This window comes from Lycium ferocissimum, chromosome 2 (assembly GCF_029784015.1).
Source record: "Lycium ferocissimum isolate CSIRO_LF1 chromosome 2, AGI_CSIRO_Lferr_CH_V1, whole genome shotgun sequence".
NCBI classification, from domain to species: Eukaryota; Viridiplantae; Streptophyta; class Magnoliopsida; order Solanales; family Solanaceae; genus Lycium; species Lycium ferocissimum.
Window position 1 is genome coordinate 42,009,830 of NC_081343.1, and position 144,179 is coordinate 42,154,008.

At 34.4% G+C, this 144,179-nt stretch overlaps 11 protein-coding genes and 1 pseudogene across 17 annotated transcripts in view; 5 read left to right on the forward strand and 7 right to left on the reverse strand.

Annotated features, from left to right (window-relative positions):
• Positions 1-1,655, forward strand: part of LOC132038072 (uncharacterized) — a 5,866-nt gene extending 4,211 nt beyond the window's left edge. Inside the window, exons 2-5 of the mRNA XM_059428800.1 lie at positions 31-67; positions 184-420; positions 559-606; positions 1,007-1,655. Of these exons, the coding sequence (XP_059284783.1) occupies positions 31-67; positions 184-420; positions 559-606; positions 1,007-1,486 (802 nt within the window). The 3' untranslated portion in view covers positions 1,487-1,655. The remainder of the gene's footprint in view (positions 1-30; positions 68-183; positions 421-558; positions 607-1,006) is intronic.
• Positions 1,656-1,734: 79 nt separating this feature from the next.
• On the reverse strand, positions 1,735-5,357 carry LOC132038066 (glycerol-3-phosphate dehydrogenase [NAD(+)]). The gene is made up of 11 exons (XM_059428794.1): positions 5,037-5,357; positions 4,446-4,522; positions 4,277-4,349; positions 3,506-3,723; positions 3,319-3,426; positions 3,158-3,221; positions 3,029-3,066; positions 2,810-2,930; positions 2,675-2,729; positions 2,547-2,595; positions 1,735-2,164 (listed from the first exon to the last, which is right to left on the reverse strand). The coding sequence occupies exons 1-11, from the start codon at positions 5,239-5,241 to the stop codon at positions 1,982-1,984; spliced, it is 1,191 nt and encodes a 396-aa protein (XP_059284777.1). The 5' UTR covers positions 5,242-5,357; the 3' UTR covers positions 1,735-1,981.
• A 20,450-nt stretch (positions 5,358-25,807) lies between these two features.
• Positions 25,808-26,140, forward strand: LOC132047604 (classical arabinogalactan protein 11-like). The gene has a single exon (XM_059438624.1). It carries the CDS (start codon positions 25,808-25,810, stop codon positions 26,138-26,140), a length of 333 nt encoding a protein of 110 aa, XP_059294607.1.
• Positions 26,141-26,822: 682 nt separating this feature from the next.
• LOC132048064 (BAG family molecular chaperone regulator 3-like) lies at positions 26,823-28,328 on the reverse strand. The gene is made up of 2 exons (XM_059439005.1): positions 27,934-28,328; positions 26,823-27,363 (listed from the first exon to the last, which is right to left on the reverse strand). Exons 1-2 carry the CDS (start codon positions 28,172-28,174, stop codon positions 27,152-27,154), a joined length of 453 nt encoding a protein of 150 aa, XP_059294988.1. The 5' UTR covers positions 28,175-28,328; the 3' UTR covers positions 26,823-27,151.
• Positions 28,329-39,672: 11,344 nt separating this feature from the next.
• On the forward strand, positions 39,673-40,370 carry LOC132038088 (uncharacterized). Its single transcript, XM_059428814.1, has 2 exons — positions 39,673-39,755; positions 39,884-40,370. The coding sequence occupies exons 1-2, from the start codon at positions 39,673-39,675 to the stop codon at positions 40,128-40,130; spliced, it is 330 nt and encodes a 109-aa protein (XP_059284797.1). The 3' UTR covers positions 40,131-40,370.
• Positions 40,371-40,484: 114 nt separating this feature from the next.
• On the reverse strand, positions 40,485-45,243 carry LOC132038079 (protein WVD2-like 7; annotated as a pseudogene).
• A 1,236-nt stretch (positions 45,244-46,479) lies between these two features.
• On the reverse strand, positions 46,480-58,235 carry LOC132038094 (uncharacterized). Of its 3 annotated transcripts, none has more exons than XR_009410156.1 (3): positions 57,675-58,234; positions 51,180-51,244; positions 46,480-47,081 (listed from the first exon to the last, which is right to left on the reverse strand). XR_009410156.1 is itself a non-coding variant. In XM_059428822.1 (3 exons), exons 2-3 carry the CDS (start codon positions 56,183-56,185, stop codon positions 54,499-54,501), a joined length of 504 nt encoding a protein of 167 aa, XP_059284805.1. In that variant the 5' UTR covers positions 56,186-56,280; positions 57,675-58,235; the 3' UTR covers positions 54,438-54,498. The 3 variants fall into 3 exon arrangements, 2 of the variants coding, with proteins under 2 accessions (XP_059284805.1, XP_059284801.1); XM_059428822.1 differs by lacking the exons at positions 46,480-47,081; positions 51,180-51,244 and adding exons at positions 54,438-54,989; positions 56,173-56,280 and having other exon boundaries at positions 57,675-58,235; XM_059428818.1 differs by lacking the exons at positions 46,480-47,081; positions 51,180-51,244 and adding an exon at positions 54,438-54,989 and having other exon boundaries at positions 57,675-58,232.
• Positions 58,236-59,470: 1,235 nt separating this feature from the next.
• Positions 59,471-68,341, reverse strand: LOC132038103 (serine/threonine protein phosphatase 2A 57 kDa regulatory subunit B' theta isoform-like). Of its 3 annotated transcripts, none has more exons than XM_059428828.1 (4): positions 68,000-68,337; positions 67,749-67,872; positions 65,973-67,364; positions 59,471-60,316 (listed from the first exon to the last, which is right to left on the reverse strand). In XM_059428828.1, the coding sequence occupies exons 3-4, from the start codon at positions 67,158-67,160 to the stop codon at positions 59,957-59,959; spliced, it is 1,548 nt and encodes a 515-aa protein (XP_059284811.1). In that variant the 5' UTR covers positions 67,161-67,364; positions 67,749-67,872; positions 68,000-68,337; the 3' UTR covers positions 59,471-59,956. The 3 variants fall into 3 exon arrangements, with proteins under 3 accessions (XP_059284811.1, XP_059284818.1, XP_059284820.1); XM_059428837.1 differs by having other exon boundaries at positions 60,133-60,330; positions 68,000-68,341; XM_059428835.1 differs by lacking the exon at positions 67,749-67,872.
• Positions 68,342-72,132: 3,791 nt separating this feature from the next.
• LOC132038116 (AUGMIN subunit 6-like) lies at positions 72,133-79,529 on the reverse strand. Of its 2 annotated transcripts, none has more exons than XM_059428846.1 (13): positions 79,194-79,529; positions 79,047-79,103; positions 78,059-78,153; positions 77,147-77,297; positions 76,590-76,715; positions 76,326-76,482; positions 75,929-75,989; positions 75,552-75,849; positions 74,935-75,060; positions 74,447-74,608; positions 74,119-74,368; positions 73,568-74,038; positions 72,133-72,865 (listed from the first exon to the last, which is right to left on the reverse strand). In XM_059428846.1, exons 1-13 carry the CDS (start codon positions 79,407-79,409, stop codon positions 72,825-72,827), a joined length of 2,211 nt encoding a protein of 736 aa, XP_059284829.1. In that variant the 5' UTR covers positions 79,410-79,529; the 3' UTR covers positions 72,133-72,824. The 2 variants fall into 2 exon arrangements, with proteins under 2 accessions (XP_059284829.1, XP_059284825.1); XM_059428842.1 differs by having other exon boundaries at positions 73,568-74,041.
• Positions 79,530-88,872: 9,343 nt separating this feature from the next.
• On the forward strand, positions 88,873-103,149 carry LOC132038131 (F-box protein SKIP14-like). Of its 2 annotated transcripts, none has more exons than XM_059428855.1 (2): positions 88,873-89,248; positions 102,264-103,149. In XM_059428855.1, exons 1-2 carry the CDS (start codon positions 88,901-88,903, stop codon positions 102,735-102,737), a joined length of 822 nt encoding a protein of 273 aa, XP_059284838.1. In that variant the 5' UTR covers positions 88,873-88,900; the 3' UTR covers positions 102,738-103,149. The 2 variants fall into 2 exon arrangements, with proteins under 2 accessions (XP_059284838.1, XP_059284844.1); XM_059428861.1 differs by lacking the exon at positions 88,873-89,248 and adding an exon at positions 100,588-100,897.
• Positions 103,150-106,575: 3,426 nt separating this feature from the next.
• On the forward strand, positions 106,576-111,707 carry LOC132038145 (F-box protein SKIP14-like). Its single transcript, XM_059428868.1, has 2 exons — positions 106,576-107,395; positions 110,232-111,707. Exons 1-2 carry the CDS (start codon positions 106,628-106,630, stop codon positions 110,790-110,792), a joined length of 1,329 nt encoding a protein of 442 aa, XP_059284851.1. The 5' UTR covers positions 106,576-106,627; the 3' UTR covers positions 110,793-111,707.
• Positions 111,708-115,193: 3,486 nt separating this feature from the next.
• Positions 115,194-116,084, reverse strand: LOC132038151 (TLC domain-containing protein At5g14285). Its single transcript, XM_059428874.1, has one exon. It carries the CDS (start codon positions 116,028-116,030, stop codon positions 115,275-115,277), a length of 756 nt encoding a protein of 251 aa, XP_059284857.1. The 5' UTR covers positions 116,031-116,084; the 3' UTR covers positions 115,194-115,274.
• Positions 116,085-144,179: the final 28,095 nt, after the last annotated feature.

Below are 144,179 nucleotides of genomic sequence, written 5' to 3' on the forward strand. Positions count from 1 at the left end.
TTACTCCTGATACACCTTAATTTTGTGCAGGTATGATTACTCTGGATATGGACAGTCAACTGGTAAGGTATGTAGCTTTAAACATTATTTCATATCTTTGCCTAAATTATACCATATGCTTTGCTTTTCACATATAATAGAAATTGACAATATCTTATATGGTCTTCTATCTTCGATTTGCAGCCCAGCGAGCAGAATACCTACGCAGATATTGAAGCTGCATATAAGTGCCTTGAAGAAAACTATGGTACAAAGCAGGAAGATGTTATTCTTTATGGCCAATCAGTTGGTAGTGGGCCTACTTTGGATCTTGCAGCTCGTCTGCCACGATTAAGAGCAGTCATTCTGCATAGTCCCCTTCTTTCAGGTTTACGAGTTATGTATCCTGTCAAGCGCACATACTGGTTTGACATTTACAAGGTAACATTCATATTTTAGTGTGGCTGTTTCTGCTTGTATATTTACAAATGTATATGCAACTGTATTTATATTTATGGATGTGAGAGGTTGGAGCCCTTCTGCCTCACTAAATGAAATACTTTCTTGATTGTGTTGCAGAATATTGACAAGATCCCTTCGGTTAGTTGTCCGGTGCTCATCATTCATGTAAGTGTGGCATAAATACCTTTCACTAAGCTACACAAATTGTTGAATTGTCCATTTACCAGTCATTCTATAGTCAAATATGGTGCCTGGAATGATTTATATTCTGGGGTAGCCACCTTGTTCATGAATTATGATATGTTATGTGATTCCGTCTAGGGTGTGTGTTTTATAATTCGAAAAGAAATAAAAGATTTTTGCGGGACCAAAATTTTCATGACTAAATTTCTCCTGAAATCTCAGCATGCTTATTGTTTAGCATGTTCTGATTCTAGACAAAAATCAGACACACAAAGCTAACTAGACATGGTATAGGGAACTGAAATTTAGGCTGCATATTTTATGTTCAGTCATCACAAACATTCTACTGCCTGTTTAGCCTACGGTGTTAATTGATATGCAGGGAACTGCAGATGAAGTAGTAGATTTCTCACATGGCAAACAGCTCTGGGAATTATGCAAGGAGAAGTATGAGCCTTTATGGATCAAGGGAGGGAACCATTGTGACTTGGAGCTCTATCCAGAGTATATCAGACACCTAAAGAAGTTTGTTGCAACTATTGAAAGGTCCCCAACGCAGAGGATCAGTTCTAGGAAAAGCACAGACCAGTTTGAGCCACCTAGGAAGAGTACAGATGTTTTTGAAGCTTCAAGGAAAAGCACTGACCGTAGAGAAAAACCGAGACAAAGTACAGACAGGTCTGAGAAGTTAAAGAATCATTCCGGTAATGCTATCACAGACAAACTAGAAAAACTAAGGGTACAAATGGAGAGATCTCGGAGAAGTGTGGATTGCACTGAAAAATCAAGGAAAAGTGTCGATCACTCATTAGAAAGAGCTCGGAAGAGTGTTGATAGAATGGAGAGAATACGAACTGGTTGATACTTGAACCAAAGTGTAAGATTTTCTTCAAAGTTTGATGGTGTGGGGAAAGAGTGAAATGAGTTGGTTATTATTTATGGTTTTCAAGATCTGCATTGGTCTGTAAAAATCCTTTAAAATAATTAGTGCCTGAATCAAAGAGTGAATGTTATAAATTTACTCTTTCCTACTTTTTCTTTTTACTAGATAATTTCTTTGGGTGGTTGACAAGAGATGGAAAACTCAATTAAACAATAGTGATCAGGAAGTGAGGATCAATGCATCTACTCATTTTCCATAACTAAGAGCAAAGCTGGAGAGCAATTAGAGAACATAATGTAATTCAAACCCTATGATTTTGTAGCATCATATTGCTGATGGCTTATGAGGAGGACACCAGCCCCTCAAAATTGTACTATTAATATAAGGGGAAAACAAAAGAAGCAGGGACTGATAGAGAACCAAAATCTGGAGTATCTTAGATATATATATATATTGACTTCATCTCTCTGCATATCAGCTCAAGTGAGCAGGACTTTCCAGCAAGGGCAATCTGGCTGAGTGCTCGGTATATTCAACTATGGCCGAGGGAGCAAGACGACCACTGCAGATCTCATGAACTGTTGCGAAAAGGGGGAATAATTCTAACCATCCTCGATGACGTAGAACCTCGTAAACCTCCTTTGCTGTAGAGACACCCTTCAAGTGAATTTAAAACATAGCAAAGTTATCAACTTGCAGGAGTAACAGATTTGTTAGCTAGTATGGAGAAATTTTAGCCCATATCATATTCTCTGCTTATAAACCATATAATATAGGAGTACTTGATATAGGAGATTTTCAGAACATGTCTAATGTACTTGTTCTCAAAGCTGAACACTCAATAAAGCAGTATAATATCCCACATTTTTGTGCTAGATATTATTGCATGCTTCAGTTCCCATACTGTTAAAAGACATTCTGGAGTACACTGTTAAAAGACATTCTGGAGTAATATCCTTTGTATTTTTGTGGAGCTTTTGAACATGTATATTAAGCATTTTCAACACCTGATAGATAATCAACACTCAAAGTTAAATACCTGCAGTTTTTGGCCTTGCAACATCTCCGCTTCAAGTTCATCAAAAGACCTAAATAGACGAGCAAAAAGATGAATTAGCACACTGTTTTCATTCTATATATATGAGGAAGCTAAGTGAGAGCGAAAACCTTTTTCCTCCATTCCTTGCAAAAGCGTCAGCACATCTCCTGTTTCTTCCTCCCACTGCATATAAAATCATGTATGATTATTTTGTTACCATGAGCAAATGGTATTCATGAGTAGAATGGGAACTGCCAACATACAGCAAGTCGTTATGAGATCTGCTACTCCACAGCTCTCAAAGAATGTATTATCTTTAACAGAAGGGAACAATAGCTTGGAGAAGGCCTTCATCTCTCTCAAGCCAATTCTCATTATTGCAGCCTGTTAGGTCGTTTATAAACAAACAAGACACATTAATCAGGGAACAAATTGCACCTTTTCCTTTAAGCACAGAGATCCAATATCTTTCTGGCCGCTACCTTAGTATTATTTCCCATTTCCATGCCGTCCACAAAGCCTGGAATATCAGAAATTTAAATTCTCTGTTAATCAAAGCTAAAATCAACTAATGATACGATACAGGACTATAAAAGCACAAGTATATAAACCTGCTGCTAGAGCCACAACATTTTTCAGAGTTCCACAAAGTTCGACTCCTTCAACATCTTGAACCTATTTCCATTAGTTTAAATGAAAATGGTTGATCAGTTTACATGTCAAGAAAGCTCAAAACTGGTAATAAATTCAAGTGCAGTTATGCTTTACTCACAGCTGAGACCATAAAGTAAGGAGTATTGAATAGGCGAACCCATTTCTCTGCAATCTCTTTGTTCTCCCTATATCCGACCGTTGCTTCACTGAACTTCTCAACTGCAATCTGTACTTGAAAATCTTAGCCATGTTCATGCTAAGTTAACTAACACTAACATGTAACAATAATTTCCAGGAATATTAACCTCATTAGCAATGTTTGCTCCCATTAGAACACAACAACTGGTCCCAAGAATTTCAGAAATGAGGGTAGAGATCATGCATGGTCCTTCCCTCTTGACCTCCATTCCTTTAATTAAGGAAATTGCTACAGCATCTTTCCTAATTTTTCCAACTAACCTCTTGCAAATGCCCTCCATAAATTGATGAGGAGTCACAAACACTAACATGTTAGCATCCTTCACTGCACAATTTCCCCCATTTATAAAATGTTAAAAGGACTAAAACTCCACACACTACATTCCGAGATATTTTAAGCTCAAGGTATTACTTTCAAATCAACAACCAATCCAAAATCATTAATGACAATAATCACAATAATAATTACTCCCTCTGTCCCAATTTATGTGACACTTTTCCTTTTTAGTCAGTCCCAAAAAGAACAACACTTTTCTATATTTAGTACTCCCTCCGTTTTAATTTGTTTGTCTTACTTTTACTTTCCTTTTTAGTCTGTTTAAAAAAAAATGTCACTTTCTATATTTGGTAACTCTATACACCCAACATCCTACATGGCATATTTAAGACCACACAATTCAAACGGCATTCTGGTACATTACACACATCTTTAGTTTAAGACTACAAGATTAAAAAATCTTCTACTTTCTTATAATACATGCCAAGTCAAACACCTTCACATAAATAGGGACGGAGGGAGTAGTAAAAAAGATAATTAAAATGACAGCATCACCAGCAACAAATGGTACAACAACAATAAGTCCAACAATGTGTAATACCTGCATCTTCGAGGTCGGGGTCCGCAACAACATTTTTAGGTAATTTTATACCAGGAAGATATTTAACATTCTCCTGTAAAAGAACTACCAGTTAAAATGTTGATCTTCAAAATTCAAACATTAAGAAACATAAATTCCTTATTAAAACAAGACTAAACAGGGCAATTACATTGGTTCTGTTGATGACCTCAGAGAGTTTTTCACCAGATGGCAATGTCTCCTCAAAGACCCACATCCTCACTTCATCTAAATTATGCCATAAATTCACATAAAAGAAATTAACCCATGCAAGAAATAACATAAAATTTTAATTAAAAAGTCAGCCTGGTGCACTAAGCTCCCGCTATGCGTGGGGTCCGGGGAAGGCCGGATCACAAGTGTTTATTGTACGCAGCCTTACCCTCGGGGGCGAATTTATGTAGAAATTTTGGAGCACGTGAACCCATGGTCTTTCCGCAAAACTAGATATTTTATGTACATATTTTCTCGAATTGATTTAATATTACCTGGTGGCACCTTGCTACAAAAAAACTTAATGGTGCACTTAGTTAAAAACTTAGTTATTTACCAAGAGGAATAATGATTAATTCCCAATTAATGCATTTTTTCTCCTTTTTTAAGTAGGGCACCTATTCCTAGATTCGCCTCTGCTTATCCTGCATTTCTGCAATAGCTGCAAAGAGGATGTTTTCACGGCTCGAACCCCAGATGTTTTATTTACACATAGATAGGAGAAAAGGTGAAAAGGGTATAAACAAACCATGGAAAGAATTAATCTTGAGGGTGTTAGAAGCAATGAGCTTGGCTGCAACACTACCCCAATTTCCACTACCAACAACGGTGATTCTTGATTTTTGAGGAACCTCATCTGTAAGTGCAACAGGAATGGTATTAACAGATGCATTTCCATTATTAATTGACCCTTCAAGCTGGTCTTGGCCCTGAGATTCCATTGAAGGAGCCATTAACAAGAATGAAAATGGGGGGTGTTAGTTTTGTTGAATAAAACTGAGGAAGGGGAATATGGGCATAAAAAAGGGGAAGTAGAGGTTAAAAATGGGCGGAGAAGGCAAACACGTAACGTGAGTAACAATGCGTGTCATGTTAAATCTGGCGATTTACTCTATGTATGAAATATATGAATGAAGTGAAACTCCACGTGAGCTAGATAGGTGGTTAGGACATATATCCACCCGTTTTTAATTTGTTCTCTTCTCTTTCTTCATTTACTCAGCCAACTAGACGGACCGTCCAAACCTACGCGTCCCACCTCTCAGCCCAAGTCCCAACCAATCGATAATTGCTCCAATTAATTTTGGATTTGTATCACGTGGGGTTCATTAATAAACGATATTCCCTCGTTTCATTTTGTACGAAGGTGTTTAAGAAAGAAATGAAGACTTTAAAAATTTATAGTCGAAAATAAGTCGTAGATATTTATGCCACTGTAAATCATTTCATTAAGTGTAAATGTTAAATTTAAAGTTAAATTATTACTACATATAGAAATGTGTCATTCTTTTTTGGACTGACTAAAAAGAAAAGAGTGTCATATAAATTGAGATGGAGGGAGTAAATAATACACTCTCTGTGTCCTAATTTAAATGTCATACTTTCCGTTTTGATCTGTCCCAAAAAGAATGTCTTTTTTTTCTATATTTAGTATGTTGACAATTCAAACGAGTTCGGAACCTAAATGACCCAATAAAAAAGGAAATGAACCAAAATACCCCAAGAAAAAAATTTGATACCAAAAGTACCCTTAATGCAGAATTTCCGCGTTAAACAAGTCAATATAAAACTAGGGCAGAACCTCCATTTTCCAACACTTCTCCATTCTCTTCCATTTTCGCTCTTTTGCCATACTTACTCTCCCCCCCCCCCCCCCCCCATAAGTCATGTCTCAAAACTCTGAATTATCGTTTCATGCTATAGAACCCCATGTATGTTATTGAGGCATATATTGCCGGCTCAAACTTGCAGTGTCAACTTAGGGAAACTCTAGAAAAAAAATTGAACTTGTGGAGATGTTGCTAAAAGAATCGAAAGAATTTTTTTTTTTTTCAAGGATAATCTTAGAGACTCTCAATGCGAGGCAAATGCTTTGAAAGAGAAGGTGAAATTTTGGAGGACGATTTGTGGTCTCTTGTTGTTGTTTGTAATTTTGAAATGTTGCATTGTCGGTTTGGTTTATTATTTCCTATGTAGTTTGTTTTTACTTTTAGCAGTTTCACTTTTTATGTATTATGATTTTTTTATGATATTTGCAATGTAATTATGCAATCATCACTTTTTATGTAGTAGTTTATTTGTGTTTCCTATAAAAATTTGGATCGTTGCACTTTGTATGTAATTTTATGTATCTAATGTTTGTCAATTCTAACACGCTTACGTAAGTAAATAACAAAATATAAGAAGAAACACAAAAATAAACATACTAATATTCGTCTAATTAATGACATCATCATAAATTAAAAATATAATTAAAATCACAATATTCTCAATCATCAGAATTGAAGTTGTCAATATCGTTCTACGATAAATATCTTGGGTTTCTTAAGACAAATCTTCTTTCTGTAGATGCTAGTTTCCTACCGGTTGATGATGCTTGTTCTTTGACCAACTTGAGCATGTAAAATCTACAACATCGTGCTAGCATTCAATTGTTCTCTTTCCTAATCCTCTTTACCGCAACCTCACAAGAATCTTGATCAGTTCGAGGCATGCTCATTGAGAATCTTGTTGGGATTGGAGTGTTGAGATTTTCCAAGTCATGAACAAGACATTGTGATTCGGCGTACCGATATGTCCATTCGCGACGTAAACCACAATAATATTCACTTGGATTTGAATATTTCAGCTCGCAAAAATCATCATTGCGCTCTATTAAAAGGTGGGGCTTCAAATCGTCGAGCATGAATTCATTGTTATCAGTTGAGAAATCACTGGAATATCTACGGTGATTTGAGCTGTCATCACCACTGCTATTCGGATCCTTTGGAAAGAATACCGACCGATCTACATTTCTACTAATCGACATTGAATTTTTAGTAGTTTACTAAGTAGCTAAAGGCTACTTATATAGGTATCAAACTTAATAGGTTGTGGGATTATGTCTATGACCCCACCTACTTTATTTAAAATAAATATTAATAAGATCATGGGGAATCATCGTCATCGGACATCTCATAGTTCGGGTCCCACTTGGATGTGACGTAACCATTTTGACTATATTCAACCCTAATGCAACGTATTTTCATTCGGTTGTTCTCTTCACGAAAATGATGAAGATCAAAATTCAACTCTTGTGGAGTGCCACGAGGCATTGACATAGCATGACTTTTTGGGCATTTAAGTCCAAATGCCCTCAAGTTTTGTTCCAGTGCTGCAGCCTCCCTAACACACGAATTCCTCTCATCTATCATTGTATTGTTTTAACGTTGATGTATCTCTCATTCGGGTTATTCTAGTATTCAAAATATTCACCCAATTCCTATGTCCTACCCATTGCTTCAAATATGTCTCCTAGAAAGAACGATGCAATACGATTAATATTTTCAAACTAGTTAAAAAATGACATAATAACTCGATTTTGTGTGGTTGCTATTTATTCATCAATTATGTTATATAACACTCGCTAGCAATCATATTGATATATAACGCTGATTTTACATGCATTATGCATGGTGGATTTATGATGTTTCTGAATGACAACTCTGATTGACAACACAACGCACGCGTTTGATCACTTTATATGACACACTTATATAACGCTGATTTTACATGCGTTATGCATGGTGGATTTATGACATTTTTGAATGACAACACTGATTGACAACACAATGCATGTGTTTGACCATTTTATATGACACACCAATATAGTGCTAATTTTAGATGCGTTATGCATGGTGGATTTATGATGTTTCTGAATGACAACCCTGATTGACAACACAATGCACGTGTTTGACCACTTTATGTATGACACACTTGTCTAACGCTGATTTAACATGCGTTATGCATGGTGGATTTATGACGTTTCTGAATGACAACCCTGATTGACAACACAATGCACGCATTTGACCACTTTATTTGACACACTTATATAACGCTGATTTAACATGCATTATGCATGGTGGATTTATAACGTTTCTGAATGACAACTCTGATTGACAACACAATGCACCCGTTTGACCACTTTATATGACACACTTATATAACGCTGATTTAACATGCGTTACGCATGGTGAATTTATGACGTTATAAACACAACGATAATTGTATTCATTGAGGTAAAAAAACAACATTTTCAGAATGCCTAGAAATATACAAAAAGGCGAAGGTAGCTCAAGAAATCCCCGTGGCGGGTATTTAAACAAACACAATTGAATCTTATTTTGAAAAAAAAGATATATTATGATGTTACACAGATTTATCGTATGAAAAATGGTATGGTGTTGTTCGAAATTTCCTTTGAAAATCGACCTCTTTGTATCCATATTGATTTAACAGTTGTTGGACACATCATTGAGGGCGATTACCACTTGCCACATGTGCTTGTTCTTGACATCTCACAAATTGTGTGAATGTTACCTCCACGACCGTGGTGCACACTTGTGTGAGTTCAAATATACGCTGTGCCGGGTTGTACTCAGTCATTAAGTGTTGTTGACACTTAATTTAGTGATACTCGAATAGTTGTGTTGGTTTTGGCATCCATTTTAGACTGCCTGCCATAAATCCTTTGGCCACCTTTGATCTAGTCACTAACCGCTCCACAACTTGCTTAAAAGTCATTCTCAGCCCCATCTACCTATTGTCGGAGGTCAATTGTTGCTCCCTCTCTCGAGATTCCAATTTCTATCGATTCGGGAAGGAATGATTACAATTATGGGTAGTCCCTATGCAGATTTCAATAAACCATTGAATGACTCAGAGCTGTTTGTTTTTAGCATCCCCCATCTCCCACCTTCATCTTTATGTAATGTCCATTTTTCTTTATCGATTTTATTCAACCAATGGTAGGCTTCCTCATCCGCCTGCCTAATCAACTCCATCCGTATATGAAACTTCTTCTCCTGATGCACTGTTGCAGCCGGCCACATCCAATTGTTCAGTGGTGGGCTTCAATATGCCTTCTTCAAATTTGCCTTCAAATGCCTTAAACAATAACAATGGTGGGCAAAGGGCAGTTGCCACCCATGCAAGTCCTACAAATTACTTATTATGCCAGCATTTATGTCTGATATAACACATATATCTATTCGATCCTTAATAACGTGTTACCTCAAGTAGGTCAAAAGCATACCCCATTTCTCTGTGCTCTCATTTGCTGCAATTGCAAAAGCCAAAGGGAATATAGACCCATTCGCATCCATTCCAACTGAAATTAGTAGCTTGATATATGCCCCATACACATGTGTGCTATCTATTGATATTACTGGCCGACAATGAGCAAAACCATCAATGAATGGTTTGAATGCCCAAAACACAAATTGAAAAATATTACCGGCTACACTAAGCTTCAACTTGAGCTTCCATTCAACAACAGTACCAACATTGAAGTGTTGTAGAGCATCCATATATCTCGGAAACATCTTAAAAATCCCTCCCAATTGTCATAAACAATCTCATATGCATGCCTACGCCCAAGATATGCCTTTCGCCTATGCCCAAGATATGTCTTTCGCCTATTTATGATTTTGGGATATACTTTTAGAACGGCTGTTATGTATTCTTTAATTTTGAACCTGGAGAAGTTTAAATATCAACATTTAGCAATGAGGAGCCTCATAGTAACATCAAAATTAAAATAAACTTGAGCGAAGGGGGTACCTTAGGCTTTGTGCAACGTCGCCAACTAGCACAACATCAATCATATTAATATCTAGATTGAAATGATCATCTGGGCATTCACCCATATCAAAAGTGTTCTTTGGGTAGTACTTTAAAATATTCCACATCTTATCATTAGTCTCCTTACCATGGAGCATCCATTGACAAACTTGATATTTTCGCCTGTAGACCAATCGCCAATATTTTTAATTGGAATCATCAACTTTGAACCCCCTCATCTTCTTGATGCAAAAAATCTTAACAACCCTTTGCAATGACTTTTTTGTTACATCCCGATTTTCACACGTTAAAGTCGCATTATGAGTTAGTCGACTTTAGTTCGAAAGAAATTATCTTGAGGTTAAAAGGGATTGAGCTTATTAATATAAATGGTTGTAAGAGTCTATAAATAAGATTAGTAAGTGGTAGAAGGTTTGGAGGGTGAATGAATCAAAGAAGGATGAGTTTCGTCAAAAGCCGGAAAGTTGGAAATACGATAACTTGTACTTTTGGGAGAGATTAGGAGTGCTTCACATGCTAAGAAAGTAATGATATGAAGTAATTGAATCTTATAATGGTCTCTTGTTAATTTTGGAAGTCAAACGAGTTGTAATACGAAAGTCGACAAAGGGCGTTGCAAGTTAAGTTTGTAAATTTCACTAAAATTTGGGTCAGATGTCGTGGAGATTTTCTCTCAATCTAATTGGAGTTATGGGGTGATAAACCTATAAAATTGAAGGTATATGAGTCTAGTTTCCACCGTATTTTACTGTTCATCGATATGACATCGGAGTAGAGATATATTTGCTTTTCCGTCCAAGGGTGCAAACTGTCACACCCCAATTCTGATAGGGCATGATGGGCACCCAACCCTTACTTAGAGCCGAGCGAACCCGCTGGTTCTCGTTATACTCATAATGTTACTAGACTCTTAATCATGAAATGATATGCATAATGAAATCTTTTCAAAACATTCTTTCCGTCTTTCTTAAATCAAGTAAAATCTGTAATAATATGAATCCGTAAAGTAATGCAAAATGATATGTCAGCTTACATAGCCGCTTACAACACTGACATACTGTATACATGACTCTGTCTGCAAAAGTCTCTAATGTAGAACATGATATCAAAACATAATTTGGGACAGGGCCCCAACATACCCATAATGCATCTGACTTAAATCATAAAGAAATACTCTGACTCGGCCATACTCCGAATGAAATGGAGTTTACCAATCCGATTGATAGCCTCGGGAATACCCTGCCCCCGCCCCGTATAATCTTTCCGCAAAACAATCCGGGGCTACGTGGCATGAACACGGCGCCCCAGCAAAAGGGACGTCGATACGAATAATGTCACCGAGTATGTAAGGCATAAGAACATCAAGTATGTATGAATCATGAAACCAGCCTCAATATTTGAATGCATTTGTGGCTAACATCCGAGAATGCTCGCGTAACTCTATATGACCGAAATCGACTCTATGGCATATGATAGGCATAGGTTATAATATAACCGATAGTCGTGGAACGTACGGCCCCGATCCATATATATAATATAACAAATAAGCGAGGAACGTACGGCCTGATCCATAAATATAATATGTTAGTGCCGAGAAACGTACAGCCCGATCCATATATAACATAATATGTTAGTGCCGAGGAACGTACGGCCCGATCTATAAATATAACATGTTAGTGCCGAGAAATGTACGGCCCGATCCATATATAATATAATATATATAAATGCATGTAAGACTCGGAAAAGGATACTCTGAACTCCTCTGGTGACATAAGAAGCTAGTATGATAAGTCTCTGGGAGTTATGGACATAAAACATAGGAGGCCAAGGATACAAATATCTCTACACTATCTAAGAATAGAGTCTTTGGAACTCGCTTGCTCACTGCGTTCGTTCATATGATAAGGATCATGCCAAAATGAAAGAAAGGGATAGCCTTAACATACCTTGTCCGCTTCTTAAGCTAATACAAACTTAAGTCTCGGGCTTCCCAAGATCTACAACAACGTCAGTAGATACCAAACATTAGCTATAGGTACTTAGGAATCCAACCCTAAGCTAGCACGTCATTTATAGAAATTCGGACAACATTTCCTTTATAAATTCAACAAACCCCGAGAATTCAACTCGGCCAAATCATCAACAACAATACCAACAACCATATTAACAACATCAACAATTAATCCCATCGATCCAGCCCCTCAACAATATAAAAATAGTTTCAATAATTCAAACAATAATGCGACGAGCGGCAAGCTCGGCTTGTCAATTAAACAATAGTTTTAACCCCATCTTCATTCTGAAATTTCTCAACAATATTAACAACAACAACACAACAATAACAAGTTCCAAAACAGCCACCAAACAACCCATACGATAATAACAATTTATCCGATTTCTGATATAACTTTCGTATTCGTTTCATCTAGCAATGTAGATACGATTTGGATAACTCAAATATGTCTAGTATAGGAGAATTCTTACCTCATACGCCAAGAAATAATCTTCTTCCACCTTACTTCACTTCGAAGAAATCCCCAATTTTTGCTATTTCCCGGAGATTACCGACGTGGGTATAAACCCTACGTCGTTCCTTGTATTTGCTTCTGCGTAGGGATTTGAATCTTGAGTAGAGCCATATTACTTAACCTTGAAGTGAACGTGAAGCTGCTTCCCACAAATTATTCTTGAGCACATATTTCCTTCATTCTCGTGAATGTAAGTACGTATAAGCCAAAGCTCCTTTTGCACTTTATCAACAATTCCCTTTATTTAAAAGTAGAAATCAAATTCTCATAATTTAAGTCCCTTTCCTAGCCCTCTTAATCATGGCTTCATGTTACAGAAGAGATGATAAATATAAATTATCATTATGGACCATGGGGTCCACCCTCTTTTGACATTCCTTTGGAATTGAACATTTGTCCAATAGGTGTCACTATTATAACCATGTAAAAGTGTACTTGTTGGCTCTTTAATTGCTGCCACGTGGAGAGAAGGGTGGTGTCACTTGCCACTTATCATTTAATGTATTTAATTTCTCTATCTCCACTACAAACCAACATTTAATCACTTACACACGTAATTGATTTCTTGATCTCGGTTCACTCAATATTGATCACTTTTTAACACACTTCATATACTCATTATCATAAGCATGTGACATAGCACTAGTCCATAATCTCATTTGCCACACATAAAATATTATTTGCAATCATCGTCGTCACACTTTTTCGTCCTAAATCATTTCGGGACTTCATTCCTTGTATACACCGAGTTATTTAATTTTCATGCTTGAATATGACCAAATCCTATGGCCTCGGTAAAATTTCTCATGTTGGACGGTTCAATTTCCTGGTCCAAAAATACGGGATGTAACACAACCGCCTTGAATGTACCAAAGATAGTCGGTGGCTTAATTTTTGCCCTTGTATATGTATCACTTTTTTCACGATTTTATCTCCATTTCTTCATCTTCAAAGACCAAGGAAACCCTAATATACTCTCCAAACAAATCCTCCATGAATCCTAACCAATCCAAGTGCAAATCAATCAACTTTAACATGAAGAACAACATGGTGATTACGGAATCGTGATTTCTTCACTATTTTGCTTCTCGGATGAAAACTTCACCTTGAAGTAATTTATAGTTTGAAGTGTTCTACATCACTTGAGGTATGTTTTAACCTTATTTGCATCTCCTTAAACTTTACAAACGTTTAGACCTAGAAAATTGGAGAAAATCCCATAAGAATAAGTCCTGTTAACTCTCATGAATATAGCTTAATTGTTGGGCTATTTTGTATGGTTATGGTGGGTTGTTTGGAGATGTGGTCATATGGATGGTATCGTAATGACGAGGAGGAGCAGAAAAGTGGGATATGGTATCATCTTACGGGAGGATTAAGCTACAAATAAGCCTATTAACTTATGCTCGCCAGTTGCTCAATAAATGTCTAAATGAAGAATTCTATGAGCTATGAACTTGATTTTGATCCCGAATGGTTCGTATTATGTAGGAAATCATTCGTAAAGCGTTCAAGGATTCGGGAAACATATATAACTCCATCGACGAGGTATGTAGGGCTTTCTATTCTCTTTGTGGCATGACTAGATTTCATATGACCTTTCATTAAAAAGCTGTTCCGTTAACTTGGATCGATCGCGTTTCATGATAATTGAGCTAACTCATACTTCATCTATGACTTGTACCAAAGTATGTTCCATGTTCCATATCTCCTTTTGGTTATCGATTAACAGACTTTTCGTTCAACTTGTGTCGATTACGTTCCAAAATGGTTAAGCTTACCCTTTTCTCATGAATAGCTTGTATTGAAGTACCTTTCGCATTTTGTATCCCTCTTGTTTATCTAATGAAGAATGATATTCGTTACGGTACTCTTCACATCAAATTTGAGTTGATTGTACTTCCTTTAATTGAGTTAATCCTTATCTTCTTGTCTATTGCTCAAAGGTGACGAACATCCCGTTGGTATACTTTTTTCGATAAAAGTTGTGTTGATCATATTTCATAAGAGTTTGGCTAACTTCAGCTTCATGTATAATTCATAATAAGATGTTTCCCTGTACTTTTATTTCTTTGGCCTATTGATTAAAGAATGATGAGCGTAGCGACAATAACGATAGTCGGGGGATAATGACGATAGGTCATTCAAGACTCTTTCTATGTTATCTCTTCTGAGGTCGGTCTTGCATTGCACTTATGCATATGTATTTATCTTCATTACTGAGCCGCGCTATAGTCAGCTGGGTAAGCACGTAGATGTGCACCTAGATGGATTTCTTTCTTTATCAAGCAGTGTGGTAGGCGGCTGGGTAAGCACGTAGCTGTGCATTGCCACTGATCAGTTGGGCAGAGATGATGATATGATGATGAGCTTACCCCACAGAGGGATATATATTATTATACGATACGACATATTATAAGCCTCCACCGTGAGGAATGATTTTTACGAGCATACAGTTATATTCACGTTGTGGTTATGATTGCCCTCAGCTGCTTGTGTCAGAGTTCAAGTTGCCTCTATATCTCCCATCTTGTTATTTATATTTCTTAGGCTTACACTTACCGCCCTACATATACAGTACATATTTCGTACTGACGCATTTTTGTGCGCTGTGATCATGCCCATAGGTATAGATAGACAGGTTCGCGTGCCACCCCAGTAGGGTACCAGATGTTCAGCGGTTAGTTGTTGCACTTCATTTCTGCGGAGTCGGTAGTCAGAGTCTTGAGTAGGAATGCATGCATATATATATATATATATAGTATGGCTATGGGTACATCGGCCCCCAGTCCCGACCAGATGATGCATATTAGTGCTCTTAGAGGCTTACAGACTATCAGTCAATGTACAGGTGGTGTGTTTGGCCTAGCCGGCCTTCTGACTAGTTGTCTTTCCTAGTTACGGCCTTGTCGGCCCTAGTTTTGCATATATGTGTTATTGGGCCTTTTCTGCTTGCAATTTGTCATGATATACTTCTTACAATTGTTATTCAGCGGTCATGTCGGCCTATGATTCATGTTACAGAGTTCAGATATCACAGTTGGTTCGCTCGGCCCTTCCGGTGTGTCACGACCCAACCCCGTAGGCGTGCCCGATCTGGGCACCCAAACACTTCCTCAGATAATATCAAACACATCTAGGTATATAACAGAAGCGAGCAAGGTCGTGTTTCAAATTTATATAATTTCGTAAAAATTTCGGCAGAGTTTCCTTTGTTTTACGGACTATCCAAAATAATCTCGCACGCAGAAAATACCAACAAAGGCCACATAGGCTAACGTAGCAACATATATACATATGCGGGCCGACGGTGCCGCCGCGACGAATGGAATCGCGCCCAAACACAACATATACAAACACAACCGTACGAAAGTAGGCACAACCCACAAACATGTCCACAGACCTCTAAACAGACAGACAGAATCAGATGACGGGACAGGGCCCCGCCGTACCCCTGAACGAATATATACAAATGCACGAACAAATATATACCAAAAATATAAGCTCCGGAATGAGAGGATCACTCCAAATAGCAGAAGAGGGTGTCCTAGACAGGTGGATCACCAAACTGTGCGTCTGTACCTGCGGGCATTGCGGCCCCGAAGAAGGGGGTCAGTACGAAATATGTACTGAGTATGCAAAGCGTAGAAAATGTAGCATCCAAATCTGAGTCACAATCGAAATAGAGGTACAGAAAGTAAATGCATTTCCAAAATATCAAAATGTTATTTCAAAATATAAATCATGCATAGGGCACAGGAAATATGGTCGCCCGCCTGTCGATGGCGCCATAACACAGCATAACACCAGAAAGTTTCAAATCTCTGAATCTCCGTCACATATCATACACAACATATCGCCATACACAGCATCACACCAAATATAAGTGGAACCCGGCCCTCGAGCGAGGAACTCGGTGAACCATGAACACAACATAACACCGGAGTACATCATAATGCGCACGACAACAGAACCGGCCCGGGAACCGGCGAACGATATCATAGTAGGCACGAGCGGAGTAGTGAGGAATCATATGCATAAAATCATTGTCATAATCCAAAAGATAAGTAAAATAATCATATTTGAAATCGAATAATAATTACAACATTCTCTTTCAAAAGTTGTCAAAATTTCATAAAGGAACGTCGCGGGACCCACGGACGGGTGTAAACCCGAACTGGGCCCCTATGAAAAACATACTCATTCTATATCATACAAACTCCTACGAAAATTTCAAAGCAATCCGAGCTTTTCCGAGAAAGTTATGGGCGTTTGTAGTTTTAGAATCGTTAAAGAATAGATTCTTTCCAAAAAAATCGTTTTCACATAACCTTTGCAACTTATGAATTCCAAGGATATAAGGATCAATGTTATGGCATATTAGCACAAGAATACCAAGGAAGCAAATGCGAATCATAGACAAGCTCGGATTGCGAGAATAGAGTTTCCTAGAGGCTCGTATCATAGCCTATTTTAACTAAGGCATGCCAAAAGAAAAGGTTACTTTACATACCTCAAACGCGCTCCAATATAATCCGAATTCAAGCTAAATCCAACCTACGATTCGGGCTGCCCAATGTCTACAAACATGTCATAAAATGCCAAACATTAGCTAATGACTTTTTGGCCTTAAATTCCAAATTTGCCCTTAATTCTACAGAAATTTGGGCAGCATTTCCCCTATAAATAGGACACCCCGAGAATTTAACTCGGCCAAAACAATCAACAACAACAACAATAACCAACCTAGCAACATCAACAACCAATCCGAAAGGCAAACAACAATAATAGCTCTCTTTTCCATCATTCAACAATTTTTCATAAATTCAATTCGACGACTTACCTTCAAGCCAAAATCGACGCTTATACATTCACATACTAACCCGAACCCATACCAACAATATTTAAAGACATCCTAAGCAATTCATACAACATTTCCAACAACCCAAATTTTTCTCCAAACCCAAAATGCCCCCTAACCGAGAACCTCACTTCAACTTATTCCTCATTTTCAAACCATGATTTGTATCCACAATTCACATTCTAACAATGCTATTATCATCAATATACAAATTACATTAGAAGTACAAAAATCTCCAAATCAGTCCGCAACAATCACAATATCAATTTGAGCCATTAAACATTCATTTCCAACATAGAATTCATAACGACGACGACTAAAACATTAAGCGATATCAATTCGTTCATTGTCATATAATATGACCCATTTCGACCAACACTACACATATACATATATGGATGATTCTCAATCGTTCTTCACCTTACAATGATCATAATAAACTAACAAGGCATTAATTCATAGTTCCAACACAACACAACAAGCACCCACTCTACACGGCTAACACCACACACGCACAACTCACTTCCAACATTCCATATTTCATGATTTTCCTCCATTATAACATACTATAACAAGCATACAACCTTTATAACATACAAAGCATAATCAAATCTTACCTTTTCTCTTCAATTTCCCAATAGCTTAGGGTTTCCAAATATGAAAATTAGTGGGTTGATCGCTCCAACGATGCTTCCACGCTACTTAAGGACCTCAATATAGTGGGTTTACATCAATGGAATAATTTTGGAAGAGCTAAAAATGGAGGTGGATTTTCCTTGGAGTTGGCCGAGAGCCTCCTTCAATGGAGAGGTCTTCAACTTTTTTTTGTGCAAGTGTTGAAATGAACTAAAGATGACTAGTGGTCATCTTTTAATTCCCCCTTTTTGAGTTGTACAAAATCATGGCCCACATTAATGTGTTGGATCAATTAAAAGATGACACAAAAATTGTGTGGGCCACTCCACATTACACGGCTACACATGGGAATTGGATGACTTTTTCAACTTCCAATTTTATCACTTTTGGTCCCAAATTCTCCTAATTATTCCATACCAACAAATTCATGAACAACTTATGTCTTAAAAAAAATCGAGGGTCAAAAATCTCGACTTTGTATCCCGGAATAGTTTTGTCCTTAACTTAACATAATTAACGGATTGTTCCAATGTACGAAAATACGGGTTCTAACATCGGTGCCGGCCACACCCCCCAAGGTTGGGGTGTGACATTTTTCAAGGTGAATATCACGCCTTTTTTAATATGAACATCCTTTTTTACAAGATCCTTTGGATCTTTCCACAATCTTTGACGAATATGATAATCATCCCTAGCGAAGACAAAGGCATCAGGACGATCTTGAAGACGATCAAGATATGGAATTTCCTTGGAATGCCACTAAATCAGGCTTGCTTCCGGCATCGGTTCTTGCGGCTGAAATTGGCTTTGCAGCATCGACTCTTGCTAGTGAACTGGGTGCTGTGAATTCAATTCTTTCTAGTATGACGGACTTTGCATCATCGGTTCTAACTGTTGTACTTGACATTGAGGATAATATCATCCTCATCCTCACCTTCACTCACTGGAAAAGGGACTTCAACCTCTGATTCCTCCGCATTAGGTATTTCGTCACTATCACTCGATGATGATTCTATATAATTCGGATAATCAGCACCATCCAGTAAACGTCTTTTCCTACATAAAATAAGTAAAATATATTAACTACCAAACATCAAAATATATAGATTATTTAATATAAAAATGATAGACCTACCGATAAGAATTAACATTGCATGGGTTTGAGAAATGAACTGCATTTGTTGCCACGATCTCATTTTGAGTAAACATTTCCTTACACAAGAAAATAGAGTATTTTAACTATTAAACATCAAATGTAATACTATTGATGTTCAAAAGGTACCGATAGTTATCAACTGCACCGAAACGTGAGGAAGGAGCATCATTTTGAATAGTTTGATAGATTGAGGATGTTCCATCCTGACTGAAAGGAATGCCCGATATTATTCATATCAGGTGTATAACCCTTAAAAATTACAATCAACATCACTATTACCATACAAATAATAAACATATGCTATTACACATAATAATAATAATAATAATAATAATAATAATAATAAAAATAATGAATATTTACCATTGGCCATCAAATTGCTGGCTTAAAGCTTCTAGAGACATTTGACCCCTCAAAATGTCTCCATAAGAACTCATGTCAAGATAAGAGTTAACATGAGTAGGCCGCATATCAGCGACTTTAGGCTGAACTTCCTGGTGAATTATAGACGGGGCTTCCCGACCAGTTCTATTTGGGGCTTCCCGAGGAGCTCTAGCCGGGACTTCAAGACGATTTATGGGGACCTTCTCAATATACATCTCAAGGACGTTCAAAGTGATACATTCCCTATAATCATCTGGGGCCTTCAAATAGTCAGTCAAAGAGACATCGTCTACGATAATCCACATTCCATAACTAACTAATCCATGCGGTGAAAAAGATATTGGATATCTCCTTGTTACAGTTAAATCAAATTCTCACCTACTAACTCTAAGTCTACTATACAAGGCTTCGAGTAGTCTTGAATATTTTAGGTCAAACGGAAACCTAACATGATATTTTGGGGGAATATTATAACGCAAACTATTAGACTCATAAATAATCTCTCCGTCCCAAAATAAAGAAACCCTAACAGTTGGAACATCCTCCATTTTTTACCAATTTAAAAGTTAGATGGATTTTTGTGTTTTTCTTTCGTCCAAAATCCGCTTTATATAAGGTTTGAATAAGTTTAAAGGTACCATATAACGCAACACATTATTGCGCCATGCAACTTTACATCAAATCAAGTACGGTTGGGCAGTAGAATCTACTGAAAAATCAGTGGAATTATTGACTTGTTTAACGTAGGAAATTCCTGCGTTATACAAGGCCATATAACGCAGTAATTTCCTATGTTAAAGGACTTAACTGAGCCATTACAATTAAGTCCTTTAACGCAGTAATTTACTGCGTTAAGGGTAGTTTGTTACAACTTTTTTTTTCTTTGGGTATTTTGGTTCACTTCTTCTTTTTTTGGGTTATTTAGGTTCCGGACTCAATTCAAACATCTTACATAGCAAATTTAAAACCACAAGATTCAAAGAATTATTTAGTTCATTACACATATTTAATTTAGGACCACAAGATTCAAAATTCTCATTTTATTCCTTAAACTTTGTGTCCAGTCAAACTAAGACACTTAAAATGGGACGGAGAGAGTAAACTGTTTCTTATCATGAAATTCTTTGTTCTCATGTTCAAATCCAAAATTTCAAATTAAGAGGGGAAAAATCTCATCCATTCCACCATATTCTTTGGCAATACAATATATCTATCTAATTGAATTATGTTTTAGTTAGAGTTTTAAATTTTTTGCATTAATAATATATAAATCTTTTTTATCTCACCAAATTGAGTTGACTTATAATAAAAGCTAACTCTTCAGTAAAAACTAATGTTAAATTAAGTTGATGATATAAAAATCATAATGTCAGTATTGACTTATAAATTTTTGAGAGGACTGTACAAAAGAAATAATTTTTGTATTGACATTTAAATATTGTCCCCGATTAAATATTTGTACGGGACAAGCTGTTTTAAGGTTAGTGAAAAAGAGTTAGAACTAAGATATCCTTAAGCTGAGCGACGTAAATGGTAAAGAAAAGCGGCTTCCGGCAAAGAGGAACCAAAATGAACTATGGTATGCGAGTCATGACAGACCAAGATAGCTTCATCCTATATTAAACTTACCCATCATGTTGAATTACTCGCAAACGACGCTATCCATGTTTCCAACGACACAAACAAAGAAGATAAATATATATATATCATCACAGTGACATGCAAGTCATGACATACTTCATGTTATATTCAATCTACGTATCATGTTGGATTAGTTGTAAAGCATACCGAATCTAATGATTACAAAGTGCAAAACATGAAGAGAGAAGTTTCAGAATAGTGGCATGCATGTAAGTCATGACAAACGGGTATTGTGTTATACTATATTCAACCTAATTAACCTATTGAATTAATTCACAAGTCATGCCAGATCGTCGTAAGTTCTCTATTGACTCGGACTGTAGCTTGTTCCGAAAACTTGCAATACGCCAGCTTCTATTGTTAGGGCGCTATGCTATACAACAACATACACAGTATATTCCCACAAAGTGGGGTCTAGAGAAAATAGAGTGGGCGCAAACCTTACCCTTATATCTTGGAGGTAGGGCGCTAGGCTATATTCAACCGAATTAATATAATGATTAATACGTATTTTAAAAAATAAAGCCGAGCATAGATCACTAAACTTCATTTCCATGAAATAAACCCATCATTAATTAACAGAGTAATTGCACGGTTTGTCCTTCAAATGGACTGGTCTTTAATTTTTGTCCTTCAAATGGGATGGTCTTTAATTTTTATCCTTTAAAATCGAACGTATGTCTATCGGGGCATAAATTCTTTAAGGGCGGTGGCGTAACTTGTGGATATTATGATGTATAACTTATGCCCCTATAGGCATAAGTTCAATTTAGAAAGGAATAAATAAAGACCAGCCCATTTGAAGGCCAAAAATTAAAGACCGGCACAAAATAGGACAAAAGTGCAAATGACCCTTAATTAAATTTTATGGCCAATGCTGGGCCAGGCTAGATGTCTAGTCTTGTCTCAACTAACATAAATACCTACTTTTTATAAGCTCCTAACAATATTTGGGAATTACAAACCGTATCTACATTTTATGTGGTTTCAGTTGTGTTTCATTGTTTTGAAATACAGTGAAACACAAAAAATGTGAAAACAAAGTGGAGTAAAAATAGGCTCTATATTTGGAGCTACCTTTTATTTGGTTTTAGTTGCATTTCATTGTTTTGAAATACAACGAAATACAAAAATCGTGAAAACAAAGTGGAGTAAAAATAGGCTTTATATTTGGAACATTCATTATATTTAGACAAAAAAAAAAAAACAAACAAAAAAACAGATGAATACATTCAATTCCTTTTAAAAAAAAGACACTATATTCAGGTGTATTTGATTATTCAAATACACAATTTCTCCTTCGAAATACAAGCGATTACAAAAGCATACACTCTATACAAAAAAAATACATGCGAAATACAAAATACCACTGTATTTACACCAAAAAAAGATGAATACATTCAAATCCTTTTAAAAAAATACACTGTATTCAGGTGTATTTGACTATTCAGATACACATTTTCTCCTTTGAAATATAAAAATACAAGCGAATACAAAAAAATACACTGACGCATCACTCTATGCCATTGGATGTATGTTGGCGCAAGAAGGGCCGCTTGATCACTCCATCTACAACAAAAGTATACGACTTTCCGCTTGGGAATTATACAACCACCGAACCTTCTTTATCATGATTCGAGCCATACTTCAGACCAGCAGTTAAGAAATTGCAGCCTTCCAAATAAGAACTGGCCAATCCATGGGTATACCATGAAGTTACAAAGGTTGTACCGTGGAACCAACCCTACACAAAAATAGGCACAAGGAAAGAACAATAGACCGGACCAGCCTACAAAAACGAAACGGCAGTTCCCGTTTATACCGGATAAAGCAAATCTTGGTTTTCGTTTTCCTTGTGATGGACTTGGAAGAGGGGGTACATGTCAAGTATCGGCTTGGGATCATGTCTTCTTAGGACTATTCTCGGATGTACAATGCAATTTCGTAGTAATATTCCATTTCGGTTGGAAAATGCGGTCCCGGATGTTTAAAGGAGTGTAAGTGATCAAGGGGTAGTAACTCATATCACGGGAGGAAACTTTGCGTAGAGTTCTATTACTATTAATGGGTGGCTATCTGATTCAGAAGGGAAGAGCTTGCATCAGTATCTCAATTTCAATTCAAACATGAATTTGATCCACACTCCATGTTCTGAAAAAATACACTCTTAAGTATACTAAAAAATGGAGAATACAGTCAAATCCAGTCCTCCCATCGCCGCCGGAGCTCCGTCGACATATAGCATCTTATGAACGGTTTCAAACATAAAATCTATCCATAAAAACAACTCCCAAAGCTTCTGTGGTATTTGTACCAATAATGCGATATATAGCAACATAATATGGTAGTAAAAAAATGGTCGGGATCTGGTCGGATCTCCGGTGAAAATATAAAAAATATATACTCTAAGTATACTAAAAATGGAGAATACAGTCAAATCCGATCGCATCTCCGGTCACAATTTTCCCTAATCAACACTAAACCCTATCTGCATCAACCGGACAAAATAAGCCTATCAGTAGACGACCTCATCAGAACCACTAGCAAACTCGATCCATCAAAGAAACCCGTCTTCCTCACTGAAGCCCAACGTGAAGAACTCGTCCTTAAATGCCCCCACGATGAAATCGCCGAACAAAAACGCCGCTCCGAACAAAATCGTGCTTCCTCCACCGACAACAACAACCACGACAACCACCATGACAGAGATCGTGGGGACCACCATCGAAGAGACCGAGAAAGAGAAAGAGAAAGAGATTCTGAACGGACAGGGGTGAGATTGAGTTCTCACATATCTAGGGGTGAGGAGAGGGAACAGTGAGAGAGAAAGAGAGGGGTAAGGGAGAAGATATATTTGGGAGATGAGAGAAAATCAATTGAAAAGAGAAACTTGTGAAATACAGGGCATTAGTTATGATATGTAATTTAAGAAAATATTTTAACTACAAAAAATAAATAAAATAAAAGATAGTTATTATTCATAAATAGGTCTTAGTAGTAGCTATGACAAGTAAATTTTCCTTTTTGTCTTCCATTTCTCAAACAAAATCGACCAGCATCAACATGGGATGCATTTGTCCATTGGAACTAACAAGATTTTATTGTCGAGTGAAGAATGCTCATCACCAAAATATCTGTTTGGTAACATGTTGAACTTATGTTAGTTTTACTAAAAGAAACAAAAAGTTAATTACTTGGGAGTATGTTTCTTTCAATATAGTCAAATGGGTTAATTAGGGGAATAAACATAATCTCATACGTGTCGCCTCTTTTCACTGAGTGTTCGATTTGATTCAAATTTGATGAATTCAATTCCATCAAACTAATAATTGCAGCTTGGCCTTTGTGTTGCATCTGTAACACAATCATCTTCTTCGCTCGCGATTCTAATTTTGTTATGAGGAAAAAGGCAACTGCAAGTGTAATAAAATACAAGTTTGTGGTAAATATCTACAACTAAAAAATTAGCATGAGTTTGTAGTCAATAGCTATTACTCCACATGTTCCGTTTTATGTAACGCTTTTTTTTAAATCTATTCTAAAAAGAATGACATTTTTTAATTACATAATTGAATATCTTTTTTTTTTTTTTTTTTTTTTTTTCATTTATCCTTAGAGACATGATTTATTAGCCATAAAAAAATAATGATATTTTTATAACTACAAATTTGAAGGCTACTCTTGGTATGTGCTAAAGATTGTCTTTTTTCTTCAACTCTAATCGAATATAAAATGAAATGGAGTGTGGTTGTTCTCGTCTCTTTAGCACCCTGTGGCTCTGTTACCGTGATCTTGGCCAAGCCTCATTACGGATGTATCGGTCCCACACATTTTGACCAGTCCTAGCGGATAGGAGAAATCGAATATTTGAACTCGCAACTTTTGGAGTGGATCATAAATCTATATATAAAAATGTACTAGAATTGGAGCAAATAGTAGGTCTGAACCCATAAGTTTGTTTTAAATATTACAATGTGTTCAATGTTCTCTTTTTTTTTTTTTTTAAAACTCCACGCCAGAATAAATGTAAAATGAAATGGACGGGGGGACGGGAGTAATATTTGAAAGTTAACTCATGATACATGTCAATTAAAGGCGTGACATTTTCTTAATGGTAAGAATTAATCATACGCAAAGTCATGGTTCAGAAAAACCACCTAAAATCTTGTGGTACAAACAAATTAGCATGGTACTCGATCTACCTGTCCTTCATTCTCGAACAAACATGGTCATCAATAGCCCTTCTTTGTTTCTGTTTTACCTGTCAATCATTTTCTCGTCCATTCATCTCCAATATGTCCGGTGCGAAGCCCCTATAAAAGCCACTCTCATCACTCTATTCAATTCATTCTTTAGCAGCGAAGTATTTCTCTAAAGCATAAAGCGAGAAGTACTGCTAAATAAAGAATCTAACTATAAATAAAAAACAAAAAACTCAAAAACAAATCATCAAACCAAACCAAAAAAACAAAATGGCACGTCAAGTAGTTGCATTGGCTCTTCTCTTCGTTGCCCTTGTTGCAGGGCTAACACATGCAGCCGATTCGCCTGCTTCATCACCTGAAGCAAGCGCACCAGCAGCAGACTCAATTTCCATTAGCCCTTCTACTTCACCAGATGCATCAAGCCCTGTTGCATCCGATGTTGAGCCATCATCACCACCTGCACCAGCTAGTGAAGCAAGTGCACCAAATGCAGCTGCACCTAGTCAGTCAACTATTTCTGCAGCACCTGAAGCTGGTGCACCAAATGCTGCTGATGGTCCATCGGGGGTTTCTACTGCTGCCACTGATGACTACTACTGAACCACCTAATTAAGGCTGACGACTTGGATTCATGTTGTTTGATTGATTAGATGATGGGTGTTTCGGATTAGAGTGATGCGTTTTTTTTTTTTTTTAATTTGATTGTGAAATTTCTCAAAGTTTAGTTATACTAATAAAAAGCCTTTTAGATGGATGTTTTTGAATAATTTCAGGATGTGCATGATGATCTTTTCTTTGTCATGAAATTTTAATTAACTAACCTTTTTCTGTTGATTTATTACTGCTCATTATCTAATAGTTCTACCTTGAAAACTTTCGGAGTCCGGATGGATATAACAAATATTTACATAATCAGGTCTTTGAAAAGGTAATTGTAGTCTTTAGGTAAGTATTCTTAATAAGCATTTATCTGTAACCTATAATAAAGTAACAAACCTGTTATAACATAGTAGTACTAAATTATACTAATAATGTTGCATTGTCAATGTATGTAACTTAAATTCATTCCTATTTAGTTCCTCTACCTTGAAAATTCTCTTTTACATTTGAGTTGGAATTTATTACTCCTTCAATTAATAAAGGCTGTTAATACATACTTTGGGCCTGAGCATATAAGAACAAATTTACTTATATACGGACAAGGGCCAAATTAAAAGAAGAGAGAGAGGAGGAGATTCAACAATTTATAGGTTTCATATAACAATTTATGTACACGAGATCAAAAGCTCAAAACATGCATCGATTTTCATTTCTTTACCATTTGGAAGATGAATCCAGAACAAGAGGACAGTAGGACTCTATAAACATGTAACCTAATGACCCGGACGTGCATCAGCTCATACATTTTAATAAGCATATGAACTAAATTGTTACAACGGAGTAACGAGTACCCTACTCTGAACTGGCCAAGTTGAAAAACAAGATTTATCGCCATACTTCATTCGACTATTTTCTTTACCAGGGGTTAGTTTTGGGGGGAAGTAATTAGCTAAGATAGTTACTACAAATGCTACTAATAGTTATATGGAAGTGAATAATATTATTAGGAGTTTAGACACTAATTGTGCGATAAGGAGAGCCGGCTATGACTTGGAGACGCCTCTCTTTGATAGATGGATCTTGGAAGAGAAGCACTTTGTCCTTGTCTTTCACCCCAACCATGTGCAAGTGTTCATAGTCCTCTCTTTCTTTCCCTCTGTATAGCAGCCTCTGCTCTTTTGCTTCCAAACCGGTTACCATTGACAGCATCATCTTCAATTCACCTGAAAACCAACAAAAGGCGCACATCCCATTTTATTTCAATAAGATTGGTAACTGCCTAATCGATTTATTAACCGCAGTTGCCTTTTAGGTAACCAAACAATATAGTAGTAGAAACTCTTTCACACTTTTATAGTGAGTGACAAAAAATTAGAGTATTCAACCCAAAACATTACTAGTGGAGTACTTCAAGACTATTTAAACCTCGTACACACAAATGAGGAATAAGCACTGTAGCATTTTCTAACCCCTTCTAGCACGTTGGATCCGATTTTAGAGTTTACAGGTGTTATTTGGGTGGAGTAATGGCAGTGGCTCTATGGGCCGAAAAGTGAGCAAGAGGGAAAGAGAAGCTCAGAGTAGCGCTTTCGCGGATTGAGTTGAAAGAGAAACTCAAAACGATAAATTATGAAGAGAGAAAGAGTTTGTGACCATCTCATCAAAAAAATTTACTAACAAAATACCATGTAAACTTTGTGACTATCTCATAATGTTTTTTTTTTTTTTTTTAAATTAAACTCATATTGTATTCCTTCCCAAGGCCTAGTGAATTGACAAAACGGGAGGCTTACCAAAAGTAGAAGTGGGTTGGATAGAAATGTCATGGGACTTAGAAACAGTTGAGACTCGAATTGTGATGATTGCTTGATCTCCAACATTCTCACATTCTCTTTTTTGAACTAACATACCTCCTGGACGTAATTCCCATTTAATTTCACTAGCATTACCGTCAATTCCAGCAATACTTTTGCCTACTGAAACAGCCACCTTCGAATTGCTTCTGAAAAACCTCTTTGATCTTAACTTGATCATTCTTTCTTTCACTTTTTAGAGGCTCGAACAAATTAAAAGTAAAGAGTAGGAGAAAGAAAGTGGGTGAATTGGCTTCTTATATAGTAACCTGGGGGACTGTACGAGGACAAAATAGCAAACATAAAGTATTCCGAGAGTTACATGATTAAAATGAATTATATTAATTATATGTTTACAAACATAGTTTAATAAACTTTAGAAATGAAGGGGAAGGTATAACAAAGTGACACATGGAGGAAGTATGGAGGGAAGGTTTCGTATGCTGATGTTATGGGGTACTAAGCCACATGGGTGGGTGGCGGTTTGTGCTTGATTAGCGCGGGCCAATTTTAATACTATCATAAATACAGTCAGATGGTCATCTTTATCAAAATACTAAACTGATTATAGTGAGACTTTTCATGATCAGAAACCAGAGGAATGTTGGCATTTTTGGAGGCTGCATTATTGACGCTACAATTTTCCAAATCTGATGTTAGGCCAAAGAAAATTAATTGCTTTTGATTGGCCATTACTAAGTTTACAATAGATCTGTTGCCTGAGGAGTGTTTCCTTTCCTCCTTTGTCTCTTGGGCATTTTTGGAGAGTGTTAATCTTAGTCAATAATGCCTCTATTCTAATTTTTGTAGCACTATTCTCTTCTTGACTTTAAAAAGTATGACATATATTTTGATATTTAAGAATAATTAACTTTATAATTTTTATTTTACCTTAATATGAGAAGTTTTTATAGCCACGCAAATGTTATTCCATATATAAGGTCACAAGATTCGAACTTTTTATAATCACATAAATGTTACTCCCTCCGGATCAAAAAGAGTATCCACTTAGCCATTTGTTCATCTCTTAAGAAAATACTAACTCCTAGACAAAAATAGGTAATTTGACTAAACTGTCCCTAATTAAATAAGTATTGAGATTTGATCATATAACACTTAATAGGGGCAAATCTGGAAAGATAGGGCTAATCCTTTGTTGATTTAATAAGTGAACACTCTTTTTGACCCAAGACAAAAAAAAGGCTAAGTGGACACTCTTTTTTATCCTGAGGGAGTATGTGATCAAGAAAGCACCGCCCGAAGGGCCTCATACACCGATAGGTTAATAACATCTCAAATGAAATGAAGAAGGTTTGGTACCTCGATGTCGGTTCTTCATCACCTGGAGACGTAGTATCCCCCAAGTACTGTTGGGCTGTTCTCATGTTTAAGATCACAGATTTTAAAAGACTTCATAATTTTAACACATTATTGATTAATTCATACTATGTCACATAAATTGAAATGACAAAAGAAATATTTAAATAACAATACATGCTTCAAGTTCATATACCAGCCTTTAATTTTCCCTTACTTTCATTATATATATATATAGATTTTCTTATCCTTTTTATATGCTAATAGTTCAATTCGTCCAATCTTGATGGAATATAACGTCAATCTACGTACTAATAGTTGGCTACAACCTGTAGGGTGTATGCATTTGGAGTATGTAAATATCTCTCTCTCCGTCCCATATTAGTTCTTACTTTCTCCTTTACACGCCTTTAAAAATCATTAATGAAAGTATCTTTTTACTATATTACCATTATGTCTCTCCAATAAATTGCACTCTAATTAATATTGGTTACTTTGAAAAACAATTAATGTTAAGGATAAAATAGGAAAAAGTTAATTAATTGTATCTTGATTTTGTAAATGGACAAATATTTTGGGATATATATTTTTAGTAATGTGGCCAACTAATATGGAACGGAGGGAGTATATATAGATTGCCAAGAGATTAAGGTAGATAGAAAATAGATCTTGAATATATGGAAGAGTTAAGGTTTATGGATACATTTCTATATATAATAAGTATTAAGTACTTAATTATAACTTAAGCACTTAATTATAACTAATTATAACAAGTTATAATTAATAAACTAATCATATACCCAGTAACTTTCTTTTTAACCTTATTGGGGTATATAACTTAAATACTCCACTAATGCTTGCATAGAAACGGCCACAACCTTTTGTCGTTACTTGGTTACCTTTAATTTCATTCGGTTGTCCAGTTGAAAATGGAAAGGGGTGGGTGGCTCTAACAAATAAAATGCCTTTAATAATTTATTCTTATGTATTACTATTCTTAATTCTTGTTCTATGGAGACGAGTTGATCTCTCTACCATCTTGTCTTGTAAACTTGAGGAAAGTTGATTCTTTATTGATTTTGAACGATTCTCACCTCATTAACTAATTTTTGAGATTGATTTAGTTTTAATTCATTTCCTTATCAAATTAAAGCTCAACATTTTACACCATGACATCATCCTTTTGCGACCGATGTGTGTGGATATGGGCATATTCCCCCTCCTGAATGTGTTCACTTTAAATTTTAATTTACAAGGTAGAGGTCTAAGTTAAACCCGATAAACCAACTTAATTGGAAGAAAAAAAAATCACGGTGATTTAATAATATGCATGAGTATCTTCCCATGTGGGAAAGACAAACGCTTGCAAATTATAAATTGCTCTTTCTAACTGTGTCTCTTCCAACCACCACATGCTTTAATTTTTTCCTTCATCAAAATTCCTTGTTAATGTAAAGAGAACGAGTCTTGGGCATCATACATTGGACATTCCGCATCACTGGAACTTTAACGTATACTAATTTTTAATGCATATGTATTCCATGCTAATCAATATAAAATATTTTTAAATGATGTAAATAATTTTAGACTATCCGATGCATTACACTAAAATTTAAAGGGCAAAAATTCAAGCTCAACCGATGAATAGTGAGCCCACTCTATTGATATTTATTGCCACTTAAAAATAAATTATACCTTTTACTTTTAATAAGGATACATTATATTTCTTAAACTCTATTAAAGAATTTATATAAGAAGGAATTCAATTAAACTTCTAATACTACAAAATTCACCATAACTTTTAATCTCCTATAAATTCTTATAGTACTTTTTTTTCCCACCGATTCTGTACCTCTCAAACATAGTTGAATGTTGTATGCAATTTTCAGGCTTTATAAGGCAGAAGGACAATAATTTTTTTAAAGTAAATAATTTTCCAACATTGAAGAAAACATGACTCTAAATAATTGTTAGAAACTTATATTTTATAGACTAATTAGGAAAATGCCGTGTGAGATCCACTTTGTCTGCAAAATATTATGAATAAAAATTTAAATTAGTTTCCCAAAACATATATCTCTAAATATGAAAGAAAAAAAGAAGAAATTAAGGAAGCACCACAAGAGAGGATGAAAAGACAATAGAAAATTAAAAAGTAATATCTGAGAACTCAGATGAATATTTAAAAAATAAAAATTCATGTATAATTTCATATCAAAATAATCTCCGTCTTATAATCATGCCAATTCGTATATATATTCCTTACCAAACAGAAAAAAATAAGAAAGGAATAAGAGATTAGAAAATCATAATACACATAACACAATATCAATCAATCATATAGTGGCAATTCTAAAATCACTCTTTTAGAGAAACCAACCCCCTCCCTTCCATAGCCTACGAATCTTCGCTAGTTCCACATATGGAGATGATGGTCTTCATCATCCGTGAAATTTGAAGGTGATGGAAGTTGATTCCGGCATCCATCATCCATTAATTTTTCATATCTCTTCATTTCTCATTTTCTGTAAATGTTTTTTTAAAGGAAAAAGAATAAAGAAAACGAAAATGATTTTTTTTTTTTTATAAATATGCTAAACCGAAAAGCACCCTTGAGGAAAATGGATACCATTTCTTGCCTTTATTGTTTATTGATTAATTTTCTTTGAACTTTCCTTTCACATATTTATTAATTGAATAAGCCTATATTTATTTAGTTGATGACTCTTCAAATTCTACAGTTTCTTACTCTTGATAAATACTAATTGCCTAATTAATATCATACAACAATTTAAATGTAATACCTAGTAACTCTTCGGGTGCTGCTATTTGGCACAACTCAAAATGGCACAATTTGGCACAACCCTATTAAAAAGTCTTAATTACCCTTAATGAAGATTTGGCTCCAATAAGTGATATTTCCCTCCAAATTTTTTTCTTCAAGACAAAGCAATTATTACACATAACATGCTTGAGCTTTTCATTCTTTCAATACCTACAACTCATAAATTTATCTCTCTCTAATATTTTTATATAATTTATACATACATAGCATGGACCTAGAAAGCTTTTTGGTAGGCTTCTTAATGACATTTGTTTTTGTTTGTGGTTTTAAGACTCTTTTGTTTTACGTTTCTTTTTGTTTGGTTTCTAATAAAATATCCACTAAGTCCACTTAGTGGTTTGTTTAAAAAAAAAATTATACATACACCTAATTTAGTTATTTGGTCAACCTATATATACGGTCTATCAATACAAACTACAAGTTAATGTACCCTATAAATATCGTTTAAACAATATCAAAAAAAGTCCTAAATTACATACAAAAATTGTCTAATTTTTTGATGAAATTGCACTTATTTTATATAAAAAATGATTGAATTGAATCAAAATTTAGTAAAAATATTTACTCAATCGTATATAATATTTAGCTAAATTGAAGTAATTCAACATTTCAATTAAGATCAATCATAGTGTTGATTGCTTGTTTCATCAGGATTTTTGTCATTTTTTTTAAATTGATTGAATTAAATTAAAACTTGCTAATTGTTCCTCAATTATATCTAATACTTATCTAATTCTTGCTAGAATAAATCTTTAATTCAAAGTCAACAATAATGTGACTACTTGTTAAACCCGCTATTTTTTTATAAAAAAAAATTGATTGAAGTAAATCGAAATTTGCTAATTGTTATTCCTACTTAGATAGATTGAGATAATTCAATGTTTCCATTAAAGTCAACTCGGTGTTGACTAATTGTTACATTCACTATTTTTTTATTTTCTTAAATTAATTTAATTAAATCAGCACTTACAAAATATTTATTCAATCCAATCCTATCTAATGCTCAACAAATTGAGATAATTCAATGTTTTAATTAAAGTCAATCACAATGTCAACTACTTGTTACATTCATTATTTTTTATTTTTTATTTTAAAAGTTGATTGAATTAAATTAAAAGCCGATAACTATTACTCAATCATATCTAATACTTAGCTAATTTGAGATAATTTAATATTTCAATTAGAGTCAACCATAGTGTTGACTTCTTGTTACATCCTTTTAAAAATAATAATGATGGAATTAAATCAAAACTTGCTAATTGGTATTCAAATTTTTCTAACTCTCAGAAAAACTAAGATAATTCAACATTTCAATTAAAGTCAATCATAGCGTTTGACTACTTGTTATATCCACTTATTTTATTAAAAAAAAAAAAGATTGAATTGAATCAACACTTGGGAAAACTTTTACTTAATAATGGTTGATGCTTAGCTAAATTGAGAAAATTCAACTTCAATCAAAGTCAACCATAGCGTTGACTACTTGTTAATGCCTCTTTGTATCATTTCAGCTTTTTTATCGAATGTCTACTGAAGAGACAACACTTGTTACATCGTCTATTTAAAAAAAAAAAATGAATTAAATCAAAACTTGCTAATTGTTATTCAATCCTATCTAACGCTTTACTAAACTAAGATAATTTAATATTGCGGTTAAAGTCAACCATAGTGTTGACTACTTGTTACATCCATATTTAAAAAAAATAATTGACTTAAATCAAAACTTGTTAATTGTTACTCAATCATATCTAATACTTTCCTAAATTGAGATAATTAAATATTCCAATCAAAGTCAACCATTATCATAGTGTTAACTCTCGTAACATCTACTATTTTTGTTTAAATTGAATGAATTAGATATGAACTTGCTAATTGTCACTCAATTCTATTTAATAATTAACTAATTGAGATAATTCATATTTCAATTAAAGTCAACGATAGTATTTACTACTTGTTACATCTACTTTTTTTTTTAATTGATTGAATTAAATCAAAAGTTTCTAATTGTTACTCAATCCTATACTTAGCTAAATTGAAGCAATTCAATGTTTCAATTAAAGTCAACCATAGTGTTGACTACTTGTTTCTTTCACTATTTTATTGATTGAATTAGATCTAAACTTACTAATTGCTAATCAATTCTATCGAACTTAGTTAAATTGAGATAGTTTTTATGTTTTAATTAAAGTTAATTATAGTGTTGACGACTTGTTACATTCATTATTTTTTTAGAGTGATTAAATTAGATCAAAATTTGTCAATTGTTACTCAATTTTATTTAATACTTGACTAATTGAGATAATTCAATTTTTCAATTAAAGTCAAACATATATTGACTACTTGTTGCGTCTACTTTTTATTAAAAAAAATTGATTGAATTAAACCAAGAGTTGCTAATTGTTACTCAATCCTATATAATACTTAGCTAAATTGAAGCAATTCAATATTTCAATTAAAATCAACCATAGTGTTGACTACTTGCTACATCAACATTTTTTGTTTAAATTGATTGAATTAGATCTAAATTTGGTCATTGTTACTCAATTCTATTTTATACTTATCTAATTGAGATAATTCAAAGTTCCAATTAAAGTCCACTATAGTATTGACTATTTGTTACATCTACTTTTTTTTAAAAAAAAATTGATTGAATTAAATTAGAAGTTGCAAATTGTTATTCAATCCTATATAATACTTAGCTAAATTGAAGGAATTCAATGTTTTAACGAAAGTGGACCATAGTGTTGACGACTTGTTACATTCTTTATTTTTGTTTAAATTGATTGATTTAGATCTAAACTTGTTAATTGCTACTCAGTTCTATTTAATACCTAACTAATTGAGATAATTTTATGCTTCAATTAAAGTCAGCCATAGTATTGACTACTTGCTACATCTACTTTTAAAAAAATGATTGAATTAAATCAAAAGTTGCTAATTGTTATTCAATCTTATATAATACTTAGCTAAATTAAAACAATTCAATATTTCAATTAAAGTTAATCATAATATTGACTACTTGTTACATCCACTATTTTATTGATTGAATTAGATATAAACTTACTAATTGCTACTCAATTCTATCTAATACTCAGCTAAATTAAGATAATTCATTATTTCAATTAAAGTCAACCGTAGTGTTGACTATTTTTTTTTACATCCACTCTTTTAAGAAAAATTGATTGAATTAGATCTAAAGTCAAGCTCATTGTTACTTTTTTCCATTTAATACATAACTAATCGAGATAATTCAATGTTTCAGTTAAAGTCAACCATAGTACTAACTACTAATCACATTTTCTTTTTTCTTTTATAATTGATAGAATTAAATCAAAAGCTGCTAATTGTTACTCAATCTTATATAATACTTAGGTGAATTGAAGCAATTCAATGGAGTACTTGTTACATCCACTGTTTTATTGATTAAATTAGATCTAAATTTACTAATTGCTACTTAATTATATCTAATACTTAGCTAAGTTGAGATAATTTAATGTTTCAATTAAAGTCAACCATAATTTTGACAAACTCTTACATCCACTTTTTTTTTTTTTTAATTGATGAAATTGAATCAATAGTTATCAACTTATTTTACGTAATCTTATATAATACTTAGCTAAATTGAATCAATCCTATATTTCAATTAAAGTCAACCATAGTGTTGAACACTTGTTACATCCATTTTTTGTAAAGTTATTGAATTAAATCAAAACTTCGTATTATTACTCAATTATAGCTAATTTTAGCTAAATTGCGATAATTTAATGTTTCAGTTAAAGTCAACTAGCTATGGCAGCAATGGCTACGCCCCCAGGCCTCCGTGTAGAGAGAGAAGAGAACGTTAGGTTTTAGATTAGATTATGTTCTAGTTGATTCATTTTGACGTCCCAACCATAGTGTTGACTACTTGTTACATACATTTTTTTTTTAAATTGACGAAGTTAAATCAACTATTAGCAATTTTTTTTACTCAATCCTAATCTAATCTTGTTTAATTTGCACTAATTCAATTTTGAATCCACCCATAAAACAAAACATGCAAAAACACCAATTTCCAAAAAAAAAAAAAAAATAACAAAGAATTTTAATCATAATAAAAAAAACGAAATCTATACCCTTCTATTATATTGAAAACCATCAGTCTTATTAGCCGGTACAAAGTTAGTGAGAGGCATCTGATCACCACCACGATTATTATAAGAAGGAAGAAAAAATTCCTTAGCCATTGGATTGAGCTTGAATTTTCTCAACATGTCAACAATATGTTGCATATGATAATTATCTGATTTATCCAATGAAGATATTTTTGGAGTCGTATTTAAAAAAAAATTAGGCATGTAAATATGTTTTTTTTTTTTTGATTCCTCTTACTATTTATTACTATAATTATACTATCCATAAGAAATATGGAAAATAAAAAACTACTCCACTGTTGTGGGCTTCAACAATTTATTGTTTTAATTTGCTTCACAATGAAGCAATAGTTGGTAAATGGATGTACTTGGAATAGGTGTATTGCACGTTTTTTCTTGTCGAATGTTATTGGGAAGAAAAAGTAATTATGGTCTTGAAGAAAGAGAGAGTAAAATTTGAATTATTTTGACTTTTCCTCTAACTTTTCAGGAAGGATATCAATGGAATAGAAAAAAGAGAAATTTACTGGTACACCCTCAAAGGCCATGTGAAATTACATTAATACCCCTAAAAAGGTGGAATTGTGCCAAGTTGTGCCATTTGTGGTTGTGCCAAATATATTTACCCTAACTTTTCACCTTCTGTTCGTTATTCTTGGCCTTCAGATATCAAGTTTTGTTTCCGCAAGACCACAACAAACACGGTCATTGATCCTTTCATTTGGCACAAAGAATTAAGTTGGCTATTAATTTAGAATCCTATTAAATCTAATGTAAACAATATGATTAATGAACATTACTTATCCAAAAGTGTTTTTGACTGGAAGTAAATTTGCTAGTGATTTCCTATTAAAGATGCACTATCTTTCATTTTGCCTGATGCTATTTATTTTTATTTAATTTTATGTTTTTATCATCAATCATGTTTAAGTGAAGGGTAAAATGGTCTTTCAATTTTAAACTCGGGAGCTTTCCACTTTTTGGCACAAAGAATGAAGTTGGCTATTAACTAGAATCCTATTAAATCAAATTAATGGCTAAAGTGACTGTTACTATAACAAAATACAATGTACTCCCTCCGTTCACTTTTAATTGTCCACTTTGGACTTTTCACGCTGTTTAAGAAATAATAAATGGAGTACATAATTTACCAATGTTCCCATATTAATTAATTTATATTTTTATTGGATTTGAAAAATGATTTGAAGTGAGTAATTAATACTATGGGTAAAATAGGAAAAAATAAATTGTGTTCTCTTGATATGCTAAAAGTGACAAGTAAAAGTGAAAATTTATTTTTAGAATACTGGACAAGTAAAGTGAATGGAGGAAGTAAACAATATGATTTCTGAACGTTACTTATCCAAAAGTGTTTTGACCGGAAGTAAATTTGCCATTGATGTCCTATTAAAGATGCACGATCTTTCATTTTGCCTGATGCTATTTATTTTTATTTAATTTTATGTTTTCATCATAAATCATGTTTTAAGTGAAAGGTAAAATGGTCTTTCAACTTTAAACTTAGGAGCTTCCCACTTTTAGTATTATATATATATATATATATATATATATATATATTAATTTACTTGATAATGATAGCGATATCAATGATATCGCTAGGAACAACTAGCCAGCTAAAAATGTATTTATATACGAAATTTACAATCATTATTTGACTTATATTGGACGTGACAGTGCAAAAGTATATCATCAAATTAATATGATTGAAATAGAGGAAGTACTTAATATAGAAATGCTTCATTTACGTCAAATATGCACTGTTACTAGATTATAATTGTACAATATGTCAAAATTTGAGAAATTCATTGATAAATAATGTGAACTCATGGAGTTCTAGCTATCTCATTCAAAGGCTTTAAATTTTTAGTGATACTGTCACAATTATTTGATTAAGAGTTCACTTTTGATTGAATCTATTTTACCTGTTTCCTTTTACCCGGCAATATGACTATCATAGGATAAAGGGACTAGTTTTACCTCTAATTAATATAAGCATTTTGTGGTGCTACACTTTCCTTTCCATGCATACCACCTTAGCTATACCTCGAGGCAACCTAAAACTTTTATTCAGAACTACGAGAAATGAGTATAGGTATTTAATTAGTCTCATAATTAACTTGAGTATTAAGAAATCTTTATTAAGATTTGGCACGTACTATTGAAATGTGTAGTGAATCTGAATAGAAAACTCAACCCAGCAAGGGCATCGAGATTTTGGTTGAGATCGTACTTGGGATATGATTCCTTTTCCAAATCCCCTTACAAGATTTTCATTGTTGTGTGAGTAGATATTAAGTACATTGGAACTCAAACAACATGTGAGATCGAAAGAATAGTATCACTTGAAGATTTTGGATCTGTCTTATTAGTGTTACTGGCTAGACTAGGTCGTTGATGTTGGCGTGGAACACAAAGATTGGGAAAGAGAAAAAGAACTGATATTGCTTATGCACACCAAGCATACATATACTGGTTATAAAAAAAGATTATGCACGCTAATAGAGTAAATAACGTTTTATACTATCAGTGTATTACTGTATTTTAATAGGTTTTAACATGTTAACAATTTTATTCGTCGTTTTACTAATTTCATTTATTAATTATAATTTTATAGTTTTATATTTTAGATACGAAAATAAAAATGATATTGTTATTGTTCCCCATACAAACTCATCAAGATAGAGACGTTATTTTTGGTCCGTCTTCACAAAAAATGAAGAAAGTAGCGTGAATTGATTTGTAACTTATACTACAATGATTCTCAAGTTTTTTAGTTTGTGTGTGTGTGGTGTGGGGGGGTGGTTGGGAAGTCCATCAGGAACGGATCCACTGTATGATATGTGGGTTCATGGGAATTCAGTAATTTTCGTCTTAGACAATGTATGTGTACTAAGAAATTTACTGAATATTTATAAATATTTGACGCTGAGTCTGGTTATTATTATGTTAACTCGAGATCGTTGTAGCCTGTAGGAACCCATAAACTTCAAATCCTGAATCGCTTCTAAAGTCACTAATTGACAACTGCTTAATTAAGCTTAGTTTAATGAGTAAAGCGGAAGTATCTATGAATAGCAAAATCTGTGTGACGATGTCAAAAGAATAGTTCTTTAGAGTACCAAATGAGCTGTACTCGTTGGCTGTACATTTCTTATAGACTTGCAAAGCACGTACGAGACTACTAATTAATTAACCAATATGCAGAAGTTGACTAAAGAATACACCCTTGCCTTGCTCCTCAAGTACATATCAGTCGTCCTCCAAATCCAAATGCGTCTAAATTCTACTCCTATATATAAACCATAGTTAATCAATCTTTTCTTAATCTAATCAACTCTCTAAGCTCACAAAAACATAGCAAGGATGAAGAGAGAGGGTCGACAACATGGTCTTGTTCGGACCCATCCCATCATACCCTCCCCTTGGAACCCCAAGCCCAACTCCAGGTACTGTTTTCAGCTCGAACTATGTATACATACGGTACTAAAAGATTTAAATGTAAATATATAATAAGATCATCACATATCATCCTAAATTGATAGACTAACTTTATATTCTGGATTCGCCTATGCAGGTACGTTAACAAGTTGAATTCCCCTCCCACGGCTGGGTTGTTCACCAAAGCGTCACCAAAGCCCTCGAACCATTCCAAGTTCACAGGCAAGTGTGGCAGGTCCAAATGCACATGTTGTCACATACACCCTGCTGGAAAGGCTAAGGACAAGGCCAAGGGGACACAAAAGCTGAGAGGTTGTGACATTGTTTCTAGGCCCGGGTTGACCTTTTATGGGTTCTCAGCTATTAGCATATTGGACCATTGACTGGTGATTACATGGATCTCGATTCTTGATGATGATGGATTTTACCATACATGATGCTGATAAGGTTGTTGATTCCAACTGCTCGCTACTTACAGTAGAAATTGAGGAGATAGATAACTTTGATAATGAAAGCAAGAGTTTGTAACAAGGGAGTTGTGTGGGAAAGGAAAGAAGATGGAGATTGGTGTTTGATGGAAGAAATGTGATTTAGTCCGTTGACTTGGAATGTATTTAGTTACTAGCGGATAAATTGTTGTACTTACTGCGATATAAGTTTGATATTTATTTGAATAAATTGTTGTAATGCATAGTGCAATACATAAAGACAAATTTGGAAGGCTATTTGCTGCGATATAAGTTTGATAAATTGTTGAATGTCACCCTGAAACTTGTAAAGTTTTACTTTATGATGTACAAAGGCAGATACCATATGGAACAATGCTCACAGTGGAAAACCTAGCCTAAACTTTAGTTTTCAACTTCATAAAACAAGTAACAATGGTCCTCGCGTATAGATAGCTTCAACAATCAACACAACATCTACGAGTTGCATCTCTTTGATGGTATGATGGAAGACATCATAAATCTCTGAACATTCGATTGGGCGAGACTCCAAATTGATGTTGTATATTTGGGGATGCGTTCTGATCATTAGACGGTACTGTTGGCAAGGTATGAACATTTATATGTTTTGGGCTATTCTTCTTTCCTGAATTCTCGTAAGAGCCATTCTTGGTCGAATATGTAGAAGTTGGCTGCGACATCAAGTCTTGCATTGTGCTGTTACTGGAATTTCTTCCAAGTTTTGGTGACAGAAGACGTTTTAATGGGGTCTGCATCAAACTAAACCATATGAACCACTTCCCCCAAGGGGAGAGCATGAACAAAACCAGCATGGACAAAACCAGAACTATTCAAAGTATGTAAAAGAATGTACTCGTGGAGAAAAATGATCATCAGTCGGTTCATTGTTTTGACAGTAGACTATTAGAAATGAAAAAACCATAAGTTGATAGTGAAAACTCGTCATGGCCATATACCATGAGTCCATGACATATTTTGACAATGGGATCAAAAGTGGTTTATTAGGAATATCTGGATTGGAGTTGCAAGAAATCATGGTAGTACCTTTTTTGTGTGATTTTTTGTTGTTTCTCTTTCCTTGTAGAACTTAGGCAGGGGACGAGCTCTGAAACAACAGCTTTGTCGAAGTTTCCTAAGCTCCAATTCAGCTTTCTCCTGCAAGCAAAAGGGTATCCCTTCTTATCAAATTTATTTGCTTATTGCTTGCAATGTCAAGGCATTAAGCAGTTAAGTTGTTGGAGAGACAATAAAGAAAGTCAGAAAAATTGGACAAGCCAATAAGGAAGCTCAGGAAGAACCTTTAGTTTTGTTTGTAGCTGAACTTTCTGTACCTCCTTTGCATTGAATTTCTCCTCAAGCTTCTGAATTGTAGTTACAGGTGTAAGATGGGATTGGACCTAAGAAATGCAGAGATAATCTTATTGAAGATGCCAATAGACATTAAAAAGAAGGCCTTACCTGTTTCCTTCTTGCAGCTCTTTCTTCTGTCCTCAGTAGAAATGGAGTGGATAAAGAGGGTGATTGTAGTTTGTTACGGCAGGCTGTTAAAGACTTGGAACAACTGAAGAACAGTACTAAGGTAAGAGAAATCCAGTGGCACAACAAAATGATAGAATCCTATAATCTGCATAGTGCAACTTGGATTCATGCCAATATAGGGCACACCTTGTGTATGATTGATTTATGCACCATTTCTTATTTTTATGATCCTGACTGACGTATCGATTCCATGCACATAAGACAATAATTTTACTATGTAGTTTTGTTTTCAATTCGCTTATTAAGAAGACTATGCCTGTCTGAACATAGAACTATATTCTACCAGTAGAATCAACTGCTCCTTAACTCAAACTTTTAAGGGAAAAGGGTCAAAAATACCCCTCTACTTTGGAAAAAGGGCTAAAAATATCCTCCGAAGTCAAAAATACCCCTCCCATCCTTAAAGTTTTCAAATATACCCCTGTCTTGACGGAAATTATCCCTCAAAATAACCCGAAATTAGTTTTTAAACCCGCTCCATCATTTAAACCCGACCCAACTAAATAATAACCCATAATTTCGGGTTTAAAAACTAATTTCGGGTTATTTTGGGGGATAATTTCCGTCAAGACAGGGGTATATTTGAAAACTTTAAGGATGGGAGGGGTATTTTTGACCCAAAATAAGTTTGGAGGATATTTTTAGCCCTTTTTCCAAAGTAGAGGGGTATTTTTGACCCTTTTCCCAACTTTTAATATAGAGAGTTTCTCAGATATTCTTTATATGTTAGCTTATGTTAGCCTTCATCCAACTTGAATTTAAAATGAAAGGAACCCTGTAATGGTAAAGCTCGTCTATGTTTGCTGTAATGTCATATTAGCAGTTTTACATGTTAACTCAATGCCCTTCTACCAAGATGTTGCCGTCTTAATGTACATGCAGTAATCTACTCCATAAAAGTCAAATCCAAGGTTATTATTTTGAAGATACTTACACAGCTGACAAGATATTCCATTTTGGGCCGGCCGTTTGACTTCCTGAAGCTGCCGGATGAATTGGTGTTTCCATCCTGTAAATTTGAAAAAGTGACCAAGTTAATGGTTGTTGCTATCATGGAATTTTTTTTGTAGTCAAAGCTTAAACTGTCATTTTACTATGACAAATATATACCTTCTATTTTCAGAAGATGGGGTTATCATGGGACGTTTGGCTGCACCATTTGAATTTGCCTGCAGGTGAAAAATGAATAAATTTTAACCAAGTCCAGCATAATATTTACAATTTTATCTTTGGAAAAATAGATTATAAGGTAATTACAAGTAAATCTCTTTCACAAGCAGTAATTAGTAACCTGATAAAAAGATAACTTACTTGCTATAACAAGTTAAACGACACTGCTAATATAAAACCTTAAATACAATTATTAGCAGGATTAGCATTTAGTGAATGAGATATAAACAAGCAGAGGAAAGTAAGTACCACAGGAGTTTTGAGAGGAGTAACACACTTCTTCACGGCATTGGGAGCGACCTTTGGATTTTCTTTCTTGAGGGAAGGAGGGGGAGGAGGCACCTTATCTGGCTCTTTGGCAGGGGTGAAATTCATCAATTTGCTTAAAGATTTTGAGGATGATCTCTTTTCGTTCGCAAACACTGATGTGGGATTCTTTGTGATTGGAGTGAAATTGTTTTCTTTATTGACATGACGAGGAATGTTATGCCTAGATGGTGAAGGTGGAATTTTAGACTTTATAGAGTGAACTGATGATTTGAATGAAGAAAAAGCTGATCTTTTCTTGCTCGTCGCAGATGTAACATCATCGTCTTGCTTAGAGCTGGAACTCTGCTGAATCAACGAAGAAAATCAATCTCCACACACTAGCATATTAAATTAGATGAATCAATCAGTTAATCAAACTATATCTAATCCTCTCTACTAGAATCCATTTCATTCAGGTTAGTGATTTTCCTTTTTTAAGGCAAAATTATAAGATTCTCTAAAACTAGATGTTCTTAACGACTCACCATACAAGTTATTAACCAGACTACAAAAGTCTCGACACATTCTAATATAGGAGTGTAACTGTTCGGTAATGCCCACATACTGCCTTTGGTGAGGCCAGACGATGGGCCGAATGGAAGTCATCGTCGAACATGTTGTTTGCTTGATGGGTTTGGTTAACAAAAAGTTGCACAGTTTCTATCAGCTGTAACTTTTGGCATGAGGAGCTTGATCCTAACATCAATGATAACATAATACTCCCTCCGTTTCAATTTGTTTGTATTAGTCTGACTCGACAGGAAATTCCAAAAGATAAAGCAAACTTTTGAATTTTGTTAAAAAAGATACATATATATATATATATATATATAATGTACAAAATGTCCTTTGGATCATGTGGTCTGAAATATGTCATGTAGGATGTTGAGTGTGAGGAGTTTAAATATAGAAAGTAACATTTTTTCTAAACAAACTAAAAATGAAATTAAGACAAACAAATTGAAAGGAAGGGAGTACTATGTAGAACAGAAATTCAAGTAAAAACCATAGGGGTGTGTAGAACATATTTACCTTTAGCAAAGGTTTCTCTGTATGAGATGTTTCACTAAGCTCTGATCCTGAAATCGTTTCTACGGGAGTTAAAGGGGCGGTATTTTCTGTCTCCATCACATCTGCAACCCCTTCCATGGAACTATTGACATTAGGATCCACTGCAAGACTATTTTTGGTGATATCTTCATTGGCCTCTTCTTGGGTATTGGCTTGTTCGAGCAAAGCAGCAGCCTTTTGGGCAGCAATTTTCTTGTAATGAGCTTCAAAGAAAGCTTTCTTCTGTGCAACAGAACCTGGCTGAGCATACCTTTCTGCTTCCTCAACATAGCGCTTGTGAGAAAATGTGGACCATTTATCCCATGCCAATGACTGTTGTAAATCTCCCAAAAGAAACGGACTCCCCTAGAGCATGCATGTGGTTTCGCTGAATTTACAAGAAGAAAAAAGAATAACCCTTTAAAGAAAGAAAGAAAGAAAATATGGAGTGAAATAGGGAAGTGGAAGGAGACATAGATGTGAAATTATTCTCAGTAAAAATAGGCAGGGGTGGAGCCAGTATTTTCACTAGAGTACATCGTATGTACAATGTTAATTTTTTTAAAAAATTTATTATGTTTAATCTCCGTCTTTTGTTCGTGTGTTTACTTATTTATATTTTGAATTCTCCGGTGAAAATCCTGGTTTTGTCCACTCATTAGGTGAGTGTAGAAAGAGAGTAATATTACCTGTTTAGCTTCATTGGGTGGTAAGGCAGAAGCGTAAGAGAAGGCACGCATAAGACAAGCTGAATCTCCCATTATACGACAAGAAATAATCAGTTTGCAACAAAACAAACTGAGGAACCTGGAAGTACTAGGATGTTACCAGAAAATTACTAGGATTATTGTTCTGTTGTTGTTGTTAACTTCTTGTTTTTTCCCTTATAATAATTGTTGGCATGTAAATCTATTTCTCTCTCTCATGCACACACACTTTTCTCTCTGTAGGGATCTGACCATTTAAATTTGAAATTCAAATGGTAAAAGTGTACAAGAGAAACGTTGTTTAAAGGTGTAGGCCCCTGATAGTTAGAGGAAAAAGGAAAAAGTATTCTGCTTGCTTGACCAAGACAAAAAGTTTAGATCGTTTTCAGTCGAAGAGGCGGGGCCCACAATTTGAGCTAAAATACACTTCAAAGTTTTGTTTTGGAAAAAATTGCTGGTGGCAGATGATTTTCCGATTATGTTGTTCACACTCACAAGAATGTTACATCCTGACGGATATATATCTTGTTTCATTTGTCCAAATATAGTACGAGGACAACAAATCATTATGTGACGTTTTGACAAGAAAATAGTCTTGGATTTGAATGTTTAGGTAGATTTTTTTGTAGTGTTTAGGTAGATTTTAATCAATCATATTAGAGGAGCTCGCGTGGGCGGAGCTATATATTATACGGGTTGTATTCATCTTAAATTCATTAATTATGTATAAATTATAAATTTAGAATTCAATTAAATTTTCTAAATCTTAATTGTTTTCTTGAAGACGTCTTAAGTATGTGGTTCGTATTCTTTGAGCAAGTGAAAGAAAACGTGACGGTATGTACTCTTGCAAGAAGATGGGAAAGATTGTTTTCAAACATGTTCTTGCAAGTGATTGGACATGGGATAGCTGTTTGTGTTTCAAAAAACATCAATTTTGTGTTGCTCATTAGTATTTGTATTTTGCTTCCCTAAATGTGCTTATTTACATAACACAGTTATTTTTGCGAAATTTGGCAGGAGAATTTTCATGTGACTTGCAACAGCAGATGCAATTGGCTGAACCACCAGTTGTTATGACGTCATATTTTCAATTGAAAAACAGGAGTAGCAGCTTATAGCATAGGAAACCTTTTGAAATTTACCAAGAGTGAAAGAGCCATGTCAAAGAGCTGGACCCAAGCAAACACCATTATTAGCAACTAGTACAGTTTAAATGCTATTCTTTCACATGCCAACAACATTCTAATTTTGTGCTTTGATAAATCGAGACAGTGCAGTGACTGATCAACTATTTGTTGGTCAATGTTGTAGTTTCAAGCGGAAAGTATAATAAAAAGGGAAGAAAGCATATGTCAAGCTCCAGCCGTATTACTTTGCTTTGAATTAAACAAATATTGGTTGGTAAAATTGCTGGATATGGAGGTTTCATAAAGAATTTGTGTTCGATAAGTAAAAAAGAGGCAATGAATGCGTACCAACCACCAAAGTCGTTCTCAACTCTTCTTTAATCCACTTTCTTGTTTCTCAGTAACAGATTTCAGACGTTTTAGTACAATTTGGAAACAAAATTAATGACCCAAGAGAGAATAATATCTTCCTTGCCATGTTCATTTTTTCTCTCTATCGTCACATCAAACTTGTCTTTGTAACAACTTTTTTTGCAAGTTCCGTTGCGTCCTTTGTTTCAACTGGAATTCTACTTTTGGCCTTTGTAGTTTCAATGGATATATCAAATTCGCATTGTTTATAACATGTCACAAACTCGACTGCACATATGACAGTATATAAGGAGCTAGTCATCATCATGGCCTTACTTACAGCACTGATCAGTTCAGAGGCAGGTCATTGTCGCCACTTTGCGCACGTGAGAAGATTGTCTGCTAACCATAAGTAATGTAAAGCATCCACCCACAATTAGCATATTCATGGTGTGATTTAATAATCACTTTCTTCTGGGAGGATCCCCGCTAAATCCATGTTTCTTTAGAGTTTTGATGTAATCTCGCATGAGAATGACTTGTTGCTCCCAAGATGGTAGGGGTAGTTCCACTAGAAAATGCCAGTCTTATGCAAGTCATCAAACAATAACCTAGAAAGAACCATATGGATGAAAATTTAAGCCCGTCAACCGGGCCGATTTCACCGGTTCGAACCGGAACCGGTTGAACCGGTTAACCGTTTATTTTTCTGGGTCCGGTTTCAATTTTTTTGAAACCGGAAGCGGTTAAACGGTGGCGAAATTAATTTTTTTTTTTTTTATAGCCGTTGGCCGTGACTGTGGGGACGTTATTGGACGGGCAACAAAATTATTTGCAAAAATGGCCATTGCCAAACGGCCATTTAATCCTTTTTTGCCCCCCCCCCCCCCCCCCTCCAAACTTTTTTTTTTTTAACACTTTAACCGATCCACCCCTATATAAACCCTTCTTCATTTTCATTTTAATCCATACCAATTCATTCTTCTCTTTCTCTCAAATCTCAATCTCTCAATTATAGTTACTTTGCAACAATTAGCCACTTTAAATTTCTCTCAAATAAATATTATAAAGTGTTATTATAGTTTCAATTATTAATTTTGCAATTATAATATTGTTGGTGGAGTTAGTGATCTTGCAACAATCCGAAGTACCTTTGGTGGATTTGCAATTCTAGCCGCCTTCACTTTGTTGGAAATTAAGGCAATTTGGTACCTTCGTTCCAACTCTATCTTTATTTTTCGCAATTTAATTTACGCAATTTAATTCTAGCAATTTAATTTGTTGCAATTTATTTTCTTGTGATTTATTTGAGTGTTATTTAAATTAATTCTATTTAATAATGGCAAAGAGATTTAGACGTGGTGCGGTAGTAGTAGTGGTATTGTTAGGGTGGGCTTAATGAGGAAACATTTGTGGAAGAAACGCCTAATTTAGGTATTGATGTTGGTGGAAATAATTCACTTTTAGGTCATGAGGCAATGCAACAACATTTTACCAACATTTTTAATGAAATTGATGACGATGATGATGATGAAACACAAGCTCCCGAAAATCCCATAGAAGATACATGTCGCACAATCACATACACAAGACAAACCGCCTAGAACTCGAAAGCCAACCGCTAAAATTTGAAAATTTATGACTAAGGATAGGGAAAGCCAAACAGTTAAATGTAGCCTATGTGGACAAGTATTTGCTTTTAGGCAAGGAACTAGTAAAGATGGTGGAACGGGTACACTAAATAATCATATGAGACTTAAACATATGGATGTTTGGGAGAGCAAACGGGTTCAAATGTGGGGGGTATTCAAATGACGATAGACCCACGAACCGGAGAAATTTTAAGTATGACAAGAAAAAAGAGCGTGTAGAAATAGCTAAAATGGTAGCTTACGATTGTTTACCATTTTCCTTTCCTTCGGGTTTGGGGTTTGTTACTTACATTCAACGTTGTTATAATCCGTTATTTGAGGGTATTCTAAGAAGTACTTGTAGAGCGGATGTTATAGATTTGTATAAAAAATATAGATTTTATTTGCGCCATGTATTTAATTCTTTAAATTGTAATGTTTCTCTTACGCCGATTTAGGTCTTAGTCTTAACAAATTAGATTTTTTTTGCTATTACGTGTCATTGGGCTGATGACAATTGGATTATGCAAAAAAGAATTATAGCTTTTTTATATGATGAAGGAAAAGGCCGTCACGATGGAAAATTTTTAGCGGATTCAATGTCTACTATTATGAGATTTTTTAATATTTATAGAAAAACACTTTGTATTGCTTTAGATAATGCTTCTAATAATACAAAGGCGATTGGTCTTTTAAAGAGAGAATTAAACCCTCCGCTAAAAAAATATTTTCGGGTGAGATGTAGTTGTCACATTTTAAATTTAATTGTTAAAGATGATCTTATTGTTTTGACGATTCTATTAAAAAAGTTAGAGATGCGGTTGCGTTTCTTTTTTGTAATGCTAATAGGGGAAGGCTTAGAGATTTTAAGAATGCTTGTGTGGAAAATAACCTTAGACCTAGGAAAATTCAAGTAGAAATTGAGACTAGGTGGAACTACACTTACATTATACTACAACAAGCATATGAGTGTAGGACTCCCATACAACAAGTTCACAACAAATATAATATTAATAGTGATGATTGGTTAAATTTTACGCATTGGGAAGATGTTAAAGAATGTATAGAACTCTTAGAAAATTTTTATAATGCAACTCTTGCTTTTTCTAGACAATTCTATCCACGGTAAGCTCGGAATTTTAGTCTACTTAGCGGAAATAGCTAGAGTTTTACAAGAATATAAATATAAACCCGGTTATCAAGCGGCTATTTTTGAAATGATAATAAAATTTAAGAAGTATTTTTTTCCCATCCCAACTTTATTTATATTGGGTTCTCTGTTAAATCCTTGTTTAAAAGTGTCTTATACTAAAGCATTGGTTGGTCAAATTTATACATTTTTAGAAATTGAAGCGGGAGTTCAACCATCTTTAGCTGAAGCCGAACTCGCTATTGATGATGAGTTTAGAAAAGTTTTTACTCATTATTCTAATTTGGAAGAACGTGCTACACCCGTTGCTCCACGCCCTACTACTTATCAAAGTAGCAAAAAGGGCTTGTCGGGTTTATCGCATTTAAAAGTTTTACATTCACGACCAACTCCTTCTTCTAGTGCAAACTTTGATGAATATAAATTTTATTTGATGCAGCCAAATGTGGATATCGAAGGAACCGGATGAATTGGACGTCTTAGCACGGTGGAAGAAGTACAAGGCAAGTCATCCGATACTCTCAAGAATGGCTCGAGATATCCTTACGGTTCAAGTATCAACCGTGGCTTCGGAGAGCGCATTTAGCCAAGGAAGACGACAAATTGGAGACCATAGACACTCATTATCGGCATTTCTTTAGCTTGCAAGTACTAGTGTGCATTCGCTATTGGATTAGATCGGAGCGACGCAACCAAAACTTAGAAGCGGAGGAAGGCGAAGAGGAAGAAATTGAAGATTTGATAGCAAGTGGACCGGACCAAATGGAAGACTTTGAAGATATCTCCATGACCGAATATGATATGGGGGAAATTAACGAAATGATTCAGAATTGGTGATTTTATTATTCGACTATTTCTTTGCAACTTATGTATTATTTGCAAGTTAAAAAAAAAACTACAACTTGCAAAATAAATGTTATCCAAGAATGAATAAAATATATGGCTCATTGAGCTTTCTTCTATTTACTTGTGTTCATATTTTTACTTATATTAAGTTAGGAATATACCTAAAATATACTAAGAATATACTTATAATATACATCTACTTAAATTAAAAACTAAAAAGTTATATACTTGAAAAATAACTAAAATATACTAAGAATATACTTATAATATAAATATACTTATAACTTAAACATATATATATATATATATATATACATATATATGTTTAAGACTTTAAGTTATACATTATATTATATATTATACGTATATACGAATTTATAAACTTAGAAAAAATTAATCTATAAATATAAGTTATAAGTATACTATATATATATATATATATATATATATATATATATATAATATAAGTTATAAGTATATATACTATATAAGTATATATAATATAGTATATATAACTTAAACATATATATATTAATATATATAACTTAAACATATATGATATATCTATATATATATATATAAGTTATATAACCTAAGTATATTGATATATATAATAAGTATATTCTTATTATATTTTAGGTATATGTAGTATAACATAAGGCTTAAGCATATAACTAATATATATATATATATATATATATATATATATATATACACGTATATCTTTGTATTCTTTCTTTGTTACTTTGTTAGTCGGTAAATATTTAAACTTTACTTATAAACTTATATAACATATGTAAATATACCTACAATATACTAATAAATACTATAATATATATACTATACAAAAAATAAAAAAAAAAGGGTTTTGGACTGTTTGAACCGGACCGGTTCCGGTTTTGGGTTTGAAACCGGTAAACCGGAACCGGTGGCCGGTTCCGGTTTTTTAACCGGAAACCGGCCGGTTCCGTAACCGGTTACCGGTCCGGTTCCGGTTTAACCGGTTGACGGGCTTAGATGAAATGACCAAAAAAGCAAATGAGACTCCGTATTGAAGAAAAAAGTACGTGCTTTTTTATTACCTCACGCTGTAATTTTCAATAGGTTCGGCAGACATGATCCCCACATGTCGCCTCCCAGATACGACCTGATCCACAAGCACAAAAGAAGTAGAGAAATTTGAGTATTACAAGAATTCTTCAAGGCTAGATAAAGCTACACCGATAATAGCTTAACCTTTGTAACTGAATGATAGCTCACATAGTTTCATTGCGTGCTATTATACGAAATAGTCCCGCTAAATTAGAACAGGATGATGAACTTTCTCATATGAAACAGCAGAAGTACTAATAAATCATCTAGCCACGGTAAAAACTAAATGTTCATCTAGTTACCCCCTGTTTGGATGGTTGTTTCCCATGGTTCATTATCATATTGTTTTCCTTAATTCTGTTATATAACCATGAAAACGCTCAATTTTTGTAACCACGGATTTGGTGATTTTTGCGTGGTTACTTCTTTATTTCCCCATCATACCCCCACCCACCACCCACCCCACCAACACTCCGCCACCCCACCCTACCACCACCACCCAACCGCCCCCAACCCACCACCTACATATATTTTAAAAGTTCCTATTTTATCCTTTACCTTAGTTTTATTAATATAAAATATAAACTAGTTTGCAATTAAAGGTTAAGGCATACAGTCAAACCAAACAATAAAAATATTATTAAAATTTAAACCACAACAAACTATACATTCTACCCAAGCGTTCTATTCATTAATATAGTACAGTACAGTGCAATACGATATTGTACATTATGAAACCATGGGTAATGACCATCCAAACAGAGGGTAACTGATCTGATCTTAACTATCAACAGTGGACTACATGTCAGCCCAAGTTCTACAATACCAGAAGCACCTAGTAAACAAGCTTCCAGATTCTAAAAGTTGGAAGTGAATATGTATAATACACCTACCATTAGAGACTAAATTAGAATAGATACTAGAATATTTTTCAAAAGAGCAACATAGCAGCTTCCAGGTGTTAAATAAGAGGCAAATCAGTATCAACATTTTCTTTTTTGAGAAGGTAACAACTGTTTTATATATCCAAAAAAAAAAACTGCACCAAGTTAATGCAGTCCAAAGCAATTACAAAATTCTATACATCAGTCTCCTATTCCTTTGGTTCACAAGGTTCCTATAACATCTACAAATGTTTCATGATCTTCCTTATATTCATGTTTACACCAAAAAGAAAATAAAACAAAACTAAGCACTTCATCTTCAAGTTCTGGACGGAGCTACATTTGTTTTCAAAGCATCTTTGATTCCTTTCCTTCCACGCTGTCCACCAAATACAAGCAGGGATAAGTTTCCATCTTTCCTTTTCCATAGCTAGGCTACTGTAGCTATTCCAATTCTCTAAAGTCTCCAGAATACTTCTAGGCATTACCCACATAAGTCCTTTCAGGTTGATGAAGATCCTCCACAGCTTTGTGGTTTTGCAGTGTAAAAAAAGATGATTGATTGTCTCTGCCTCCTCTCCACATAGAAAGCATGTTGAACACAGATCTATATTCCTTTTGGCTATATTATCCTTAGTCAGCACAGCATTCTAGCTAGTAGCCAAGCAAAGCATGTTACTTTATAGGGGATTTTGACCTTCCAAATCAGTTTCCAAGGCCAGCAGTCAATCTGATTGTTTGAGACATTGTATTCTCTGTAAGCTCCTTTGACAGGGTAAGTACCTTGGCTATTATTTGACCATAGTACAGAGTCTTCAGATGTGGAAACACCTTTGACCTCTTCCAAAGTGTGATAGAATCCTGTTATACTGTCATTCTCCCAGTCATTAAGCAATCTCCTGTAGCTCAATCTCCAAACTTGGTGTCCCATACCTCTCCAACAGTTGAACTTTGTTGCTGACACAAATTATAAACATCTGGAAATAGTTCCTTCAATGATCTTTGCCCTAACCAATTGTCTTCCCAGAAAGATATCCTCCCACCATTTCCTACTTTAAAATAAGAGTTGTTCTTGAACTTTGGCCAAAGATTCCTGATTGATTTCCAAACGCTAACACCATATGGGCTGACTACTGGCTTTGTCATCCAATTTCCCTCCATGCCATATTTCTGACTGATAACACTTTTCCACAAGGACTGTTCATTTGATACAAATATCCATGGCCACTTCATCAGAGATTGTGATTCTGAATTTTCATATTTCTGATTCCCAAGCCCCCATCCTTCTTGCCAACAGTAAGTGCATCCCATTTAACCAGATGGAATTTTTTAGAACGGAAAAGGTCCAAAAATACCCCTAACGTATGGGAAATGGCTCACAAATACCCTCCATCCACCTATTGGTCCAAAAATACCCCTCCATCCACCTATTTGGTCCAAAAATACCCCCAACCTATTTTTTTGGCTCAAGAATACCCCTCAAACTAACACCTTAATTTTGATGGTATTTTTCCAATTTTAAAATGCCACGTGGCTTGTTTTGATTGGCCACATATATATATTTAATTTAAAAATGAAACCCCACCCATTTAATCTAACCCATTTTGTAACTTAAACCCACTTCAAATTGCACAAACGCGCACACACAGATATTGTGGCCATACTTGCAAGCATATCTGATGAGCAGCCATGAGCATTGTTCCTAATCGACTCGGCATTTATGTACTCAAAGTTAGTGTAAGAAGAGCAGCTAGTTCTCCCAAGAAGGAAACCCCCTAATGCCACATGAAAGGTCGAAACTTACTCTCCTCAGAGACTAACACAGAGAACGCAGACTATCAAATAGTACCCAGACTAGCTCACTTATGGGAACATCATTTCCGGTGAATTATTTATCAAAACAATTAATACTTGAAATTCAATTTCAACAACTTCTTTTATCATCATGCACTAACATAAAAGGTTATATGCAACATCTCGGACAATTTGGAACAAAAACTTGTCCAAGAGATTAATTAGCTCAACAACACCTACCGGATTTTAAATAGGCACCAAAATGCAAGTTGTTAATGCCTGGCAGCTGGGTTAACGGGTTTGGGTTTCAAAGTGGGTGGGGTTTAATTTTAAACTTAAATAATATATGTGGCCAATCAAAACAAGCCACGTGGCATTTTAAAATTGAAAAAATATCATCAAAATTAGGGTGTTAGTTTGAAGAGTATTCTTGAGCCAAAAAATAGGTTGGGGGTATTTTTGGACCAAATAGGTGGATGGAGGGGTATTTTTGGATCAATAGGTGGATGGAGGGTATTTTTGAGCCATTTCCCATACGTTAGGGGTATTTTTGGACCTTTTTCGTTTTTAGAATCACAGTTGCCTTGCCACAAGAAGTTTCTTCTTAGAGCATCCATTCTTTTCACTACACTTATAGGAACTGGAAAATAGACATCATATAAGTTGGCAAAGCATCTAACACACTATTTATTAAAGTCAATCTACCCCCCAAAGAGAGGTATTGACTCTTCCAATTCACCAGCTTCTTTTCACATTTTTCCAAGACACTATTCCATAGCTCCTTGGACTTCCTCTTTGCCCCCAGTGGCATACCCAAGTATATTGTGGGAAGCTCACCAACTTTTCCTCCAAGTATTCCAGCCAACATATTTATATTTGTTACCTCATTAACAGGATATAAGAAACTCTTATTCCAATTGATGTGTAACCCAGAAATAGCCTCGAACAAAATAAATATTACCCTCAGAATTTTCAATTGTTCAATATCCGCATCACAGACTATCAGAGTGTCGTCTGCGTACTGTAGATGAGATATTTCCAAGTTATCACCAGACATGGTAGAAACGTTGAATCCCTTTATCCACCTGTTTGTTTGGGCAGTCTTCAGCATATCATTAAGACCTTCCATTGCAATGATAAACAAAAAAGGGGACAGAGGGTCACACAAACTGACATCTTTGGTCCATTTAATAATGATTTTTTTTTTCATTATCATTGTGTTCTTTCTATAGCAACACAACTACATAAAAAGGAAATGCTTTTGAAATGCTCCATCAGTTCAGAGAATTGCCATAGTGATCAACTTTAAACCAAAAAGCTGTCTTGTATTTCAGGTTATACTTGAAACAGGCAAGAACAGAAGGAAATATAATTCTCAGAAAAGTACACCAACGATGGCCCGAAGGTCCACATGCCTCGAACCTAGGCATATAATATGAAAAAGAGCGCAACTTAAGCGACTAACTAAATTCAAATTAAAAAAGTAAAGTGGTAATTTACCATGGGATACATTTGTAAACAAATAGCGCCAATTTTTTCCCTGAAGTTTGAGTCATAAGAGAGTTAAACAACTTACTCCTTAATTGGAAATCCAAAGGCCAACATTAGTTTTCCAATGTCCATCTTTTACTTTCCAAAGTACTCTAAACTCCTCATACAAGCATAATCACCATAAAAATTTGTGCTAATCATCCAAAGAAAAAAAAAAAAAAAGCAAAAGTTACTTTCTCGAGGAGAAGTATCATCAGTGTTTTATTTTAATATAATATCCATTGAAAGTTACCTTTACCTCAAATATATATATATATATATATATATATATATATATATATATAATATTGCATTCTTCTAAGACATTTCAGTAATTCTCTCCGCTCACAGGTGTACTAGATTGACAGAAAGCAGAGATATGGAGTTAATATTACTGTCCTTAAAAACCCAGTAACCATTTCTTGCATAAATTATTTTCAAGTGGAAGCTAACGTATGTTATAGTAAGTTTCGGTTAGCCAAGTTATATGTTGGCATAAATTTCCAACTCAAAGCAGGTCTCAAATTATTTGATTACAGAATATTAGGTACCATCACTTTCAGTAAGAACACTTGTATGAATAATTTTTCTTAAGGGATTATCATTATCTATTTGATTGTCCGGTATGAACTGATAATACCAGCTAATATAGTTCTTGACAGTTCGCCAATTCATTGGTCTTTAAGGCTGCAGACTCAGCTCTCAAACTGATATGAAGTGCATTTTCAACAGTATTTACCTTTGAAAGAAAATATTGCTGTAATTAGACAAATACCAGTAAACTCCATCGGAATGATGCTGAGGAAAAGTAGGAACTTGAAGTCTTCTACACCATAAGCAAAGCTTAATGTTGACGGATCCCAACAATTTTATATTCTGGGTACTTAAAAATCCAAGAAAAGACATGGTAAACTCAGCTAATCCGCAGAAAAAAATGAACTTTATAATCTTATTTAAAGGAAAAAGCCACATTATTGACCCAAAATTAGTAAAAAGACAGATAAATTTATCAATCAAGTACACCTCAAACACAAATTAGTTCAAATCAGTTATATAATTTTTTATCTTTCTTCTCTATTGAGTTCATTTCATTTCAATAGTAGAAAAAAAGGAACATATAGAAGGAGAAAATCAATAGAAAGACACCTACAAACTGAGGAGCGTAAGGAGCAAATCTGGTGAGACGTGGGCAATTTGCAGAGGTCTGAAAGCTTCGAATAGATCTTCTTCTTTTTTTCTTTTTCTTTTTTCTTTTTTTTTGGTAATTTCAGCTCTACTCCAACTAATATCTTGCACAACAGAATATCATTCTTATTGACTATACTTCAAAACAACAATCAAACATCCCCAGCAAGTCAATGATACAGGTATAATCTACATTTTCTCAATGAAAAATGAAGGAATTCAATAACAAACAGAATCAAATGTCTCTGTTGGAACATATGTTCAAAAGGGAAATCCTTTGCATTCATGTTTCTTGGAGGATTCCGCCAACCTTCTAACACATTTAACGCTTCTATAACACTCCATCAATTCATTAGCCACGTCTTCCGGATGGCAATTTATAAAGGCCTTAATGAACCGCTTTTCCGTCATCCTCATTGCTCTTAACAATGAAGGACCGGTCACTCGAGGTTCCAGACCCATATCATCTATCTTTAGCCCTAAATAATACCTCGGCTTTATAGCAGTTTCCAAATTCAAGAACAACAAACACGGGTTATCAAGAACCAAATTAGCAGAAAGCTTCATCGTACCCAATATAAACGTCATGTTTCTCTGAACCTTATCGACAGACAATGTTACCAAAAAAGGAGACTTTCCGAAAAGCCTAAGAACCTCATCTTCAGTAAAACCATGTTTCTCCAAATTAGCCACCTTTTCACGTATAGTCTCCGAACGCGAAATAGCAAACAATGTAATCACATGTTTATACATCCTAGTACCCTTTACGACCCCGGTTCTTCTTACATAATCCATTTTTTTCGTCATCCAAACAACTTCTCGGTATCAAAGTAGGTCTAGCTAATAGCATTGAAATTAAATCACTTCTACTAAGACCCAACTGTTCATAAAACGCAACAGTTGGTTTAATCTGTTTATGAAAATCATAAGTAAGCAAAGACGGGTTTCTTACAATGGCTTTAAGAAGAACTTCTTTAGTACCAAACAAAGATTGAAAAAACTCAAGACGTTCATCTAAACAACGATTAATCCGACAATTAAGGAAACGAGGACGACAATTAAGGATTTTGGTTAAGTCAGATGATGGTATACCTAAATCAGTGAGTATTTTGAGCTTTGAATGAAGGTTTTTAAGGTCCATTTTTTGTAAAGATGGACGGCGTTGAAAAATCTTGGAAATGTCATCTTCAGTACAACCCATTTGCCTAAATAAATCTGCTGGTTGTTTGGAAGTAGTGGTACTGAGGGTGTCTTTTGTTTGGTCTTCTGTTTGGTCTTCTTGTAGGGTTTCAGGAAGAGAAGGTAAAGCAGCAGCTGCAGATATGTTGAGGAATCTGAATCTGGTGGGGTTTAAGGGGATAACAAGGGTTTTAGAAGAATTGAATAATAGGAAACGAAATTGAGTAAAAGCATTGAAATTAGTTGCTTTCATGATTAAGGCAAAGATAGAGAGAGAGCAAAAAATGGAAACTGTAAGATTTTTGGTTAGCTTCGCATACTTGTCAGTTCTCTCTACTCCTCGTACTACTGCAAAGTCCAACGGGGGACGGGACGATGTATGAATGGACCGGCTGCCCGATGTTGTGGTTTTACAGGGCAATTTGCACTTCTGTCCCTGTTTTGTGCTGGTCTTTGATATTTGTCTTCAAGGTAAGTAAGTATTTCTTAAGGCATATTTTATATTTTTACAACATAATATCTCATAAGTTTTGCCCTTCAAGAACGTAGGGTTCCTTAGGTATAACCTCGATTTTGAAGGAAAAATCATACAATTTCTTCGTTTTGTAGCTGAAAAGTAGCTGGGCAAAGTCCGCTGATGGCCGATTTCAAGACCCCTATTTCAGACATAGCCAAAGTTTCTATATTTTTACAAGTTTAACTGCTTTTAAATCAACTTCAGTAGTACCATTCTAAAAATGCGTCTTTTAACTTTTTAATACTAACATGTTGTTAAGCTTTAGTTTTCCATTTTTCTTACGAATGTATTTACTTGTGTCGAAAACATGCTGGCTCCTTGGCGTAGGATGCCAACTCTCTTATATGAAAGTGATAAAGAAAAAGTGACTAAGAGCCCGTTTGGATTGGCTTATAAGCTGTTTTCAGCTTTTTTGAGTGTTTGGTTGGTTTTTTAAAAAGCATTTTGATAGGCTTAAAATAAGCTCAAAAATTAATTGGTTTCGTTTGATTTAAATTTTACCGCTTATAAGCTGCTTTTTTAAGCCCATCCAAACAGGCACTAACTCATAAGTTAGCAAGATCTCTGATTGCGAATTTACTCTCTATTGTAATCCCATTCCCACATCTTACTTTTGCTCAAATTGCCTTTTATAGTTCTCCACAAAATAATTACTTGTTTGAACGACATTTACAGGGATTTGCTCTATTATATCATCAAACAACATTATAATAATTATTTTTCTTTCGTGGAAACTTTACTCAACAGTTTTGCTGTATTGTTCTCAGGTTGGATTATCAATATGAATCTTATATTCCAAATTCTATCATTTATCCAGGTTTCTTGTATCCTTTAATAGTTATTGGCACGCAGAATGTTTTGTTCTTCTAGGTAGTTAGACTCTGATTTCACTTGTGCATAATGCAGTCAGATACTTGTGTTTCAGTGAAAATCATCTTTAAATAAAACAAATGCAGAAGAATATACAAGAAATTTCGAAGAAATGAAATTTTGTAAAACTCAGTTTTGCTAGTAGTATCAAACAAATTTCTTTTAAACATATTATCCCGTCTCATAGTCCAAAATCATAACGGTCCTTTCACCTTTTCCCTAAATTTTGCCTATTGCCTAGTGGAAATGAATATTCAACTGCCTAATCTTTTAGCACAATCATTAGCTGCCATAAACCAGCAGGCTCAATGGCCAGCAATGGTAAATTCAAAAGAATAAGATCATTCCACATTGCCTTTCCTGTGTTAATTTGGATTATCTACAGAAACATTTCATGCCAAACATACATGTGATAATATAAACTAGAAGGAAACTAGATGCAAAAAAAGATAATCTTAAAGCTACCTGAAGAATGATGTTCTTTCAATCTCATCACTTGAAAATCCAACAAAAAATATACCAAATTCACTCTAGCTACGCCTGCACTTGCAAAATATAAAAACCTTGAAGCGCTGTCACGCAATTCCATATGTACAGTCATTGCATCCGAATTCAAATAGAGCTGGTATCCATCTGTTCACTGAGAGACCTGGGAAAGCAACTTTTAAATAAGTATATCACAGTATGAACAAACAAGGAGACGCGACTCGTTTTGTTGATTCCAACTCCTTTGACACAATTCCCATCCTCGATTAGCAGAGAGGTCAGCTCATCAAGGTTGAAGTAACAGTGACACGTATACCGGTCTCTAGCCAGTGGATGAATGAGGAGTTATCCTAAGAGAAACTAGCATTGGCTCAATGCTAGCAGTTTTCATTGCTGCCATTTCCTCTAACCGTTTCCAAGTCATTTCACGTTTTGTCTTGTTCTCTTCTTCACGAGACTGATCTTCTTCAAATTTGTGCAAGCATTCTTCAAAGAGTTCAGGATCAACATCAGAGAAGATTTTACGGACATTTAATGTCAAGCTTTGTACTGCCTGATTCCAGTGGCCTCTAGCATTCTTTTCCAAGGCAGGAAAGATTATTGGCAGTATAACTTTACGATTTTGTTTGATTAGGTTCTCAATATGATCATTGTTCCACAGGAACAAAGCCCTCTCAGCCACCTGTCAATGCAAGACTTAAACAGAGTGAAAATGAAAAACAGTTTGTCACATGGGGAGGGGGGAGGAGGAGGAAGCTGCAGATATATCACTAAATGGATCCCTTCTATCTCATTCTACCAAATAATCACACTACATTATACGTCCATTTATCATTGGTTTTATTTTTTAATCATAAATGTTAGAGAAAACACTTGCCCCTTATTGGTCGTGTAAGGGTTCCCAAAAGGATTTATAATGTCCTAGGTCACTCCACTAAATAGCGTTAAGGTTTTGAGTGCTCTGATTTAGTTCATACGATATCAGAGGAAGCTTAGGTAAGCCCATTTCACAACAGTCTTCTCTCTACCTAGGGTATTGTTCGGGTCTTCTCTTTTCAACTCAGACCATCGAGCCGCTCTGGGCTTCTCTCAATTCAGTTCACTTTATCAAGCCACTAACTTTGCTCCCACTCCTTAGCCTGTTAAGCCTACTCTCTCTCTCATCTTCAGGCCCACTTCTCCTATTGAGCATTTACAAGATTGGCCTTGGAAATGAGCAGTCTTAAACTTTTGACCTTGTTTGCCCTATGGCCAAAACTTCAAGTGTAACAAGTTTTGCAACACTTTTGACTTTTGACCTTGAATGTTTGCCGTGGGGAAAGCGGGGGTCAAAAGTTCACGACCACTCATTTTCAAGGACATTGGGTGTAATTTCCTGTACTCTCTCCTACTCTAAGCCCACCCTCATCCTATTGTGCCTAATCTCGCTATACATCAGGTCCACTCTTCAAAAAAATTATTGAAAAGGAAAGTCTTCAATCCCCATGTAAACCCTAGAACATGGTTACAAGTGCGAGAGAACGTTGGAGCATACACTTCTCCCTCATCGGTTATTTGTTATCTAAGGGTTTCCAAAGGAGTTTATAACGTTATGCGTCGCTCCACTCATTGCCTTAAGGTTTTGAGTTGTATGCTAATATTATTTCACAATAGATATAAAGCCTAGCCAAAATGTTGCTTCGCATGTTGAGGGTTTCATTCTATCAAGTTATCCCAAAAAGTTACAACAGAGAAGACATACCATCTCTAGCCTTAGCCAAAATAAATGCAGCAAGTTAGAGTTTCTTTAGGAGAATTGAAATCGATTTGATCAAGATAGAGGTGAATCCATGATTTGAACTTTATGGATTCGACTTCGAAATCCTACCATAACCTATTTGGTTTACTGGGTTCAGAATCTATTGTTTGTACTTATTTAATGATTTTTTAATACATATACACGGCCTCTACCTTCCCAAGGTAGAGGTAAGGTCTGCGTACACTCTACCCTCCCCAGACCCCACTTTGTGGGGTTTCACTGGGTATGTTGTTGTTGTTGTTGTTGACTTGTTGTATACACAGCCTGCGCTAATGCTAATGGATTCAGATGCACTCATAATTCTATATCCACCTTGGATCAAACATGCGCAAATCCTGTCTAGTTTATAACACAGAGAAACAACAGAGGATTGATAAGCACCACCTTACTCTGTCTAGCAAGAGTGGAAAATAGGATGTAAGATGCTTAAATAGGCAAAAGAATCTCCTATGGAACCTAGAAAGGTTGATAATGAGCAACATAAAAGTCCTCAAGAGATTTTAGGACTAAATTTTGTCTGGTGTTCTTCTTATTCTCCAGAAGATATGCTTTAACTAGATAACTTCTAAAACATTCCGAAATGTGCCCCCCTCCACGGCTCCCTAGATAGGATTAATAACAACAAGAACAAGTATTAGGGCATCTCTGGTAGGGAGGAAAATATTTTTCAGAAAATGTTTTTCAATTTTCTCATGTTTGGTTGGTCAAAATATTTTGGAAAACACTTTCTCTGGGAAAACAAGTTCCTTAAAAATGAGAAAAATGACTACCCTAATGGAAGTAGGGAAAAGAAGTTCCATAAGTGGCATTTAAAGTTCATTGTCTGCTCTCCACCCACCCAACGCCACCACAACACCCCCCCCCCCTTCCCAGCCTCATCCCACCCCCACAGTGACCCCTATAGTGTTTTGTTAGATTACACACACCATTAGTGTTGACTCATTTTCTATGCTCCATGAGAAATATGGTGCTTAGTCATCTTATACATGCATTTACCTCCGCAATTATTCTTCTGAGAGCTGATAAACTTGATCCTTAGGAAAACTTCACTGGTCTGCGGAGATATTAATGTTGGGACAGGTCAAATTTAATACTTGAAAGGTTGCAGGGTCGCATGCATAAGGCCATAATTTCGGAAGAGAACATGTAAAAACTTACTGCCTACTGCTTAGTTTTTGAGAGGACAATCAGTAGACAGTTATTTAACTCAAAGAATATCTAAAATTTGATAGACTGTGAAGAAATTCTTCCCTATTGTTTATTACTTTTATTTATAATTTTCTGTATGCATGCACCCAAGGGTGTGGCCTAGTGGTCAATGAAGTGGGTTGAGAACCATAAGGTCTCAAGTTCAAAACCCAGCAGAGACAAAATACTAGGTGATTTCTTCCCATGCCTTGGTGGATAGAGTTACCTGGTACCTGTTGTTGGCAGTGGCGGATCCAGGATTTTAAGCTCTTTTAATGTAGTAATTAAAAAAAAAGTAATGAGAAAATTACGATTAATAGTATCGATATCGGGAAAAAAAACTTTTCGCTTTTTGAAAAAAATAATGAATTAGCTCGAAGAATTCCTAGCAAATTGCCAAGATTTCCCAAGAAAAACAAAAGAAGTGTTTGGTAGTTGATTCTTTTTCTTTCTGTCACAAAAAAATTACATAAACGTAAAAGCACATTTAAAACTAGACCTAAAAGTAAGCAAAGTAAAAAAAGAAAGAAAAAGAAGAAGGAAGAGTTTGTCGTCAGTATTGGAAGAAAAGGACTTGTCAATGAAAATAAGTGGAAAAAAAAAAAAAAGAATCACTAAGTTGAAACCAAGTAAAAAGAAAAGCCAATAAATAAAATATAAAAGTACGAAAAAAAGAATCTGTAATGGAGAAAAAAGAGTAAAACATTTACTTCAAGCAGAAAAAGTTAATGAGTTTATTAAAAAGCTGCTTCATATCGAACCCTGCACTTAAAGCTTGAAAAGTTAATGACTTTATTAAAAAGCATCTACTTACCTTGGTATCGAACCCTGCACCTAACATAAAAATCACGCTTTCAATCTACCCGCCCAACCAAAGCACCCACCAGACTTTTAGTTCAGTGGGTGCTGCTGATTTAATAGAACCATATTTTTTAAAGTTTCTATAGAGATATAGATAATTTACGTTGGGGTTAATGGGTGCTCGAGCACCAAGAAATTGTATGTGGGTCCGCCCCTGGTTGCTGATGGGAGGTGGCAGGTATCCCATGGAATTAGTCGAGGTGCGCACAAGCTAGACCGGCACCATGATTATCAAAAAAAAATCTGCATGCATATTATTCTTTCTTGAAAGATGCGGCTATCGTTGGAGTACTGATAAAGAGTACATCAAAGAGGCTGAAAAAGTGGGGGCCTAACAGGATTCAAGAACTCTGTTGAAGGTTCCCTCAAACCAAAGATAGCAATTCCAATGCATAATTATGGCAATTTCTTTACATCATTCCCTAACCTAACACGCTTCCTTGACATGCCACTAACTTGACGCATCATCAAGTTTGGACTAATATCAGTTAAGGGCAAACAAATTGAGCTCCACATTCATGTCACCCATTGAAACTTAAGGCATTTAACAAAGTTCAACAACCCTTGCGAGATATCCCAAATTTCTGCAAGTTTGATCTATAACTACAAATCAAGTAACCGAAAAAAAGTTCAAACGAGCGTTAGCAGAATCACTCTTACGACAAATTCATTTATTGAAATTGACAAGCACTGTCAAATGGTTATCTTCCCCTTCCACATTTACCATCTATTAAGTGATACTGTGATCTGGAATAGCTAAAGACAGGCACGGTCAAATGTAAGAGCTAATGGTAATACAGATGTTATGGCCCAAAAACAGAAAAGAAAACAATAATATAGATGCAGTGGTATGGAAATAGAAGGGAATAATTTTTATATATTCTTTTTATAAGTGAAGATAAATAATGCAATTGATGTTCACTTGCAGAGTTTACCTCTTACATGTTCAATTTTATGTAAGCGAAAGACAGACATATCAATAGGTTGAAATTGCTGGACAATGACAGGAGAGGTTGTGGCTAATTCAATGACAAAGCATTCAAATAAAAGCCAAAATATGTCATGTAACTCTCACATACATCTGCAGAAATACTGTCAACAGATACTCACTTGTTGATATAGTAGTTTAGACAACCAAATTCACTAAGCAGAAGGCTACATTACATTTAGGCTTTAGTATCATGGATTCCTAAAAGTCACATGCAAACATTACATTTTCCAGAAGATTAGATATAAGGGTGTGCTGCTCACTACCTATATTATGCTAGTACCCTCTTGCAACATAACAATCATGCAGTTCTTACAACCTTTGTTGCTCGGACTAGTTTTACAGCTATGTATGTGGTCCAGTTGCATGGAAGCATTCGATATGGCTGCATCAACATTTTTGATGATTTAAGGATCGTTTTGTTGCTGGTTAGAGTTATGCAGAAACTAGTTATGCAGGATTTAGTTATTTAGTTATTCATGCATTAGTTATTCCATCCTCTACGTTCTACCCTACATAAAATAATACATAAATATCCTCATAACTTATACATGTTTTAGTTACGCGGGATTGTAAAGTGGTAACCAACACCATACTTGGTGTGCTGAATTTTATACATAGAAACTAAAATGCTACCAAACATGGTACTAGTTACGCAGTTATAATACATGAATAATTCACTCCCTCACCAACAACCAACGACCCCTTAGTGTATTTGAAGAATCTGCACAAAATACCGACACCGTCGGGCAGGGGTATGTCAGGACAAATGAAGGATTCACGCAAACATAGCAGACAACCATAAGACATTTTCTGGTATATCTTCCTTTACTGGCTCTCACTTAAATTTTACTGACTTGAATAATTGTCATATCCGTAGAATCATGTGAGTTGATATATCACAGTTTAATCATAGTACACCCATTTATTTTTCCAAATTCATTAGAACCCTGTCCTTGCAGCTTCGGAGTTTTGTGTCCGTGTGGGGTAAGAAAATCCAACAGCCTGCTTTTTATTTCTAAGTTCTTTAGCTTTCGCTTGTCTCAATTTGCAAAGTGCTGTATTGAGTAATGATCAAATTTACATTTTGTCCCATTCTTTTACAAGTATATACAGTTTGTTCAAATCTATTCACGTCAAGTATTAGTGTCACATAGTTTGGATTTCAAACTACACAACTCTCTACAGAGTGAACTTTCCATCATGCTTTTTAATTTAATAGACCCTTGTGCTTCCCCAGACCCCGCGCATAGTGGGAACTTAGTGCACCGGGCTGCCCCTTTTTTTCCTATCAGCCCCTGCACATAGATTCTTACTAACATGTTCTCAGTGATCATAAGCCACAATTGTTTGGTGATTTCACCAACTTTTAGCTTATTACAAACCTTTAACAAGCATAAATTTAACAAGCATAGCAGATTCAGTCTAGTGACCCATGAATTCTTTCAGGAATGAACAAAGAACAGAAAAAAGAACATGTCAAATCAACCCAAAAAAACCAACCTGAAAGTGTGAGCTGCTCAAGCAACGACTGATCCGACAAAACAAAGGAACCATACAGCGCTGAAACTCTGGAGACTGAGTTGCTTCTAGGACCTCTTCCAGCTCGCCTAAGAACATTACCTCCTTTGAACTGTTTGTGATAGGCCAATATTTCAACAAACCTCTTATGACAGTATCAGCAAGCTTGCAGTCCTTTTCCACAAATTGTGTTATGCAGTAAGTTAACTGCTGATGATACATCTGGACACATTTTGGTTTATGAAGTGGAATAAGAGCTCGAACAAGGAACAATTTGTGCTCTTCCTTTAGTGGCAGAGCAAATCCATTGATTATACTTCCCAAAATTTCTAAGAGTTCTGCTATTCCATTATGTTTCTCAGTTTCAAAAATAAACCGATAAAATATATTGTTGATTGATTTCCTAATGAATGGACGGTGCACCATGAACTTTCCATATATGCGATGAAGTACAGTCTTCAAGTACTCTCTTTCTCTTGGATCTTCTGAATCGAATTGATCTAATAACTTTATTACAAATGAGTGATCAATGTATCTCTTAGCCAATTTTGCATCTGTCTCTGGTGATGCCACAAACCTGAGAAGGAACTCATACACAATTTGCAAATGAGGCCATGCAGGGTCCATCAACGGTTCGTCTTCTTCCATGTCAAAACCTTCCAAAACTTTGTTATCCCCAGGCTGGGGAGTAGGAGGTCTGAATAAATTTACGGATACCATCTTAATTACTTCTTGCATGACTGCTTCTGTAAATTTCCCATTTGCAGAAGTAACATAATCAACTAGCTCCACCAATGTCTGTCGCTTGATGTCTTTTTCTTTCAAGTTTTTAGTTGGGTCAGAAAAGTCAAACAAGATACAACACAAGTTCAGCTTTTTGATGAACAAGTTTTGCTTCTCAGAAGCTGGTACATCCCTCAAATTAGGCAATGCCTCATACGAAAAAACTGCTGCATTTCCATTCACCTTAGCATTTATAGCCTGTGGGAGTCTATCTCCATTATTCAGTCCTGGAGTTGGAGCACTCAAACTCCCTGGTCGGGAATTAGACAAGTCACTGCTTCTTGAACTATTTGAAGCATTTGAATGAAATATAGAGGTTCCTCCATCACGATTATCTCCTGACTTAGACGGCTTCCGTGGGAGCCTATTGAGTATCTGCTTGATCATCACTTGAAACTATAGTTGACCCAAATGCTTTGTTGGTCAAAATACTCAGAACTCAAGACACATCGTCAATCAAAAAGGTCTACAATCTGCAGAAATCCAATTACTTAACCGCCTGTAGCGACCATGGGGATCATGCACCTCATAAAAATCTTATCTTCACCACCCTAAACCAACATAAAAGCTTTATACAATCCAGTGTTACGCCTGTATAACCAAATAAATCTCCTCGTCAATTGAAAACAAGATTAACATAAAAGGAGGTAAAATGAAGAAATCCCAAACATCAACTAAGTTAGTAACTCATGGTTTCTTTCTTATCTCTGAGGAATAAACTATCAACTATTATAACATAAACCATTTTTTTTTCTTCAAGACTATCAAGGCACTCCCATTAAAAACATAAAAAGGCACATTTTTTATGAAAATATGAACCAAAGTAGAACAAGACCAAACCCAGATGCAGCAAATTATTAACCCATAAACAGATAAAGAATATACAAAGCATCAAATTTTAAATCCCATAGATTACAATTCTGACCCATTTATGTTCTTTTTAACCAATAAAAAAGGGGACAAATGTGCACCAACCTTCATTCTTTCATTTCTCTGAGGTTCAAACAACTCAAGGTGATGCATCAAGATAAAAAAAAAATGTTAAGATCTGGGCACGATTTTAGAAAAAACCCAGATGAAATTCCTCACCAAGAATCACCTGCAAGAGAGAAAAATTAGAACTTTAGCACAACACAAGGGATGGAAAAAAAAAACACACACACACACAAAAAAGCAGCATTAAGAAATCATTTTCCTTGGAAAATCATGAGCTTTTTAATGCTTACATTAAGTTGGTTTTTGGTGGTGATAAGAAATAAAGCTGGAAAGTGGATAAAGATTGAATTTTTAAGAGTTGGGTAAGTGATTCAAATCTGAAAACAACCCAAACTAAGGAAAGACAAGAAAAGGGGATGATGGATTTGAGGAAACCAATCTCTTTGGTTGTTGTTGTTCTTGAGATGATGATGATGATGTGTTTGGTTAACAAGAATTATTGTTCTTCCCATTTTCTCTTTCCATTTTGTCTCTAACTTTCCTTTTTCTTTTCTCTCTCTCTCTCTCTCTCTCCAACTTTCCTTTTCTTTATTTGTTTTCTTTTTTCCTATTTCCTTTTGTTTTGTTGCCTAGTTGGTCCTTTTGTTTTGATTTATTTGTTCTATACTATATTCCACTTGTCCTGACAGATTTCAGCCTCAATATCCACAGCTTAGTTTCTCCATAATCCAGTTTGGTAGAAATTGTTGTTTGACAAATTTCACCCTCAAATTCTAAATGGAGTTTAAGAATGTGAGGGTTAAAGACGAGATTTGAAGAGCAAAAGTAAAGATAATGGCTGTACTTGTCTTCTAAGCATGGGGCAAGGAGCTTACCAAATGTAGTCATAAGAGATGTTCATCTCCATTCCTGTTTTAGAGAAGCAAATTGTACTCCATCCGTTCCTTTTTACACTTGCCAATAATCAATAATAAGAATAAAGGAAAAGATTTAGATATACCATTAAATTTTATGATATGTCAAACTTTGTCATTCGTCAATAGTTAGGATAAAATATGTATGTGTCTTCGCAATATTAGCCTAAATATGAACTTATTTACTAATGGCAGAAGCTTTCCAACAAGCAATTTTCATAAACGAACAGGATTAGTTTTGCCTTTGAATTATGTAAAATAGTCCAAATTTACCCCTGAACTTTGAAGAAGGGGATCACTGTTTTCTGGCGACAGGAACATCATCTTCTTCAACACTCAAAACATCCAACGGCAATGTCTCTATCCCCAAAGCTCAAATCTGTTAAGGTTTACCCTGAATTTCCGACCTTATTTGGATTCTACCATAATTGTGTGTTACTTTAAAAAGTCTTTTTGGTAGAAAAGGGTTCTTCCATATTTATCCCTTTCTTTTACGAGAAGTTTTATACTTCTATAAATTGAGGATATTTCCTTCATGTAGAACAAAAAAAAAAAAAAAAAAAAACAGCATCCGTAATGTAGTTATTAAAGAATCTTGTCTGGAGGGAGAATATTTTCTCAATAGGATTTTATGCTTTTATATTAGTTTTCTCATATGTAAGACAATTGGCCAAATCCTATAAGAATAATATGCTTATTTTAATATAGTTCTTTTTGTTGTCTGATTTATCATTGTTTAATGTTTGCAATTGTACGCTTCCACATGACGTTCTGATTATTTCGATCCCAACAAAATTAAACTACTCTCAAGCCTCAAAATCACTTCTGCCAGAACTTCATGACAAAACTTTAGCTTCTAAATCATTTGCAGCAATGTTGTGGCGATCAAAGTAGGGGCATAGTGGTTGATTCTACTAAAGATATGAATATCAAGTCTAAGCTTCTGCATGACGTCCTGATTATTTCGATCCCAACAAAATCAAACTACTCTCAAGCCTCAAATCACTTCTGCCATAACCCCATGACAAAACTTTAGCTTTTAAATCATTTGCAGCAATGTTGTGGCGATCAAAGTAGGCACATAGTGGTTGATTCTACTAAAGAAATAAATATCAAATCTAACTCAACTCGAAAAGCTAGTTCAAGAGATGAGAATTATCCAAGACTATTGCCTTCCCATAAATTGATATGGCTAAGTATAATGATTTAAGGGCCATTTGGCTTAACTTAAAAAAAAGCGGCCATTTGGCTCTGTATTTGAAATCTTTAAATTTTGCCCTTTAAACCCAAGGTTCCGGCGTTGTAACCCACGCGCAAATAAAATTTTTCGCAAGGCAAAAAGCGATTTATAAAGTGAAAAGCGTACAATATCTTGGGAATAACTTTAAAGTTATCGGTAAGCGCATAAAAAATAAGTATGCCCCCACGGCATAACTTTGTGAAGGAATTATCAACTTATTTTTTATGCCAAATCTGCCCATACATGAAGTATCTTGCCGGTCCGAAGAGATAAAATGTTAATTCCTTAACAATGTATGTTGTTGTGAGATAGCGAAATTTAAAGCGTCTTGACAAATGAACCGGAACCTATGGGTGTTAAGTATGGGCAAAATTTAAACATTTCAAATATGAAGGCTTACTAGTGCTGACCGCCTATACGTAAAATGTATAACTTATAAGCCAAAAAATAAACACTATTATTTTTTTGCTTATTTTTCTAAAAAACTCAAAAAACGAAAACAACTTATAAAGGGGCAACTTATGTATTTTTTTCAAATGATTTATTAGAGATATAATAAAAATACACATATCTCCAAACTTAGAAACTATTTGAGTTAAAAAGCTCACGAGTCACGAGAAAACGATGCAAACCCCAAGTCCAAATCCCTCTTGTTGTCATTGCGCAGTTGCTTGCCATTTCTGTTTTCCCCGCTTTGAAGGTTTGGAATTTAGTTTAACTTAAAGCAACTTTGTCTCTTTAACACTTCTGTTCTTTAATTGGTCCAATCTCTTTCTCACATCCCAATTTAAATCATAAACATAATTGTGTTCTTTTCTTTTTCCTTTTGCATAATGGTCATTTTGAATCTGAAATTTTAATGCCGAATAATCAAATTGTGGCTATCCATCTCTCTGTCGGCTCATTTTCATACCCAGAAAATTTAAAATTTTGAGAGAATTTGTGTCATTGCTGCTTTTGACCCCACAAACTCTAAAGTGAAAAGGATCCAACTGGGGCTTGAATATGAAAACTACAATCTTCTGCAATAAATAAAAATATAAAAAGACAATGATAAAAGTCATAAAGATCTTCCTTGCTCATAAATAAATGAGGCAACATCAGGTGCTACTTGCCTGATACTCAAGTAATCCAACGGCAACATTACCTTCAGGACATGGCAAAACTATGGATCAGAAATTAATCATCAAGATAATTGAATCCTCCCAATATTCAGATAATATATGAGTTGTGCATCTCTTTCCAATTGTAACTCTCCAACTTTCCGTAGCCCAGGCTTGAAGATTTTCCTATAATACCCTTTTTTTATGACGGTGATGTCCACTTGTTCACACCTCATCGATTCCATCGAATACTTACTACCTCCCACCATTATAGGTACAGAATAATTTTGTCCATTAAACCTTAATAAAGGGGAAGAAATCACAGTGTTTGCCTCCACTGAAATTTCTTATAACACTCCAACTATACACTAGAACTAAAACAGTTCCTCCAGATGTTATAACTTTGCTTTCAGTATTTCCAAAAAAAATTCCTAGTCCCTGCCAATGCTAAAAGGAGCAGACAACCTTTTCCTCAAGTCCATTTCGTTGGATTTGTAGATCACACCGAAACTGTGGGCATGCTGTTTAGAAGAAAACCAATATCTATCATCTAAGAATGAAAACATACTGAAGAGAGAAAAAAGATAAGACCTACTAAAGAAAAAAATAAGATACTCAACCACAGAAAAGGTTCCATCAATGGAGGTTAATACCATCGCACATTTTACCCGAAACACTCACCGTCCTCATGGGCCCTGGCTCTGTAAATCAACAGATCAACGTCCAAAAATATAACTTGAAAATGTAGACCAAAAGTTTGTTTTAGATTAAAAAAAGCAAATAGACAAATAAACTCAGTGAAAAGGATAAAGCGTTTGAGCTAGAAAGAGAAACCTCATTAGATACTCTGTAAAAGAATTGCTCGAAATCAGTGTGTACAAGGAAACCAAGTAGCAAAGCGGGAAAGAGTCACAACAAACACTGTGGAACATGTAAATATTGGCAACTACCTAACCACTGCTTACTACCGAGTAACCACGACCACATCAACTTTACTAAGTGTGCAATCAAAAGTGTGTTAGAATGTCTAGAAGGGAAGATAATTCATATATCGCAATATAATCCTTTTTGCACTGGTTGTTCAGTGTGGAAATCAAAAGATAAAATGGAATACTACAGGGATTCAAGCGCGTCATGATCAAGTTTCATAGAGGGAGACGATGACATCAGAAAGACAACTACAGAAACACCTGATAAAAAAACTTCATACTTATAGTTGTACAAATTAAGAGACACGGAAGTTGTGTCGAAGTACAAACACATCAAAGAATCTAGGATATAAGTTCAAATCCTTCACCATAAATCTGGAGTGGCTTAGAAATAAGCGGTCTTGCAGCTGAACTATGAAGACTAAATTTTTCCATCTATGCAGTAACTGAACAATTCTTTACTGTCTGGAACAAATAAAGGCATATAGTTACTTATCTACAATAAATGTTACTACTAAACCGACAGTGTGTTATGAACACATCAAAGCTAAACTGCCAACAGATGGAAGGGTAGCGATCACAAAAGTAACAAAGCACTTTTTCCCTTCAGTGTAAAGAGTACATTACACATCTAGGGCAATTCTGATGATCTCCTCCAGCAGAGCTTTATTCTTATGAATCCAGATTGACATGGTGGGTGAACATTTGAAGATCATAGCAGTCTGTTAAGCTGATTTGAGAAATTTTGGGATGTCAAGTTCCCTCTGCTCCTCGAAATAAGATGAAATGCCATGAAGAGGATACACATAAACGAATGAATAAAGAAAGTGTGAAAGTTAGGAGGCTATCCCAAGCCACTGAAAGATAGGTGGTACAAGGTTCTGAACATCTGTTGTAGGCTGAGCAGCAAGGTTACTTGAACTTTAATCTCAGTGCTTCATTAATGCAGTTTCAGTTTCTGACAAAGGTGCTGCAAGAGTAAGTTCATTAAACTATTAAAAGATAGTAGTCTGGCAAAGGAAACAAGGCAACGGTAGTAGATCACAATGTCCAGAGAAGTAAGAAGAACAGGAGACATACAAAAGAAGTTGCAAAGTGAAGTGAGCAAAAGAGATGACTCCCCCCTCATCGAACAACCAGTAATAATTTTTAGAAAATTTGGCAATGGATGAAATTGGTCCAAATAGAGCGAAATGGATATATAGGAATCATTCAGCTGACCCCATCTAGTTAGGTTTGATTTTTGAAGTATAGTTGATATTTTGATTGAATGAAGCATTTAACAAAGAACAATTGGGAACTCATTCAATGGCCAGAACTAGGATATAATTTCAAAAATCATTCATCTAGTGCTATCAATTAGGTCATGGAACCTATACTTTGAATTAAAAAAATATAGCATTGGCACATTTATGGAAGGTAAGTAGTGAATGAGCTCCACAGATGATACCCTTAAGTCGTAATCCCCCAGTCAGGAGAAAAAAATGATAAACCCATTGGAGTTAATTTAAAAAATTCAAGTTGTGTCTTTATCAAAAGAAATTCAAATCATGTCAGTGGTATGGTCCTAAGTATAAGAAAACCAGCATTGAAAGATATAGGTCAGGGAATATAGACATGGTACTGGTAATAGAACTGCTAAAACAATAAACAATTGCTTAAACCAACATACCAAGTAAATCCTCGTAAGCGTCTGCCAACTGTGACATATCCATAAGCAAAGGAGGAGAAAATACTTGATCTTCAGCTTCCTCCATATCATAAAATGACCTGCAAGCATCAGAAACTGAAGAGTTCGAACCCATGGTCGAAAGAAAACCATCTATGCCATCATAGCCATCAAGAGACCGCAGATCATTAAATAAGTCAGGAAGTCCATCTGAGTTGATGCGCACATGACTTTGCGGAGCATGATTCCCAAGAAAAGATGAATCGGGTTCAGGCGCAATCAGCTTTTTACTTCTCAATAAGTTTGATTTATTACCAAGATGAGAAAACCCAACCCCTGGTACAGGTATAAAATAGTGCTCAGAGCTATCATCAGAACGACTATCTTGAGATGATTCCGGATAGTAAGATTGGGAGGAAAGTGCAGCTTCTCTCACAGATCTCTTCAAATTTTGGACAAAGCTAGTGTCATCATCTGCTGAAATAGAGACAACATATCTTAGAGATTCCAAAGTGAAGAAAATCAACGCAAGCATTTAGAAGGAAGAACAAAACCTTGTGGAGGATTATCCATTGAATTATTTGTAATTGACAGATCTGGAGATTTTTTCTCATGCATATTTTCTATTTGGCTGGCTTGAGCTGAGACCTGTCTCTTCTGCATGTTCCCACCTTTTCCGGAAGAATTTGGTGTTAAACTAAACAAAGGTGGGAGTTTTAAAGCAGGGGAACTGGCTGATGCCTTTTCAAAATGCATGGACGACATTTTTGAGGTCATCTCAGCTACCTCATCAGGGCTGTTCTCCTGTAGAATCCCTATTGTTTAAATTCTGTTGTGTGTTTCAGAAGGTAAATAAGCATGAAAGGCTTCACAAAACATTACCGAAGTCCTTCTGCTATTCTGTCCTTGGACCAGTGAATGTGATCTAGCATGATTTTCAGCCATGGGGAGAAGACTGGATGAAACACTATTAACTTCATCTGTAAGCTGTGTGATTGAATTCTGTATAGCTGGAGCAACTTCCTTCAGTTGATTTATGAGCACCTGGGGAACAGTTTCAACACTACATTATCATCATAATTATACTAATGTAGTTTGTACGTAATGCTGAGAATTCCAGGAATACCACTTCCACTCTTCAGATAATCAACTTTTCCAAATGCTAAGTTACTCAGAATCTTCAATGGCCTCGACACCAGTTTCAACGGATAGGACATGAATGAAGGCACTTTCATATGGATCCTCCAAATGCATAAAACATGTTGGAAATTACCAGAACCCAATGACCAATGCATACCAATATCCCATACACCACTTGAGACCATGTAAATAGTTCAAACATGCAACCAAATTCGACAGACTGCACAAACCTGTATACTTGCTAGGTGCTGTCGATGTTCAGCAAGTGTTGCACCCAAGGATTCTGCATGACCACTCATACCATCATCTTGTGAACTTCTCAGAAGCTCTGGACCATCTCCATCGTTTACTTTTGCCTGAAAGAAAAAAGTGAGGAAAAGAACCAGTTTCACAATACTTCTAACCTAATTATGATCACAATACTTCTAACCTAATTATGATAAAAGATAGATAGGTTCCAGTAGTATAACTTCTTCACATATGCTAAAGCTTCTTAAGAACAGGGACCGCTGCATTTTTTTCCTTAAGACATCATTGGATAAATATGCTTCAGCTTAGTTCAGAAATAATACTTTATCACATGCAAAAAGGGTTTATGCACATTTCCTTCATCAAAAAAGAGGGCTTATGCACATTCCTTGACCGTAGCAAAAGTGCTGACACTGTAGTTAGATGGTACGAAGTTATTCCTTTTTGGACCACTAGAAACTCCACATAATAAGAAACATCACAAACATACAGATATAAGAATGACAAATTCCATCAAAGTAGTTTAAGAGAGGTTTTTTGGGGTCAAAAGCACTATTCAAATACATAAAATCTTGAAGCAATATAGAAAATAACGTACTAATTGAAGTGACTGCTTGTGAATTCGCTGTAAAGCATGTGTCCAACGCCTCAACACTTCAGCTATATCGATAGTTGGATGGCCTCTTGCAGTCCTTTCATCAACTCGAGAAAATCTCTCATCATTTGCTTGAGTATGAGAAGAATCAGGATTGTTCACATGCATTTCTCGATTTACATCTGCAGGTGATCTTTCAGATTGGTCCTTATTATCTGGATGTGATGACACTAAATCACGAGGTGGAGCCACAGAGCTTTGATCCATGGCTGCAAGCAAAGCCGAACCAGATATGCGATACCTGAGCAAGAATATTAAAAAATAATATGAAGGTATGTCCAGCTTAGGAAACCCAAGATCATACAGAAAGTGATCTTTACCTATGCTCACGATGAGCTATAAGATCCTCTATTGGGCCAGAAGCAAGAATCTCGTGCTGATCTGTACAACATATGCACATAAGTAAAGTAATATGATACAACTGATCTGGAACCACTTAACTAGCTATCGCATTAATTGAAATATCAAATATCAGAGCGATTTGTGACAAGGGAAGGATATCCTAGTTGAAAGGGTCGTCCACCTCCAACCATGACGTTGTGGGTTCATTCACCAAGGGAGCAAAGTGGGAAACAGCCAGTGTTGACTCCTAGGCAGGGGAATGGCATTACCATATCAAAGAAACAATATGGAGTATATAGACACATACTAATTGAGCATTTATGGAATTTTACAATGAGAGACAACTGAAGATAACCATCAACTATTCATACTCACTCTGGCGAGATAGCAGAGAGTCCCACAAGCGAGTAGCTCTTTGGACCATATGCGAGTTTTGACTTGAGCTTGACACAAGTTCATCCCACATCTCACCTTCCAACTTTACTTTATTTCTAACATCATGCAGTTTTTCAAGTTCTTGCTGCAAATAAGCCTGAGACCAAGGGGATCAAAGATGTAGTTGTGGAAACAGTAAGCAAAATGAATATAAGAATAGAAATCAACTCCAAGTCCTCAGAAAATTCATAAGATTTATCTTACCTCTTCGGCACAAAGGCCTCGAAACTCAGCGGTCATATCATGAGCCAAATTAGACCACGTAGCCTGTCTATGAACTGCTATTTCTGCATTTTTCAGAAACCTTCTTCTTTCAAGAGCAATCCTAGCCTACACAGACAAAAAAGGCCACAATTAGATCTGAAAACTTGCAATACCAATTTAAATCATGGAACTTCTCTACATAAAATGTTAGCTCAAAGACTAACTAAGTAAATCAGTATAGTCCCACTCAATACCTTATAATAGAGTATTGAAAAAGGAGAAACTATTACTTCAAGGTATATTATTAGGTTTAGTAACAGGAAATAGCTTCACAGGAACGAAAATTAAGCCTTCAAAAGTGAATACTTCAAGACGCATTTATGCATTGCATCTTGAAATTGCAGAAATTGAATCCTCGTCTTCAGATAATAACTACCCGACAAAGCAATTAAATCGTTATATTTCAAGGTACCAGCAACCCGTCATGTGAACAAACAATGAAGTGATTTTCAAAGTCCCCTGTCAAACGAATGAACATAAAGCCAGAAGAATATGACCTTGGTTACAGGAAGTAAGGTGGCTGCATGTGAGAAAGCTACATCTGTCAATGAAGCAGGTAATGGGTTAGAAGCAACATCAGCGGAAAATGTTCGCCTATGAACTTCCCTCAAAGCATGCAGTGAGAGTTGCCACAGAAGTTCGACGAATCTGCAGTACATGTGAAGCAATTATGAACACCAAGTACATTGAATGCTATCATGCATACTTTTACATGTCATATGCACTTATGGAACAAAACCGCAAAAATGGAAGCCCAAACAAACAGGTAGGTAATACAGAATAACAAACAGACAGAACTAGAATCGCATGGGCAACTAATTCTCATGCCAAAAGATTGTGAAACTAGATGATGCCAAGCAAGAGATAATTTGATTTCATTCACTTTCAACCAGAAACACCACAATTAGAGATGCAATGAACAAGAAAACGGTAACAGCAGCAGTCCAACTCCACTGACTTGTCTTCTTACTTAGAGTTGCTTGGTGGTAGGGATTATCATGATACATTCAGCTTAGTATTTGAATAAGATAGCTGTTTAACTGGGTGCTAAGTGTCTAAAGTACAAACGTGGTACCCAAACAGTGCCGCTTAAATATAAAATGACTTTGAATGCAGAAAAATATTGGAGTTACAATAATGATTTTTGTTGTACGTCTTGAGGGTGAGTTAATTACTCCAAAAGTCCAAAATCAATTAGGTAGTGAAATCATTAGTCTCCAGAAAAAAGAAATCTTCACTTCACTGATGACAACTACCTTGCTATAACAGCTCTATGAGAAAGATGCTTCACAATGTAATCAAATGGTCCAAATGATAGCTCAAATTAAACAGAACTAAAATGTTAACCCATTGAAACCTGAAAAAAAAAATATATATATATATATTGCTAGTGATCTTCAAGAACCAACCTTGGTCCACAGCATGTCGCAAGAGATGACACCCTCGAATTGCTTCTAGGAAGTGCCCCTTGTGATTCCAACTCGCTTATAATTCCTTGCACAACCTGAATTTCCACAAATTAAAAGAAAATGAAATTATTAAATAAAATAAAAGTTCAAATTCAATTCACGAAGCACATCTCTACTTAAGCTCTTGTTTGGTCATACATTTTGGACATAGATTTTCAAAAAAAAAATTGAAAACATTGTGTGTTCATGAAATTTGACAGTTTTCGAAAATTTATCTTCAAAAAAATTTCAAGTTCTAAAAACTTGCCCAGACCAGTTTTTCGGTGAAATTTCACTTCCACTCACAAAACTTCAAATTTTTTCCAAGTAAAATGCATGTCCAAATGCATCTTCAAATTCCAAAAACTATTTTTCAACACAACTTTGAAAACTCATTATTTGCAAGTTTCAACTAAATCTATAGCCAAACACTAGCTTAGAATTAATGGTTTTAAAGCTAATGCATAAGTCAATAAACTTAAGTCAACCTGATCAACTATGTCTCAATCCCACACTAATCATCTGTTCAGCTCAATTCTACACATCTCCCTCCAAAACTGTACAAAAAGATATACTCCGAGCGTTTCAATTTGTTCGTCTTACTTTCCTTTTTAGTCCATTTTAAAAAAAAATGCCTCTTTCCTTTTGTCACAACTCTTTAATTCCAACTTTCCACATGTCATGTTTAAAACCACAAGATTAAAGCGCACTTTGGTACATTCTACATATCTTTAGTTTAAGACCACAAGATTCAAAAGTGTTCTTTACTTTCTTAAACTCCGCGCCAAGTCAAAACCAGACAAACAAATTGAAACAGAGGGAGCACTTTCAAGGATAAGCTAAAGCATAAGTCAATCAACTTAATCAACTATGTCTGAATCCCACACTAGTCATCAATTCAGCTCTATTCTACACATCTCAGTCCAAAACTGTTAAAAAAAAGACTTACTTTGCGAAAATCACGAGATTGTGCTGAATCAAATATTGGCCAGACCTTATCGAAATCCTGAAAAGATCATTACAGTGAAAAAAAACACAACAAAAATGATTATCAAACATAAATCCTTAAACCTGCTTAAGCTAAAAAGTTGATTACCTTAGCGGATTGAGCAGGGCCTCTAAGTGAAGAAAGTAAGAAATAAAGTAGCTGTTCTCCTAATTTAGGGTTTGAATGTCGAAAAAATCCAACACGTGGCGTGCCATTATTGGCTACAATTCCAATTATCGATGGATCCAATCCTAATAACAAACAGTTAGTGTACATTGCACTCTCTAACTCTATTTCCCTTTCCTTTTCTCTATCCATCGTCATTCCGATTTGATTATTGCTGTTTTTTGTTTACAACATGATGATTTTGTAAATATTGAGAATGATGAGTGCTATTGGATAAATTAAGAATGGGTTGGTTGTTGGGTCAATTTGGACTTGGGAGAGTTTGATTTAAGAAAGTTTGGGGTGCATTTCTGAACTTTTAAGACTTGTTTAGTAGTGGGGCCGGAATGCGCGTGGGAAGGGGTGTCTTTAACGTGAACTGTCTGTCCCGATTGATGTTTTAACTTTTAAGAGAGGAAGCTGATCTGTTATACTTGCTGATGAATTTGTTTTTCCTCAGAATATAAAGCACCTGTTTTGCAAATACACACACACATACTGTTCTTAATAACTTCTTCTTTAACCACATCCCAAACATAGCCAACAGTTAGTCCTTCATCAGTTTTGACATTTTAACAGCTTCTTAAGTACGGGAATTACGGTGTTAATCCATCGAGTTTATTAAAAAGTTAAGAGAATAACCATATACTAAGAGTAACAGATTCATAATAATGAGCAATTACTTAAAACATAGTATTTATATAAACATGGACATAATTTACATAATAGGGAGAATAGTACAGAAACATAATTAATAAAACTTACATGACTCAAAGATGGAGGGAGGTTTCCCTTTCGGGGAACCCCAAAACTACTTCACACTAGGAGAAAATTATTGAAAACTTAATACTATTTTACAATTGAAGTTTATATTATAGGGGTTTTGGACTGAGAAAGGGATTGAGACATTTGATGAAAGAGAAGGGGAATATGGAGTTTTTCTTGAGAGGGGTTATTGATGATGATCTCCTTCTTCACCAAATGATTTCTATATATAGGCGTCTGGCGGACTTCAACTCCGGATTTTAAAATATTAAAGAATCTTTTGTGTTCAGCCGGATGCTCTTTGGGCCCCATCGTCACGTGAAACTTTTTAAAAGAAACTTTATATTATTGTCCTTTTGCTGATCTGTCCTTTACTGTGGCTTAAAGTTACTTTAATAAAGTCACTTTATTGATATTGTCTTCTAGTTCTTTTTGCTTTTTCCACGAAGTCTTCAAGTAGTATTGTTTAAACATTTGATAAAAACCACATTATTTTCTTTGAAATTCTAAAACATCGAAAAAACATAATCCCCCTCTCCCTTTGGTATCAGAGCAAGAAAATTTTTTGACCTTAAGACTATATTTTATGAGGCGACCTTTTACTGTTAGACAACGAAGACCATCAACTATTATTAGACAAACTTCTATGAGACAACATAGTTTTAGTAAATACATAAGTTTTCATTATCATATGATACACCTTACCCGACAAAAACTAGGAAAAACTAGAAAAATAAGAAGAATTCTTACTAATCAAGTTAATTACCTAGAAACAGTACATTGAGAAGCTCTAGAAACTAACACAGACGTTCTAAGTTTTAGGAATAATCTCCTTTGGGAAATACAGTTTACAAACAACGAAATATTTAGAGCAAAAGAATATATTAGATATATAGAAAGGAAAGTGAAGTTTATTCCTTTAGGTTAATGTATGCAAGATCATTATTTAGAAGTTAAAAAAGAATTAAATAGGTTTTACCAAGAATATATCAAATTAAGTGATTCTAAAGAAAATCGGCCAAGATTACACGAATTAATAGATATAATATCAGGGTTAGAATATAGACTACTAGGATACATAAGATCTAGAGAATCCTCTCAGAAACAAAGACTAAGACGATTTAAACCGTACTAGTCCCCTTTACATGAAAATATATCCCTTTGCTAGACAAATAACTATTAACTATTGGTATTTATATAGGGATATAGAAAGAAAACGACAATTAAGAAAAGTAGAAAAGGCTTTAAGCGCATACTTAGAAGTAATAAATACAGAAGCACTGTCATCAATAATAGAAAATAGACTTTTACAAAATTTTATTAACCAAGAAACTATATCTGCAGTATTTTGGGAATTACAAGGCATAAGAGACAACATAGAACAATTTACACAAAGGATAAAGCATCAAAAGAAAGTTTGTAAGATAAGAATTCCATTAGGATAATAAACAGAATCAGACAAAATAGATCCATTAAAAAATCTAGAATATTTAGACTTAAGAATACATCCAGAAAAGAAATACCGAATATTAAAAGCTCATAGTATTATAAAGTGTAATTTTAGTAACGGAGAACATATTTTACATAGTGAAGACAAACAATTTAATACATTAATAGACTTGATCATAAACCTTAGCGAAAAGTCCCAAGAAAATAATAATGATATAGTTAGAATATTAGACGTAGTAGAATCCTCACAAATTAAACAGAAGAAAACGTTAGAAAAATTAGAATAGAATTTTGATTTCTTAAAATCACAAGAATTAGAACTTGATAGAAAAGTTCAATTTTTAAATAATAAATTTAATTTAGAAAAGATACCTACAAAAACTGAAATTTATGGAAAATCCAAACAAAATAGAAATAAAGACAACCCAGATAGTAACCCAAATAACACAACAGGTAGAAGTTTTAACCAGTGATATTAAAGACTTAAAAAAGACAATAGAAGAGTTAAAAGAAATCTCTCTTTCATGAGTGGACCAAGTTTAGCACAAGTAGAGGCTTCAAAATTAATAGAAAAACCTGTGCCTTTACCACAAGACTATATAGAATATATACCTAACGCTAAATCTGATCAAATAATACTAAAACAGAATATTGCTATAATTTCATTATTATTAGAAATAAATACGAAATTAGACAAAATAGTCTTACCAAAGTTAGAATTGATAAAAGAACGACAAAAAGAGAAAATTCATATAGAAACCCCAAGGCATAAAGAAGTAGACGAATTAATAGAACAATTAAAAAAGGTAGAAATAACACCCCAGAGAGAAAAAGATAAAATAACTAGAAAACCACAAAAATAGACCTTTTTCCAATTAGATCGAGAAACGAAGAAGGATCGTAAAAGACAAGAACGGACTAGAACTAGATGCACTAGATTCCATTAACTCTTTTTGACTTATTATTGAGTCTAGGTCTAGTTCTTCATCACTGTCTTGTATGACTTTTAATATTTTGTCAAATTCATCTAATTTCTTTTGGGACATACTTTCTACTCTATATCTCCAATTATCAGTTCTAAATTCACATATTTTAAAATGACTTATTACGTCTTCTAATACTAGATTTCCTAATTTACATCCTTTACATTTAAAAGTTTTATTTTTGTCTTTTTTATAGATTTCTTTTGCTTTTTCTATGGCTAAATCTACTTCAAAATCTTCTTGTATTAGTTCTATATTCATAAGATTTGACTCAGTAGTTTCATTTTCTCCTAAAGTACTTTCTTCTTCTATGTCTCTGTGTGGTGTGTAATTATAATTGGTAAATCTTAGTGTACATTAGGTGAGACTCCGGCTGCAGAATCTTTTTCCTATTAAAGTCCTCTAAATTCCATTCTAATCCTGCATATTCTTCAGGGTTTATTTTTATGGGTTTTATTAATTTTATTCCCCTATTTCCCATTACTTCTACTATGTCTTCTACCTTAATTTTAAATTTTGTATTACTATTATTGGTCATTTTTCCTAGAAATCCTACACACATTAATAAATTATTTCCATCACACATTTCTTTGTATCCTTTGGTCTGTATTCCTATTTTGATATGTTTTTCAAACTCTGCTAAATTCATTATGAAGTCTGGGCTAATATAAAAAATTCCTCCATCATTTGTCATATATACCTCTGTTATTCCTATTATCGACTTTTTCATGTCTGACCATCTATCGTCGTAAATTACTATTAATACTTTAGTTCCAAGGTTTTTTCTGGTTAATCCTTTTAATCCTATTACTATTAATCCCATATGCATTAAGCTTTTCCGTATTTTTTATTTGTGTTAAACCTATGGGTTTATTAAATTTATAGTTGTAACTTTAGTTCTATGGCCGACATCTTGTTCTTCTCTATAATGTCTATATAATTGTGTTGTGCTTGAGAACTGTCTTATATTGTATAAAGTCTTTAGATTTAATAGTTTTAATTGATTTTGTTGGAAAATCTGTATATCTCTATCTATGTCTATTACTTCGCTTAGCTGTTGATTATTTTCTTCTGGTCTTCTTCTGTTTAAAATTCTTGATAACAAATTATTACCTATTCTATTATCTGAAAAACTTACTCTTGGTCTTTCTTGTCTTTCTGATCCTCCTTCGTTTCTCGATCTAATTGGAAAAAGGTCCATTTTTGTGGTTTTCTAGTTATTTTATCTTTTTCTCTCTGGGGTGTTATTTCTACCTTTTTTAATTGTTCTATTAATTCGTCTACTTCTTTATGCCTTGGGGTTTCTATATGAATTTTCTCTTTTTGTCGTTCTTTTATCAATTCTAACTTTGGTAAGACTATTTTGTCTAATTTCGTATTTATTTCTAATAATAATGAAATTATAGCAATATTCTGTTTTAGTATTATTTGATCAGATTTAGCGTTAGGTATATATTCTATATAGTCTTGTGGGCACATATTTTTCTATTAATTTTGAAGCCTCTACTTGTGCTAAACTTGGTCCACTCATGAAAGAGAGATTTCTTTTAACTCTTCTATTGTCTTTTTTAAGTCTTTAATATCACCTAAGTTAAAACTTCTACCACATTGTGTTATTTGGGTTACTATCTGGGTTGTCTTTATTTCTATTTCGTTTGGCTTTTCTATAATAGCTTTGACTAATTTTTCTATTTCAGTTTTTGTAGGTATCTTTTCTAAATTAAATTTATTATTTAAAAACTGAACTTTTCTATCAAGTTCTAATTCTTGTGATTTTAAGAAATCAAAATTATGTTCTAATTTTTCTAACGTTTTCTTCTGTTTAATTTGTGAGGATTCTACTACATCTAATACTCTAACTATATCTTTATTATTTTCTTGAGACTTTTTGATAAGGTTTATGATCAAGTCTATTAATGTATTAAATTGTTTGTCTTCACTATGTAAAATATGTTCTCCATTACTAAAATTACACTTTATAATACTATGATTTTTTAATATTCGGTATTTCTTTTCTGGATGTATTCTAAGTCTAAATATTCTAGATTTTTTAATGGATCTATTTTATCTGATTCTGTTTATTATCCTAATGGAATTCTTATCTTACAAACTTTCTTTTGATGCTTTATCCTTTGTGTAAATTGTTCTATGTTGTCTCTTATGCCTTGTAATTCCCAAATTCATAGATATAGTTTCTTGGTTAATAAAACACTATAAAAGTCTATTTTCTATTATTGATGACAGTGCTTCTGTATTTATTACTTTTAAGTATGCGCTTAAAGCCTTTTTCCAATTAGATTGAGAAACGAAGGAGGATCAGAAAGACAAGAAAGACCAAGAGTAAATTTTTTCAGATAATAAAATAGGTAATAATTTATTATGAAGAATTTTAAATAGAAGAAGAGCAGAAGAAAATAATCAACAGCTAAGCGAAGTAATAGATATAGATATATATACAGATTTTCTAACAAAATCAATTAAAACTATTAAATCAAAAGACTTTATACAATATAAGACAGTTCTCAAGTACAACACAATTATATAGACATTATAGAGAAGAACAGTTATCATTCGTAGGAACTAAAGTTACAACAATAAATTTAATAAACCCAGAAGCTGTAAGACAAATAAAAAATACCAGAATATATATATATATATTGAGTATCACTATTTTTTTTAGTTTTGTACTTGAATTATAAGGTGTGAGAGATTCCTACCTAAACTATCACCAACTGATATTCCTACTTGAATTTGTTTTCTCAAAATATAAAGCACATGTTTTGCCAATTTTTTTTTTTAATTTTTTTTTATGAGTACTCCTATTTTTTAGTTAACTACCTGAACTATCAGGTGTGAAAGATTCATACCTAAACTATCACCAACTAGTTAGCAAAACACGCCCTCAACTATCAGTTGTTCACTTTTTCTACCTGATATTTAAGGTAGGAAAAGTGAACAACTGATAGTTGAGGGCGTGTTTTGCTAACTTGTTGATGATAGTTTAGGTAGAAAACTCTCACACCTGATTCTTCAAGTAGGAAACTTAAAAAAAAGTGATACTTGAAGTGTGTTTTTAACCTTTAAAAAAAACAAGAAGGTTGAAATGGACCCACAACAAAGATTGTGTTCTTAAACCTCCTTATTTCACATGATTTTATTTAGATATATTTATTATTGTCTAAATAAACACATTATTTAAATCACTTTAACTATCGTGTTGTCTGATAAAATTCCACTTCAAGACCAAACAATAAATCATTAATATTAGACAACAAATAAAAATAAAAAACCCGTTAAAAATAAAGGTACTATGTGTTTTTGTATTGATCATTTACATGCATTTTCATGAAAGAGCCTTCTTAAGGATTTGTGTTTAAATTTGATCACGTTAAAAAAAAAAAAAAGGCTATGCAGAAATAGAGTGTCATGATTTATTTTCCTTCTTTTCCAATTTCCCTTATTCTTTCTTCTCATCATTCCTCTTTCTCATACATCGTCCGTTTTCTCCTTCAATGTGTTCTAGAAAATTAAAAACTCATTACTACTTATTTATGATTGGAATTGAGTAGGTAATAATCCATTAATATTATTTGTCTATCATTAATGTTTTAGATAATTTGGTTGGAGAAAGTTGATTGTATTGTATTTTATCGAGCTTGAAATAAAATTGTTGAAGAAGAACGCAAAGCGAGTCTGTTAGTTTTTAAAGTTTTAGGTTGATCTAACCATTGTAAATTGTTGATATTGGTGTTTAAAAGTTAAATACCAAATTTGGTTGACTTGGACCAATTTTGAAGCAAAACGTGTTGGTACAATTTTCACACATAATTATTTAGGATTTTGTGGTCAAATTCTGATGATTCGACAAGATTTATGATCAAAATTTTGGTTGTCCGTCATGATTTGGCCATATATTCAGGCGATCTGCTTGAAATCACGACAGGTAAATTTCACTCGTCAATTTGAATTTCATCAAGCTTTATGGACAAATTCAGGTTATCCGTTAAGATTTGGAGAAATATAGGCGATTGACAAGACAAATTCTGCCTATCAATTTGAAATCCTGGCAACTTATCAGGATGTCGCCGCTATCTAATGCTGACCGTAAATTTAAATTTACAATTTTCTTAACGAGGTTAAAATATAAACGGTGACAATAAATTATTCTATTTGTGTAAATCTCCCAAGGGCAATTTTGAGGATTGCCCTTCGCTGGGGGTGGTCTTTAATTTTTGTCCCTCAAAATGGTGGTCTTTAACTTTTGTCCTTCAGGCTGAAATTCCGTCTTAAAGCAGAATTTGGCCCTTAAAGTCATAATTTGCATGATCATAATTCTGCCTTGCGATTTTCTTGTTTTTTTACTGAGTTTGGGTTCGAACCCTTAACCTCGTGGTATTAGGCGAAAGCCAAAACTTAAAGACCACAAATTTGAAGGCTAAAAATTAAAGACCACCCCAAATAAAGGATAGTCCGCGCAAAAAAAAAGGGGGAATTTTACATAAATGACTAACATTTAGGGGTTTTAAATTGGGTATAACTACATTTTAGCTAATTACATTTCGTAGCTACAGTGCGCTCTACATAGTTTGCTACAGTAGATTGTATTAAAAAATCGGAGTGTATTCAAATTCATTGAGTCATATTTCGCTGTATTCAATTTAAATTTCGTTGTATTCAACTAAGTTGTATTCAAGTCAGATGTATTCAATTAAGTTGTATTCAAATCAAATGTATTCAACTCAACTTTGTTCATTTGTAGCTATTTTTACACTATATTCAATTTATTATATTTAAAACCGATTGTATACAAAAAAAAAGTATCCTTCAAAATACACCCCAAAACACAGAATTTTGCACTAAAAAAATTAATGAATACACTAAAAAAACTGAATACAAGAAATAAATTTCACTCTATTCATTTGTATACACTTCAAAATTCACTATATTCATTTGTATACAAGAAATAAAATTAACGAATACACTCAAAACTGAATACAAGAAATAAAATTCCGGCCAAATTCTGGCCAGATCTGGTTGTTTCCATCCAGATATGACCGCTGCGGAGTTGTAAGTCGTCGCCGTCAGAAGAGAGAGAGATGGCGAACAACAACAACAACCACGGCCAACAACAACAACACAGAACTCAACAACAACAAAGTTAGCGTAGATTGGCCATCTGTTGAAGATACAAAAATCAACACAGATCCAAAAAATCAACACAGATCCATACAAATCCGAGAATAAGATATTCAAATCAAACTGTAAATACAACTTAACAATAGCAGCGGTGGATGCGTGAGTTTAGAATTTTAGAGAGAGAAATAGAGGGAGATGAGAGAAGGAAGAGAGAGAGAGAGGCGGTCGTTTGATTGGGCTTCGGTAGAGCTCCGCTGGAAAAGATGACCGGCGGCGGCTCAAAACGTTAGAGAGAGAGAGAAGACGACGTGTGAGAGAGAGAGAGTGGAGGAGAGCGTTAGAGAGAGGAGGAGAAGGAGGTGGTAGCTAAAAAGTGTCATTAACATACAACTTTTAGCTATGAGGAGTAATTAATGTAAACTATAGCTACTAAATATAATTACCTACACTAGTTTGCCACACCATGTAGATTTCCCAAAAAAAAGGTCTCCCGATCACTGATGTATAAAAGTCCAAACTCTAGAGGAAGCCCAATTTTAATAAAATTGGCCCAAAGTTGGAGCATGGTATTGTCCCGCCCCCCATATCTCGCGCCACATGTTTCCCACCAAAGAAAAAAGACATTGAATTGTAAAGCGTTTCTCTCTTACGCACAACAAACGACAACAATCTACCGTTAAAAGTATCACTCGGTGTAACAAATAGTTCAAAAGCCTTCATTTTTTCAAGTCCTTTTGGGATTTCGTGTTTTGCTGGAACTAGTTTATGGATTTCTCTTAACAAGACAACTTTGGGTGTTTTTGTTTAGTCTGCATTTGAGATCTTAGGGTTTTATTGAAGAATAAGTTTGGTGTTCTCTTTGTGGATATAGATAGCCTAGGTGGGTTGATCTTTTTTAGGTAATTGGCCAATCTTTCGAGTTGACCCCATGGCGTTGAATCAAAAGGAACGATTTTTGAATGATAGAGTTCGATAGAGAGTGTTTGGGGGAGAGATGCTTAAATGATAATGTGGATGGATTTGCTGATGAAAAACGGGAGCTTTATGATCATAAAGGTGGAAATGCTGATAAGGGTTTTGATGATATCAGTGATTTGTTGCCTCCGGATCCCTTTAATATGGAAATTAGTACCAAAGGCAAAGGTGTCACGGGTATCACAGGTTTTTTAGAGAAGGATTAAGGTTTAAAATGGCGTATGCAGGCCGAGGTTTCGGTGGGCGGTCGATTGCCGGAACTTGATTTTCTCAAGACCGGCACAATGAGAATTCATCGGTGACAAGGCCCAGCTGATTGATGGAAATTGTGAGCTGTTCAGGATGAATTTCAAAGAGGGATTGGACGGAGACCATGGCAAGACGGATTGTGATATGGATGGAGGTGGTCCTTCAGACGCGTTGTTGCTAGCCCTTGGTTATTTAAGGTTAAGGGATCTTCTTGCAGTTGAAAGCCTATGCAAATCTTTACGTGATGCTGTTCGAGGAGATCCACTTTTATGGAGAAGTATTCGCATAGGACATATATTTCATACTAAGATCACAGATGATATTCTTATAAAGTTGACAAATAGGGCTCAAGGCCATCTTCTTTCTCTCAGTCTCTATCACTCAAAGATCACTGATGTTGGTTTAATGCATGTACCTGAGAGGAATCCCAGCCTGGACAAGGTCAGTTGTAATCTTGTATTGCTTGTGTAGATAAATTTTGTCATTATGTCTTTATGGTTTTGCTCAATCTTGTGTCTTATCAGATGCAATATGTAGTATTAACAGTAAAGTTGGCATGATTTGCAAGTCTCATATTAGTAGTAAGAGTAACATGTGCATATCTTTGTATTTTTATCATAGTTGTGTTTTTGCTATGTTTGACACTCACCTTATTGGTCAGACATAATTGGACATGTATTCCCCATCCATGTAAGAACTTGGGGAAATGGAGACAACTAGAAATTGAGAGGAGCCGGATCCGTGATCAAAATAGAAGTGCAGAAATAAATGCACGTCAAACACTATGGTAACGGAATTTAAAAGAGCACTTAAATGGAAATCAAAATATCTAATAAACAAACAATTATAGGGAAAAGGAAAAAGATTGACTGCAACCGTAAAAGAAATGCATGTTAAAATATCTAAAAAGTAAAAACAAACAATTATAAGGGAAGGAAGAAGCTGAATAATTGTATGTATTTAGAGATTTATGCGCATTTAAAAGTAAGATAAATGAAGTTGTTACCGCGCATTAAAAAAAAAAAAAGGTAAGATAAATGAAAACAATTTGAAAAAACAAACTATAAAGTAATTTTAATAAAGAGCTATTTTGGTCTAAGCCTCTAAGGTATTAAAGTGTCACGTCACATTTCCTAGAGCAGAATTTTTTGTGTCATATACACTCCAACCATCTATCGTGGGGTTGTTAACATAACCGACATCACTTCCTTCACCACCTGCGAGATGGTCTATTAAATGAGTGCAGGGCATTGCTGCACAAAAGCTTAACTCTATGTATCTTCTTCATGGTTCATTTCTGTGAGTGCAAGGAGAAACTGTGCTAAGAATAAATAAACGGACAGTAAAAGGTGGGATAGGGAAGAGTATAAGATGAAGAAGACGGCGGGCAAGAGGTCGTTTCAAAACTAAAGGGAACAAACAAAAGTGATCGGTCAAATAAGGCCTTGATCCTTTATCTAAAGACCAACTGTGTAAAACAAACTCAAAAGGAAAGTTAGTTATTAATGTGAAGGAACACAACCTTTAATGGAAAAGGCACTTCGAATAATTCCTCCTTAATTTTTCAAGAAATTGAGGAAGAAAAAGGTTAAGAAAGGAGAAAAAGCATGAATGCACTTTTTGGCCGAAGAGACATGCCACATCACCTCCTCAAAGCTTAGCTTTATATAGATACTAGTTAATAGGCCTGCGCTTCGCGCGGTCTTAAAATATCTTATTATACGTTATTACTATAATATTCTTCTACTATCAAAACACTAAAATATTTTTAAAAATTTTCTTTAGCCTTCAAATTCAAATAAATTAAGTCTCGTATTTTTTATTCATTTTACTATTAACATGTAGTTGTGTGTGTGTATGTGTCTATATATATATATATATATATATATATATATATATATATATATATATTTTTTTTTTTATTTTTTTATTTTTTTTCATCACTTGACAAAAGAATCTTCTCAAACTACGACTTTTTTGTATAATCTATGTAAGTGAAACTACATTTTTATTTTTTCTTAAGAAACATCTAAAAAGAAAAAATCTCATAAAAATTTATCTCTTTGTGGCCATGCATAAATAATGATATTCCTCTTTCTCCGTGACTGAGACAACATTTTAAACAAAATACATTTGGGTTTAGTTCATATATTTTGTCTATTTGAAGCAAATACTTATATGAGATGCTATACATAGTTAATTACATTACCCAATAAAAAACCTTAAGTTCTATTTAATTAAGAAATATTAAAGGACTATTAAAAAATGAAATTAGAATTAACTTTACATGAATTACATTATAAAACTACTAATAATAAAAACAAAAATATTATATTATTATCATTAGTGTATAAGAAGATGAAAATTATATAAATGAAATACATAGTTTTTTTTTTTATTATTAGCATCAAATAATCATTAGAAAAGAATACCGTCTCTTGTTTATGTAACATAATATTGAAAAATATATGTTGAAACCATGTTCTTGGAGGGCACGTATACTTCGTAAAATAATTCAAATTAATTTTTTCTAGTAAATAAAAGACCCCTAAAATTGAGGACAATATTTTTATTATGATTAAGAAAAGCAAGAATTCCAAATATTATATTCTCTTCTAACGCATGTCAGTATAAATAATTGTAAATTATTGAGATTGAAATTCTGAATGAAATTATCAACATTTTTATTGTGAAACAAAAAATGCAGGAGCGGTCAAATCTCTTTCTCTCTCTTAAATTCTTTCTTTTCTTCAATTTGAAAGTGAAAGTGAACCTCTTGTTACTTTGTTAATCGAACATTTATTTATAAAAACAATTTAAAATTGAGACTTAATTAAATATATGTATTATTCTAAACATGCTTTATGATATGATTGTTTTATTAAGTAATTGCAATATTATATTAACCTAAAGAAAATGACACACAAGTTAAGGAACGTTCAAGCTCTTTTCAAGAGAGAAAATCAGTTAACAAAATATACCCTGAGGAAAAAAGAACCAAAACTAATTTCGTCAAATCCTAAATTAGAGATACATTCCAAGAAAAAATATATTTGGCAACAAATTTTTTTTTGGTTGCCATAGATTGATTATTGTTGCAAAAAGTACTTTTGGCAACAAAAAAAAAATATTTTGTTGCATGAACTTTTCCCAACCACAGACAGAACAACGTGCAACAACTTTTTTGTTTGTTTGTTGCCAAAAGTACTTTTTGCAACTATAATCAATACTATGACAACAAAATTAAATTCTTTGGCAACAAAAAAATCATTTGCCAATAATAAAACTAAGTTGTTACCAAATATAAAAAATTTTGTTGCAATTTCTATACTTTCTTGTAGTGATAATTATTATATACTAAACTCTTTTATTCCTTCATGCTATGATGACTTATACTCATCAAGATCCGGAGTATATATATATATTTGAGTGTTTGAACGCTATAAAATTATCGATTTCAATCATTTACAACACACAAAGATGTTGTGCGTGAATTATGGTATTGTATTCTTTGTATGTTAATGTATAGATTTAAGTATTGTTAAGTACCTTCAAAATTGATAGATTAATGTTTGACTTTGTTGTTACTCCCTTGACAATGAATGGCAAGATTTAAGACGATAGTTGTGAAAGTGTTATCAAGATCCGGAGTATATATATATTTGAGTGTTTGAACGCTATAAAATTATCGATTTCAATCATTTACAACACACAAAGATGTTGTGCGTGAATTATGGTATTGTATTCTTTATATGTTAATGTATAGATTTAAGTATTGTTAAGTACCTTCAAAATTGATAGATTAATATTTGACTTTGTTGTTACTCCCTTGACAATGAATGGCAAGATTTAAGACGATAGTTGTGAAAGTGTTATTCTCCTTATTGTTGATGTATCCATTTCTGTCCAGCATCATTCTTCTACTCTTCTTCTTATCTGCTTTAGTTTCTTCCTTGTCTCTTCAAAAGAGGAAAAAATTATTTGAGTATTATGAATGGTAATGGCATGAATTTTGAGAAACAATATTTAATTATAACTGACAATACATGAGAATAGAATAAATATTCAGCAAGAACGTGAAAAATCAAAAGTGCACGGAGGAAATAAATGTGTCGGAGAATTAAAATTGAAGTGCATACGGCTATACATGAGAAGGAAATAAATATTAAGTACTATGACATATGTCCACGTGGAATAAAAAATAGTTGGATAAAGCGTACAAATTATATGACTTATGGTACAAGCTTTCATTGCGTGTACAATTTGTAAAGCTTTTGGTACAAGTATTTGATGTTGTGTTGGTCCTCCTTGGAGGCTTATATATAATAGAAATATATTTTATATCAAAACTAACATATACTTATGAATATAAAGTCTCGAGTTTATGCAGGAAGTCTTGAACAAGGCTGACTCAAACTAAAAGCACTGGAGCAATTGATATAAACATAAAAAATTAGCTTCAGATGGACTAAGGCCTCATTTGTTTGCACTTATTGGAGGTCCGAATCTGAATGATTCAGACCATAAGCCATTAAGTGCATTTGTTTGCATTAAGATCTAGGCATTTATTGGGTCTGAATAAGTCTTAATCATTAAGATCTTAAACCAAGTCTTAATATCATCAAGAGGTATTTTTGCATGGCACTTTTTTATCACTAGCTCCAACCCTAACCCCAAACCCTTCACCTCAACCCTAACCTCACCTACTCTCAACTCCAACCCCGCCCCACTACCCACCCACTTCCCACAACCCTCACCCCACCAACAACCCCAATCCCACCCCACACCACCCACCCCCACTACCCTCACCTACCACCACCAACCCTACCCCCACTCCCCACTAACCCCACCACCAACCCCCTACCCCACACCATCCACCCCCACTCCCCATTACCCCCACCTCCCACCACCAACCCCACCCCCACTCCTCACCAACCGCACCACCAACCCCACCCCCACTACCTCCCACCCCTCACCCCAACCACCCACCACCTGCTCACCCCCACTTACCACCCACCATGATTACAAAACATCTCCACCATTACTAGTGAACATAAATGTTTCATTTTTTTTTTATCAAATAATATTTTTTTATTAAATTTGTATTTGTTTTCTACTATTTAGTTACTTTTTAATTTAAATTGTATATTTTATTATGTTTAAATAAATACATTATGCACATTCAGATATTGAAAAACAAACAGTCTTAATCATTCAGTGTTCATACCTAAAGACAACATCTTAATCATTCAGATGTGCATTCAGATTCAGACGTCTTAATCTTAATGAAAACAAATGAGGCCTAAGCCATTCTTTGTTCGCTTATCTATATCTATATCTATCTATATTTATTTTAAAAGCATGAATATAAATATTAGTTGACTAAAATATTCTTCAAATATTGAACGACTTTTATACTCTTGATAAGCTCTAATCCTATTTCTTTTCTAACATAATTCTTAAACTAATAACCTAAAAGACCGTTAAAAAATATTAAATTAAATAATTAGTTAAAAGAATAAAATTTGATTACAATTCTGAATTAGAATCCTAAAACTAGTTAGAAATACTGAACAACCCCTAGGATAACGTGGCAATATTGTGTTAGGTCCTTCGTCAACAGACTCCTTGCATGAATTTATTGTTGAATAGGAGTCCAAGTCTTAAAATTTTGAGCGGGTTCAGCCCTTGGAGCGTCATCATGCTTGAGGGGCATTTTGGTCATTTCACTGTGAGCTGTAAACTGGATAATACGTGGTGTATTAGAGTCTTGGACTAAATAAAACTAAAGAGGCCTCATATATATATATTCATAAGAATTCAAGCAACATTTTAACATTTTTGCTAGATATTTTCTTGAAAAATAAAAGGAAATAAAATTATTAAAAAAGAGATAATTGGTGAAAAGGTGGAAGATGCCTATATATATTGATGTATAAATAGTCCAACTTTTTTGGGAGTTACTTGCAATTCATAGCCTAAAAATGAAGAGGAGAGATCAAGATAAATCTCACTAAAATAATAGTAACTTGAATAAATATATAATTGAAACAAAAATAACTAACAAGAATTTGAGCGTGCACTTTTTTGTATGCTTAGAGATTTTGCTTATAAATAAAATAATTGTTTCAAATAATATACTGTGCTAAAATTTAATTATCTTTAGATATAAGTTTTACAATAGTCATAGTGGTTACACGTGCAAGGCACGTGACATAGAATAAAAGCACGAATACTAAAATGCTAATTGTTGATTGATTAAAATACCCCCAAATATTAACTATAATATTTTCAAGAATATTGGCTATTTAATGGTGGCTCGATGGGCCATTTGGATGAGCGCTGTTATGATGGTGATTTAAATGGAGGTTTTGGGCTGTTTCAATAGAGGAAAGGACGATGGAGATTAATGGTGGCCCACCAGTGGGGACGGATGTTGCTCCAGTCACCATTTTAAGTCAGGGAGGGTTAGGTGGATTCGAATTTTGTGTTGGGATATAATTAGTTTAGGTTAATTTTAAAACTAACCAATTAAAACGTGCCACGTAATAAATACAAAAATTTAATTATTTTTCGGAAAAGGGCCTAAAATACCCCTGAACTATGGGATTTACAATATTGCCCTCCGTCCATCTATTGGGCCAAAAATGCCCCTGTCGTTAGAAATAAGGGCAATTTAGGCCCAATAAATTGACGACAGTGATATTTTAGAGCTTAAAGGTAAACGGGGGGCATTTTTGTACCAAATCTCATAGTTCGAGGGCATTTTAGGCCCTTTTCCATTAAGTTAATAATGAATTAAGTAAAAGGGATAAAAATGTTGAAGAAGCCATCTAATGAAATCTCACATTAAAAGACAATGATGGATGGAACTTGTCCAAGTGTTTGGCAGGGAATGTGGAGTTATTCATAAAAGTGACGGGGCATAACTTGCGAGGCACATTCATAGAGACTGGTTATTTTAAAAGCATGAATATAAGCGTTGGTTGACCAAAATATCCTTAAAATATTAAACAACTTTTATGCCCTTTGAAGCTAAAATATTCTTTAATGAAACAATTTAACATTGGATATAATTGTAATCTAGACTTTGACTATGACTTTAAGCTCAACTAAAATTGTATTCACTTAGGATAAAATTCAAAATTATCCTATCAAAACAGAGTACGATTAGAACTTCATTTCATCAAAATGCATTCCTCACCAAACTAGGTCACTCATATATGCTTCTCACGTAAATATCAAGATATTTTATTTTTATTTGGAGTTATTTTGCATCTTGTTGTATTACTATCTTGAGAGTTGTTTACAGAATTGTGAATTATACGAGTATTAGTTATGTGGGTTTCTAAAGTGCAAACCAAGCATTGTACCAATTTTATACATGAATAGCTCACCTCATAACTAGCTATCTAACACAGTATTACTTATGCAGGAATTTAAAACATTCCCATGGTTGTCACCCTTGCGACTCGAGGTGGCACCGCAGTCGGGATTTTCCAAATTTCATATTTTATTATATATTTAAGAGAAAAGACAACATTTCCCTCATAAATTTGTCCGCAAAACTCACTTTAGCACCGTAACTTTACTGATGTTTATTACCCTCTTATTCTAGTCTGAAATGAAATTAATACCCCCTTAATAGGCGACGTGGCAAAAAAATATTATTAATTTTTGAGAAGCGCGTGGAAAGGAAAAAAAACACTAAATATTGTCCAAATTATACACGTGTCATCTTATAATTGGATGATATCCAATTACCTATACTTAATTATGTTTTTCTTAATTTTTTATATCATTTAAGATTTCCTTTTCTTTTTCCTTTTTTTCCCCTTTTCTCTTTCTTTCTCTTTTCTCTTTCTTCCTTTCCATTGGTTTGACGCCCTCTCCGATCCAACACCTCCATGCCATTCTCGTGTTCTTTTTTTTTTTTTTTTTTTTTTTTTGAAAATAAATTTGCTTGATGAGTTGACTATTAGGCATAATAAAAAAAAATGACAAGATTTAATTTATAGGCAGATTAGATGTGGATTTGGTGGCCGGAAAAGTTGTTCTCGGCACCATTTTTTCCGATGAAATTGAGCAACTATATGTTTTCTCATATCTTTCCCGTTTCTTAATTGAAATCCTCGACCCTTTCATGAAGGCCAAGGAGAGAACGATTCACTTTGAGTTTTTTCTCAAATTTGTACACTTCAACAAACATTGGCCGGAAAAAAAATCTGGACAAAACCTCCATTTTTTTCGATTGATAATTTTATCCGATTTGGGTTTGTTCCTTCACATAAGAGAGATTTTAGGATTTTTGGAGTTCCATGGTTGTTGATGGAAGAAAAAAGGCAGTCAGTGTTGTTGATGGAAGAAGAAAGGTGGAGAAAGAAAAAGAAAAGAAAAGAAAAGAGAGAAAGAGAGAGAGAAAGTAGGAGGAGGAGGAAGAGAAAGAGAAAAGAGAGACTATCTGACGTATTAATGATGTGTCATTGAGGTGGCGCTTATGTGGCGCGCGTGTATAGCACTTTCCAATCATGAAACTGGTACTGCACGTATAAGGTGGTATTTAATTAACTTGAAAGTTGTTTAGGGGGGGGGGGGTAAATAAACGTCCATTAAGTTAAATTACTAAAGTGAGTTGTGCGGCCAAGTTTAGGGGGAAAATGATGTCTTTCTATATTTAAGGTCGAGGTTTATTTTTCCAACTTCTCCAAACACGTAAAACGACCTAAAAGGAGATAGAACTCGTCCCAAGCCTCAAGAACACTTCAAGATAAGTCTTAACAGTAATTCTAAGTTGATTTCAATCCCCAATACCTTACTAACATGGTTAACCCCCAATAAAAATTAGTATTGAGACACCTGTTGCACGTGTATCCACACTAATTTTACATAATGTATATATAAAAAATTTAAGATTTATGGCATACGTATTTTAAAAAACCATTAAATATATATTAAACATTTAAATCTAAATATATATGTGATTAGGTCAATTGTTATTATAAATTTTAACCATGATACTATGAATTAAAGTTTTTCTGTCTGAACTGTTCCAGCATCACTCAGATTTTTAGTTTTATGCACGTGTCAACAATAATATGTTGCAGTAGTCACTCTTACACGTTATACACGCCTTTCTTATTTACGTGCAACTATTAAGGTACTTTTCTCCAATATTAATGAATTTTTGTAGCATAAATATTTCAAAAACTCAAAGCCAAAAGGGTCCTTGTATATCTTTAGAACCTCTAACAAAGTTATTTTAAGTTTAAATAATATATTAGCAATTAATGCAAGATCTAGAAGTTATGCATCAGGCATAACTTCTAACTGATGGATAACTTCTAGCTCTTGCCTATAAGGCACAACTTGCGGTTAATTGAACAGGTTCTCTTTCTTGAAATATTCTGAACTTCTGTCTGATAGGTAAAATTAATTTATGTTGACAGCTTATACGCAATGGCCAACAAAAGCTTTTCCTAGCGAATTTTTTAAATCGGGAGCTACTTTTTAAAAATTTTGTTAAGCGGGCCAAAAAAATCAAGACCACCCTATGAAGGCCATTTGTAAACTTAAAACCCCGTGGGCAATTCGCAGAATTGCCCTTCTTTTGGGGTGGTCTTTAAATTTTGCCCCTCGTATTTGAAATCTTTAAATTTTGCCCTTCGGCTAAAAACCCATAGGTTCCAGTTCGAACCCACACGCAATCAAAAATTTTAAAAAATTCGCAAGCGGTTTAAATTTCGCTATGCCCTGACGGCATAATTGTGAAGGAATTACCAAAGTTATGCTATACCCAAGATACTTATGCCTTATGCGCGACTTCGCATAAGTATGCGGTCAGATAACTTTGATAATTCCTTCACAAAGTTATCTCGGTCCGGCATAAAAGTTTGCTCATTAAAAGTATGCCCCCACCGGCATAACTTTGTGAAGGAATTATCAAAGTTATGCCGTGCCGCATACTTATGCCTTTATGCGTACTTGGCGTAAGTATGACGGGTACGACATAACTTTGATAATTCTTTCACAAAGTTATGCCGACGGGGCTATCTCCAACAAGAACCCCGGCAACTCCGTGTGATGGAAGAGTTGAAATTCCATATCTCATAGAACATCATCGCCTCGATCGGCATTGGGCGACCGGCGACTCCGACCGGGCCGATCAACTCCCCCATAATCCCATTCCCGAAAGTTAACATAGCACCTTGCTAGCTCTTCAAGTTTCGTTACACATGTTGTGGCTCTTAGTATTCTTGATATGATTTTCATTAATCAAGATTGCAACATCCATAAGTCAAGTTGTCATCTCCATTAATATTTTATCCTTTTGTGTCTCCAGGTAAATAATGTCTAAGCAACGGTCTAATTCTTTTGTTCCCCGTGGACTATATTGTAGTAATGGTCATTTTTAGTTCGTCATATCCTCGTGGGCAGACTTGGCATGAGTATGCGGGTCCCGCATAACTTTGATAATTCCTTCACAAAGTTATGCGGGTCCGCATAAAAGTTTGCCCATTAAAAGTATGCCCCCACCGACATAACTTTGTGAAGGAATTATCAAAGTTATGCGGACCCGCATACTCTTCGCCAAGTCGCCCATAAGGCGTGAGTATGCTGGTCCCGATAAAATTTGTAATTCCTTAACAAAAGTATGCCGGGTCCGGCATACACGCGACCCAAACCTTGTCTTGCAATTTTTTTTTTTTAATTTTATGCTTGAGCGGGGGTTCGAACTCAGAACCTCATGATTTCTGCGTGAAAGCTCAAAGTTGCAATGCGAAGGGCAAAAATTAAAGACCAGCAATATGAGGGGCATAATTTAAAGACCACAAATATGAGGGGCAAAGTTTAAAGACCACCCCAAAAGAAGGGCACTCCGCGCAAAAAAAAGAAACCCCGTGTAAAATCCAAATTCCTGAAGAGGCCCAATTTAATAAGATCGGCCCAAATTCGGAGCGTGTAAATAGTTCAAAAGCCTTCATTTTTCAAGCCCTTGTGGTATTTGGATTTGATCATTTATCTTCATTTATTAACTTTCCAATCCCCATATATAATCTGTAATCTGATTTTGAATTTCTCACACACTCTGTACTCTTAACATATACGCCCTACACACTGTATATATATTGCTGTTTTATAGCTGCGCTTTCTATTATACCTAGCATTTTCCGCCGATCTTGGTATGTTGTTAATCTACCTCTTCCTTCTCCATTGCGTTTTTGCTTTAATTTTCTCTTAAATAATTGAGGTGAATTTCGTTTTTTGCCGAAACAAGTTTTTGAATTTCTCTGAGCAATAATCTTTGGGTGTTTTTGTTTAGTCTCCATTTGAGATTTTAGGGTTGTTTATTCGTGGATATATCTCTTTTAGGTAAATTGGTGACTATTTTGAGTATAGGCCATGGCGTTGAATCAAAAGGAACGATCCTTAACTGGGATAGAGTTCGATAGAGAGTGTTTCATAGATGAGCTTTATGATCGTGAAGTTGGAATGTCCGATAAGGAGTGTGATGTTGTACTAGCTGATTTGTTGTCTCGGGATCTCACAAGTATCTTAGGGGATTTAGGGTTTAAGGCAGCCGGGGCTGAGGTTTCAGGACTCTTTCGGGAGCTTGATTTTGGGTTAAATAATCTTGGGTTTGAGGCAGACAAGGCTGAGGTTTCAGCATTGTTTCCTGGACTTGATTTTGGGTTAAATACTGGCACAATGAGAATTCATCAGGATGCAGGTCTCCAGTTGATTGATGGAAATTGTGAGTTGTTCAGGATGAATTTCAAGGCGGATTCTGATATGGATGGAGGTGATCCTTCAGATGCGTTGTTGCTGGCCCTAGGTTATTTAAGGTCGAGGGACCTTCTTGCAGTTGAAAGGGTATGCAAGTCTTTACGTGATGCTGTTCGAGGAGATCCACTTTTATGGGAAAGCATTCACATAGAACAAAGCTTTAGTAATAATATCACAGATGATATTCTTATAAAGCTGACAAATAGGGCTCAAGGCCATCTTCATTCTCTCAGTCTTTATCGCTTGTCAGAGATCACTGATGTTGGTCTAATGCATGTACTTGAGAGGAATCCCAGCCTGACAAAGGTCAGTTATTCTTTGCTTGCTTGGCTAAAATTTGTCATTATGTCTTGATGGTTATGCTCAATCTTGTGTCTTGTCAGATGTAATATGTAGTATTGACAGTAAAGTTGGCATAATTTGCAAGTCTTACATTAGAAGTAAGAGTAACACATTCATGTCTTTGTACTTTTATCATAGCTGTGTTGTTACTATGTTCGACGTGTATGTCTTTGTACTTTTATCATATGTTCAACGTGCATGTCATTATTGTTACTAGTTGTGTTGCTACGCACCTTATTGGTCTGATATAATAATTTTAAAATCCTCAGTTTTGCTAATCGGTGGAGACATAACGTGCAAAGCAAGTTTGTGGAATGGTAAAACAAACATATTTGTGTGAATGTTTGGCCTCTTAAGTCCTAACTTTACCACAAAATGAGTGTCATAGACATGTGGATTTTAAACTATATGTACGGTCATACAAGAAAAGAATTGATGGCATCATATCGATTGACAAACATGGGGATAAAAGAGAGGAAGTCGCCGGAGATGGTTTGATGATGTGGAACATACGTAGATCTCTAACTACACTGTTCTGTTTCTGGCACCATGATGGGGAACATGTAGACCTAAATTACATAGAAATAAGTTGTTTCAAAAGACCTAAAATTTCTATGAACCATGCAAACTTACAAAAACAGAACACAATAGAGGCAAAAAGTGCATACTGGGATTCCTCGTCGTTGCGTTCCTCCTTTTCATTCTTTTAAAACTCATGTTGATCTTTCCTTCAAAGAGATGCTTTTTATGGTATCAATTATGTTTGATACTGCCCCTCAAGTGCAATGTTTAGTAATGTGCTGATGATTGGAAATAATAAATTGGTTTCGTTATTTAAGTCAATTCATTTATGTTGAGAGATCATATTAACAATTTCATCGACACAGCTTTAAGAAAGTGACAGCTGTATCAGAAATGGAAGGATCTTATGTCTAACTGGTTTTGGTAGTCTTTTGTAATTACTTTCTGCCATTCACCTCATTTTAACCATTTGGGAAGTTCATCTACTCCATTAAGTTTCTTACCATAAAGCTCTTCACATCCTTCTATCTAGTTTCATTTTGATTCTATTAATCTCTTCTCATCTAGTTGTTCAATCAAGCGCCAACTCTTCACTTCGAACAATGAATTTAGAACCCTAACTTGTAAACCACACATTTTCATACAAAACCCTAAATTCAATCTGAATTTCCATGTTGACGTCTCTTAATAGGATTAATAGAATTTGATTCTATTATTGTCAAAAAAAAAATTTGATTCTATTAATTTCTTTCAGGCACTTCTTACTTATGTTGGTTTTCTGATATCATCTTTGCCTGTGTTCATGCAGTTGAGTGTCCCAGGATGTATGAGACTCACCGCAGATGGTATTCTCTCTAACTTAAAAGTCTTGAAGACTGCTGGAAAAATCAGACTTAAATATTTAGGAATTTATGGATTGTTTGGTGTAACAAGCCAGCACTTGGAAGAGTTCAAGCTCTTAATAGGTGTAGATAATAGTAAGCTGCCAACTACTTGTAAGCCACGGTTTTTTGGCAGTGACCAATTGTGGGTCACTTCTGATGATCGTGCTGTGGACATTGAAGTTTGCCCGAAATGCCAGAAGCTTGAACTAGTTTATGATTGCCCTTCAGAGAGTTGCCAAAAGAAGCAATCTTCCACTCAGTTGTGCAGGGCTTGTACTACATGCATTGCACGTTGTATCAATTGTGGATGTTGCTTAAGTGGCTACTTGCTTTGTTTAGATTGCTGGAGACAACCCTTGGTTGCCAAGAGAGGAAGCAGAAAAGACCTTTTTGTCTGAAACTGTTCACAATCAGGGGAGTTTAACATTTCTACCGCTATGGCTAGGATGCATAATGTTTGTTACTTTTATTGGCTGTGGGAAAGCTTTGGGATCACATAGTGCCTTTGAGCATCAGATGTAAAATGGAAGTCCTTTGTCTGTCCTGAAGAAATTGGAATCTGATTATTGTGGAACTGGATGAAAACATGGCAGACGAGAAGCTGATCTCCCGCATGGAGGGTTTTGATAGCCTTATGCTATGTGAATGCTGTGTAATGACCTTGTTTTTTGAATAAACCAGAGCAAATATGTTTTTTTTATCAAAACGATCAGACACCTAATAGCGAAATTGATATAAGCATAAAAATTAGATGCTTCAAATGAACCAAACCATTCCTTATTTACTTATTATAATACTCTTTCTGTTTAAGCCGTGACATGTACAGGCTTAATGGCAGTTTCCAAACAGAGATTGTCGTGAAATTTTTAAGAAGTCTGATACTTTTAACTTTAAGCATAAAATAATAAATAAAATATGTATTTTAGCATAATGCCCATATTAATTGGTACATAATGGTATTGGTTTTGGAAAATGATTTGGAATGAGTAATTAATGTTAAGGGTAAAATAGGAATTTTTTTTGTCTTATCTTGATATGGGAAAAATGACCAAGTAAAAATGAAAATTTATTTGAGCAATAGTGAACAAGTAAAAGTGAATAGAGGAGTAAATGTTATTCCCAAAATTTTGAGAGTATTGGCGTGTATGTATATTCCCTAGATTAAATTGGCATGTTTTTAGCCAACAATTTTATTGAGCAAATTTAGCCTAAAAGAAATGACATTCAATAGCCATCTGTGTATCTCAAACGCACAAAACTAGGAGCGAAAACATATTTTGCCTAATATAACGCTATTCTCGAGCAAAATTTAGGTTTCTTCCCCTTTCTCTCCCCCTTCCATCTATTGTCTCCCCGTCAGATTGTTTTGTTCGGTAGACAGGCAAGAAGATCCATAGGATTCTCTGCCAATATTGATACATAATGATATGAGATTGCATGTATACGTCAAGTTGAAGAAAAACAATCCCGAATTCAAAAAATTTCCACCATGTAAAATAACATGGCATGCTGTTGATATACATGTTATGGCTCCCAGAATAAATATTGAAACTGAATCTAGATGTACCCCAATTTCTGATGTTCATGGTATACATAAATTTGATACAGTTTTCTTGATTAAATATGATAATGAATACCAATTTAAGCTCAAAATATGTGATATACATATTAATAAAGATAATGATATACTTTGTATTTCTTCGGATTGAATATGAAAAATTTCGGTTTGGATTTTCGATTTTCGGATGGAAGAAAAAATCAAAAAATTCAATCCAAATAAGTTCGGATCGGATTGGATTTTTAAATGGAGTTTTCGGAGTTAATCGGTTTGGATATTTCGGATTTTCGGTTTTGACTTTTAGCTTTAACATGTTTTGGAACAAAACTCATATTTTTATGATATCTTAAACGCGATAATGTGCATTGGAACTTGAGCAGTCCCAAAATTTCATATGATTTTTTTTTTTAAGACTTGTTCTGGTTCTTTTACTTCCACAAGAAAACCATCAAAAGTTTTTTTTTTTTTCATCCTACCAAATGAGTAAATCATAGAAAAATGAGTAAATCATAGTTCATAATAAAATAATTGTAGAAAAAAGATCAATTAGAAATAATTGAGCAATAATTTCATTGTTTGCCGTCATTCGTCGGATTGTTTATTCGGTATAGAGGATTCTCCGCCAATATTGATTCATAATGATATGAGATTGCATGTATACGTCAAGTTGAAGAACAATGATCCCGAATTTAAAAAATTTCCACCATGTATAACGACATGGCATTCTCTTGAGATACATGTTTACGCCTTATTCTTAAAATAAATGTTGACACTGAATCTAGATGAAAACCCTATATTGGACTTAATATTCTGATGTTCATGGTATACATAAATTTTGGTACAGTATAAGGTATAAAAAATTTGGATTTTAAATAAATGATAATGAATCCAAAATTTTTAAAAGTCAAAATGTGTCCAATCCATAATCCAAAAATATACATATTAATAAAGATAATGATATACTTTGTATGTACACTAGCATAACATATCTCAAATAAATGGTGTTATACATACTGATATACATTAATATGTATACACATTATTTCAGGTATACGATAGACCAGCATGTATACTAATTTTATGTATACATATTATTCCAGTTATACATACTATTAATATATCCGATACTTTTTCAAAACTGTTGTATATTCATTAGTGCGAAAATATGATATACATATGATAGAATATCATTTTTAATTAAAGAACTTTAAGAAAATGGAATTAAAGAATGGAAACAATAGAGGAGAGAGACATGACTTTGAGAGATTTTACGAGAATAAATGAAAGGTGAATAATTATAGGAGAGAGAATGAGATTGGAATTGTGAGACCCAACTTAGGAGGAAAGTCCCACATCGGCAAAATACAAGAGAGGTGTTGGCTATATAAATAAACATGCTTTACACTATAGTGACACGTTTTAAAGTTGTGCGGGCCTAAACGACAATATCGAACAATATCGTTACAGAGCAACCTTGTGTCCTTACGATGGTGGGTCACGAACCACTCAGACTTGTATCAAGAGGGACAAACCCCGGTCATTTGCACGATTTCCCTTCAAGAGGGGGTCTTTAATTAGGGAGAAAAAGTTCTTTTCGCCTAAAATCAGAGGTTTGAGTTCGAACCTGACGCGTTTCAATCACCCAAAAAACAAAAAAGCATACCAGAAGAAAATTAAGCTCCTTATTCGACAGAATGGTATATTGAGCTATTTTAAAAGAGCTGATCTATGGGGTACAAATTTTAATGACCCGAAACGTGTGACATAGTCAATCATATCATGGCTAGTTTACAAGTAATTGCACGATTTCACTTCAAATGGATTGGTCTTTAAGTTTTGTCTTAAGGGAATAGGCTTTAATTTTTATCTTCGAAAATCAAACTTATATTTTAGGGGCATAAATTCTAAGCTTGTGATTTAAATTTAATATTTGATGATGGATAACTTATGCTTCCTAAAACACAAGTTCGATTTTGAAGGATGAAAAACTAAAGACGAACTCATTTGAAGGACAAAAATTAAGGATCAGAGCCTTTGAGGGACATTCCGCACAAAAAAAAGTTAGCCCTGTGTCAAGTCCAAAACCGGAAGAAGCCTAATTGCATAAGATAGGCCCAAATGTTGGAGGAATGTATAGTAATATCTGGCGCCACTTGTTTCCCCCCAAAAGAAAATGGACATTTCTACGGTTATACAGCGTCTCTCTTTCTTTCACCGAAATTATGGATCTTTAGACACAACAAGCAAACAACAATTTCTAAAATAAGTAGTTCAAAAGCCTTCATTTTTGCAAGTTCTTGTGGTCTTTGGATTTTGATTATTTATCCTCACTTATCTCTTCTTTTCAATCCCATATATAATCTTGTAATCTGATTTTGAATCTTCTCACACACTCACAAACTCTACTAATCTGCATATGCCCTACACCGTGTATATATGTAGTCTTCTTATAGATGCGCTTTCTATTACCACCAGCGTTTTGCGCCGATCGCGGTATGTTATCCATATATCCTCTTTGGTTTAATTTTCTCTTAAATATTTGAGGTGAATCTCGTGTTTTGCTAGAGCAAGTTCTTGAATTTCTCTTAACAAGAAACTTTGGGTGCTTTTGTTTAGTCTGCATTTGAGAGTTTAGGGTTTTAGGGTGTTCTCTTTGTGGATGTAGCCTAGGTGGGGGAGATCTTTTGTAAATCCTGTTTAGGTGATTGGTGACTATTTTGAGTGGACTCCATGGCCTCGAATCAAGAGGAAGGATTCTTAGCTGGGATCGAGTTTGATAGGAAGTGTTTCGTGGAGAGATGCTTAAATGATAATGTGGATGGATTCAGTGATGAAAAAGAGGAGCTTTATGCTCATGAAGGTGGGAATGCTGATAACGGTTTTGATGATATCACTGATTTGTTGCCTTCGGATCCCTTTAATATGGAAATTAGTACCAAAGGCAAAGGTGTCGCGGCTAGCACAAGTTGGTTAGAGGTTTTTGAGAAGGATTCTGGGTTTAAGGCAGACGAGCCTGAGGTTTCAGGGGTGGGCGGTGAGTTGTTTGGGGAACTTGATTTTCTCATGGCTGGCACAATGAGAATTCATCAGGATCGGGGTTTCCAGTTGATTGATGGAAATCGTGAGCTGTTCAGGATGAATTTCAAAGAGGGATTGGACAGTGGCCATGGCAAGATAAATTGTGCTGTGGTTGGAGGTGGTCCTTCAGATGCGCTGTTGCTGGCCCTTGGTTATTTAAGTTTAAGGGATCTTCTTGCAGTTGAAAGCGTATGCAAACTTTTACGTGATGCTGTTCAAGGAGATCCACTTTTATGGAAAAGTATTCACATAGATCCATTTATTTTTAAGATCACAGATAGTACTCTTATAAAGTTGACAAATAGGGCTCAAGGCCATCTCCATACTCTCAGTCTCTATAACTGCTCAAAGATCACAAATGTTGGTTTAATACATGTACTTGAGAGGAATCCCAGCCTGATGAAGGTCAGTTATTCTCTTGTGTTGCTTGCTTAGCTAAATTTTGTCATTGTGTCTTGATGGTTTTGCCCAATCTTGTGTCTAATCAGATATAATATGTAGTATTGACAGTAAAGTTGGCGTGATTTGCAAGTTTCATTTTAGAAGTAAGAGTAACACGTGCATGTCTTTGTGCTTTTATCATAGTTGTGTCGTTACTATGTTTGTCACTCACCTTATTGGTCTGATATAATTATTCTAGAATCCTTAATTTTTGCTAATAGGAGGATTCATACCGTGAAAAGCAAGTTTGTAGAGTGGTTGTAGAACCAACAATATTACATGGAGGTGAATATTTGCCTCGTAGTCCTAACTTTTCCACAAGATCAGTGTCATAGAAATGTGGATGTTAAACTAAATGTACGGTCATACAAGATAAGAATTGATCGCATCATATAGATTGGCAATTACCAAAATGGGATAAAAGAGAGGATTTCGGCTAAGATGGTTTGGTCATTTTCTTCTGAAGGTAAGTATCTAAGATAGTTCGGTCATGTTCAACGTGGATCTCTAATTGCACTGTTCTGTAGTTGTGGCATTATGGTGGGGAACCTAAACCTAAAATTACATAGAAACTAGTTAATTTCTCGCAGTCTTACATATATAAAATTCACAAAATGAATTTTCTTTGTAAATTTAGTCAAGATAAAGATAGTAATATTTGCGTAATACTACAAATTGAAACAAGCAAATACAATGTGAGACATTCATACGATTTGTTTTAAAAATAAATGTATAAGGAAAAACTAATATTAAAAAAAGGGGAAATAAATCCAGATAATACAATGCATGGGTATATGGAGTTTATAATAATAGGGTTCTCGAGGAACAATCCCTCATTTGGGAAGAGAAGTTAAATTCATTTGGAATATGTAACATAATTTCACCTCGTCTTCCCTCCTTGTTTAAATGGAGAGGATCCGGATCCGAGATCAAAATAGAAGTGCAGAGAAAAATGCACGTCAAACACTATGGTAACGTAATTTAAAAGAACACTTAAATGGAAATCACAAGATCTAATAAACAAACAATTATAGGGAAAATGAAAAAAGATTGATTGAAACCCTAAAACAAATGGATGATAAAATATCTAAAAACAAACAATTATAAGGGAAGGAAGAAGCTAAATAATTGTATTTAGAGTGTCGTATCCACCAGTCTTCCCAGAAGGAAATTTACTTTCCATTTCCAGCTTTATAATTAGATCTTCTATGGATGATTGGCCAAAGGTTTCTGATGGTTCTCCACACACTAACACCATAGGGACTGGTCACTATGTTTGTAGTCCAACTGTTTTCCCCTCCATACTTTTCTTTGATCACCTCTTTCCATTGGGGTCTCTCTTCTGATGCCATTCTCCAATTCCACTTGCTAAGCAAACTCTGGTTCTGAGCTTTAAGATTGCATATCCCTAGCCCTCCATCTTAGTGAATATTATGGTTGTTTCTATCCTAATCAACAACTTTTTCTATGAAACTATATAATATTCAAGGAAAAACTATAATATTTGATTCATAACTACAATATTCAATTCAAAAATGCAGTATTCGATCCAAAACTATAGTATTCAATTCAGAAATAAAGTTACAATATTCAATTAAAAAATACAGTATTCAATTTGAAAGTTCAGTATTCAATTAAAAAATACAATATTCACACCAAAACTACTGTATTCAAACAAAAACTACAGCCATATTTTTCTAGAGGTTCAGAACTCTCTTCTTATTTGCTGCTTTTCTTCTAGTTGTTCAATCAAGCACCAACTCTTCATTTCGAACAATGAATTTAGAAACCCTAACTTGTAAACCACCCATTTTCATACAAAACCCTAAATTTTACCTTAGCATCCATGTAGACGTCTCTTCAACCCGCCTCCGAACTTGTCGGGTTACTCCAAGGCCTTGCCGGCATTGACAAACGGAGACAATGTCCTCTAGTTAATGCAAGACTTGAAGTAAATAATGCTTATATGGTGATTAACAGAACTTGTTGAAGTGAAAGCAATCACTAGCATCTAAGATTAGTTCTTCATAAATTTCTTTCTTATTTCTCTCTCTCCCAATCCCTCCAAAATCAATTTGTAGAAGCATTGGAAGGTCGCTCAAACAGGAGTAGAAACGGATAATGTGTGAATTGTGGATTCAAGCAACTCATAGAAAAGATATGATGGGTAGCCGATATCACACATCTGTAAAGAGGAACGAAATGAGTTCTCGGAGATGAGATGCACTTGATTTGGAAGAGAGAGACTTTTACGAGTAAAAATGGGTAATGTATTTATCAGAATACTTAAAAAGGGAGAATGACTAGCAACTGTTTAGGTAATACAAGATGAAATTAATATACTTAAAAATGGATAAAGAAAATTAGTTTTAGATTTCCTGTGAAGTATAAACAGTAAATGGGTAAGTTGTGTTAGTAAGTTTTTTCTTAGGGCATACCGTGTAAAATTCTCAATAATAAATTGGTCTCATTATCTAAGTTGATTCCTTTATGTTGAGAGATGGCATTAACAATTTCATCAATACAACTTTAAGAAAGTAACAGACTCTAACAGAAAGGAAAGATCTTATGTCTAACCGGTTTTGGTAATGTTATACTAAAGTGTCTGCCATTCACCTCCTTTTAACCTCTTGCAAAGTTCATCTACTCCTTAAATTTCTCACTATAAAACTCTCCACTTGTGTCTAGTTTTCAATTTGGTTCTATTAATTTCTTCTTTTTGTTTTTGCATTTAATAGAATTTGATTCTATAATTTTTTTCAGGCACTTCTTACTTGTGTAGTTTCTGATATCATGTTTGCCTGTGTTCATGCAGAATGTCCCAGGATGTCTGAGACTCACCATAGATGGTATTCTCTCTAACTTAAAAGTCTTGAAGGCTGCTGGAAAAACCAGACTTAAATATTTAGGGATTTCTGGATTGTTTGGTGTGACAAACCAGCACATCGAAGAGATCAAGCTCTTAACAGGTGCAGATAATAGCAAGCTGCCAACTGCTCATAAACCGCAGTTTTTTAGTGGTGACCAGTTGCGGGTCACTTCTGATGATGACCGTGCGGTGGACATTGAAGTTTGCCCGAAATGCCAGCAGCTTAAACTAGTTTATGATTGCCCTCAAGAGAGTTGCCAAAAGAAGCAATCTGCCACTCAGTTGTGTAGGGCTTGTACTACATGCATTGCACGTTGTTTCGATTGTGGATGTTGCTTAAATAATTGTGACTACAAGGAGCTGTCGTCTTTCGAGTTGATTTGTTTAGATTGCTTGAGAAAACTCAGGGGTTGCCAAGAGGAGCAGAAAATGACCAATTTAAAAAAAACCACTGTTGTTCACAATGGGAAGAGTTACCAATTCTTCCTCTATGGCTTTGATGCATAGCGTTTGTTGCTTTTTTTGGCTGTGGAAAAGCTTTGGGATCTCATAGTGTTTTTGAGCATTAGATGTAAAATGGAAGTCCGTTTTTTTTTCTCCTGAAGAAATTGGAATCTTATTATTGTCGAACTGGAAGGAAACATGGCAGACAAGAATCTGATGAGGGTTCTGATAGCCTTATGTTGTATTATATGCTGTGTCATCATTTTGTTGAGTAACGAAGGAGAGTAATGTAATTCGAGCTGAACTCCCGTATGGAGGCTTTTGTTGCTTCATATATAGCCTTATGTTTTATGCATGTTGTGTCATGTTTTTGTTGAGTAACAAAGGAGAATAATGTTATTCAAGATCTTACTACACCGAACTTCTTGGGAGGAAGAAGTTGAAGGTGGATTAAATGTGTCTGATGATATGTGGACAGACTAAGTCCACGGTGTTAATCATCAACAGCTGCGGGGTTGCAAATATCAAGGCCTACTTGTTTGTGGTGGAGTTGGAGAAGAATGTACCAGTGTTGGTTGGCATTGAGACGAAGATTAAGTTAGAGACATTGTTAAACAGGAAAGCTCAAACAGGCATTTTCAGTGCATGTGGTTCTGGTTGGGACATTGTTGGTTGGCGTATGCTAAATCTATGATCAGCTTCCGCTTTGGAGTACAGATTTTCTGTATGACTCAATGACTACCTGAATATTGTGATAATTCCCTAGAACAAGAATTGAGACGTTCTTTATTAACAAATAATTAGGGGCATCCATATTATTTGGTTGCCGGAATGTTTATCATTTTTTTGATAATCATGATTGCCAGAATGATTATAAAATGATGGCGAAGAAAAATATTTGACCTCAACTACAAATACAGGATTACATGTTACAAATAACTGATCTGTTTATCTCTCTTAACTTAATGTCACTATTATGGTGAGAGGTTAGGCTGGACCTCTACCAGTGTATTAGAAACTTTTTTTTGGTGCGGATTGCCCTTCATACGTACTTTGTCTTTAATTTTTACCTCTATTTCTCATTTAATGAAAATTTGTGAGCCAAAGTATCCTTATTCGCTGGTCTATGAAATCGGACATTCCGTGTTCGATACCCAGTAGAGGCGATGGATTCGTCATTTTCTTACAAAAAAAAAAAAAAAAATCACAAAACATAAGTTTAGAGAATCCTTGCCTTGTGCGGCGTTAAGTTGTGTAGTAACTAATTCGCTCGGCACTACACAACTTATGCCGGAAAATGTATTTCCTACAGAAATTATGCCGGACAAGGCAAAGTTTTTATAAACTTATGCCTTAGCAAAATTAGATCATAGATAAAGGTAGACCGATTTTTCTTTTTTTGTTTTTTCGATGTCAGGGATATTTTCGGCCAGACAAAAATTAAAAACCAACTATTTGAGGGGTAAATATCAAAGACCACTCCAAGAAAGGGGCATTCCTGCGAATGATAATTACAAGAGGGGTGGAGCAGTATTACAGCTCCTGTTAAGGTTGATATGAGCGTCATCAGGCAGAAAAATAACTGATTATTCTTGCTGTCCATTTGTACCATTGGCAGGAAGGACAGAAAGTTGTAGCTTTGAATCACCCATATTATTTCATATTTTGCAAATGATCTTTCAATATTTGAACTAGTGGTGAAATATTGTTTCAACAAGTGGTGCTGAAATATTAAACAACTGATTTGAGAAGTATTCCAAATGAAATATGATTTTCACTCACAAATCTTCAATTTTAACGATTTTTTTTTAAATAGATGTGCCTAGAAAGAAATCAACAACTCATCTAATAAGATTCTTCTTGTCAAATTGGTACACAACATTCTAAAGGATTTCCAGAAAGCATCGAGACGACTCTACTTTTAAAGCATACTGAAAAAGCTTTCGAAATGTGTTCTCTACACCCTTCGTCAGAATGGATGATGAAGGCTGAGGCAACTCTAATCTGGAAGAAAACATCCAATCCTGTCCTTTCTGCTAATAAGCAACTCACCAGGTGAACCTTACATTCCCTCACATAATCAACAAATAAAGAGGCAGGAGCAGATGCAGCCTCATACTGACCTCTAGAGGACGATTAAAGTGCTACAACCTAGAGGTCTTGAGATTGATGAAGCATCATCAAGTTCTAAAAGCAAGGTTAACATCTTTCTCAGGTGCTACTTAGAATAGAGAAAGTCAGACTCTTAACTTGCGAATGTTATAGTGCTGTGAAATAAGGACATTCTGATCGACCCGATTGGCTCTCGTTCTGGTTCGGCGAAAAGGTGAAAAGCAAACCTTTCCACCTCCCAGGGCAACAATAATAGTGAGAAGAGTGAACATTCTCCATCTAAACTTCAACTGCCAAATACCTATCTCCAGCAGTTAGAGATAAAAACATAGATGTACTCTGCAATCTCCACCAGCGAACAGAGAAAACAGCCAAGTGCATTGGACTATGTATCACAGACCAGTCTTTTAGAAAACATAATTTACCGCATATCAATATAAGATTTACTAAGGCTTCCTAGCAGCCAAGGTCCAAACATTGATGAGTAATAAATTGAGCCAATAGCACCTAAAATTTTAAATTGCTACTTGATTCCTCCTAATCAATAATGCAAACCTATCAAATTAGGCACACCAAACAGAGAGAATATTTATGAATTAAATAATGGACATTACTATTAAAAAAGATAGAAATGTGAATTAAATATTCTCTTGAATAAATTATTAAATTTGACCAATAGCCAATGAATTTACCCCATTTGGGTATTATAAACAATGTAGGATGTGGCCAAAAAATTATAATTTTAAATTCCTACATTGATTCCTCCTAATCAAAACCTTGCACTCTGTATATCAGTTCAACACCAAAAGGCCACTGCATATAAACCAGAGAGAATATTTGGTTGCTGGTTAAAAATGGACACTTACTATCAAAAATAACTAGTGGAGATAATGTGAATTTTTAGTTATTCTGTATAAAGGTAACTTATACATGATAAATTCGAGGGAATCAATGTAGTATATAGAAGATTCCCGATACATGAATAACTAAACAATTAGGATGAGGCCATAAAAATAACAATTTAAACTTTTTTCCGACATTTGTTGCTGATTTCGAATGGAAAAGGCTATAGAGTAAACATAATTCTGAAATTATGCATTCCAACACTAGTATAACACAACCAAAGACGCACAAAGCAAAAAAGGGAGCAAACAGCCAATGAAAGATTTAATCTTTTTTCAATATCTCATCCAATAAAAACCATGTAAGTAACCTGCAAACCACAATATTCTTTAACTCACCTAACTTTTCTCTATTTTTTCACGAAAAGCATACATGAGATAAGAAATCCAGTGTTTCACTAAGATTTCGAATAGCGGTCCCTCAAATTTCCTACACCTTTCCCTATACAATTCAACCCAATTATTATATACCCACAAAATGCTAACAGAAATAGCAGTAACAACAACAACAAAAACCCTACAACTAAACCCATCAAGGTATGACAGTATCACCAGCCCCACTAATATAACACGAAATCAACTTGTAAACAATATTGTTGCTGATACCTCTCACCAATGAATACAGGAAAACAGAGATGAAAGTAACATAATTCTGAAATTATGCATTCGAACATTAGAAGGAACACAAGATAACCAAAGACGCATTTGACAAAGCAAAAACGGGGAGCAAACAGCCAATGAAAGATTTAATCTTTTTTCAATATCTCATCCAATAAAAACCTTTTTTTTTTTTGTAAAGTAACAGTGCAAACACAGCATAAAGCAAAAAAGGAAGCAAAAAGACAATGAAAGATTTCTCTATTTTTTCAATATATCATCCAATCAAACAATACAAGCAATCTGTAAACCACAATATTCTTTAACTCACCTAACTTTCCTCTCAAGTTTCCTACTCCTTTCCCTATACAATTCAACCCAATTATTCGAAACCCACAAAATGCTAACAGAATAGCAGTAACAACAACAACAAAAACCCAAGAAACCCAAACCCATCCAGGTATAACATTATCAGCAGCCCCACTAATATAACACGAAATCAACTTGTAAACAATATAAGGTCCCGCAATACCTCTCACCAATGAATACAGAGCATAAAACAGAGATGAAAGCATACCATAATTCTGAAATTAAGCATTCGAACATTAGAAGGAGAGCATTGGCGTAACTGGCAAAGTTGTTGCCATTTGATCAGGAGGTCACGGGTTTGAGCCGTGGAAACAGCCTCTTGCAGAAATGCAAGGTAAAACGTACAATAGAGGTATTTGTGTCCGCCCTTCCCTTACCCCCCGCACTTGGAGCTTAGTGCACCGGCCAGTTTTTTTTTTTTTAAAGCATTCCAATAGTAGTATAACACAGCCAAATATGCATAAAGCAAAAAAGGAAGCAAAAAGACAATGAAAGATTGAATCTTTTTCAATATATCATCCAATCAAACAATACAAGTAATCTGTAAACCACAATATTCTTTAACTCACCTAACTTTCCTCTCAAATTTCCTACTCCTTTCTCTATACAATTCAACCCAATTATTAGAAACCCACAATATACTAACAGAAATAGCAGTAACAACAACAAAAACCCAAGAAACCCAAAGCCATCTAGGTATGACATTATCAGCAGCCCCACTAATATAACACGAAATCATCTTGTACACAAAATAGGGTCCAGCAATACCTCTCACCAACGAATAAAAAACATAAAACGGAGGTGAAAGCAAACCATAAACTCTCGCAGCAAACTCCACGTCAGCTTTCCTCGCATTCGCAAGCGTCCACGTGTTCTGCACAAAGCTAGTAACCTCAGCAAGAATCAAAAGCACAAGAATCGCGTACGCGCCATGGTACACCATGTACCGGCACGTGACGAACACGAATAACGTTGCCACGTGGTGTCCTATGAAGAGAACATCACTAGGGTAGAAAATGAGGTAGTGGGTCAAGTCCATTAAGAAATAAGCGATGCTGTAGTCGAGGACGAGGTTTTGGAAAGGGGTGTTGGGAGAGTGGAAGTCACGCGCGGGGTCGGCGAGTAGGGAAGTGATTGCGAGGAATACGGCGGGTGTGCCGTGGAAGAAGGAGATGATGCAACTGGAAGCTTCTGGACGGAGTTTAGGTTTCCATGAAGGGAAGATGAGGAAGTATGCAATGAGGTAAATGATGAGGAAAAAGATGAAGAAAGAAAGGAGATTGGGAATTGATGAAAAAAAAAGAATGAGAGCTTCCATCATGAATGAAAATCTAATTGATTGGGAAATCGAATTTAGGGTTTTATAGGAGAATTGGGAGATAAAAATTCGAGGTGGAGGAGGAAATAGGTGGGGAAGGGTGGAGTTTGGTGTGAATTTGGGGAAATTGCACTTTGCGAGAAGAAATAATGAGTCCAAAAAGTGCAACTTCCCTCGAGCCAATGGACCTCTAGTTCCGTCTTTTATGTCCGTTTGCTTTCGGGGTCGTTAGGTGTGCCTATTTTGTGCCCGTCTTTGATTTTTGTCATCTAAAATGGAATTTATGTCTAGAGAGTATAAATTAAGCATTATAATATTAGCAAGTTATGTTAATATTTTTTAAAAATTTATGTAAATTACGCATTATAATATCAGCAAGTTATGTTAATATTTTTAAAAAATTTATGTAAATTACGCATTATAATATTAGCAAGTTATGTTAATATTTTTTAAAAATTTATGGACATAAATTCGATTTTAAAAGACAAATTTTAAAACTAGTTCATTTGAACGGCAAAAAGTTAAAGACCAATCCAGGCAAACCGTGCAATTATGAATTATGCATGTATTAAATTCTGCATAAGTAATATCATATTTGATAGCATGTTAGGAGGTAAGTTATTCAAGTATAAAATTAATACAGTTTCTGATGGTAAAAACTTATCCGCACCGAGTATTTATATTAAATCAATACATGTATGTCATGTGTTTGGATTTAGAGTTCTTTTACTTAATCATGGTTAATTAACATATACTTTTACTTCATTAAATCACTTAACCATAAAAAAAATTATTGATTTGGTGTAAACACCCAGTGTGAGTAATTTTTACCGTGTTTGATTTATAATTTAGATATCCGCATAAATAGTGGATGTATGAGTTATGAGGGATAACGAGGCCAAAAGTGCGTAGTAAAATTCGCTCGTACTATGTCAAATTCTAGTATAGTTTAAGATATCGTCCCACATAGATTGGAACCACCTAGGCTACAAATGTGTATTGTCTTAGGTACTATTTGAGAGAATCAAATTGATGAAAGGAGAGGTTTTGAAATTATAAATTACTTAAAATAAAACAAACAACTTATTAGAAAATTTAAAAAGAAAGGAGTTGGGAGTAGTTGAATCCACTTGGTACAATTATAATAAAATCTCATTCTAGTAAATTCCACAAAAGAATAGAAAAATTTATTTGACTTGATTTGTGTTATGAGGAATAAAGACATCTTGCGATTAGCCCTTAAAATCAATAAACTTATTTGAGTCAGTCCCTCCGCGAGAATTAGAACTGAAAGAAATAAAATAGAGACCCCTCAAATCATTATACTTATTTGAGTCAATCCCTCCGTGAGAATTAGACCGAAAGAAATAAGATAACAATACAAAATTATTTGAATTAATCCCTCCGTGAGAATTAGGATTAAAAGAAATAATATTGAGATTTTTGAATCGATAAACTAGCTTGAATTAATCCCTCCGTGAGAATTAGGACTAAAAGAAGTTAGATCAAAGATTTGAATATCAAGACATGAAAAAATTAAAGTAAAGATAATATTATAACATCTTACCAAGCTTCTTCAACTATCTTAACAAAAAGAAACTACTCCATTAAGAAGTATGTAAGAAAGAAATTAAAAATAAAATACTACTCCTACAACTATAAATAAAAATAAGAGAAATAAAGCAAAGACTATTTCTTATGTCTTTCTCAAGATTGGATTAGATTAGATTATTTCTAAGCAAAGTGATGCCTCTATTTATAGGAAAATATAGTCTCCCCATACGAATGCATTCCTTGAAGTAAAGCTCACATCCGTGACCTTACTTGACGGGTGTGAGTATGAAAGTGGCGGTCACACTCGTGAATTTCAACACTTGACGTGTGTTAGTATGAAACTGACGGTCATACCCGTGAATTTCAACACTTGACGGGTGTGAATATGAAAGTGGCGGTCACACCCGTGAATTTTACAACTTCTTTCTTGATGCCAACACTTGACGGGTGTGAGTATGAAAGTGGCGATCACACCCGTGGATTTCAACACTTGAGGGTGTGAGTATGAAAGTGGCGGTCACACCCGTGGATTTTACAACTTCTTTCTTAATGTCAACACTTGACAGATGTGAGTATGAAAGTGGCGGCTACACCGAGATTTTGCAACTTCTCCCAATGTTGTCTTTATGTAATTTCCACATGTGAAATTTCACGGTTGTGAACATGGACTTGTGGTTGCACCCATGAAATATTTTCTTATCTCTTTGGCATTTGCTTATTTTTCAATCTTCCGAGATATTCTTTTTCCTGCAAGATTCTGTCAGAAAATATGCGAGAATAAGATATAATTATTCATGTTTTATTTTAAAACTTAATTTTTTGTGTATAAAATTACATGAATAATTTACACCCATCAAGGGAATATATGTACTTGCGGGTCGTTTGGTAGCTAGTTTTTAGAGGCAATTTTATTCATGTATTAATCCTTGCATAACTAATAGCTGGTAGCTAATTAGGAGATAAGTTATTCAGGTATAAAATTTATACATCATTTGGTTTGCAATTTTGAACCCCGCATGACTAATAGATATATAAGTTATGAGAAATTTGTGTATTAGTTTATGCGGGGTAGAAGATAGAACAATTAATAAGAGTTTAAGTTTTGTGCACTGTCAGTGTACAAAATTTCTTACACCATCAGGTAATTTTAAAGGTAATTATTCACAGTCTTTTAATTAAAAAAGTATTACCTTTTCTAAACAATTTAATTTAAGAAAAAAAAACGTTTAAGGCAAGTCCTACTTATACTGTAACTGAAATATTTTGTAATTAGAATTATTTCCTTTTCCAAATTTATGACTTTGCTTCATAGTTCTGTTCAAACTCCATTGTCATAATCGATCAAATCATTGATTTAGGTTTCAGTTCTTTAGTTCATGTAAAACATACGTTCTTTAGTTCATGTAAAACATACTTAGGTTTCAAAGACTTTATTTAAGTAATTCAAAAAGTCTACAGGTACCGATCATGCAGGTTAAATATACCCACTTAGAGAAATAAAGGAACCTTAAATTACATTGATTCATTTGCATCTTTGCTGGAAAAACACATCAATAATTCGGGTCATCAGTTGCGTATGTTTCTGTTGCAACACCCTTTCTCCTAAATCTTAATTAAATAGTTGAGAGGCAAAAGAGAGAGAACCAAAGAGTAACTAAATCACTGTGATTTGAGAGACCATGGAAGACGATGGGTTGAAGAGATGAGAGAAACAGAGGAAAAACTAATAAAAAGCAGTATTTAAGGAAAATAATTAGGGAATAGTTGGTAACCTGCTATAGCAGGTTAGTATTACCTGATGGTGTAAGAAACGTGTACACCGACAGTGCACAAAACTTAAACTCATTAATAAATGTAGAACTAATACATCAATAAAAAAATTGAAATGACCGTTTTACCCTTATCACTCCAAATAAAACATTAGCTTCCTGCCTAAATAAACTCTGTCATAGTGTTTCCAAATTCAAATAGGGCTAGGCATAAATACCGAAAATCAAAAAACTGGACCGAACCAAACCGAACTTCAAAAAATCGAAATCGAAAGAACCGAACCGAACTAGTTTGGTTCGGTGTTCGCTGTCCACCTTCAAAAAATTGAAACCGAAATAGCCGAACTGAAGTTTCATAAAACCGAACCGAAGAACAGAACGACACCGAAATTTTATACATTACCCAAAAAAATTAAAATAGTCCAGGTCCATTAAGTTTAAGCAAAAAAAAATCCAATTGTAACAAGCTCTCTTTTGCTTTTGTATCCCTAATTTCCACTTCAGTTGAGAAAATCAAATATCCTTAACAAAGGAAGGTGACTAGGAGGTGTCTTTAGGATTAATGTATGTCCTTTATGTGTTTTCTTAGTTAGTGTATATATATATAACATCTAGTAATACTATATCATGGTTATGGTTTTCTCGTTCTTGTGTATCGTTTGTTTGATGATTTAATTTATCGCCTTTATGTTTTATGCTTTTGAGAATATAAATTAGTGTAAATACGCTTCTAATATCATATCGAATTGAAAAAACCGAAATCGGTTGTTGTGTTCGGTGTCCACCTTCAAAAAACCGAAACCGAAATATCGAACCGAAGTTTTGCCCACCCCTAAATTCAAATATGGGCTTCCTGCCTAAATAAAAATATAAAAAGAAATAAAATCCAAAGCTAAACAAGGACAATGGTATAATTGTAAACAAATATTTTAATTTTAGAAAGTATATAATGTTTAGAGAAAAGACATCATTTTTCGAATGTTTTATTGCTTTAAACTTAACTTGTATTTAAATTAACAACTTTCATCTCAATTATTTACCACCTCTAATGCTGATGTGGCAAAAAAAAAAAAAAAATTTAGGCAAGTAAATGGCATAAAAAGATGGGCCCGCTAATATATATATTATTATTATACAATAAATCAATAAAACAAAATAAAAATGGGCCTTTTCTCTTTATTCTAAACCACCACCCACCCCCGCCACCCACCCGCCCGGCTCCTCTTCCCCCACCCACTTAAATCAACCCCCACCCGCTCCTCTTCCCCACCACTGCCACCTCCACCACCACCACCGTAACCACCACCTCCTCCATATCTACCTCCACCACGTATAACAAAAAAGGAATTAAACGATTTTGGAATTGACCCAAATGATCGTTAATATCGACGTTAATGGTTGATATAGATGAGTTTGTTCACTTTATCAGACAATTATGGATCAAAAAACGTTTAACGTGTTTGATCGTAATGGTGACGGGTTTATTAGTGTTGATGAATTGAAATCTGCGGTTAGCATCATTAGGATTAACACAAGGAAGACGGTTGAGGATTGAAAAACAAATGATAGTGGATAATGGAATGGTTAAATAGTTTAAAAGATGATGAAGGACCGAGTTAGGTATTTTTTTTTTTTTTTGTTATTTCGTTTTTTCTCACTATTTTAAAAATAGAGAAGCAAGAAAAAATTCCGTTTTAATTTTTATTTTGATAGGTTGTGACATTGTAAATAAATTTGTTGCTTATTATTTTATTTTTTAAAAATATAAAAGATGTAGATACAAAATCTTCTCAGTTTTAGAGAAGAAAAGCAAACAAGGGGACAATGGCATTATAATTGTAAACAAATATTTTATATATATTTTGTTGATGATAATGGAGTTTGAATATAATACAAGGTGGTTGGAAGAAGAAAGAGAAAAGGGAGGAAGAAGAAGAAGAAGAAAGAGAAAGAGAAAAAATAATAAAAGAAAATATTTATTTTTAACATAACAAACCAATATATATATAGAAATTATTTTCTCAGTGGTGGTAAATAATGTATATATAACTAAGTTTTCGCATAAGTTGGGGTCAAATGATGTCTTTTCTCTAATGTTTATTTATTTTTAACATAACAAACCAATATATATAGAAACAATGTATATATAACTAAACCTGGCCTGCATAACGAATTCATGTATTACCAATACCTGCATAACTCTAATCAGCTACCAAACGACACCTTATTGTATAATTTACTAGAAAACTTTTATAAATAATTTGTATAAAGAAAATGATCTATAATAATATATATATACGTATTTTGTGAAGGGTTATATAATTGAAAAAATCGGGCATAAGATTGACTCAATTTTTTTTTTAAAATCATTTTGTAGGAATATGTACAATTGAAATAGAAAAAAATAATTTTACGAATCTCTTATACTTTTTTATTTATTGGTTTTTCTATTATTTTTTACTAAATTTCTATAGAAAATTATATGATCAAAATCCATATATATATATATACGTATTTTGTGAAGGGTTATATAATTGAAAAAATCGGGCATAAGATTGACTCAATTTTTTTTTTTTAAAATCATTTTGTAGGAATATGTACAATTGAAATAGAAAAAAATAATTTTACGAATCTCTTATACTTTTTTATTTATTAGTTTTTCTATTATTTTTTACTAAATTTCTATAGAAAATTATATGATCAAAATCCATTTGTAATGAACCGCAAAATCAAATTCTCATAACTTACCAAATAGTGTAACTAAAAATAAAGTTAATTATCCTTTGTAACAAGTTAAAATACAGATATATATATATATATATATATATATATAAGTTTATTTAATTACATCAAATTATGTCAATTAACTACACTTGATTAGCAAACGAAAATTAAAAAACGAATTAATTGATTATAATAAATTATACTCCTACATTCTACGAAAGACATGTATTATATGTATCTATATACTACTTAACTCAACTATTATAAACTACTTAATTTTCCAATCGGGGAATACGCAAGCCATTCAGGCTTTTCTCGTGTGGGAACTCAATTTCAGGCTTTTCTCGTGGGGAAATTCAATTTCAGGGTCTTTTTGTATTCGTTTTTCTTCTTCTACAGGCTCTACAATATATATTTTCTTCGTTCGATTTAAGTGAAGATGTTACTGTTTGGAGCATCAAATCATTTTTTTTTATGACTATACATTTTTCAACTGGTATCTTAAATATTTTGCATCATTAGTTATATTGACTTGTAGTAGTTTTTAAATATGTAAATTTTATTTTAAAAACTTTAAAATTTATATTTGAATTCATAATCAAGATTAAGTGTTTTGAGACTCATAAAACCCATTTGTATAAATCGGGGCAAAGGGAGTACAAATTCAGTTTCGCATCACTGATCCATCTTTCAAGGTAAGGAATAGATAGACAGCTCTTTATTAACATAAATAAGTATCAATCCCTTCCAACTTCAAACCCTTCCATCTATCAATCGTTCTTATCTAATTTTCTAATTAAGGAATAGCTAGCTCTTTAAGGTAAATATGGATTCACGACGGATATTAGTATCAAATGTTAGATAATTTGTAATATAAGAGGTCTTAAATTGAATAGATACATCTGTTCGTGAAAAGGCATGACTATTCTGAAAAGTCATCTCTCAAATTATATAAATATAAGGACACTAGCATATAGAAAAATATGCAGGTATATATGAAAGGTTTTGTTGTATCCTGAAGGAAATTGCTTGTGTTAGTAAATATAGAGAACAATATAGATCAATTACAAGGAAAACAAGAAAACAAATTATGAAACCACAATTGTGTTGTGGCAAGCTACTACCTTGAAAGCGATTTCCGGACCGACCACGGTGCAAATCATTTAGCCCAGTGCGCTCCCCAAGGTTCCACAACAACTCCCATACACCTACACTGGTAGTTGGAAGTATAGAGCTTGCACAAACAGTTGCCCAGAAACCAGAAGGGAAGTATTAGCTTTTGTGTAGAAGAGAAGTATTTTCCGGTGTGTTTTCAAGAAATTTGTAAACCTCGTTTTAAGGTAGATCAAAATAGAGTCAAGAATCAGAAACGTTGGTTAACGTTCCGCCCAAAATATCAAAAAATAATATTTTGAAAAAACTAGAATTAATTTGGACCTGACGTCTACCTCGCGCACAGAGGGAGGAGGGGGAGGGGGAGGGGGGGGCGCAAAGTCATCACTTTTGCCTACGGAGCCCAATTCTCATGTGGGCGAGACCCATCTCTTGTTTTAGCCCATTTACTAACCCAACAATCCACAATTCAATATAAGGAGGAAAGAAAGACTTTTCTCCACATATGTGGGACATTTGCGCACTTTATAGAGAGAAAAGATGAGTAAGGAAAAAGAGAACACACAAAGAAACTTTGCTTTCAGACAAACAAAAAGAATTGACTAGAATAGTAATACATAACTCTCACGGCTTGTATTTTCTCCGATATGTATACGGTCAATATCTCTTTAAGGAAAGTCGACTTATCCATGCCTCAAAGCCATTTCTTCTTCGATTATGTTTACCTATTTTTCTAACAATCTTAAAGAGATATTTGTATTACCATACTTTACTGCAAAGAAGAATTCAAAAGACTCAACGCTTGATCAGAAAAAAAAAATGCAATTATAGTTTGTTTGGCGGAAGTCGATCATGGCAGTAGAGTGTTTTCCATCTTCCTTGTAGTTGGTTGCAATTATGGAATTTACTGCCCACTATGGAATGAAACGGCAAAACTCCTTGTAAGACCAAGAGTTACAGACAAACCGTCATTTTCTCACTGTCTTGTGGCTAACACAATTTCTATTATAAACATAAATTGGGCTTTGATCTGTTTTGAACCATGTTTGATAACTGTCAGCGGCTTAGGCATCTATTCAAAGAAGATACAAGCTCTAGTTAATTGCCATTCCTTGTCCCATCCTCAACATTGTTATAGACACAAATTAACGGTGGACTCGTTTTGAAGTAATTGAACAAAAGAAGGCAAAGAAGCTTTGGCATGGTTCAACCAAAACACTGTTGCTTTAAAAGTGATCTCATCAGAGCAATGGGCTAAGATGTAACAAAAAATCGGGTTCTACTTTCTTTAACTCTATGATTTATTTATTTATTTATGAATTTCTACCCTTCGTGTTTTTTATGAAACTTAATTGATATAAGTGTTAGGGTAGATGATCCATGTACGATGATCTTGAAGTGCATGCTAAGTTTAGAAATAACAAATTTAATATGCTTATAATTTGTTATTTGATGCCTATTGAGAAAAAAATTAAAATTGTCATATATTGGCACATAATTGTGTTACATAAAGATCTTGTGAATTTTGCTTTCAAGTTGTGGGATGATATATATGAATTCCTTTATTTTGATGGATAATATTTATACTTGAAAGTTGATAGAATAATTTAAAATCTAGAGAAAAGGTACTTTATTTGTAGATTATTTTGGCTACATTAACGATTGAAGCGTTTTTGTAATAGTAGCGTCTTCGTATTATAACAAGTTTATAATGTTGAGTGCTTTAATTGACATCAAAATGATTTACCACGTATTTCTATTTCATATGGGTTGTGAAAAGGGTAATTGAAAGACATTTTATATGAATTTGATATCTTGAAATAAAATATAGATACTTATTGCATTACTATTGGCAACCATATGATACTGAATTTTCTAGAATACGTCATTTGAAATATTTAAAATGCGGGGGTGTTTGACTTATGAATAAAAGTCAACACTGGACTTAGTGTCTGTTACAATTTTGAGAAAACTTGAGATATAAATTTATGTACATCGTGCAGTTCTTCAACTCCCACAAATCCTTGGCGAATATTGACATGACAAAGAATGAATTCATAATTAGTTCGATTTTGGTGACGACTAGTTAATTGAATTACTAACTTGATGGTTGGTCATTTGTCGTTTCATAAATATTGTGTTCATTTGTGAAAGGGTGTCACTTGAAATGTTATGCTCTCGCATGTAAAGATGTCACTTGAAAGGTTCTGACTTTCACAATAAGGTTTCAAGTATTTAGTATTACTTGGAAAGGACACTTAAAATGTTTAAAGTATGGGGTGCTTGGTTTATGATTGATAGCTGATAATATATGAAGAAGTTTAAGATATAAAATTATTTCTTCAACTCCCACAAAAAATATCCTTGATGTGGTAGTGACTATACAACTTGACAATTTTGGTGATAATTAGTTGATGAAACTACAATTTGATGGTTAGATTATACGCCTATCTATAATTGTTATATGTGACTTTTCATGAAAAGATGTATCTATTGAAAGATAACTTTTTGTATAGACCTGACCATTCATATGTAAACGTACATTGGTCTATAAGTAGTACTGAACCAACAGATGATTATGATAAATTCATCAAAATTGGATTTGTAATATGAATGAAGGTGCTATAATTTGAGCATCAAAATACATTTGCATTTCATAATGGAATAAAAATGTGTCGCATGAAGATGCTTGAAAAGAAGAGGAATGGTTGAAAAATGTGATATTAAAATGCTGTGGCCACAAATGATGCAACCATTCTAAGCTATTTACACATTTAATGATGATACAAAAGAGTAACCAATAATTGAATATGCAATGAAAAGTTTAAGCATATGTGTCAGCAGCATGCCTATGTAAAGATATCTTTTCAATCTGTCATGAAAATAATTTATGTTGATCTTGCAAGATTTATTTAGAAAAAATGCAGTATAAAATATAAATTAATGATGAGGGAATAAGGCTAAAATCCTTAAATTAAACACAAGTAATGGAAACCCAACTTTCAGTTAATATATAACAATACAAGTTCAACAGGTAATAACAAGTTAATTTGTGTTGTTAAAGCACGAGTCTCCTATTTTAGAGCCTTGATTCCGAAGTACTGCATAGGAGCTAAGGAGTTGTTAAATGCCTGAATTAACAGGGGCATAGTGACAAACTCCATAGTGCAAACTGTTACGAAGAGGTTGAATTTATTCTTAATGAAATTAATAAATGTTTGTAGTAACAGGGACATAGTAGCTAATTTCACGTACTGAATATTGAAGTGGTGCCGCTTCAAAGCAAGATTTAAAGAGTTGGTCTTGTAAGTATTCATGAAATCTGGATGAACACATGGCCATCAACGTGCTAAAGAAAATATTGGATTTTCTAAGCTACTAAATAATATTATGCGTGTGATATTTTCGGGTTTGACACATGGAGTTGTGGTTCAAATCTTTAAAGATACAATTAACTTCATCAGAACTTTAAAGTATTTACGCCAATGGAAAATTCAAATCTATTATAAGATACACTCCGGTATGCATGATATTATAAGAATTATAACAAATCAGTGGGGGATTGTTAGATAGTTTACTAAAATATTTTACTAATATAACAGGTCTTAAATTGAATAGACACATCTGTTCATTAAAGGACACGACTATTATGAAAAGTCATCTCTCAAATTGTATAAATATAAGGACACTCGAAGTAGCATATAGAAAAATTTGCAGGTTTATACAAGGGCTTTGTTGCATCCTGAAGGAAATTGCTTGTATTTTCCCTGATATGTATACGGGCAATATCTCTTTAAGGAAAGTCGATTTATTCATGCCTCAAAGCCATTTCTTCTTCGATTATGTTTATCTATTTTTCTAACATCAAATTAAGCATTTTAATCTTAAAAATAAAATAATATTACATATTATTTAATCATGATTAAGGGTGATTGAGTCAATCTTTTTTTTTTCCAGAAGTTCCATCCATTGATGGAGGAGTTTAAGCATGACTCCTAACCTATGTATTTATCAAAAAATATAAGTACATGGAGGAGGACATAAACCTTAGCCTCAAAAGCATAATGAAGGTTGGATAGAATATCCTCCTTGAAAGAACTTTGTACAAAGTAATGGGAAGTTAGTCGAGCATTCATGCTACTGATGGAATGAAACTCATCAAAGTAGTATGATACTATATACATGTTACTATAAGCTACAAAAGGATCAAGGTAGTCAACTATCATCAGATAAGAACGCGTTCTTCTTCCTTTTGAATCTGAAATTTGGGAGTCCATCAAAGTTCAAGCTTTAGTGAAGCTCTAATCTTTAAAGGTAGGGAAGTAGCTTCACTGAAGATTAAAGAAGTATCGGCTAGTCAAATACTACTACAAGGAAGCAAAGCATGCAACATGTTCAAGCAACGACGAGATCAAGCATGTTCCCAAAGGAGTGAGCAGAGGGCTTCGCATTTAGGTGAGAGAGTCGTGAGTAGATATGGGGTCAGGCTTTTGAGTTTATGAATTTTATATTTTTAAAAAGTCAGCTTAATTCTTAAATTTTAGATAAATTATTTATACTTATTAAATAAATTTTATAACACAAATACATAACGTAAATTACTGAATTCTGCATAACCCGTAAGTTATACCATGACCCTAGCCCTGATCATGAGTATGAAATCCACGGAGATCAAGTCAAAAACCAGAGGAGCTGGAAGGTGCTGCATATGTTTTCCCTACAGAATGTAAAAATTATTGCCTTCTTTTATTGTCATGTCTACCATACAGCCGCCACAAGAAAAAAAATATTTGGCGACAAAAACTGTTTTTTTTTTGTTGCCATAGATTGATTATTGTTGCAAAAAGTATTTTTGGCAACAATTTTTTTTTTTTTTATGTTGCATAGACTTTTCCCAACGGTTTTTATTGCAATAACGCGCAACAACTTTTTTTTGTTGTTGCAAAAATTACTTTTTGCAACAATAATCAATACTATGGCAACAAAATTAAATTCTTTGGCAACAAAAAAGTTCATTTGCCAACAATAAAACTAAGTTGTTGCCAAATATTAAATTTTTTGTTGCCATTTCTATACTTTCTTGTATTGAGCTAATGGAGTCCACTATTTGCATTGGCCATAAAAAGGAGGTTGGGGCTGCTTCCAATTTGAGACTATCTTCCTTTTTTTTAAAAAAAAAAAAAATTGTAGTATACCGGAGACAACTCGGTAAAGTCTGCGTACACTCTATCTTTTCCGGACCTCACTTTATGAGATTCAACTGGGTATGTTGTTGTTGTTATTGTAGTGTACCATAGTTTTGACTTTTGCTTGGTGTGTGCATATTTCATGAGTTCGTTATCGTGGTGGAAAATGGCGTTGCTATGAAAGAGTGAGATCAGCGAGATAGAGAAAAATCTACACCATTAAATGAAGAAGCAAAAAATTAGATTTTGGGGGGAGAGATGGGAGACAGTCGCAACTAATTTTAGGAATTAAGAGAAATTAGGTGTGAGGGGAGATAAAAAGAGAAATTAATTCTAACTTATTGAGATTTCAATTTTTAATTTAGTGTGCTATAAGTGTTACCTAAATAGTTATTTTTTTGTAAAAATTCAAAAGTTTGTTGTTTATGTTGATGGATCTTTAGACCTCACTTAATGTCTAAAATTCGAAGAAATTGCATGATTGACCTTCAAAAGGGCTGGTCTTTGATTGTTAGAGACATGACATGGTGTGGCTGCTAGCAATTTAAATGGCTCAATTTTGGATAATATGATCCGAAATACACTTTAAGCCTAAGATAAAGACAAGTTATAATCAAACTCAAAAATTTCACCCCTTATTTTCTCCTCTATTCTTTCGCCAATGATTTTCCTTTTAAAAATTTCACCGAATCGCTGCACTAAACCACCATTGCCGAAGATGGTCGAATACATATATTGCCCCTTAAAACTACTTTTGTTTATGCTTCTTCACTTCCTGTTAACCGCTTCCTCTTCACTATGGCTATCTTTTAATTATCAGATATAAGGTTGTGATGATGATAAATGGTGTCTAGAGTTCGGCCGGAATTTGACAAGCAAGAAAATACACTTTCACCGTTGTACCCTCAACATCATCACCAATAATTACAGTGTCTCCTCAGAAGCAGCTTTCCTCTTAATATAGTTAAGTCCGAGGAGTTAAGAGGCTCGTTTACCAGTTGTGAAGCTCGTCACCTTGCCAACCTGCTGAAGTTCATAGCACCATCATTCTTGCAATTCCTTTCAAATGGTCATGGATCGATAAAGAAAAATAATTGGTATCTGATTTCAGTAATGCACTTGACAAGATGGTCATTTATGCATTGTTAATGATACTGCATGATATGTGTGTAATTAGTGGGTATACACTATACACTGAGTATACACTGATTATACATTTATTATACACAAATTATACATAAAAATGGGAATGGAGGATTACAGTGGCTACGGCGGGTACTTATAAAAATGTATATAATGTTTTTTTTTGTGTGTGTGTGTATGTGTGTATATACATGTATATTGTATGGAGTGTATGTACACTATATATAACACATATATACTTTTTAAAAACATTCGGTGCTCATATAATTTGCATACACTATATATGGACTGTATAATAAATGTAGATATAGTGTATAATGCATATATGTACTGCATATACAACTTATAACATGTATATAATGTAAATAATTGATATATCTTGTTTATATAAAGTGTATTTGCAGATGGTGGAAGAGAAAATATATGAATCCGTTATAGAACATGGACTTCAATACCTTGTTACAGTGCTTTTTGGTTCTTATCCGCTACAATATGTCTTTTGATTTTATATGGACATCCGGTTGTCAATATTTTCACCCGGAGGGCTACTTATGTACTTGTCCCTTAAATTTTGCGCTTCAAAATCAAACTTACACGTAGTGCGAATAAGTTCTTTAAGGGCGCTGGGCATAACTTGTGAGATATTATGATGCAAAAATATAAACTTATACTGGGGCAATAATTAAAGACCAACACAAAATAAGGGTATAAGTGACAATGACCCCTAAAATTCTCTTGTGAATTCAACATTTTTTTGCACGGATTATCCTTCAAAGGTGTTGGTCTTTAATTTTTTCCCTTGGCTTAAAAAAGTAATCGAAAATTCCTCAAGATTTTGAATTCGAACCTCAGCTCAATAAAAAAAATAAAAAAAAAAATTTGCAAAGCAAGTCTTCGCAAAAATTCTACTTTAAGGCAGATTTTGGTTTTACTCTGCTAGTATTCTACAAAAGTTAGGCTTAACTTGCCCGAATAGATCTAATTTTGCTACAAAACTCCACCTTGCGAATTATTTTTTTTCTTATTGAGTTGGGGTTCAAATCCAGAACCTTGGGTTATTTTAGGCTAAGAATAAAAATTAAAGACCAGCAATTTGAGGGACAAAATTAAAGAAGGGAAATCTACATGGTGTGGCAAACACTAGTAGGTAATTATATTTAATAGCTACATTTTATTTTAATTACATCTCATAGCTAAATTTTGTATATTAATTACACAATGCAACTATTCTCCTCTTATTTCATTGTATCAATGCAACTATTCTCCTCTTATTTCATTGTATCAATATTTTCCCCTCAACCTTCCCCCCCCCCCCCCCTCTCTCTCCTCCGTCAATTCTAATTTGATGAGACACCAAATATGCTCCAGTGATATGGACCATCGTTCCCATTCAAAACAAATACTTGTCCATAGCTTCTTTGAGAAGGCAGTAACGCAAATGATGATTAAACAATCTATTTTGATTGTTGCTATTGCTTCTTTGTTATCTGTATTATTACCACCATAGTACTCTGCATCCAAGATAAATGTGTTGCTTGCTCCGCCATAATCTCCGCCGGTGCATCCCTTAGATCTGGTTGCTAGCAACGACGGTATGCCTCTCGTTGCCGCCGTAGCTCCATCGTGACCACCGCCTGCACATCCTCCAGATCTGGTTGGTGTTGTTGTTGTTGTGGTTCGCCGGAGAAGTAAGCTCCGGCGATGGCTGCTGTTGTTGCTGTTGGTTGTTGTTCTCTCTCTCTGTTGTTGTTGTTATTGTGAAATTTTTGGCAGATCTAGCCGGAAATCGTCGGCAGATCTGGCCGGAGCTAGTGATTGGTATTGTTGTATTCACGAATACGGCGATTGTATTCACTTTTTTGAGCTTTTTTTCGTTAAACGTTTAGAATGTATTCATTTTTTTAGAGTGTATTTGTTAATTTTTGGCTGGAAATCGTCTCCAGATTTGGCCGGAACTAGTGATTGTATTCACGAATACAGCTATTGTATTCACGTTTTTGAGTTTTTTTGTTAAATTTTTAGATTGTATTCATTTTTTTTAGTGGTGTATTTGTTAATATTTGGTGTATCTTTGTTTTTATGTATTTAGTTTTACTTGTTGTATTCATTAATACAATGAGCTCGTTCAGAATACAAATAAAAAAAATCGTTGTATTCATGAATACAAATAAAAACAAAAAAATTGAATACAGCGACCAAGAAAATGAATACAGCGAACATAAAAATAGCTACGAGTGGTAAATAAGCAAAATGTAGCTATGCCAGATTTTTAACCCTCAAAATGTAGTCATTTATGAAATTTTCCCATTAAAGAACCCCCGAATAAGGACAATCGTGCAAATTGCCCTGAATTCAACAGTCCATTATGGTTGAATTGGGCTTAGACCAAACCCAACCATGAGACCAATCGATATTGATAGCTCTTTAATGGTGTCTTTTCTCGCATGATTCGTATAAATATGATCATTCTGCAATGCTAAAGAACTTCGTCATCGTTCAAGGAATTTCAGTATTTAATCTATTTTATCATCTAAAAATTTGGCCTGCATCTGCTGCCATTCGCATATTGTATATTAATGGTATATGTCTGGTATAATCAACACACATCCTTAAGGTTTACTATTTATTTATAATAAATAATTTATAATGCATACTTACCAGTTAACACACACATACCTTATGTTTCACACGAAATAATGTGTTTTACCTTTATTTTTATACATACTTTAATTTTGAGAAAAGACATCATTTAACTCCTGAACTTGGCACGAAAACTCGCCTTTGGAAACTAAACTTAACTTCTATTTATTTACCCCCTTAACAACTTACGTTTTAATTATCTTCCCCCTCTAGTGGCCCAGACCAGTTGAGGGCTGGGTAGTGTTAGACACGCGCGAGCTAATTGGTCCACGTCATTTATTAATTCCCCAACTTATTTTTACCCGTCCCCACATAAAAACCCGACCCAGCCCCAATTAACCCGACCCACCCCCAATTAAACCGACCCATCCCAAACAAAACACCCAACCACGGTTCCAATCGACACTTTTCCCTTTCCACTACACAACCAAACCTCCACAAACCGATCATTGCAAAGTTAAAATCCGAAAATATATGTAAATCTTGTCGTTTCTGAGTGATATTGAAGATTAGTTAGCCACAAAGGTACACGATTCTTGTTGTTCTCGTTAGGTTTGTCTAGATTTCGATTTCTGTTGCAAAAAATTAATCTTTAACTTCGTTTTCTTTTTTATTTTTTTTGGTGTAAATGGTAACTGAATCTTGTAATTTTTCATTTGTTTTCAATTTTAGGTTTTGTGAAGAAAATGGACGATGTGTTTGTGACTTTGAGGTTTAACCACGGAGGTAATTTAGAAAAACCCCTCGTATTAAGTATGTTGGAGGTAGTGTACATGATTATTTTGATGTTGATCTTGATAAATTCTCTTATTTTGAGCTTGTTTACTATGTTAAAGAAATCGGTTATAATGTTTCATCTTGTTGTGTATTTATTAGACCACCTAAATGTCGATTTGTAGTAGAAGTTAAAAGTGATAGGGACATTCTTGGTATTGCACCTCAATTAAAAAACAGAGATATTGTTGTAATTTTTGTGACTCATCTTGTTGAGGAACCTATTGTGGTCCCCCCTGCTCTTCCACCTATTACCCCTGTGGGTGGGGAATCTTTTACTGCTTTTGATAACCCCACATGTGAAGATATAAATGAAAAGGTAAGGGCAGGTGAGGGTAGTCAAACATTTGGGGTAGTGAAGGCTTAGGGTTTGAAGAGGCTGGTCTTGATGAACCCTTGGGTGGGCCTTCACCGCTACTACTTCCGCAAGAATCGATAATGATGATGATTCCGACTTAGAAAGTGAGAGTGAATGAGGAGTCCGACAATGTAGTGGTAGAGGAAGGTGAATAAGAAGAATTTGATAGTGATGTCCATGAGGAGGATAGGAATCTAAGGAAAGATAGGGTGGCTCTAAAATCAAAAAAGAAGAAATATAAGGCTAAGAGATCTGAAGGGATAGATTTAGGGCCAAAGGGTGTAGATATGGGACATGATGAATATTTATCTAGGAGTAAGAGTACATTTGAAGGAAAATTGGGTGGGGATGAGCCATTTTATGACTCAGATGAACCTGTTAGCTTTGAAATAGAGACTGATGATGAAGCTGATGACGAAGGTGTGGTTGAAAAGCCTACCAAAAAGTCAAGGAGACCAAAAAGAATTAGAAATAGGGTTATTTTTTTATCCTAAGTGTAAAGAAATAGTTTAGGAGACTGGTCTTGCATTTGAAAGTGCTAAACAGTTTAGGAAAGCACTTACTAGGTATGCAGTTCAAGAACATGTAGAGTTGGATAAATATGTCAATGAACCAACTAGGGTGAGGGTAAAGTGTACTGCTGGCTGTCCATGGTTATTGTTTGCCAGTTACGATTCTAGAACAAATGATTTTGTTATGAAGAATTATAATCCATTCACAAGTGCAATGGCACAACAAAGAACAAGTTGGTAAATTCTTTGTATATTTCGTAAAAGGTACAAGGATAGAATTATTTACGAACTCGGCATTAGAATTTTTGAGCTTCAAAATTTGGTAAGAAAGGAATTCGAGGTGTATATTGGTAGGATCAGGCAAGGAAAGCCGGAAGCATTGTTTTGCAACAAATCATGGGTGACAATGTAGAGGAGTTCAAAAGAATTTTGGATTATAGGGATGAGCTTTTAAGGACTAATCCGGTAGCACATGTGTGGTTAGGGCCGAGTGAAGAAACTTTTGAAGGTGGAATCAAAAGGTTTCAGTCCTTTTATATATGTTTTGATGCCATGAAGAAGGCATTCAAGGTTGGTTGTAGGAGAGCAATTGGGTTGGATGGGTGTTTTTTAAAAAGTGTTAGTAAAGGGCAATTGCTTGTGGTCATTTGTAAGGATGGGAACAACCAGATGCTACCACTGGCTTGGGCAGTGGTTGAAGTTGAGAATACTTTTACTTGGAGATGGTTTGTCAACATTCTAAGGCATGGTCTTGAGCTTGGAGATGGGATCGATTTGACAACTCTTTCGGATATGCAAAAGGTAATGTATTCTTGGTTATTGATTTACGAATTTTTTTCATTCTCTTTAACTTATCTTGCTTCTCTACGCGTCACCTAATATTTTTTTACATGTTATTGTAGGGTCTGGATATAGCCATTAAGGATCCGTTGCCAAATGCGGAACAAAGAATGTGTGCAAGACATGTGCTTGCCAATTTTTCCAAAAAATGGAAAGGCATAGAGATTAGAAAGCGCCTCGGAGATGTGCTAAGTCCACATATGAGCGGGAGTTGCAAAAAAATTTGGATCATATGGAGAAGTTGGTGATGGAATAAATGGAGATTTGTTGTATTACAACATAGATAGGTGGTCCAAGGTCTACTTTAAATACCTCAGCTGTTGTGATAGTGTTGACAACAACATGGCCGAGAGTTTTAATTCCTGGATTTTAGGGCCAAGACACAAGACCATTATCACAATGCTTGAGGAAATTAGAGTCAAAATGATGAGAAGGGTAGGATAACTAAGAGAGTTTTCTGAGACTTGGATAACAAACATCAACCCAATGGCTTTGAAGGTATTGCAAGAGAACACATCAAAGTAAATGAAGTGTATTCTTGAATGGAATGGTGAATATGGCTTTGAGGTCAAGGATGTTTGGGGTAATAAATTCATAGTAAATCGAACAACAATACTTGCACTTGTAGATCTTGATCCGAAAGGTATTCCCTTTTGTCATGCCATAGCCGCACTTCATTTCGAAAATTGGAACCTATTGACTATGTTGCACATCGGTACACTAAGGACACTTACCTCAAAACATACAACTCATTCATTCAACCTGTTACTAATATGGCAATGTGGCCAAAGTTAACCAATCCTCCTGTCCTCCCACACGAGATTAAAAAGGCGCCGGGGTAGGCCAAAGAAGTGTGTAGAAGAAAGGAGCAGATAGAAAACAAGACGGGGAAGGCGTCAAAAAGAGGTGTTGAGATGACTGCTGACTTGTGCCATGCAAAGGGTCACAATAAGAAGGGTTGTCCTATGAATCCACAAACGTGAGAGGCGAGAGGAAGGGCAAGGGGAGAGGGACAAGTACTAGTTCAACAAGGTCAAGTGTTGGTTCTTCTACGATACCAAGTAATTCCCAACCAAGTAGAGGAAGGGGAAGACCAAGAGGTTCTACCAAAAGGTAAAAACTCTCCTTGTTATTTACTACTTGATTAAATATTACAGTCTTACATTGAATCTAACTACTTAAATATGAATTAGGCCATGGCCGCCGCAAGCATTTCAATCTGGAAGGGGTACAGATGCTCATCTACATCAGTATTACTTAGATTGTTAAATTACCACTTAATCAATTTTACAATTCTAAGTGTTTGACACCTTAAATGTGACTTAGGCTTACGATGCAAAGTGCGTCAAGTTCTTGGGAAGAGGGCACCCTTTAAGAGGCCAAGAGTTGTGGGAATGGGAGTACTTAGGACCCAAAGTGGTTTCAAAATTGTCAATGTAAGTTTGCAACCTCATTAACCATTTCTTGTAAACAATCTAGCCTAATGGAGATCTATTTAGCCTAATGGATATCTATTTTGTTAATGCGACACTGAATGGCAAATCAGTCTTCAACCATGCCTATGAATTCAGCAGTAGTCACTGGTAGTCTTGGACAACACAAACCAAGACCAGGAGGACTAAAATGGAAAAGTAGTCCAGCTATAACACAATAAGGTCTTCAACAAATGAATGGACAAAAGAGAATGAGAACAAGGGCCAAAGCCGCTCGAGTTGAACTCTTTAAGTCAAACGAGTTCATCGCCGTAAATGAAATGGAAAAATGAAGTTGAATTAGTTTAGTAGCGGGATGCATTTTATGTCTTTAATCGATCGTTATGTAGTTGACGATGGCTATGATTTTAATGTTGTTTTTGTGAAACAATTATAGTAGATGATGTACATTTGTCAAACAAATATGCACTTAGACTTTATCAATTTTAAAGTTTGTATTGCAATTTTGCCCGTAGTGACATTCTATTGTTGGAATATTAAGCACGGTTTGTTTCGCAATTTTGCCATGTATTGACATTCGTTTCTTGCAATATTAATTTGTATCGCAATTTTTTGTATATTTCTTGGTTTTGTGACAGTTCAGTCTTGCAATGTTGTGTATGACATTAAATGCATAGAGAAGCTGCCTGGTATTGTCACTGCAATTTTGTGTATAACACTAAATGCAGTAAACAGATTTGAGCAGTGTTTACACATTTGAGCAGTGTACGTTGAGCAGTGTACAGATTTGAGCAGTCAAACGCATTGAATGGATGCAAGTAAATGCATTATACAGATTTGAGCAGTCAAACACATTGAATCCGAGTTAGTAAATGATGGTAGTTGGTACTTGGGAGTGATGGTCAAAACCAATGAATCCGAGACATCATTAACTACTTGATCACACTAACACTATAACTCAACTCAACTATAAATAGGCCTTCTTTCCATCTCACTTTCACTCAACTCAAATAACTCTTAACACATATAGTGACATTAAAGCGGCCTTCATCTAAGATGGATGACATGGAAATGGCCGCATGTTTTGACAAAGAATTGACGAAATCGTACGTCGAAAAAGACGATTTCCTAAGTCTTGTCGTATTATATATTTTCAATTGTTCTTTTACCTCTTTTGGTAATAACATGTTTTTTTTACAGATCCTTCCAACTGACATACTGGAATTTCTTCCAAACACCGACAAGGACGCTGTTGTTCATTACGACGATCATGAGTATAATATGAAATACAAGGTTGGCGTATACACGCGCCTCCTCAAGGTTGGAAAGCCTTCATTGATCTTTACTGGGATTAGGGATAGGAGATGTGTTGTGTTTTAAGGCATGTTTAGATGAGAACCGCGTAGTGTTTTTTGTTCATGTAAAGGAGGATCCGAAGATAGTAATGATAGATTAGGTCTCCAGATTCTTTATTTAAAGTAATTTATAAAATTTCTCGACCTTTGCTATCATTTTCAAGGTAATATTTTCCATGACAACAAAATTCTTCAACAAGAGCATAAAGTTCTTCCATGACATTTACATTACAACAAGAGCATAAAGTTCTTACATTACCTACTACGCGATTACAACATACAACAACATAAATTCAGTTGATTAACGAAGCCGCCAAAAAGCCAATAAATATTCCCCACGAAATCAAAAGCAACATCCTTGTATTTGCAAGTTTCTCCTCCAAGTTTAGAACTTTTTTCAAGTCAAATTTGTTTACTCTTCAAGCCAATTAATTCCTCCTTCATTTTGTTAACTTCAATTAGATGTCTAGCCTCAATGGCAATTAATTCTTCTTGCAATTTGTCCCTTTCGATCTTGACCGCATCTAACGACGACGTCAAATTTTGAACATTATTCCACTGCATCTCAGGGAACAATTCATCTTCCCATTCCCAAAATCCACAAGAATTGCCCTTAGGCCTCGGACATTTGTAGAATTTCCGTCCGGGATTATTGGGAGTTGATGAAGTGAGGTGTTTTGCAATGGTGCCACAATTACATTTTACGTGAGATGAACAGCTACCTTGAGACATTTATGAACCCACAAAATTTTCGATTAGAACAGAGAGTGATTATGGACAGAAATTTGGAGGAGAAATTTGATGGAGAAATTTCGTGGAGGAAGAATACATATATGAAGGAGCAATGGTGTGAGCAAGAGGAATTTCATGAATGGAGGAAAAAAAAATGGGGCTGATTGAAGGTGATGAAGATGAAGATGAAGATGAAGTTGAACAACTTAGGGTTCTAAAGGGTGGTGGGTCGGGTGGGGATTTGAAGGGGGAACGGTATTATAACCGTTACCCCGTCGATTTCTATTAAAAAAAAAAAAAAAAAAACGTTAACAAAATTAATTAACGCGCGGGTCGCGCTGTCAAACACGCGCCAGTCTCGAGCCACTAGAGGGGGAAGATAATTAAAACGTAAGTTGTTAAGGGGGTAGATAAATAGAAGTTAAGTTTAGTTTCCAAACTGAGTTTTCGTGCCAAGTTCAGGGGTTAAATGATGTCTTTTCTCTTTAATTTTTCCCACGAGATATTTGTATTTTTATATATACCTCATACATACGTTACATTTTGCCACAAAATTGAAAATTGTATGTATAATATTTTCAACAATTATGGAAGGGATTTATTTTAGCAGAAACATATGAATGACTCTCTCTGTGTTGGTACGAAGAGGACACATGAGGAGAATACTATTTTAGCGGAAACATATGAATGACTTTCTTTGTGTTGGAATATGCTATGAAGTGCAAATTTCAGAATACTGCTAAGTGCTATGAATGGGACTTTTAAAGTTATATAGTTATACACTAGCACGCGGACTAAGCTAGCTCTTCGGTTTTCTTTTAAAAGAAAAATTTATTCAAAATTTTTAATACCATTGTGGTTCCATATATATGGAGTTAAGTAGTTCTTGTTATAACTTTTGAGAAATATAAAATTCAATAATCCATCTTTTAACCACCTAAAGAGAAAAAGAATGAAAAAAAACACAAAGACTGCTGTGAGCTGGAGTTGCCACCTGAAATGTCGATGGTGCGTCTTGCCATCCAATCTTTTATGTGTCTATGTTGAGATTGTGTATTACTGATCCTTCCCATATCCTATCTCATGAAGAGATCGAAATCAATGAAGGGCTAACATATGAAAAAGAACCTGTGCAAATCTTAGAACGTCAAATTCGAAGGCTAAGGAAAAAAGGATGTATTTGGTTAAAGTCCTATGGCGTAATCATAATATCGAGGAGGCGATGAGAAGCATAAGAGGATATGAAAGGTTATAACCTCATTTGTTCCCTGTCTCATGTATGTTCTAACCTCTTGGTTATTGAAATTTTGCAAATATTAGCTTAAGGCGTGAAGTCCATGTTATATGTTGAAAGATAATTTGTGGGTCCTTGTGAGGATCGTGTTGTTATTGTTTGGATTGTTAGCTGAGTTTCAATTTTTGGGATAGCTCCAGTTACAAAGGCAGCTCTAGCGAAATTTTTGCGAATCTTGGGAATTAGTCAAAGTTTAGGCAATGATACCCATCAATGACGAATGTTCCAAAGCAGGAGATAATGTAAAACCTCGTGAATTCAGGTTAGGTTTAAACTCACTAAATACTTGTGGTTAGACCCGAACCTTGAAAATTAAGGTGTATTCACGTGCGAAAGTCAAGATCTAAGCATGAATCGGGTGCACTAAAAGATTGAAGTTGAAAAGAATCGAAAGAAGTAAGGTTGAAAAATCTAGATCGAGATGTGGTCTGCATGTCCAACCGCATGTGGGATCTTCTGAAATTGTTGAACATCGAAAATGTCAAGTCTCTAAACTTGACATGCGGAAAAAAATAAACGGATTGCATGTCAACCGTTTGTTGAAAGTAATGAGAGTCGATTTTAGGTAAGTTTCAGGATTCGACATGAGGTTGACATGCGGACCGCATGTTGCGGCCGTCTGTCACGTGTCGGCGGAAATCTATAAATAGAGAAGTTTTTAAAAAAATTCATTCTAATTCATTTTGGTCAACTTTTGAGGAGAGAAACACTCTAGGGTTTCCTCAAAATCATCTAAGATGGGTTCCTACTCAATTCCCATGGTCATTAAATCAAGATAACAAGGATTAACACTAAATTATCATCCAAATTCTCATATTCTCGAAAATTCAACAAAGAGCAATTGAGGTGAAAATTTGGGCAATTTTTCAAAAGTAATCTCTTCATCCCTTATTCGTGTTTCTAATTGGTTGGGAAGAGTAGTAGGATGATCCAAAACCCTAGAATTCGTTGATATGGAACCAACTGGGAAGCACATGATTCTAGGCTTGAACATCCTAGTTTTCAGAAATAAGGGTGAGGATTTAGAATTCGATCAACTTTTGATCTTTATAACCTCTAATGAATGTAGAGTTGATTATTTGAGCATTGGAACTTGCGTTGAAAAGAGCTTAGAGGGACTTGAGGTACTTCAGTTTCAAAAATCTCTTTTAACAATGAATGTGTTTTGAACAAGCTTTATGCGCGTGAGGACAAGCTCACATCGATTATCTATATTATATGTCGTATTTTATATATGTATGTGAACATAATTTACCCTAAGCATGAGTTGTTGAATGTGAAATTCAAATAAGTATTTTGAACATGATTTCTAAATCGAATAATGGATTTGAAATACCACTATTAATGGAAAAACGAATATGACTGATAAAGAATGGTTCTCTTAATATGACATGATTGATAAGAATGATACGAATCTGGCCGCTGATTTCCATTTACACTTAGCTTAACATTTTACTGCTTTCCGTTTCAAGACATTTGCTTTTTGTTCGAACCTACTTGGTTATTCTTAATAAATTAGCCACTAGGTGGTACCAAGCCCAGTGGCCTTTAATTTTTTTTTTTTCCGGAAAAGGGCCAAATATATCCTTGTACTATTGAAAAAGGGTCAAATATACCCCATCGTTATATTTTGGATCTAAATATACCCCTACAGTTATACTTTGGGCACAAATATATCCCTCCACTGTTAAAGTTGACCAAGGTTAATATTTTTAATGAAAAAATTATTGAAAATTCTTATGGAAAATACTTGATGACGAACACTTGTAGGAAACTCTTAAATACTTCATCACGAACCTTATCGGGAAATACTTGATTACGAGCCTTGCAAGAAATTCTTGAAAGCTTGAGGCATATCAATTAGGACACTGTCCTTAAGGATATTTCACCCGGTACAGGTGTATCCCTCAGGATTCAACAAGCTCTTCTAGTACAAAACTAAGAGCCAGAATCTAACAAAGATTTTACAAAGTAAAAATAAGAAAAAGGAATTTGGTTCTTAGTTTCACTGTTTTTTTTTTTGGTTAAGGGAAGTAAACTCTCCAATATATGGAGCTGTTTTCCAACGGACAAATCATGTAAAAAAGCTCCAACGCACAAAATGACTTCTTATATTATTATTTATATATTTATTTATTATATATAAGTGTGGAGGAGGGACGAACACAGCTCCTCCACCTTGTACTATGAGCTTCACAAATTGTACACGCACTGAATGTTTGTACCATAAGCTATATAACTTGTACACTTCATCCAACTATTTTTATACCCCACGTGGACATACGTCATAATACTTAATATTTATTCCATTTTCATATATAGACGTATGCACTTCAAATTTAATTCTCCGACACGTTTATTTTTTTCGTGCACTTTTACTTGTTCACTTTTGACTTTTCGTGTTCTAGCTGAATATTTATTCTCTTCTCATGTATAGACATATGCAGTTCAATTTTAATTCTTCTACACAAATTTATTTTCTCCGTGCACTTTAATTTGTTCACTTTTGACTTTCCATATTCTTTAAGAATTAATAAATCCCAAGTTGATATATGTCATAGTACTGAATATTTATTCTCTTCTCATGTATACACGTGTGCACTTCAATTTTAATTCTCCAACACATATTTATTTCCTCCGTGGACTTTTACTTGTTTACTTTTGACTTTTCACGTTTTTGCTGAATATTTATTTTCTTCCCATGTATACATGTATGCACTTTAATTTTAATTATCCGACATATATTTATTTTCTCCATGCACTTTTACTTATTCACTTTTGACTTTTCACGTTATTTAAGAATTAATAAATGAAATACTCCTTCCGTCCTTGGCCACATTACTTGACTTTTCACGTTCTTTAAGAATTAATAAATGAAGTACTCTCTTCGTCCCATATTACTTGGCCACATTACTATAATTGAATTTTCACGTTCTTTAAGAATTAATAAAAATGAAGTACTCCCTTCGTCCCATATTACTTGCCACATTACTATAATTGAATTTTCACGTTCTTTAAGAATTAATAAAAATGAAGTAATCCCTTCGTCCATATTATTTGGTCACATTACTAAAAATATATGTTTATTTTTCTATTCTATATTTTTTTTCTTTTCTATTTCTAGTATATCTAAGTGTGAAGAGAGGACTAACACAGCAATAAAAATTTGTACCACAAGCTATATAAATTTTACATTTTACCAACTACTTTTTTATCCCATGTGGTCATATATCATAGTACTGAATATTTATCTCTTCTCATGTATACACGTATGCACTTCAAATTTAATTCTGCGGCACATTTATTTCCTCCGTGCACTTCAAATGCAGCCTTAGTGTCTTTCTCTTGATATGTTAACGTGGACAAGTAAAAGTAAGCAGAGGGAGTGACTTTTATCCCCGTTTTCCTTCTTTGTCAATACTTCAAACGTGAAGAGAAGACGGACAATAGCAATGCAAATTTGTACTAAAAGTTATTTTATTCTCCTACACATAACTTGTTCACTTTTCACGTTCTTTGAGAATTAATAAATAAAGTATATATTTTATCATAATATCCATATTTATTGGTGTATAGTCTCAATAAGCTCAGAAAATGATTTGAATAATTAATGTGAAGGGTTAAATAAGAAGAAGATTTTTTTTTTTGATATGTTAACGTCAACAAGTAAAAATAAAGGGAGGCAGTGACTTTTATCCCCGTTTTCCTTCACTGTCAATACTTTACTTATTGACACTCCTTTGCAGTCTCTGATTATTATTTCTTTACATTTATAAAATGTATTACTTTATATTTTCATTTTAGAATTAAAATTTGGTGATTAATGCTATAATATATATCTTTCTAATTTTGATTTCTTTGTAACAATTTGTTTTATCTATAATTGTTAATATAAAAAATTATAATATATTTTTTAATTAATTTAATAAAAATATTTTATTGGTTTTGCTTTTAAAAAATCCAATATATACAATAATGGTGACTTAATTCCATCAACTCCATTTTTTAATTATAACTAAAGTGATGATACATAAAATACATTTGTATATGTTACTATATATAAAAACAATTAGAATATTTTTAAAAGTTATTATCAAAATATAAACCTTAAAGACTGGCTAATTAAAGTGCATAGACACGTTCGATGCATGGGCATGTATTGCTAGTAATGCTAATAAGGAGTAAAGTCATGGCAATTAAGAGTGGATATCAATTTGTTGCATTTGGTCAACATGAACGTTTGGAAGAATTGAATGCGTAATAGTGGTCTATTGAAGGAGTAAAAATAATTGTCTTATCATTACACAAATTAATTCATTTTGAGATATTATATAATATTTTTTCAACAATCCCCCACTATCTCAAAAAGATAAAAAGAAATAGAGTGAAATAAGAAGGTTTTGCTATGTTAATATCTCAAAAAGAATATTGTAGAAATTCATTCTCTTTACACCAAGTTAATGAGTCTTTAATATGTCAATTATTATTTATCCAAATTCTAACATGTTATTGGCATTTGTGAGACAGATATTCAAAACCATAAAGAGCCTTGATTAGCCAATTCTAACGTTTGTTTTTCAACAATAACAGACCCTTGAATTAGCTTTTATTCTGTGATAATATTCTCATTAATCACTAGCCCTTTATTGTCTTCATTATTTAGCCTCTTTACTGTCCATTGATTTCATATAGCCGTTGGAGTATCCAACCATCTCATGGGTGGTT

What these genes read in the sequence shown, in the direction of transcription:
- LOC132038066 (XM_059428794.1), bottom strand. Translation starts at nt 5,241, where the DNA reads ATGGCTCCTTCAATGGAATCTCAGGGCCAAGACCAGCTTGAAGGGTCA. An exon ending in CTTACTTTATGGTCTCAGCT is followed by an intron (nt 3,222 to 3,318) that starts GTGAGTAAAGCA and finishes TAATGGAAATAG; the next exon opens with GTTCAAGATGTTGAAGGAGT. An exon ending in AAATGGGAAATAATACTAAG is followed by an intron (nt 2,931 to 3,028) that starts GTAGCGGCCAGA and finishes ACGACCTAACAG; the next exon opens with GCTGCAATAATGAGAATTGG.
- LOC132047604 (XM_059438624.1), top strand. Translation starts at nt 25,808, where the DNA reads ATGGCACGTCAAGTAGTTGCATTGGCTCTTCTCTTCGTTGCCCTTGTT.
- LOC132048064 (XM_059439005.1), bottom strand. Translation starts at nt 28,174, where the DNA reads ATGATCAAGTTAAGATCAAAGAGGTTTTTCAGAAGCAATTCGAAGGTG. An exon ending in CCAACCCACTTCTACTTTTG is followed by an intron (nt 27,364 to 27,933) that starts GTAAGCCTCCCG and finishes GTTGGTTTTCAG; the next exon opens with GTGAATTGAAGATGATGCTG.
- LOC132038088 (XM_059428814.1), top strand. Translation starts at nt 39,673, where the DNA reads ATGAAGAGAGAGGGTCGACAACATGGTCTTGTTCGGACCCATCCCATC. An exon ending in AACCCCAAGCCCAACTCCAG is followed by an intron (nt 39,756 to 39,883) that starts GTACTGTTTTCA and finishes TCGCCTATGCAG; the next exon opens with GTACGTTAACAAGTTGAATT.
- LOC132038094 (XM_059428818.1), bottom strand. Translation starts at nt 58,014, where the DNA reads ATGAAAGCAACTAATTTCAATGCTTTTACTCAATTTCGTTTCCTATTA. An exon ending in CAAAATACTCACTGATTTAG is followed by an intron (nt 54,990 to 57,674) that starts GTATACCATCAT and finishes TTGCAATGGAAG; the next exon opens with GTCTTAATGATATGCTGAAG.
- LOC132038103 (XM_059428835.1), bottom strand. Translation starts at nt 67,160, where the DNA reads ATGATCAAGCAGATACTCAATAGGCTCCCACGGAAGCCGTCTAAGTCA. An exon ending in TGAGCAGCTCACACTTTCAG is followed by an intron (nt 60,317 to 65,972) that starts GTTGGTTTTTTT and finishes TTGCATTGACAG; the next exon opens with GTGGCTGAGAGGGCTTTGTT.
- LOC132038116 (XM_059428842.1), bottom strand. Translation starts at nt 79,409, where the DNA reads ATGACGATGGATAGAGAAAAGGAAAGGGAAATAGAGTTAGAGAGTGCA. An exon ending in ATAGCTCATCGTGAGCATAG is followed by an intron (nt 75,850 to 75,928) that starts GTAAAGATCACT and finishes ATTCTTGCTCAG; the next exon opens with GTATCGCATATCTGGTTCGG. An exon ending in CGCTTACGAGGATTTACTTG is followed by an intron (nt 72,866 to 73,567) that starts GTATGTTGGTTT and finishes TTACTCTTGCAG; the next exon opens with CACCTTTGTCAGAAACTGAA.
- LOC132038131 (XM_059428855.1), top strand. Translation starts at nt 88,901, where the DNA reads ATGAATTTCAAAGAGGGATTGGACGGAGACCATGGCAAGACGGATTGT. An exon ending in GGAATCCCAGCCTGGACAAG is followed by an intron (nt 89,249 to 102,263) that starts GTCAGTTGTAAT and finishes GTGTTCATGCAG; the next exon opens with TTGAGTGTCCCAGGATGTAT.
- LOC132038145 (XM_059428868.1), top strand. Translation starts at nt 106,628, where the DNA reads ATGGCCTCGAATCAAGAGGAAGGATTCTTAGCTGGGATCGAGTTTGAT. An exon ending in TGAAGGTCAGTTATTCTCTT is followed by an intron (nt 107,396 to 110,231) that starts GTGTTGCTTGCT and finishes GTGTTCATGCAG; the next exon opens with AATGTCCCAGGATGTCTGAG.
- LOC132038151 (XM_059428874.1), bottom strand. Translation starts at nt 116,030, where the DNA reads ATGATGGAAGCTCTCATTCTTTTTTTTTCATCAATTCCCAATCTCCTT.